We start from the raw sequence: 120,965 nt of genomic DNA, 5'->3' as shown, positions 1-120,965 counted from the left end.
GGGCTCCTAGTCCTGACTCCTGCCCCAGTCCTGGGCTCTGACACCAAAGCTTTTCCACGGGAGAGCGATTGGCCCACGTATCAAACGCATAATGTGGAGTTTTGCAGAGCACATCGCTATCAGTAGCTTAGCGGGTATTGAGCACTGACCTTCACTTCCACAAAACCAGCAACATAGGAAGCAGCAGAGTGGCGCTAATCCGAGTAACCCCCGTGCCAGTGGCTCGCGTCAGGGCTTGCAGAGGAAGGTGTAAGAGCCCGGCAGTAGCAGCTGAGGGATAATCTGCCCCACGCCATGGAAGTTTCCTGTCCTGATCCCTAATGTTAGAAACTGGCTTACGCCCTGAAGCAGGAGGTTTTATGCCCCTACGAAATGAGTTTGCATTAGCTGTTACAACTGGCTATTCGTTATATGCAAAATCCAATCCCTTTTTGAATCTTGCTAAATTCTAGGTTTCAATGACATCCCGTGGCAGTGAGTTCCACAAGCTAATTGGCTGTTACATGACAAAGTGTTTCTTTTTAGTTCCTTTCATCTGATGTAAAGGTCCCTGGAGGTATTCCAGCGCTGGCTCCCCTATTCTAGTCAAGAGCCTTAGACGTGGGGAACCAGCTTGGCTCAAGAAAACCACAGGTGGGAGGCTGCCTGGTATGAAGAACCCCCTGGAGATGTACCAACTGAGGGACCTCATTTATCCTTGATGTAACTCATTAAAGTCAGCACAGTTGCCCCACGGATGAGTTTGATCCTGAGAGAGGAGTGATTGTGCCACCAGCCAGAGGGGGCAGAGGGAGAGATGTGATCACTGTTACAACTAGATTCAATGTGAATTCTACTTACCCCAATTCCCGTTCCCTGGAAATCCTAGCTCTCCAAATGCACCGTGCGCCCCCGGGAGTCCTATGTTACTGCATCCCCTGCTGATTAACTAGCATGAACTCTGAGTTCGGAGGATTTCCACGGTTAGGGAGGGAAGGGGGGAGTAGCTGCAGAAGAAAGGAGCCACCTTGGCGCTGCTTGAGCTCTTCCTGGCGCTGGCAGCCCCAGGCGCTGCAAGCGACAGTACAAATAGTGAGGGGTACGGCCGGCTGCCTCCAACCAAGGGCCGCTGTCAGCTTGATATACTCTACAGGGACCTTTCAGGGTCCATAAACCCAGTGAGGGCTTGTCAGCTCTGGACTGTCCTTGGGTCTGTGCAGCGCCTGGCGTAACAGGGTCCTGATCTTGGCTGGAGCCTCTAGGTGCTACTGAACTATAAAGAATATGATAAAGCCGGCCAGGGGCTGCTGTAGCCATCAAATGGGTTAAACAAAACTGTAGCCAATCACTCGAATGTGAATTGTCAGACGGATGGAAGATACTTTCGGCGAGTAAGAGAAGCCCTAATGGTTTCTAAACTCTCCTAGGAATTGCCAGACTGGATCAGACCCAGATGCTGCAGAGGAAGAACCCCACAGCAGTAGATGTGGGATAATCTGACCCCACAGAGGACTCATCCTGTTCTGTAATAATCAGATATTGGCTTAAGCCCTGAAGCAGGAGGTTTCATATCTCTACCGTTATTTTAGTTAGCATTAACTATTCTAACTCTGGATGGTCTTGTTATCCATAGAAATGTCCAGTCTTCCTTTGAACTTTGTTAATTCCTTGGCCGCAATATCATCATGTGGCAGGGAGTTCCACAGGCTAGTTACTCACTGTGTGAAAAACTTCTATCCGTTTTCAACTGCATTGTGTGTTCCCCCTCCAACCCCCTATATCTCTGAAACTCCTTGCTTGAAAAAACACAGACTTTCCTCCAAAGTTGTTCTGTTGCGGGAGATGCCCAAAGAGGCAAGTCAAGAGGAAATAGGTATTTTAGAAGTTAGAAGTATGGGGAGAGAGATGATGACAGCGCTGGCAGCATGATGGACAGCTGGTTCAAATCTCCGTGCTGAGTTTCATGGCAAGATTGCACCATGAGACTACAGGAAAAAAGGCCCATGCAATGATGGGCTGCCTTCACAGGGCATCATGGACAAGGGAGGGAATAGCCCCTCTAGATACAGCTCTGCTGCCTGGAATATTATTCTGGGCACCTCCTCCCCAGAAAGCATTCAGAGAAGGACCACAAAAATGGTAAGGGATCAGCTCCTAAGGCAAGACCTAGATCTGCTCAGCTTGGCTCAGGGAGGGGACGTAACTGCCGGCTACAGGTATTTGAAATGTGTAAACCCCCCTGGAGGGAAACAGGTGTCCTAGGGTGGCACAGAGCAGGTTTAATGAGGAGCACTGAGGTGGGATTAAGGAAGGGGCATGTAGGCTGAATGTCAGGCAACATTCCCGACAGTGAGGTGCTCCGGGCTGTTGAGGAGTTGTCCCAAGGAGGTGAAGAAAGCCCCAGTGCTTGGGACGTTTACATTTAGATCGAGCAAAGCTTTGGAGAAAGTATCGTGGGGAATGATGAGGGGCTGGCTAAGGGACTAACTCGGAGCCATTTGGGGCCTGATTCATTATTATGGTCATTTATTATTTGTTGTCCAGCCCCTTTACCGCCATTTGGTATTGGTGTAAAACGCTATCCGATCAGATTGGTAGGGCCCGGGTCTCGTTTATACAAAGGCCCCATCCCAGTGCACTGGCAGATTAAAGGGGCCGTAAAGCAGGTGTATTCACTTTAAAGCCACTTCAAGGCTAGAGGCGTAAGCGGTCGAGGGGCTTGTCTGCGCAGTTGACCCGAGTAGCTATTGCCGGGTAAATTATTCCACAGTAGCCGCGCGGGTGGATGGCCTCACTCTGGACGAGCTAGCAGTTTACAGAGGGGTTTGTTCGCTAGATGTGTGAGTCTCTGAGGTGCCACAAGGACTCCTCGTTGCTCTAGCCGTTTAAATTCACTCCCTGCCTTACACTGGACTAGCTTCCCCATGCAGACAAGGCCTTTGTATAAGACAGAATCTCTCCCATAGTATTTTGTGCCCCCTTTGCACCAGTGCCAATGAGATCACAAGGTTCAGGGCCCCTTTAGACCCTCATCGTTCCTGCAAATTGCTGGTGGAACAGCCCTGTCCTGTCACAGCTGCTGGGTCCCTTCCTTGATACGGTTGCTAAGGCTCCCCGGGCTGCATGCAACACTGCAGCTGCCAGCTCACAGGAAGAGGGATGGTTTCGTTTCCCCGTGTGGCTGAGGAATGGAAACCGCCCAGCCTCTGTGCAAACGGGGAAGGAGACCAGTCAACTCGCATCAGAGGCAACAGGCAGCACCAGCGTGGAGACACAGCTCCGTCAGCTCGGATCAGAATGGATTACCAACTGCCAGGTAAGGCCCCCCCACCTCCGAGTGCATGGGATAACATGAGCTGCGAACAGCTGAGCAGGTTCTTAGAAAAGGATGAGTGTGTTTGTTAATGAGAATACACATGTACAGTTGCACTTGTAAGTTACAAGGGTGATCCCATGCTCCAGGGTATCAGCTGATCATCAGCTGAGTCAAGGAGCGGTCTACTGGAAATGTCTCTCTTCCTAGAGACATCTGGCATTGGCCCCTGGCAGATTGGGCTGGCTACTGGTCTGGTCCAGTGCAGGAGCTGCTGGTTGTATGGGGATCATAACCCCACTGCAGTCTCATTGATGTCAGGCGAAGGGATGAGGCTGGAGGAGTCTGACCCATCCATCTAGGTCTGTCTGCATTGCTAAAGTGACCATACCTGTAGAATCCAGACAATAAGGACAAATGCAAAGTTCTCCACTTAGGAAGGAACAATCAGTTGCACACATACACAATGGGAAATGATGGCCTAGGAAGGAGTAATGCCGAAAGGGATCTGGGGGTCATAGTGGACCACAAGCTAAATATGAGTCAACTGTGTAACACTGTTGCAAAAAAAGCAAACATCATTCTGGGCTGTATTAGGTGGAATGTTGTAAGCAAGACACGAGAAGTAATTTTTCCGCTCTACTCCACGCTGTTTAGGCCTTAGCTGGAGTACTGTGTCCAGTTCTGGGCTCCACATTTCAGGAAAGATGTGGAGAAAGTCCAAAGAAGAGCAACAAAAATGATAAAAGGTCTAGAAAACATGACCGAGGAAGATTGAAAAAATGGGTTTTTTAGTCTGGAGAAGAGAAGACTGAGAGGGGACATGAGAACAGTTTTCAAGTACATAAAAGGTTATTACAAGGAGGAGGGAGAGAGAAGTTATTCTTCTTAACCTCTGAGGAGAGGACAAGAAGCAATGGGCTTAAATTGCGGCAAGGGAGGTTTAGGTTGGACATTAGGAAAAAATTCCTAACTGGACAAGCACTGAAATAAATTCCTAGGGAGGTTGTAGAATCTCCATCATTAGAGATTTTTAAGAGCAAGTTGGACAAACACCTGTCAGGGATGGTCTAGATAATATTTAGTCCTTCTATGAGTGCAGGGGACTGGACTAGATGACCTCTCGAGGTCCCTTCCAGTTCTATGATTCTATGTTATACAACTGTAATGACCTTGCTGGTGTGTGCATACCACTGCCCTCTGCAGGATGGAAGCTGAACTGCTTCACTGTGTGTCATGGGCCCTATACTGCTAGTAGCTAGTGGAGATTGCCATTTCACCCAGATAGTTGGGGTCTTGGAGGATCAGAGCTCTGTCTCTGCTCTTGCTCTGAAGTTTGGCCTGGCTGTGGTATGAAGCCACATGGCAGCCTTGAATGGCCCAGGATTTGTACTTTATAGTCTGAACAGGAGGACACTGGGAATCCAGCATATCCGGGCTGCCCAGTAATGTTCTGAAAGCTGCTTTCCAATTTTTCAGTAACCTTTTAGAAGTGGAGATAACCAGAACGGGACACAGTGTTCCAGTAACGGTCTCACTAATACTATATACTGAGGCAATGCCACCTCCCTACTCCTACTTGATATTCCTCTGCTTATGCATCCAGTGATTGTGTCCTCCCTCTTAGCTACGGCATGCCCCTGGGAGGCCATGTTCCAGGGTTCGTCTGCCATGGCCCCTAAGTCCTTTTCAGAATCACTGCACTCCAGGATGCAGTCCCCCGTCTTGTAAGTGGGACCCACATTCTTTGCTCCTACACATATGGCCTGGGTAGGCAGGAGTGGCCTATGAATGGGAGCACTTTTCACCCTCTCCAGGTCTGGTCAGAGTCAGTGGGTCTGCTCTTTCTCATTGAGTGGGGGAGAGTTTTTTGTGAGGGGGGGTTCACCCCAGAATTCTATCCCTGGGGGCCTCGGCTGCTGCAATCCCCATTCCAAACACCACCACCGGTGCCCCCAGCTTCCTGCGTTGCATCAATCAGAGATGTTAAGAGATGGAAAGGTCACACGCGGTCTGTCTCCCCCGGGCACTCCTCCAGCCCATGTCGGATAGTTTCCTGCTAAGCCCAGATAACACCGTACATGGACCCTTCTTTCTTGGGCTCCCAGCTGCTTCCAGTGGCCAGCATGGCTCCCAGGGCTTCACTTCCTTGCACGCCTGTTTGAGCGATGGGGTGAAATCCTTGCAATGGGGAAAGGTGGGGAAAGTGATGCAAAGCAATCAGCATCGCCAGCCCCAACCATGCCACAGTCCTGAGTCAGGCCCCTAAATGCTCATGAGATTGGCTTGGCAAGCTGTCCTGCAGGGACTCAGGGGTGTGAAGACCAGCCTCAGGGCAGGCTGCAAAGAAGCAGGGCACAAACCCCAAACTGGTTGTGAGTTTTATCGTTAGATTTCACTAACCAATTATCAAGTGTAAACTTCTCAGATGCTATAACAGCCTGAATATGGAATCACAAACAGTCCCTTTGGGTGCTCATGTTGGATCATATTAAAGAAGTTCTGTATTAAAATCACAAATGAGTTTGATTCTCCAGAGTTTAAATTCCAGGGTATTACTAATTAAGAGGTCTCTTGGTTTTTGGTACTGTTTCTCTCCCTGTATGTGTGAAACTTGCAAGCTGCTAATTGTGTTAGTACATTCTAAGACAGAGTCTATTCTCAAAGCAATTCACAGAGAGAGAGACTCAAAGCAATACTCTAACAACAGAAACAGCACCCAGAGACTCCCCACCCTTTTGTTGTATTAACAATTGTGATTAAAATAGAGATAGAGGATGTATGTGGATGGATGCTTGGTGTGGATAATAACTGAATGATCAGGGAGGTGCCAGCCTAAGAATCCAGTGTCCATCGGCTGAAGAAGGCGTCAAGTGGAAATAACCAGAGGACCCCCCCAGAGGGCAGACTGGAATCCACCCAACAGCCTCAAGAATGGGAGAACCAAAGAACAAGATAACATCTTGGAGCCGTCAGGAATGTGCTATCTGCTGATTGATTCAGCAACAGCATGAAGCAGCAATTCCCATAGACTGGCATAGGAAGAAATTCCTATAAAAATAGACTCTAAAAAATGAGAACTTTGGGGGGTCTGATTCTGCAAACCAACTTCCAGGAGCATCAGATGAGCATCTGACAAGGCCCTGCTCCCTCCTCATGTCCAGGCCACATGGCCAGTGGCTTGGCATGAGCAACTCTAAGGCTGGTAACTATGATAACAACCTTGCAGAACCTGTGTGTGTGTGTGTGTGTGTGTTTGTATGAATGAATGTGTGAATAAATATGAGATTGAATGGAATGTTATAACTATAACTAACTGCTTACTATGATTCTTTCTGTATTCACAATAAATGTGGTATTTTGCCTTTTTCCTTTTAATAAGATCCTGCTGGTTTTTATTTTATTGGTACAACATTTTTTTTTTTTTTTAAACACACAACAGTGCTAGCAACAAGACAAAACACAAGACAAAACATAGAACACAGAACACAATTTCTATTGTGACAGTAGATTCATGGTATTGGGTTGCTTTTCAGCTGGCAGCTTTTCCTGATTTTCTGAAAGACAAAAAGAACATGTTTCTACCCCTTTTGGGGTGGCAGATTATTGCTTAAAATATTTCTTTTACAAATACCCTTGCTGATTGCAGGCAAAACAGAGAAATTGCCCCCATATTTTCCTGTTTTTGTTCTGTAGGCAGGCCAGGTTTCAATGGCTTTTATCTTTTAAGGGTTATGGGGAAATTATCCCACTGTTTAGTCATTAAATCCCTGAGTTTTCCTTCTTATACAGCAGACCAAGTTTATAATGTTTTTCTTGCTGTGTTAAGCTTTAAGTTTTATTTACAGGTAATAACTGAGAAGCATCATTACCATATGACCTTAAAGGATTTTTCCAAAAATCATACACACTATACGTTGTTACAGGGATACTTATTATCATTAAATTTATTAAAATTATCTTGTTATCCCATGCCTTTTATTTAGACAATTTGTTTGCTGACCAGGTGTGTCCTTTATCTGCAGCTCCTTTGTGCTGCTAGTTCTTTCCTTCCTTTATCATTTAGGTCATTTGCATTTTCACAGACGCTTCCTGCTTTTGGATTTAAAGCCATCAGCAGCTCAGAGAGTCTATCTTAAAAGGGACACAATCAACTTTCACCAGAGTTTTGATTACTTTTAAATTCTGCTTCCAAAACACACAGCAATCTGAAAAAGAAAACCCAACCTATTGTGGCTCCCTTTGGAGCCCTAATAGCATTTTAATTAAGTAGCATGGTATGTTTGCATTTCTTTTGCCCCTTCTACAATATACCCTGCACATGTTCTGGGGCAAATGCACATTCCTTCCATAGTTTAACTTATATAACATTATCCAGATCCATTTTTACATAAGGTGTCACTATTTCTTTTTTTTTTTGCTTACAGAGTTTTCATGTACCTTTATCAAAGTGACAGTCTGATTACTCAGAGCCATTTTAAGACTCAGTGTTTCTAAAATTGCTTCTTTTTGTTTTGTGCACCTCACCCCTGCTGTTGCTTCAGAGAGGCACAGTCATTTTTTTAATCTTTTTTTTTTTTTTTTTTTTTTACTACATGAAAAGCAACCCAATACCATGAATCTACTGTCACAATAGAAATTGTGTTCTGTGTTCTATGTTTTGTCTTGTGTTTTGTCTTGTTGCTAGCACTGTTGTGTGTTTAAAAAAAAAAATACTGAAGACCTGCAGGAACTTAAAAATAAATTAAGCTTTCTGTCCCAGCTACAGGACAGCCTGATACAAAAACAAGTACATGCCAATGTAGACTTGGTCCAAATTGGTCTGGGTAACCTAAAAGGCCGATGGAATCTTTAGTAATGGCTTAATACTACCACATGGCTTATCCATAAGAAAAAAAAAAAAATTAGAAATAGGAAACTACACAGCCATAGCCATGGGATGCACTGAAATGCAGATACTTGCCCTTGCCACATTGGAACATGAAATGTTCTGGGTCATATCGGGAAATATTAAGGTTTGATGCATTTGTTAAAAAAGAAAGAGATCATTGTTTGACACTTATCAATATGAATGGATGCAATATGTTTCCAGTATTGTAGACCAGACTTGTTAATGGGAGAAATTGTTGTCAAAATTGCACACCAACAGTCCCTGGAGGCAAAGGTATTGAAGGTTAACCCACTCCCCATATTACACATGGGATCCTTTTGGCTACCCCGGACCTTGAGCCAGTGGGCTGGGAAGGGAGGGAAGCTATTGGACACTAGAGGTTGTACCGAATGGACTCCTCAAAAGTGGGTGTGCCTCACCTTGCCTGTTGCCCCAGAACCTTGTAGTAAAGATACATCACTAGGATCATGTATGTGGCATGAATTGGAATCACAAACTCAAATTGCCTCACAGTACTTTCTCTTGAATAGGCTACATAGAAAGTGACACTGACGATTATAAATCTTAGTGTCAAAAGGGGGATTATGTTGGATCATATTAAAGAAGTTCTGTATTAAAATCACAAATGAGTTTGATTCCCCAGAGTTTAAATTCCAGGGTATTACTAATTAAGAGGTCTCTTGGTTTTTGGTACTGTTTCTCTCCCTGTATGTGTGAAACTTGCAAGCTGCTAATTGTGTTAGTACATTCTAAGACAGAGTCTATTCTCAAAGCAATTCACAGAGAGAGAGACTCAAAGCAATACTCTAACAACAGAAACAGCACCCAGAGACTCCCCACCCTTTTGTTGTATTAACAATTGTGATTAAAATAGAGATAGAGGATGTATGTGGATGGATGCTTGGTGTGGATAATAACTGAATGATCAGGGAGGTGCCAGCCTAAGAATCCAGTGTCCATCGGCTGAAGAAGGCGTCAAGTGGAAATAACCAGAGGACCCCCCCGGAGGGCAGACTGGAATCCACCCAACAGCCTCAAGAATGGGAGAACCAAAGAACAAGATAACATCTTGGAGCCGTCAGGAATGTGCTATCTGCTGATTGATTCAGCAACAGCATGAAGCAGCAATTCCCATAGACTGGCATAGGAAGAAATTCCTATAAAAATAGACTCTAAAAAATGAGAACTTTGGGGGCTCTGATTCTGCAAACCAACTTCCAGGAGCATCAGATGAGCATCTGACAAGGCCCTGCTCCCTCCTCATGTCCAGGCCACATGGCCAGTGGCTTGGCATGAGCAACTCTAAGGCTGGTAACTATGATAACAACCTTGCAGAACCTGTGTGTGTGTGTGTGTGTGTTTGTATGAATGAATGTGTGAATAAATATGAGATTGAATGGAATGTTATAACTATAACTAACTGCTTACTATGATTCTTTCTGTATTCACAATAAATGTGGTATTTTGCCTTTTTCCTTTTAATAAGATCCTGCTGGTTTTTATTTTATTGGTACAACACTCAGATCTCTCTTGCCACCCAGGTGAGCCTGTCTTTGTGACAGATGGTCCCTTACACCAAAGATCACAACAATATCCAGGTTACTCCCACTCCCAAAGGACCAGTCACTTACCTCAGGTCAGTTGCACCTTAGAGCTCACACCAAAGACAACGCTTGTAGCCAATCCTACAATAAACTGTCTAAAGATTAGTTTAGTGGGGAAAAGAAATTAGAGTTATTTACAAGGTTAAAGCAGGTAAACACAGATAACCAAATGAGTTCCAATCTTAAGTTTCAAAAAGTCATAGACGTTTCTATAATAAGCAAGCTCTATGTGTCTTTTGGGGCTAACCCAGGCCAAGCACTGGGGATCTTTTGCTTATGCTTAGTAATCCTTGCCCCTCAGCATCCAAGCAGCATGAAAGATACAGTTCCTCCTTGTCAGGGCTTTTTATTGCTTCCCTGCTTCTGCTTCCAGTTGCAAATTCAGCTGTTGGGCGGAATTCACTTGCACTTCTCCTCTCCGTAGGGTGGAGAGCAAACCACAAAGACTTTCATCCCCTGATGTTTCATAATAGCTCGTCTGGCGTTGATGGGCCTCCTTTGAGGGACAGGAGATCACACCTCCTGTTGGCCCCTAGTATTTCACGCTCGTTAATGCTCCTCTCCTGTCTGGTGATTTGCAGTTACAGAGCAAATACTTAAATATTACCTTATCACATGGGCTACAGGTATTATAGGTGAGATTAATGTAGGCAGCTACTGACAAGCGTTCCATAAAGTCTGAACACCAAACTCATTCTTATCATTCTAATACCTATCTAAACAATAGTAACACACAGCTAAGCCAGACTGGTTTCCAGCTATGTCTGTGTTCAGTTGAGACCTAGGGGCCTTGGCATGAGCTGGCACCTGCTCGGCCAGGATCGCATGGCTTAAAAATCAAGAGACTTTTTGAAAAAACAACAAACGGTGGATTCTCACATCCTCACATGACTCCAGGAGCTGGGGCTTGAAGAAGAGTACTAATTCACATGAAACTTGCAGTACAATCGCAGGAGTTGGCAATACTGTGGTGTAAATGCATGAAGCTACCAGTGGTGCCTGCTTTTCTGGAGCAGGTAACTTAGACCCGGGACGCGGCCCTAGAAGGCACAAGGCACTCTCGACTCCCATAGATGTTGGGGTATTTGAGGGTGCAGGGTCCCTCCCGGGGGGTTGGAACACACATGGAAATGCTTCGGCTGAAGGCGCTGCAGGCAGGTAAGACGTGATGACCCACAGCTTGAATGCTGAGCACTCCTGCAAAGGTTTCATGCTTCTTGCTGAGTGTGGTAACTTCCTGCTGTGTGCTTTCTGTTCCCTGCAGCCATCCTGGAGTCTGACAGCGAGTCATCGGAGGATGAAGAAGTGGCTACGGTACAGAGTTGTCTTCTGTTTTGTTTTTATTCCCCAAGCAGGGATTTCCCTACACCCACCCTGAATTCCCCCCCTTTCCCTCTCCCCCACACCACGCAGTTTTGGGAACTCGTTACATGCAGTGTTGCCAATTTACTGATTGTTTGGACATTTGAATTGAAACTGAAACATTAATACACACTTTAAAAGCATACACAGTGTATGATAAAATACGTGTATCTGAAGAGGTGTAATAGATTTGAAAAGTATGAACAGAGACCAGCTTCCTTACACAGCTGTTGTTTTTATGACCACGTCACTGCCTTCATTTTGGTGATGTTGGCCAACCTCACAATTTCAGATGATGATTTGTAAGCAAAGTCTAAAGGAGCTCTCCCTGACAGCTAGTGATGAGCTGGGGCTGGGGGGAAAGGCTCCAGGACCAGATTGTATTTACATTCACACCTAATCTACCCAGGTATCCAGCAAACAGAGCTGCGTTGCCCAAGTGATAGATTTGGGCTGGGGTTGGGTTACAAATCACTTGGATGCGGGGTGTGAGGGGGGATGAAATGTGGTTGTTCTTATTGCAGGAGTAAAGGGCAGTAGAACTGGACGTAGCCTCTGCTGACTGAGGGCATCGAGAGAGAGGGAGGGTGGGGACAGGTGTTTTGCTTGATGGTCTGCCTGAGTCACAAGTACGATTTGACCTGCCCCTCTCCACTGTTTAAAGACAGAGCTGATTAGGCTCCATAGAGAGTCTTTTGTTCTGTGAAGTGACCACTACTATAGCTGAAATCAGGTCTAAGAGCTTAGACCTGCGGTGGGACAGTGTTTCTGTGGCAGAGACGGCCCAGTCTGCACCAGCAGCGAGGTTCCCCACTGAGAGCTCAGCTGAAATCGCTGAGAGCTGGTGGAACCTCAAGAGACCCACTAGCAGAGGTCACAGTGGCAGGTGGCAGCAGAAGGTGACAGCGCAGGGCCATTGGCAACAGAATCATAGAATATAGACTATCAGGGTTGGAAGGGACCTCAGGAGGTCATCTAGTCCAACCCCCTGCTCAAAGCAGGACCAATCCCCAACTAAATCATCCCAGCCAGGGCTTTGTCAAGCCTGACCTTAAAAACTTCTAAGGAAGGCGATTCCACCACCTCCCTAGGTAACGCATTCCAGTGTTTCACCACCCTCCTAGTGAAAAAGTTTTTCCTAATATCCAACCTAGACCTCCCCCACTGCAACTTGAGACCATTGCTCCAACAGAGCGAAGGAGTGAACGGTGGCACAATGAACAGCAGTGGCCAGAGCGAACCGTGAGCAGCTGGAGGAACGAGCGAGGTGCCTTCTTGCTGCCCACCTGGGAGGTGAACTCATGTGAAAGCACCTCTGAACTCTGAGTCTCCACTGACCAAGGACAACACCAGTGTGTGTTAATGAGGCTGTTAAGAATGCTGGAGACACAACACCGTCCATGCGAACAAACGTGGCTGTGGCATTGTCCTTTCTATTTAAGCAAGAGACACCACACACTGCAAACTGGAGGCCAATGCTAAGTGCATTGTCACTTGTTCATCCTGAAGTTGAACACTGGTCCCGAACACGACCAGCAAATGCTCACTGTCTTTCTGCAAGAAACTCAGCTGACTGGCTAGACGCATGCGGTGCAACAGTGAAAAACTCAACAGCTGAAAAAGTGAAGACCTCTGTCACCACATTAAAAAAGTGTGCATACCTGGCTGATGAATGCACCGCTGCAAATGGTCATCAAGAATTAAGTCATTGTGTACGTTATCTTGATGTCAGGGGTAGGCCAGTAGATGCATTTCTAGATGTTCAAGTTATAGAAGACACATCGGCTGCATCTGTGACAACCCACATCTTAGAAGAGTTAAATGCTTGTCAACTGGATTCCAAAGAGATGACTGCTTGTGCATTTGCTGGAGCTGCAGACTTCTCTCGAAGACGTGGTGGAGCACGAGCTTTGCTAAGAGAAAAGTGTAACCCTAGTCTCTCCTATACGCCCTGCAGAGGCCATCTACTCCACCTAGCGCTAGTACGAGCTGCAGACTCTTCAAAAGACGTTACAAAAGCTATAAATGGAATGTCTTCCTTCTATTCTTTTTTCAGCAAGAGTCCAAAAAGACTGACTGTCTTGGAAAATATAGAAGATACACTGGGACTGAAGTTCAAATTAGTCCAACCTGGGAAAACCCTCTGGCTTTCTCATGAGCAATCCTTGGCTGTTGTCTTAAAATTACTCCAGCCATTATTACTGGCTTTGGAAAGTATCTACCAAGATGGGATGGATCTAAGTAGTGAGGCTGGTGGATTACTTTTGCTACTACGTTCAGAGAAGACTATTGCCATTCTCTCTCTTGCAAGTCTATTCTTGAAACCACTTGGGTCATTAAACAATGCCATCCAGGCATCTGCTACAACAGTAGCAGATCTTTGTCCAGCAAGAGAAGCTACATTTGGATCAATCAGAGAGCTATCCACTGAAAACGTACTGGAAGAAGCAAAGACTTTAGTCCAGAAGTTGACTAATGAAGGCATTTATATCGAATCCTTAAGTGAAGAGGACAAGAAGTGTTTGTTAAGACAACTGGAAAAGTCCACAGACTTGATTCTTAAAAATCGACAACAGCGACTTCTAGATTCTACTCACCCTCTACGTAGCTTTTACGGATCCCTGTCCTATAAAACACCGACAGCTGAGTGGAGTGAGGCACTGCCAGCAACGGGGCTGCCGTGTGCTCAGGACAGAACAGAATTTGAACACAGAGTGGAATATCATACGACGAATGGATGAAGATTTGACTTCAACTTCTTTTTCATCATCGCTAGTGGCTCGGACAGATCTTTGTGCTCTTTTTCCTGGGCTGGAAGAAGCAGGAATTCATCTCTTGCTTCTCCCAGTCACAAAAGTGACAGCTGACTGTTCTTTTTTCATCACTGAATAGAATTTTGTGCTCTGAAAGACGTCTACATCTCCCCCAGAGGCCTCCCTTCCACTCACAAAGCCCTCCACCAGGACCAAAATAACTAACCCAGCCTGGCACAGAGACGGTAGAGCCAAGGGGACTGATTATGGGGCAATAGTCCCTCTCTCATGGCCCTGTGCCATGGGGGGCATTGGATGAAACACAAAACCAACATCCTGATCAGTCAAGGTCAGTGAAAATGACTAAGCCCCAGAACAGCAGGTAGCCCACTAGTCTTGACCAAATCCTAACACGGGTGACTACGTTTCCTTCCTCAAATCCCCTGCAGTTTTTATTGGATATAGGATCCTTTGCTTCCTGTCCCAAACCATGGCCCGGTGTTAAACAAAGGTGCCATGCATCACCCCAAAGGTGGCTGCTTTTGAGTGGTGGGTGAAGTGCTTTGGGATCCTTTGGGACAAAAGGATGTGTAAATGAAGTGTTGTCTCCTTGCTTTTGCCTGCAGCATGAGGCCCTCCTCCAGGAGAGGGATGACGCTAGAGAGAAGCTGTCTGAGTTTGAGCAAGGTGAGTCCTGTTCCTTGGCCTCCCTCTTCTTCCTCTCCTTCCCCCCAAAATTCATGGGAGCAAGACGAGGACATTTATGAGGCGTGTAGTCTCCAGGCTCATTAAAGATGGCAGGATATGGAGGCTGGGAAGTAGATCATGGGGCCTGGTCTCCTAAAGCCATCCCACCTGTGCAGGCAATAGGGCAGCAAGCTGGGCACCAGGAGACCTGGGTTCTCTCCCTAGCTCTGCCACCGACCTGCTGGGTGCCTTTAGACAAGTCACATCCCCTCTCTGTGCGTTAACTTTCCTCAGCTACGTGTCTGTACCGCACCCAGCACAACAGGGCTCTGAACTCAGTCGAGGCCTCTCGTGCTACTGTACCATGGACAGAGTACTGGTTAAGCCAGGTCACGGGAGATTCTAACCCCCATGCTGTCCAGACCTGTTCCTCTCATTGGGCAGCCTGGAATGAGCAAAATCCTGGTCTGGCAAATCCATTTTTTCCTCCTACCAGACAAGCTGTGGATTAAAGCCACGGTATGCACTGACTGCTCAGTGTATCTGCCCTGAGGATGACCATGAAATCTGACTTTCTGCCTGCAGTTCCTTGTGGCCACGGGGGACACCTGGGAAAAAGGGCTGTTTGCCTGGCTGGCGGAGCCGTTTCATTCCTCCTGCTGCTCACTATTATGACTCAAGTTTATTACAGCAGGGACACCGGGCCAACCGGGGGGGGCCCCATTGTGCCAGGCACTGCACAAACACCCTGACGTCAAGGGCCCGGCCCCGTAGAGCTGGCAATCCCAGGGTACGTCTACTCCAGTGCCGGAGCTGTCATTTCCAGCTCGGGCTGACATATGGGGGCTACCTTTGTTCAAGCTCATATGCTAAAAATAACCGGGATCATACTTGGGGTGGCTAACCCGTCCCACTGCTCACGCCGCCCCATCAACGTGGCTATTTTTAGCACTCTAACTCAATCAGAACTAGCCTGGGTATGTCTGCTCAAGCTGAAAATGAGACCCCTGGCGCCAGTGTAGACATACATTAATGGACCAGACAGGCAGCCTCCTCCCACCCTGCCCTTTGGGAGCAATGCACGTCCCACTCTGTGCACTCTGCGGCTACAGAATCAGGGGCTCTTCTGCATCACAGGGAGGGGAGGGGCCCATCTGCTGAGCTGTGAACACGTGCCCCCCACGGCTGCACAGACAAGCAACCCCATGGTGTTAGGAGCTGGACTATGTTCTAATCGGGTTCCCTGCCCAGAAACGTGGGATCTGTGCTGCTCCATCACCCCCTTTCTCTACTCTGGAATGGCTCATTGCACAATACCGAGTGTCCCCAGTGGCTTTCCGACCTCACCCACCTTTGCTCCGATCTCCCGCACCCTCTTCTTGAATAACCAGGAGCTGCAGACGGGTCCTTACCTGGGCAGCTGGGGGAGAGCTCAGCCCAACGCCCATCCCCTCTTCGCAGGAGCATATGGATATCAACCACCCTTATTTTAAAGGAGAAAGCATCCGTGGTCATGCTGGTACCTCCCCCTGGGTGGGCAAACAGCCCTCCCCGGCCAGTAAGGATCCCCCATCGTCCTGCTCACTCCCAGAGATAGATAAAATAAGCGGGCACCAGACATGTCATGAGCTGACTTCTTGTGCGTGAGTGAGGGATGCTGCCCCCGGTGACTGGGACCATGGGGAGGGCGATAAACCCGCTATCGGCAGCAGCTGACAAAGCTGCTTTGTAGCTCAGGTCGGAGACCCGGGGTCCTGGTCACCTCCCGGCATGTTGAGCGATGTATGGAACGGAAAGGCAGTGGTAGAGACAGGGATTGAATCAGTTGTTGGTGGGGAGTGCGGGGCAGTGACTAGCTAGTGAGGACAGCAGGATTGTTCTCGGGGCGGCCCTAGGGTCTGGAGCCCCAATCACACACACTCACACTGGTGAGCAGAACCAGACCAAGCCGTAAGCGGCAGGTCAAGCTCTGGACATGCCCCAGAGACTGAGCGCATTTTGCTTTGGGCCCATCTGTAACTGCCAAGTGTAAGACACAGCTGCACTGGCATTCAGCTGCAGGATACCAGGCCAGGAAGGATGGCCTCTGGGCTGGTTCTAGGGGCAGGCAAGCAGGGCATTTTCCCTGGGTACCAACTTCCTGGGGTGGTGGTGGGGGGCATAGTACTCACCTTATTTTTTTGGCTCGGCTCTGATTGGCTGGCTGGTTTTGCTCCACTGATTGGCTAGCCTTTTTTGCTCAGCTACTGGGATGCTGAAGACATTTTCCAGCTGGCTAGCAAAACAGCTAGAGATGCTCCGGGATGGCTAGTGGGTAGGGTGCTGCACTAGGACCCTACAGACCTGGGGTCCAGTGGTGGCCTGGGACATTTTTGACAGACGAGGCACACATCACAAAATAGTCATTTCCACCCCCACCCAATTTATAATTGGATAGCTATTATTATAAGACGATTTTTCAATACACGGAAAAGAATCATAAGAATGGCCAGACTGGATCAGATCAATGGTTCACCTAGGCCAGTCTCCTGTCTTCCTTCAGTGGCCAATGCCAGGTGCCCCAGAGGGAATGAACAGAACAGGGAATCGTTGAGTGAGCCATCCCCAATTAATCTCTTTACAGAGAAAAAAAAAAAGAGCAATTCCAAGTAAACAAAAATAGTTTAAAAGTCCCACAACATTTTCATATTAATTTAAATATCGGTTTAGGCTAAAGTCCTAAACATAAATTGACCGTGCTCAGCTACTGTACATGCCTCTGCTTAAATGGAGTGTGCATTCAAATAACAGACTGCGGTTGCTATGGTCACTCTAATATACCCCATCAATTAAAAAAAAGCAACATTAGCACTAAAAAAAGTGCACGTATAATTTATTAGCAAATCAGAACCTGAAAATCATGTATTGTTTAGTGGAATATTCGCTATAAAGACACAAATACAGTATAAAAAAATCATTAATTCAAAAATTTCAAAACAAACAAGGCAGTTTGTCCTGGCGTGGCCAGAAATGGATAGTTATACATCCAATAAGAGAGACGGAAGCTTATCTCATTGATAGCGAAGCTCAGTCTGCCTTTCTCTATTTGAGTCAAAGCATGCAATAACGTCACTCGAGCCGGTGCAACCTTGTACTCAGAGCATCACAGCTACATACATTTCCCAGACCCGAGGAAGAGCTCGGTGTAGCTCGATAGCTTGTCTCTCTCACCAACAGAAGTTGGTGCAATTAACGATATTCCCTCCCCCGCCTTGTCTGATCATAGAGAATGTCGGTGATGCTGAAGATGTTACTGTAGGAGTATGCCAAGAAAAGAAACAAAGTTGTTTAATTTTCCAAGGCACCCTATAGTGTGTCGCTGAGATTCTCCATCCCAGCCACAGGCACTGAACAGCTCCTGAAACACCTTGCCCGGTGTCTCACTTTCCAAGACAATGGCATGTAGACTCTGCTGTTGAACTGCACCCAGGGAAGGTCCTTCTGCGACAGTTTGGTCCAGCAGTTCACTGTGGTTCCTGGAGCATGTAAAAATTGTGGAGAAGCCTTGCAAGGTTTCAAAAAAGCCATAGGTTTCTTTCATACGCTGTGCCCCTTACTGGAGAACTAGACTTCATCTGTGTGCAAAACAGTGCACAAACAATGCCTGAGGAACCTTTTCTTCTTAGTCAGGGCTTTCAGACCCCCCAGCTCACCGGCCAGCACTCCAGCCCCATCACACGACGGAGACACAAGTTTTGTCGGCGTGTTCTAATATTCCTGAATCCGCAACCTGCTTCAAATCAACTGCATTTCGATCTGAGCGGGCAGCCTTAAAACCCATGAGCTTCTCTTGTGTTTGCCTCTTCTTGTCCGTGTGGCGCAACACAAGTGAAAACTGGTTTAAGTGAGACAGCTCGGGTGTTTTGTCTACCTCGCAAGTGAACAAGCTGCGCTCTTCAATCTCCTGGTCAATATAGGGTGTTATTTTTTCAGCCATGCATTCGATCAATTAATTCTGAATTGTCTTTCTTAGGCTGGAAAAAATGAATTCATTTTTCTGCCAATAAGCCTTCAATCCCTTTTCGTGACGAAAAGCAATAATCAAAATGTACCTTGAACTTACCCTAGCTGACAGATTCCTCCGTCTCACATTGGCCACATAATGCAAGTTCTTGACAAGATAAAACCACTGAAATATCAGCTACTTGCTTCAAAATCTCTCTGTTCTTCCTGACTTTCTGGTTATGCTCCAAGGCAGCAGGACACCTTTGCCACTAAGCAGCACATCCATACAAGTGCTTTCCTGCTTTAAGCATTTCAAAGTAAACGTCACCTGTCATGTGCTCTTAGAATCATAGAATCATAGAATCATAGAATATCAGGGTTGGAAGGGACCCCTGAAGGTCATCTAGTCCAACCCCCTGCTCAAAGCAGGACCAATTCCCAGTTAAATCATCCCAGCCAGGGCTTGTGATGAGCCATGTAGAGATGCATTTCTTGACAGATTTTTCAAGTCACAGGAGCCTTCATTAGCCCAAATGGTTACTTTAGCTGAAAGAAGCAAATATAAGAAGCAACAATATACTATGTTACTCCCAGCACTGCCTGTTAACCATTTCTGGACGCAGCACCAGATGTCTGAAATTGCCACATTCTTTTCCCATCTTTCTTCAAAACCGCCAGTGCTGGTGTTATTTTGCCTTCCTTATTGCTTGAACGTCTCTCTTCTTGATATCTGAATGGAAATTCTCTTTTTCTCAGGTCTCACACAACATCAAAGCTATTGCTGAAACTTTTAACATTTCAACGATTCCAAATATATGTCACCAAGTTCTGAACCGGCCTTAAGGGCTACAATCCTGCCGTGGCCTCACCAAGCAGTGGTTACCACAGCAAGGCCCTTATAAAGTGATGCCCGGGGAGGGGAATAAACTAGTAACAATTCTGGTAACAAGGCAGCTTGTTGAGGCACTGTGGTGGGGTGTCTACCTCACACGGGTGTAGAAGGGGTTAACCCTAGGAGTGAGCCATGAAGGTGAGTGCTCGGAGTGCGTTGGGTGCAACCAATCAGGGAAGGGCTGCAGGGAGCAACCAATCAGGGCCCAGCGGTCTCACATAAAAGAAGCTGCTGGACCAGAGTTAGTCAGTCATGGCCTGGAGGTCAAGGAGGGAGGACTGGATTCCTAGCGGATGGATGGCATCTATCACCATGGACAGAGCAGTTGCTGGCGGGGACTGGGGGAGCCAGAGGGAGCTCCTGACTGGCTGCCAGAACTGATATGCTGAGGCCCTGAGGTGAGGGTGAAGAAGGTGCTGGGGCTGCGGTGAAGTGGCCCGGGGAGATGTAGTGAGCAGTTGGAGGGGACGTAGCATGTGGTTGCCATCTGCAGGGTCCACCCATTTGCCACTGGAGCGGTGGCCTGATGAACGGACTGATGAAAAGGGGGTGGATCATTTGATGATTCCCTGTTCCGTTCATTCCCTCTGGGGCACCTGGCCCTGGCCACTGTCGGAAGACAGGATACTGGGCTAGATGGACCTTTGGTCTGTCCCAGTCTGGCCAGTTCTTATCTTCTTATGAACCGGGCAAATTCCATGAAGGAGCGTGGGGCGGCTGTGATGGGACTAGAGCCGGAGGCAGGCTGTGTGGATGGAGCGCTCTGTTAGGAGCCCTGTGTTGGGGGTGGAGCTGGGTGCTTGAATCCCGCCTCTGCCAGCTTCCCCTTCTCATTCACAGCATCCCAGAGGCTGCTGGCCGAGCTCTCGGCGCTGGAGGTGGAGTATGAAATTGAAATATCGTGTCGCAAACAAGCCGAAGTCTACGCAGCCCAGGTGAGGTCCAGGGAGCTGCCAGGGCAGCGTTAGCCAGCTGCCAGTCCTTGCTCCCCAGCACGGGGCCAAAGCAGGCAGGGGAGGGGAAGCAGCATGCAGTAGCAGTCACACCGCTCCCCAAACTGACCCCAGCCCGCCTCCCGGGGCTGTCAGACCCAGTGCTGGGGCTGCTTGGAAACTGCCCAGCTAAACTGCTCTTTGGTGGAAAACGTTTGGCGTTTCCACAACATGACATGGCTTGAAAAGAGTGGAAAACAGAGAAATTTTTTGCTGAAAAACCAAGCACCCCCACCATTTATTTGGAAATGTTGCCATGGTGCCTCATGGGAGTTGTAGCTCAAGTGCCTCATGCGCTCATTCTTGCCCATAGGCTGGACTCCTCAGCTGGACTACGTCTCCCATGATGCACCATGTCCTGGGACTCCTGGAGAGGGGAGATTATGTTGCATTATGGGAGATGTAGTCTGACCAGGGAGCCTGGCCGATAGAGGCAAATGTGAGCATGAGGCCCCTGGACTACAGCTCCCATGAGGCACTGTGGCAGCATTGCCCAATCTACATACTTTCCTTTGGCTGAGATCTTTCTGGAATTCAAATTTCTGCTGAAAAGTTAATTAAAATCCCCATCAAGAAAATGAAATTTTCTTAATTTTCATGGGTTTTCCTTGGGGGAATTTTACAACTAGCTGTACTTTATGATGCAATTATTATTGCTGTCTGCAGTGCAAGCAGGGAAAAGCCAAACAGCATCTGACACCTGGGGCTGGGATAAAGGGACACAGATGAGAGAAAAACTGTTGGAATTGAAATGCAGCCAGTTCAAAAGTGAGAGGGGGAACTATGTTGTCACAAAATGCACAGTTGACTTGTGGAACTCATTGCCACAAGAAATTATTGAGGCCAAGAGCTTAGCAGGATTCAGAAAGGGACTGGTCAGCTATGTGGATAAAGAGAACATCCAGAGTTGTCAAAATAAACCCTAAAAATATAACCATGGGTTTCAGAAGGGGGTTTTAGGGTATGAGGAGACACTAACTGTAATGTGCTAAGAGGAAACTTTCCTTTCCTGTGAAGCAGCTGGTGCTGGCCACTGTCAGAGACAGATTCCTGGGTTAGATGGTCCTTGGTTCTGATCCAGTCCGGCCTATGTTCCCATTTCCTCTGGTTGTAAAAGATACTCCAGGTTCTATTTCCTGCAGCCTCCCTGCACTCTGCTTCAGTACAAAGGGCTCTTGTCTGTTCTTGCACCCCGGTGTGTAGGTGAACAGGGAGAACAAAAAGCTGAAGCGGATCAGCGTGGCACTGTTGCCCATGTTGAACCAGCTTCCTGAGGATGTGCTGAGTCTGGCCACTGAAGTAGACTCCCCCGCGGACCCAAGCCGAGATCCAGCATATCCGTACCTGCAGCAGATCAAAGGTGAGTTGCACGCATCCGCCCCAGGTCCCAGACCGAGGCTTGGGAACAAGCAGAGAAGAGGCTCTCCCCTGGGAATCCAGTCCAGGTGTTTACACTGAGCCAGTGCTGGGATGGGGTTTGGGCATTTAGCTAGGGCTGTGGGGCAGAGCTGAAACGTCATGGTTTACCTGACTTTGGACATAACAGCGCTGACAGCTGGAGATCCTTGCCTAAGGAGTGGTGTGAGGGGTTTTCCAGGACTTAATTAAACTGAATCCAGTTTTTAAACTTGGACGCTAATATAAGGTCTTTCACTTTGCCATTGAGATACCCAGATGCCAATTCAGAAGCCTATTATTGTTATAATTTATTGTTTGTATTCCCGTAGTGCCTAGGACAGTGGCTCTCAATCTTTGCAGATAACTGTACCCCCATTCAGGAGGCTGATTTGTCTTGCATACCCCCAAATTTCACCTCACTTAAAAATGACTTGCTTACAAAATCAGACCTAAAAATACAAGTGTCCCAGCCACACTAGTACTGAAAAATTGCTTTTACTTTCTCATTTTTACCATATAGTTATAAAATACATCACTTGGAATATAAATCTATACGATACACTGACATGTAAGTACAATAGAGCAGGATAAACAAGGCATTGTGTAAAATTTTAGTTTGTACTGACTTTGCTAGTGCTTTTTACGTAGCCCGTTGTACAACTAGGCAAATCTCTAGATGAGTTGATGTCCCCCCTGGAAGAGCTCTGCGTACCTCTGGGGGGATGCACACCCTGGCTGAGAACCACTGGCCCAGGAGACCTTGACATGGGCCAGACCCTGGTGCTGTTGTGTTGAGAAGTGGGGGGAGGGGAAGAGGGGGGAGTCTCAGGCCCGACACAGGATAAGTTTAGGACACCCATGTTCACTTTTATAACAATCAACCCTTCAGTCAGGTTTGGATTTTAGTGTCATGTTATGGCTGGTGACTCCTTTTTACCCTTTTACTGAAGTCACAGAAAGAGAGAGGACAACAGTTAAAGCCTTTGAAATGTAAAGTCTCGTGTAAGACTTTCATTGTAACAATTTCCCTTATTCCCTGTCTAGAGAGGTTTTTATAGCGGGAACATCCGGTTTGACAGCCTTTTCTATGGCACAGACGGGCTGGCCCCATGAACAGGGAGCAGACCCAGTCCACCAGTGCCTGGTTAATTGCTTTCTAATGGGACTGGAGAGAAGACACCTGGCCTATATAAAGGGTCAGGCGGCAGCTGGGAAAGGAGACAGGAAGGAGTAGATGGGGGCTGGCAGAAAGGCCAGAGAGCAGGCAAGCTAGGTGCCCCCAGAGAGGAGTTATGGGGAGCAGCTGGGTGGAGAGAGCTGGGAAAGCTCAGGGCCAAGAGATCAGCGGAGGGAGATCTGCCTGCTGATGTCTTTGAACCCAGGGAGGCAGAAGGTCCAATAAGGGAATAATCCAATGGTTGGAAAGAGCCCAGGAGGGGCTAAGAATATAACCCAGAGTGGGCAGAGCTTGGTTACTTTGCATTTTTGTTAAGCCCTTGGTGGGTGGATGCTGTTTACTTTGTGCATTTCATTTGCGCTTTGGATTTGGGGAGGGGCCATCTGAGAACCCACCACTCCAGCTGAAGAGGGAGGTGGAAGAAGAGCCCGGCTTGGTATTATCGTGATGGACTCCAAACTTTGACTTTTGAGGGGTTAGTTTGAAGCATTTGTGTTAATAAACTAGCCTGTAGCAAGGACATTCTTGAATTAAAGAGCAAATATGGACTTTGAGGAATTTTATGATGGGGGAAACGTAGGCAGGGTCCTGCGGGGCTATCTCCAGCCAGGAGGGAGTGCTCCAGGAGGACCTGTTTTGTTACACTGTCCTTGTTGTGGGGATAAAAGCAAAGTTTAGTTGAGATGACCTGGAGTGTTTTGTTGTAACTGCTATTGGAGTCGCTTCTGTTTTCCTTAAACAAAAGACACGCAAAAGAGGAAGGGAAAGAACAGCACAGAGAGAAGATGCCACATCTCTCTCTGGTGCTGACGTTCCCAGGTAGAGAACACACAGCCCCGACACGTGGCCTTATCAGCCACTCAAGACCTGGCAAACTGTTAGCAACATTGGGCTGTGGAAGGGGTTGCTTTTAGCCACCTCTCGGATCGCAGGGTGGGACTGCCCGAGTGGCTCAGCCAGACCCTTATTGGTCAAAGGCAACTGGAGAGTGTGAGGAAAGAGAAGGAATAAGAGATCTCACATGAAGAAGGGGGTGAGAGCAGGAACCTCGTCTACCATCCCAGGAGCTGTTGAGGATTTAGCCAAAGACGGTGGAGGAGGCGATCACGTCTGATTCCCTCTCTCTGGCCCGATCTGGACAGGAGGCCTGGCAGGACCAGGACAATGAAAGCCCAGTGGTGTCGTGGTGCATCCTGGGAGATGGTGGAGGTGGAAGCCATGATGACAAAGCTGGCTCCTTCCAGTCCATGTCCCCTTGCTTCCACTGAGTGACCCCCCACCCGTGATGAACAATGGCCCGGGAGGGACACAGCCTCACCCCACTAACAGGAATCAATCGAAATACGTCAGATTTCAGCTAGGCACATGTTTCACCAGCTTGGGGATTATTCAGCTTGTTGCCATACCAACCTGTGAGTTCTTCATGCAATGCACAGTCAACCGGTGGAACTCCTTGCCAGAGGATGTTATGAAGGCCAAGATTATAACAAGGTTCAAAAAAGAATTAGATAAGTTCATAGCCGATAGGTCCATCAATGACTATTAGCCAGGATGGGCAGGGATGGTGACCCTAGCCTCTGTTTGCCAGAGGCTGGGAATGGGCAACAGGGGAAGGATCACTTGATGATGACCTGTTCTGTTCATTCCCTCTGGGGCACCTGGCACTGGCCACTGTTGGAAGACAGGAGACTGAGTTAGATGAACCTTTGGTTTGATCCAGTCTTGCCATTCTTATGAGTTTACCTGGAGCTCAGCAGACCACTAAGCCCAGCTTTTTCAATGTGAACAATCCAGTTTGACCCAGGCTCTGTGTCTCCAGCTTTTGCTGACTTACATAAAATTGTTTACAAGATGCAGGGGGACTTGTGCACTGGGCCCTGACGCCAGTGGCCCAGTTGCTAAATCAGACTCCATTGGTGCACTTCAAGGAACCCAAGGGGTGAAATTCCAAGGGTAGAGGTGACTGAAAACCACAGCTGGGGATGCGGTTGGGCTAAGGGCATCCATGCCAGTCTGACCCCAGGCGGGGGGCACTGAATGTGCCCGCCACAGACAGAATAGGGTACAAGGTACCAAGAGAGACCAGGCTGAAATCCAACCCCAGGAAGATAGGAGCTATAAGCAGCTGCTGGCTATTAGGTGGCTTACGTGCACTGAGTTGGTGGGTCTCATTCCAGCTCCTAGCAGACAGGCAGCCACATCCCAAAACCCTCCCTGGTGCTGGGGCACTGCTTAGAGAGGCTGAGGACAGCCTAGGCCATGGACACTGACTTCCCTTCCTGTCCGAGGAGGGTTTTCTCCAGGTCCGCGATGGTTGTCCGTCCATGGTTGTGTTTCCATTGCCTGCTGGGCATGGCCTGCAGTTTCCAGAGCTGCCAGGGTGGCACCTTTCCCCTGGAACAACTTCATTCTGTGGCATGGAAATGCTTGGAGGAGCCAAAGGCCTAGCTCCCTACTGGGCACCGTTCATATGCCGCTCTCTTCCCCTCACAGCCCTGCCCCCTTAAGCCCTGTCTGACCCCACACATCCTCTCCCTTCACAAAGTTCAGAGACAGCTAAGACGACTTTGCTTTGGAGGCAGCATGCTCTAGTGGATAGAGCAGGGACCTGGGTGCTCAGTGAGCTCAGGCAAGTCACCTCCCCGCTCTGTGCCTCAGTTTCCCATCTGTCCAATGGGGCGGGTGCTAGTGACCCGCCTTGAGGAGGTGCTATGAGAGCGGTGGATGACAAGCAGTCTAGGAGAGCTATCAGTCTGAAGCACACGCCGTGCCCTAGACAGAGAGGAAGGCCTGTAGACACAGAGCAGATGTGGCCCTCCACTCAGGCCTGGCTGCCATAGGACCAGGGTCTGTTGCACGAAGCAGGGAGAGAGAAGGCACCTCGTTTTATTTCCCTTCCTCTGGCTCCAGATTTGCAAGAAAAGGTTTCCAGGCTGCTGGGGGAGAAGAAGGAACTCACCATCCAAGTGCAGGAGCTGCAGAGCCAGATCAGAGACCTCGGGGAGCAGGTACGGTGCCGATGCCGGCCCCTCCTTGACGCTCTGCTCGGCCATGATGCTCGCTGAGCTCGGCGACTGCTGTGCTAAGACCACTGCTCCCCTTGTTGACCCCTCTCGTCACCTTGTGCTCCCCTGTCTGTCACCGCCTGTTGTCTGTAGCCTGACGCGCTGATTGTAAGGTCATGGGGGCAGGGGCTGTCTCTTCGTTCTGTGTCTGCACAGTGAGGTGCTTGGTGCTACCGTAATATAAATCAATAATCGGGGCACAGGTGGCCAGCTGAGCCACTGCATGCTGCGGGCCTCATCACTAGCTGGTGTGGGTCCGAGGGGATCCAACCCCAAGCTTCCCCCTAAGAAAATAAAGGCTGAATTCCTCCCTGGCCTTGGCTCAGAGCCCCAGGGGGCTGGGAGATTCCTCCCTTGTGTGTGCCCAATGCTGGGGCTGCCCGGGGCAACTCCCCTTCACCATAGTTTAGAGCAGCCTGGGGGCTGCCCTGAATTGCACTCAGCTACCTACGGGCTGCTGCATCTGGGAATTGCCAGACTGCAGCTGAGCTCCGGCTCACCCCTGGAATGCCCGCAGCATGCCACCTACGCTGGCTCCATACCTGCTGGGGACCCCCCTCCGCCAGGGCTGTTCCCCATGGGCCCAGCCGAGCTGGCTGAAGGGCCCTTGGTGCTGGCAGTTGCCCAGTCTAAGCCACTGGCTTTGGCCAGCACAGCCCAACAGCAGAAGCCGTTCACAGCGAGAACTTTTCTCCTAGGGGCGGACTGATGGCTTCAGTATCACCGCTAACGGCAGACGGTTTCACACAGTCCCTCCCTGAGCTCCAGTATAAACTCAGCTCCCCGGAGCCCAGTCCAGAGCTCGCTCGGTGCCACTCTCAGCCTTCAACCTGCCTTAGGAAGCTGGAGACCCCCTAGTGCAGTTACAGGCCTTCCCGGTGCCTGACTGTCCTTGCAGCTCTTTGCTGCTGCTTGGGCGTGGATTTGCTGGACGTCTGAGGGAGGGAGGGAGCGGGAAGCCTGCCAGATCCAAAGGCTTCTCTGTGCACAGCCCCCTGCCCTCCCTGGGGTGAACGCTGCCCCCCCCCCATAGGTGCAGGGGTTGGATCAAGCCCAGGATCGGCTCAAGCCAACGGGCCACTGAAGTCAGTGGGGCTGAATTTGGTGCAAATAAAGAACCGGCTACAAACACCCGGTGTCCCACTGCAGGTGGAAGAGGAGCGAGCAGAGAGGGGGTCCCTGCAGGCCGCGATGGACAGGAGTCACAAGGCCCTGAAGAAGTACAAGAGAGGTGAGTCCACCGCACGGTCATGGCAGAACTCTGCAAACTTCTCCGGTGCCGTGTTTCCAGTGAAACACTGGCCTGCCTGCCACACTGAAAAGTGTTGTCCAGTGAAACCTCCGAATGAAAACTTTAGCCCTTTTTTGTTTGGTTTTTTTTTCCTTTGTTTTTCAGTTTAGCATTTTCCCTTTTTTCCATGGCAAAGGGGGGGAGGAGAAAAATCAGATAAATAAGAAACACACACACACACAAAATGTGACTCAGAACATTTTCAAAAATGAATATTTTCAGTACAAGGTTTTCTCAAGGGGAAAAAGCCCTCCTGGTAAGTGGGAACTGGGCCTTTTGGAAACTTGTGGAATGGAAATCCAGTTCCGAATGTTCGAAATGTTTCACAAATATATTTCCCACCCCCCCCGCCTCCCGCTTTTCCAAGCCCAGGTCATTGAGCACAGCTTGGGCCAGGTCCATCCCAGCTGTATCTCTGCCTCTGTGGGTGGAATTTCCTGGGAACCTGCTCCCATGGTTTTTTTTTCCCTTTCTGCATCCTGTCCCCTCTGCTTGCTCCTCGTTTCCTGTTCCCCGGCTGGTTCATTCCCAGAGCTCGGCTGGAACTTGGGGGGCGGAGGGGTGGGATCAAAGAGTTTATTTTGATGAGTACCTAGATGTTTAGCGGTTGTGCTCCAAAGCACCTGTGTGACTGTGAACCACACGTCCCATCGAGCACCTGAGGAAAATCCGTTGCTAGAACTCCTGTCTGAGCCCGTCAAGGAACCCACCTATGGGAGTTATCTGGCCCCCATTACTGTCCCTCCTCCCCATCTTTCATGTGTTTATCTTCTTCCCACAGCCCCTGAGAGGTAGGGCAGTGTTGTTACCCCATTGGTCAGGCATAGAGAGACTCAAGCGATGGCTACATGGCAGCTGGAGATGTACTCTCCAGCTCAGGTAGACATACCCATGCTTGTTCTGATAGCTGAGAGTCTCACCTGACTCCAGGAGCTGGGGCTGCACACCCTCCCCCAAATATCCTGAGAATTGGGGTGCAAGCATGAGAGCTGGCAGCCCTGCAGCAGTGGGAGGCTGCAGATCAGGGCTGAGGGGCATCAACTGAGCTGGTCTGAGCTATCGCTCCCTGTTACATTCACCCCGCATTGTGTTTATTGCAGCCACGCAAGGGACACACCCTTGGAATTGGCCTGGCCATGGCTGGAGGGATGCGGGGGCACTGGTCAAAGGGGAGGAGGGTGCTTACTGTGGGGTAGAGCCTTGGAGCAAGTCACTGTCAATCCAGTGAGGGCCGGGCAGTTGGACCAGGTCTAAGAGCTGCTGGTGTATTACTGATCCTGCAGTTCTTACTCGGGCAAACCTCCCATTGACGTCGGTGGAATTTGTCCCGAGGGAGGAGGGCAGGATCAGACCCTTATCGCTGCCCCAGCCCATGCGGGTGCAGCCCCTGTCGAAACCAAGGGTTGAATTTGCCCCCGGTGTGGCACGGAGCTGGAGATTGGGTGGTCGGTGCCATGGCTGGTGCCCTGGGGACGCACGTGGGGAGAGGCTGGCTGACGGCTCTTCTCCCCCGGGCAGTGTCCCAGATGGCCGCTCAGGAGTACAGCGAGGCCATGCAGCAGCTGGAGCTGGAGCAGGACCTGAGGCAGCATGCAGAGACCTTTGCCCACGAGGTACAGGGTGGCGCGGGGCAGCGATCTCCCGTCCAGGGGTGCTGCGAGGACCAGCAAACGCTGGGCCTGATGCTAGGAATCAGGAGGGTCACTGGGGAGTGCCAGGGCCCAGGAGGTCAGGGGACAGTGGATGGTCTGTGCGTGGGAAGAGCTGCTTGGCCCTGGGGTAACGCTCCTCAGCTCTGCCTTCCTCTCTCCCCTGCTAGCAGCGGTGGGTCTTAATGGGCCGGGGCAGAACACCTGAGCAGGACGGAGGGGCGATGCTGACGTCTCTGCTCCGCTCTGCCTAGGGCTGTCCCTGAAGCCAAGCCAAGAGCTGCCCACTTCCTCCCACGATGCCCCAGGCCTGTCCCACACCCCAGCCGCAGTGACCCTGCTGCTCTCCTTAAACACCTTCCCCTCGCTGGACACCAGCCTGGCCTGCTTCTCCTGTTGGCAGCTGCAGCTCCCGCACTGCCTGCCTTGGGTACCTTGGGGGTATGGGGTGCCTCTGATGGAGACAGGCCCTGGCTCCCTGCCCCACAGCCAGGCTGGCCCGGCAGGGCGAACAGGAGTAAAAATACAAATTCCTGCCTCTCCAAGTGCCTGGCCCAGGGCACAATGAAGTTAGTGGAAGCCTCCTATTGCCTTGAATGGGCCACAAGGCTGAACACATTCCACGCGTTCCTCTCCAAGCATTTAACAGATGCAGAGCAAGCCCCAGAGAGAAGAGACTTGCCCAGGGTCACCCGGCTGGTCAGTGGCAGAGCGGGGAACGGAGCCTGGTGACTGCTCTGTTCCAAAAGCAGCAGAGAGTCGCGTCACGTGCTGCGTCGCCCAGCTGTGACACTGGACGCCTCTGGGGAGCAGAGCTGGGTGGGGCCGTGGGACCAGCGGCTTTGCTGCGTCGAAGCCGGCGTTAAAGGGCGGCTGGGTCATGCTGCCAGCGGGCTGAGTTCAGCGGCGGATACGGTGCCCACGAGCCCTCCATTGAATCCTCCCCAATCTCTTGGGTGCAGATGCTGGTGAAGCAGAAGGAAGCCAACAGGCAGAGCATGATCCTGCTCCAGAACGTGGGACCCAACGCCCAGCTGCTCCAGGCCCTGGAGGAGGTGGCTAGCCTGACTGGGATGCTGGAGGAAGCCAAGCAGGAGCAGCAGAAAAAAGTCAGGGACTGTCTCGGTAACCAGGGACGGCCTGGGCTAACCCTGGCATTCGCCTGGGTCATCAACCCCCTCCCCTCCAGTATCTGCTTACTGAGCTGTGGGGCTCTCCAGGGGGTGCCGCCCATGGCCCCTCCCTATAGAGCAGCAGGGACCTTTGTATGGGCCCATGAGACCCAGCTGCCTTCTGCTCCATAGTGGTGATGGCATGGGGGGGTGTTGGGCCATGAGCTGCCCCCTCCCTGGAGACCCCAGCTGCTCTCTGAAAGGCCTAGGCCATCAGGAGTATCCTGCTGCAGCTTGGGAGGTCCCGGCACCCAGGAGTAGGACTGGTTGTCAGCCCCTCCCTCTTCTCTTCTGGAGCCCTGAGCTCTGGGGCTCGGGGAATTGGATTGTCAAGGTTCAGGGCTAGCTGCACTTCAAACCCTTCTCTCTGAGTGCTCCCCCCAGGGTTGGGCCCCGGGCCTCCACCTGCCCCAGGGTGGAATCCTGCCCTTCTCCCACACTCAGGCCGGGTCCCAGGGCTCCTGCCCTGTGAGTCTGCCCTTCGGGAGCTGCCACCAGCAGGGAATACGGAGACCCGACAGCCTCTTCCCCCCAAGTGCTGCCGAATAGCCGCAGTAAGGACACGGCCCAGCAGAAGGGTTAGCCCTCGTCTCTGTCATCGAGAGACGCGGGGGGATGTCTGCACTGCACGGTAAATCCAGGCATGGGGACACGGGCTTGCAACTCGGCGTTGCTGAACGTCCACCCTGCATTGTAAACCTGGGTGTACCATGGCCAGACCCAGGCCTCACAGCCGTGCTAACGCATCCACACTGCACTGCACAGGCCTCCTGACTCAGGGCTGCGGCTTGAGCTGCGTCCACACTGCAAAATGACAGGGCCTGGATCCGAGTCACAGCAGGACTTGGGCTCTGACCCACCCCCCTAGCAAGCTCCTAGGACCTGGGTCCTGAGTGCTCGCTGGTCCAAATCAGACTGATGTGTGTGTGGACAGAAGTGGGGCTTGGGCTCAAACCTGAGTCAGAGCCCGGCTTAGTGTGCAGCATAGACATACCCAGGGAGGCCTAGCTTATCCCGGACACCCTCAGCTGTGGGCATTGGGGTTCAGCCTGCTCCCCAGCAGTCCCTGCCTCCCCCTCTGCCATGGCGACTGGAGACTGGCTGTTTATCCCCCACACCCCGCAAAGTTCTTTGGTCCAGTCTTTCCCACTCGGATCCTCCCTGGGCTCACAAGCTGGCACCCCTGGGCCAAGCCGGACTCTCGAGCTCAGCCTGGTTGCAGGGAAAACTGCCAAGTGAATGACGCTGGAGTGGTCCCATATGTCCTGCTAAATGGGGCAATCTGGGCTAAGGGCCCCGCTCCTGCATATGCCCAGGTCACCCTTGCTTGACTGTCCCACCCCCCCCACCCCACCCCATGTGGTCCTAGAGCAAACCACACAGACAGATGGACCGTGTAATATTGTATGTCGCAGGCAGCCCACGGGTGTCCTAAGTGACCTCTCTCCAAGCAGCCAGGCCTTGGCCGTAGGCACACGCCCTGGTGCTGGAGTGGCTCCCTGGGTGGATGGCCGGGGAGCACCATGTGTCTCTCAGGTGGATGACTGGGGGCCTCCTGGGCTGGGACAAGGCCACCTCTTCCAAACTCTCCTGCCCCCTGCACGCCTCTTCTCTTCTGCCTTCAGGTGAAGGGTCTGGAAGAGCAGCTAGAGGAGAGCCAGGAGGAGCTGGCCGCAGTGCGAGCGGCCCTGGCTGCAGCCGAAGCAGAGAAGCTGGAGCTGGGGAAGCAGCTGCACCAGGCGGAGGAGAGGAACATGGAGTTGGAGGGGAAAGGTACGTGCTCTCCTCACTGTTCCTGTGCTGGCCCCTCCACCTGGCGATGAGCACCCAGCCCTCGCTCCCTGCTCTGGGCCCCCAAGGCAGGCCCAGGGGCTAGGCAGGCCCAGCTGGGATCTGATGGACACTCCTGGCGAGGGGGCTGGCTGTCTGAGAGCCATCCGTGCCAAGGGTCTCTCCACCCTCTCGTGAGTGGGCCTGGTATTAAAGGGGATGTTACAGCTGCTAGACTCCAGCGGTGCGGTTCAGAACCTCAGACCGGCCCCCACATCTAAGGCTGTGCGGAGCCCAGAGCTGGGGCTTCAGCCCCTCGTGCGGATGAGACCCCAGCACTGGAGCTGGATTTCAAACCTCTCCGAGCTTTGGGGGCAAGCGGATCCAATTGGGGTGGGGGAGGGTTTGACTTAGGCTGATCTCTTTACTAGCTCGACCCCCCACAGCCTCACCTCCCGTCCCATCACCAGGTCCTGCCTCCCCTCCTGTTTTCCCCATCACCCAGCCCTGCTTCCCCACCCGCTATTCCACCGCCCCCCTGCCTCTCTTCTCATGTACAATCACATAGCCTCTCTCCAGCCCTCACTCTCGGCCCTGAACTGACGTGGTGTATTTCTTAATGCTAATTAGCAGCTGGAAACAGAATGGAGGAGCCAGCACCGTGTGACCAGCCAGCTGTCCAAGACCAGTTCTCCACGGGCCAGCATCTCGGGGTGGGGGGGCGGGCTGGGAGGGAGACATAAGAACGGCCCTACTGGGTCAGACCGAGGGTCCTTCTAGCCCAGTGTCTGTGGCCCCAGGAGCTCTGAACCTATTCCTGGCTGCATTCCCTTTCAGTGACGTTACTAGAAGAGAAATTGGAGACGGCTGAAGCCCCGCCTTCTGAACCTGATTCGCCAGAAGTGGCTCCGCCCCCACCCCCGCCACCTCCACCTCCTCTGCCACCGCCAGCATCTTCCGCCCCCGTGGAGTAAGTGCCACCCACACCCAGACCTTCCCCTACAGAGACCGCTGGCCCTGAGGGAGTCGCTCCTCTCGCGGGGCCTCAGCAGCTGGCTGTCGGTCAGAGCCCAGCCACCAGGCGGGGACATGGCACACTCCTAGTCTGTGCCTTGCGTATGCCCGTGCCCATGGTTTCTGCAGACCAGCGGTTCTCAGCCTTTCAGGACCCATAGGTAGCCCTCGATGGCCTTTCATGAGCCAGTCCACAGCTTTAGTGCAGAAGCCATCTAGGATAGTAAATACTTCTTACCCATGACATGTGGCATACATGTTCATGTAAAGTGCTAAATAAGTACCCCATGCACCCCATAGCAGCGGCTCCTGTCCTGCAGGGCTCGCTGGGCGTGACTCCCCCCTCCGGGCCTTGCGACCTCCGGGTGCTGCAGGTTTGGCCCAGCCGCCCTGCCGAGGACCAGCCAGGCCAAATTAGTGCGGTGGCATTGCAACCCGGCGCATGGGGCCGCAGCGTCACTCACTCCGGTTTGGCCCGGCCAGCCTGTATCATCATGGCGGAGGGGCGACTGGGCCAAACCTGAGCCCTGCGGTGACCCCGTGCGCCGGGTTGCAGTGCCCGGAGCGGGCAGCAGAGCCCAGCCAGCCCATTGGAGCCACGGGGGGGCATGAATCATGCAGCCTTTTCCCTTCATGCTGCCTGGCTCAGTGGGTAGTCCAAGGGTAGAACGGACCACAGAGACGAGTCTCCCCGTTGGTTGATCCAGGGACCCCCAGACCCCTCGTACATCAGCAAGGAGTAGTGGGGGAGCCTGCCCTGCTACAGATCGCTGTGGGGGGTCTTCCTCTGGGGCTGTAACCAGCATTAAATGCAATTTACATCAGGTCCCTGCCCTGTCTACTGCTCTCCCAGCCTCGGGTCCCACACTGCTTCCCTATACATTCATGCTCCTCACCCTGCCCGATTCTGTGCCTGCCGACAGGGGAGACATGGAGTTACTGGGTGAGAGGGCAAAGGGTGGAGTTCTGGGGGGGGCATCAGCTGTCTGGGAGGTGGGGTGCAGAGATCTGGGGCAAGGGGAGCATTGTGGGGGCTCCAGGGAGCTGGGGGGGCATTGAGGGTGTGGCAGTCTGGGAGAGAATGGTGGGGTCGGGCTGGAGGCAGAGAGCAGAGAAGTGGGGCCAGGTGGGGCCCTGAGTGCTATCCGTGACAATGCATTGATACGTCTCTCTCCTTTTCAGTCCCCTTTTGATGATCAAACAAAGGAAGGGGATGCGGCAACAGAAACCCAGTAAGCCAGCCCTGACAGCCACCCGACTCTGACTCGAGAGGCATCCCTCACGGCACTAAAGCCAAATCCCCTGGCACTCCGGTGGCATGGGGCCACGGCGCGCTCGAGTGCTCTCCTTCCCCTGGGCGCTGACCTCTCCGCATTGAGGGGGAGGGGATGGGGTGGAGGCAGTGTATCATCCAGTCTGTCTCTCTGGAGGGCCATGGGACTCTTGGCTGAAACCAGCCCGCTGCTGCAGGGCTACGGCGCGTTACTGGCTGGGCGGTGTTTCCGTGGTGCTTGGGTGCTGCAGTGAATGTATTGAACAGGGCCCAGATGGTCACAGCTGCTAAATGGGCAAGGTGGTCTAGTGGTTACAGTGCTAGCCTGAGACTCAGGTTTGAGTCCATCTGTGGCCTTGGCCACGTCACGGAGGCCCAGATCCTCCAAGGTGTTCAGGCACCTCACTCTCATTGATTTTAACCATTGGGCCTGAGTCTCTTTGTGCCTTAGTTTTCCTACCTGTAATATGGGCTTTGAGAATAAGTACGTTAAGATTGTGAGGTGCTCAGATACTTGGGGGAGGGGCAGATAAATCCCCGAGATAGATACAGATCCACGGGGGGGATTAAACCAGTGTGGAAGGGATTCTTCAAGTTTCCCTGCTCAAGTGCAGAGGATGCTACCAGAATATGCAGCTATACAGGAGAGTGGCTGGGCTTGTGCTTGAAGCACACATCCAGGAGGTCTGCCACTGGCTCGCTGTGTGTCCTTGGACAAGTTTCTCCCACTCTCGGCTTCCCCGAGGTAAAAGAGGGTTGATGATACCTGCGTCATTCTGGCGGAGGGTTGTGAGGCTGGTGTGTGTGCCGTGCTTGGAGATCCTCAGATGAGAGACATGCTAGAAGGACAAAGCGTTACACTGGAACTGCCAGAGTGGATCAGCTCTATGGCCCGTCTCGCTCAGGATCCTGTCTCTGACTGGGCCAGCACCAAATGCTTCAGAGGAAGGTGCAAAAACCCCACCGTACAGATGTGGGATAATCTGCTTACCTTCCCCCCACACACACTAGGTCTCATCCTGGTCTCTAACAGATTGCCACAAGTCCTGAAATATAAGGTTTAAGATCCCTTCCAAACTTTGTTATCCAAGGAACCGTCCAACCCCCTCTTTGAATTTTATTAAGTTCTTGACCTCAACAGCATCCTGTGGCAGTGAGTTCCACATGTTAATTACACACTGTGAACAAATATTTCCTTTGCTACTGCCACCTCCCAGTTTCATCCATTGTCCCTTTGGTTCCTGTGATGTCATGTGGCCAGTCCGTGCCTCTCCACAGGATCGCAGACCTAGTGGGGCTCTGAACCACCTCCATTGCTGTTGGACATAGAGGGAGATTTAAACATGGGCTCCGTTTTATTTTTCTTGATCCTTCACTCTTCACACTCTTGGGATGCACTCCCCATAAACCTCCATAAAGTCACCTCGCCATCCACTGTCAGAACTCTCCTTTGCCATGATGCCTACAAAACACTGGACGATGGCCAGGGCCCAGGCCGCTGAAGTGCAGAGACCACTACCTGTCATGCTGACTAGTGCTGTCCCACAGTTTCCTTGTGCTCCCCATGTCTGTCTCCGTTTGTCGTCTCTTGTCTTATACTTAGTTTGTCAGCTGTTTGGGGCAGGGACCATCTTTTTGTTCCGTGTTTGTACAGTGCCTAGCACACCGGGAGCCTGGGTCATGACTGGGGCTCCCAGGTACTGCGGAAATATGAATAATAAGCTTCATTCTTCCTATGGCTGCAGGCAAACCTGCTACGGATGACGTAAAAGCTCAAGCAGTGGAGGAAATGATGGCCAGGATCAAGAGCGGGGTTGCCCTGAGACCAGCAAAGAAGGATAGGGCTGCATTGTCCCAGGTAAACGGTGGCACCAGGGTGTAGGAAGGGAAGCTTTGGTCCCTGACATCCACCTGGGAGTGCAGACCCATTATCAATGGCACTTGTAATAGCCAGCGTCGTGGGATGTAGAAAACCGATTTCATGGGCCTGGCTCCGGCAGGGGAGTCCAGGCGTGGGATATTGGGCCTTTTGCCGGGGTTCCAATTCAGCCGTGGGTTCGACGGGCAGTTGGCTGGCTCCAGGAGGGAAAAAGGAGGATTGGACAGGGCCTTTCCTCTGTAGGGCGCCAGATCCAGCCAGCCCTGGGGAATGGGCTGTGGAGCCCTTCCCCTCTCGCACACCAGTCTGACTCTGGCATGGGGCAGATAGATGCCAAGGCTCTTTACCAGCTCATAAATGCCCAATGTGAGGTGAATGGGTGGTTTCCCAGGGGAGGGGGGTTAATGTCACTGAATGCCAGTCTACACCCAGCCCTTGTTGGCCGGCTTGTTTGGCAACCTCAGGAGAAAGGCCAAGGACCCCGGGCCACTGGGATATGAGCACCGGGTGTGTCTGTGCTGGGGTGTGGGGGTAAAGCTCTGAGGAGGGACAGCAGAATCCTCTCTCAAGGGATCTCCCCTCTCAGGATCACTCAACAGCAGCCAGCAAACGCAAGAGCACCGTGATGGAGCTGCAAGGGATCCTGGTAAGCATTGCTGTGCAGAAAGGCACCGGTGCCTGGGAGAACCCTGTACATTTCCACCCAGGCGTGGTCCTGCTCACGACAGGTGCAGAAAGCTGAGCAAGGTGGGGCGTGCAGGGGAGTCCCCTGTCCTGCAGGAACGTGCCTTCATCAAGCTACTCCAGGACAGAGCCCTTCCATAGCTGAGTAACAGGATGCGTATCACGCTTAAGCACCTCCTCCTTCACACCCCTTTCCTGCCCCGTTTTCCTCTGGGCCCTTATAATCCGCTCACTCCGTGCAAGGAGCCTGATCTTTAACTTGACTCACGTGCCTTGACCCTCCTACCTCGTCTTCTCACCGCAGGGCCTTGGAGCTGTGCTCCCAGCATGTGAAAGTTTCAAAATTTTGCAAATTGGGGAGGCTTTTTCTGTTGTAAATGAACTTTTTTTTTTTTTTTTTTGGCCCTTGGAAACTCTTGATGTGAGTTTCAATTCCTCCCCACTCTCCTTTTTTTTTAAAAAAAATTTAAATTAAAAATAAAACCTGCTCTCCGCTTTGGAAGGTTCTGCATTTCCCCTGTACGATGTCTGACTGGATATTGAACAGCTCATGCTGGGAGGACCTGAAACATCCAGCTGTTGACTGCCTGATCTCTGCCCTGCTCGCATGTTGGGAGGGGGCAAAGAAAGCAAGCTTGACAATTTTGCCACCACTTCATTTTCCTGGGTTTGGAAAATCCACAGAATCAGGTTGACAGCAGAGTCTGTGGTGCTGCCCACTGGGTCTTGACCTTCACGACCCTCTGTGAACCTGTCTCACTAGACGTGTGGAGAGTGGTATGTGGGGGTGTTTTCTGGCTTGAATGCCTCTCACAGTTACAACGTGTGTCGCTTACCTCTCTTGCGGCTGGATAATAGCCTGCTACTGCTAAGTTGGTCTACACTACAGAGTTAGGTCGACATAAAGCAGCTTATGTCAATCTAACTGCGTCCGTGTCTACGCAGTGTCTGCCCTTGCTGCCGCCAATGTAAGTGCCCCACTGCACCGACACAGGGCTTGGCAACACTCGCAGATGTAGAGCGCAGCAGGGAAAACGCCGCTGTGTGTTTACACTGTCAGCTGCAAGCGCCCTGGCATGGCCACATTAGCAGCTCTTGCAATGCCACTAAGAACAGGGCATTGTGGTAGCTATCCCAGTGGGCAAGTGGCTGCAGCATGCTTTTCAGATTGGGGGGAGTGGAGTGTGACAGGGGGTGTGTTGTGTGTATGTGCGGGGAGAGACGGTGTGTTTTGGGGGGCTGAGAGTGTCAGCATGCTGTCTTGTAAGTTCAGACAGCAGCAGACCCCCTTCCTCCCTCCGCCTCTCTCTCACACTCACAGCAGCAACATCCCACAGTGATGGTTGCTTTGTCCTGGAGCAGATAAGCAGCCGGCTGTCAGAACGGAGCTTTGAAAGGGCATATCCGCATGCCTGCGGCGATTCCAAAACCATGAGAAGAGTGGCCACTTGACTTCAGGGGATTATGGGACGTTTCCGGAGGCCGATCAGAGCACAGTAATGCAACACCTCGTCCACACTGACGCCCGAGCGTTTCAGCTGGGGTGCAGCAAGCATTATGCTTCTCGTGGAGGTGGATTACCAGGAGCGTTCCAGCTGCAGAGTCCAGGCACTCCACGTGCCTTGCCAGTGTGGACACGTTAGGAGTTAGGGTGCCCAGGGCTGTTTTAATGCGCTCTAACTCGCAAGTGTAGCCAAGCCCATAGTAACTCCACCTCGAGGAGCAGTGTAGGGCTTATGCTGGTGTAGTTAGGGTGACGCAGTGTCTGTGTAGACTCTGCGTTACTTATATCACTATTAGCTGTCTTGACAATTTCATGGCTCCAAAATTGATAAGAAAGCCAGCTCTTGGCTCCCCAGCTGGGCTGCTGCTAGGTCTCTTCTCCAAGCCAGGCTGCCACCTGGGCTCCCTGCTGGGAACCCTGCTGATGCCCAGGGTGCAGGCTCCCGCTGGGGATACAGCAGCTGACCAGACTGCGGGGGCGGATTTCTCCACCGGATGCGAGAAGCCCCAGGCAGCTGCTGGGCTCCTAGAGGGGATCTGCATGGAGCAGAGAGCCCTGGCACTCAGCCCCCCACACTTCCTCTCCTAAGTCGGTGGACGTGCTCCTGGTGAGGACACGCACCACCACCAGAAGGAGGGTAATGTGGACATTGGCCACCAGAGTAATTAGGCTGTACGTTGACCTAGGTCAACTTAAGATTGTAGTGTAGACATGACCCCCAGTGGAGCTTCTCCATCAGCTCAAGGGGTTGAGGTCTGAGCAGGGGACATTTTTTTCAGACAAATAGTTAATTCGAAGAAAACTGTAGCTTCGGGTGACTGGAAGCTATTCACAAATTTGACATAAATGGTTTCAGCCATTCCCAAAACAGCCAGAGAAGGAGGAGGCAGTCATGCAGCCCCCACACACACATGTAGACACAACCTTTAACTTAGTGGTTAGAAAACTCATCTAGGATGTGGGGCACGACACAGGTTCAAGTCCCCTCTCTGCCACAAACCTGAAACAGGCATTTCTGATTTGCCCCTTTAGGCAACTGGGGGCTCAGCCCCAGAGCATCTCTGAGAGTGAGCTGAAAGGCCTGCGCGCGCAGCCCCTGGGTGGGTGGGAACTGTGCTTCTCACTTTCTGAGCCGTCCACTGACGTGCGCCGGTTCCTCTTGTCAGGGCACAATGAAAAGGCCGGTCAGAAACCAGAGCTGGCGTAAACACAGCCGAAAGATCGACAACGACCAGCTGCAGTCCATCCTGCAGAGACGGCGCAAGATGGTGGACTGCTCCACTCCCGCCCAGCCCTTGCCGCTGCAGGCAGTGCTCAGAAAAGAGGTGCAGAATCAAGGTGCAGTGACTCCTCCTCGGGTCTCTCCGATCCTACTCAGGAAGCCGTCCTGCCGCAATACCAGGTCCCAGCATGCTTTCACGGCCAGAGCAGCCTTCTGCTTAGTGGAGCACTGCACGCTGGCAGCCAGGGTTGGGGCAGGCCACACCTTGCTGTTTGAGAGGTAGTTGGCAGAAGCCACATTGTAGGGCTCTATGGGTAATGTCTACACAGCAATTAAACCCCGCAGCCAGCCCATGTCAGCTGGCTCAAGCTAAGGGGCTCTTTAATTGTGGTGTAGACATTTTGGCTCAGGCTGGAGCCCAGGCTCTGGGACCCCTCAAGGGGCTTCCCAGAGCTCAAATGTCTACACAGCATTTGTACAGCTTCACAGCCTGAACCCCCAGGAGCCTGAGTCAGCTGACCTGGGCAACTGCAGGTGTTTAAATGCTGTGTAGATCTACCCTTTTGGCCATTCCCTTTGAGCTAGCCCAGCTTCAAAATCCCTGAAAAGCTTTGTGTTTTATAGAAGACTCTATTGGTTGCAGAAACAGTAGTACACTGAGCATAGGGTTGGGAGACAGGACTCCTGGGTTCTATTTGCAGCTCTGCCACTTACATGCTGGGCAGTCCTGGGCATGTCACTTTGCATCTCTTTGTCCATCCATAAAATGGGATGATACTGACCAACCTTTATATAGTGCTTGGAGATCTACTGATGCAGAATATTCTCATCAGTTCATTATTTGTTAGGTTTGCTTAACACTGTACGTTTCAGATGAGGGATGAGTCAAGTCCTATTTCTGTGGTCAGTCTGTCATAACAGGGATGATTCAGCAGAACAAATCAGGCCAAGATATTGATATTTGAGTGGCTGTTGATTTTAGCCACTGTTGCGGGGGCAGGTTTGACAGCTGTGGAATCTCAGAATACATAAGTGCTGGAGCTAGGAGTGCAGGGGGATGCTGCAGCAGCCTCGGGCTTGAAGGGGTTTCCATTATATACAGGGTTTACAGTTTTGGTTCAATGGCTCTCAGAACCCCGACTATACAACTTGTTCCAGCACCCGGTCAGAATAGCAGCATTCTGTGAATCACGGTCTTGTCACACAATGTCTATGTGGCTTTCTTATTTTCTAAGGTGACAGTGAAATTTGCAAAGCTGTGTCCAGCCCATGCTCAGGGGAGAATGCAGCTGTTGTCCAGTTAAGAGCAAGATCAGTGCACCTTCAGAATAACAGGCGAATGGCTCTCCTGAATGAAGCAGAGGACAAGCCGGCACAGAGAGAGTCTACCTGAAAACCAGCCATCCTGTAAGAAACATCCATGACAAACCACCTCATTGGGGCATTAGGAAGGGTTGGATCTGGCACCTTCAGTGCCAAAGCACAGGCACCTCCCACTTGAGCTAAAGGAGTAACTCCACTGGCAGGCAGCAGTAGTAGGCAATTATCCTCCAGGTAGACCAGCCACTCAAGGTGGGAGATGCCAGACTTGCTGCACAAGTTTGTTACAATGGTCATTGTCTGTGCATTTCGTTCTGGTTTGTTTCAGTATTTTCCCCAGAGGCTAGCATGTGCCTGTTACACCAAACCATGACTGTTTCTGTGTGGGGGAAGGGCAGCTGGCCTTGATAATGGGGCTGCAAAGCACTGGGGAATCCAAAGACAGGGAGGCCAGCTAGGGCTGTCTGCAGCACCCCAGGCTCCAGGAGCATGGCAGAGCTCTGCCCCCAAATGCTTCCAGTCTAACCATCAGCTCCCATGGAATTCAGTGAGAGCTTTGCCACAGACTCCAGTGGGCGCAGATCACAGGCTGTGGATACAATCCAGAAAGGGCTAAGCCCCCACAACCTCATGATAGGTGTTGGGAGATGCTGGTGCTCCTGAATTTGGCCATTTATTGGCTATGACACCAAAAAGGATGACATCATACAAAGGGGAGAAGGAGGGGTCATGAGAGGACAAGGGTTGGTTGCTACAGCAGAAGATCGTGAGTCAAGATTGATGTTGTGGTCACATCTCTTTGGTTGTGTGGGGACAGGCTGCCACCCCGAGTCCTGACCCTCTGCCTGCTGAAGGCAATGCCAATGCTCTCCTGGGCTTCAATGGGCCAGGATCAGGCCCCAGGACTTTTCTTTGGCTCTGTATCAGCCCTGAGTGTTGACTAGCACACACTGCAGAGTGACAGCCTGCTATCGCTCAGCCTTGCCTTTCCCCTACCATTACAGACTAGAGGGAAGCTGTAGGCTGCCGTCTGGGACTCTATGGGTATCCCTGCCACAGACTGCTGCTGGTGTCCGCAGGGGGGTGGAATCCCGGCCCTAGTGAAGTCAGTGGGAATTGTGCCACTGAGGCCAGAGTTTCGTCCAGGGGATTTAGTTGGGACTTGCATTTGTGGGAGTTTGGTGAAGTTACTGTGAATAAGCTACATCTCTGAAAGGGAGGGTGGGTGTGTGGGTAAGGCTCTAGCGTGGGACTCTGGAGTGCTAGGCTCTGGCATTGAGTGCGTGGGTCTCTCTGTGCCTCAATTTCCCATCCATAAAATGGGGATAAAAGTCCTTCCTTTGCCTGTAATTGCAAGGTTTTTGGGGCAGGGTCTGTTTCTTATGACATGTTGGTACAGTACAGGGGGGTCCCAATCTCAGCCACCAGGCACGACCACATTGCAACTAGACTATCATGTTTTTGTTCTAACGTTCTAAACCTGCATCTCTTTCAGGCTGCACCACAATACACTGCATGGCCGCCTGGTCTCGCACCCTGCCGATGCTCCTTGCAGTACCTGCCCCACCCGCGTATCTTTCAGTCACGCAAACATTCAGAGCATGAGCTCTGCCTGAGGATGCAATTCTCGAATTGGGCTTGTTAGCGCAAAGTGCAGCCAGATGCACAGCCTGCTTGCTTGCGCATACTAGCTTGCTCCACTTGCCTCGGTGGTTGCTGAGAGATGCATTGTCATTCGCCAGTGGAACGTGGTTTTGTTGACAGTGGTTTGTAAAGATCATCCATCCCTGTGGATCAGATTATCCCATTAGCTAGCTCCTCTTTCAACGGCCAAACGTAATTTCACACTCTTCCTGAGGCCTGATGGGCTGCAGATAAGAAGGCTGCAGCTTATGGGAGCATCCGTTCGAGTCCATTCTTTTCTAACTGAGCTGCTGTGACAATAACAGATCCATCAATAACAACATTCAGCCCTGGCAAGGTGTCCTGTCTTTATCCTCCCCACTGGCAAGGTGGCAATTTGTTTTTCTTTCTATGCAGAAGGTTAATGTGGGAAGCAAATTGTTTTGATGCATCCACACATAGATTGCGCCAAAATATCATGTGGTTCACAATAAAACCTTGGTAACAGGCACCTTCAAAATTTGGAGAAGCTCAGATCTGGAGCCATGCATTGGCGCTCTGGCACATCTCTAGATCTAATGATCAGAAGTGGAGTTGGGAGCTCCAGATCAGTCCTTTAGAAGAGAATTTCACTGGGGACCTTAGCAGGACATCTATCTGTCATGCTCAAATCAGCCCTAAGTTGCAGTGAAAGTGCCTGGATGGTGGATTTGATGAATGGGCATTTACTTGTTTAGCTGCTGAGCTGAGCATCTTGGGGGATCATAGAATATCAGGGTTAGAAGGGACCCCAGGAGGTCATCTAGTCCAACCCCCTGTTCAAAGCAGGAACAATCCCCAATTAAATCATCCCAGCCAGGGCTTTGTCAAGCCTGACCTTAAAAACTTCTAAGGAAGGCGATTCCACCACCTCCCTAGGTAACGCATTCCAGTGTTTCACCACCCTCCTAGTGAAAAAGTTTTTCCTAATATCCAATCTAAACCTCCCCCACTGCAACTTGAGACCATTACTCCTTGTTCTGTCATCCACTACCACTAAGAACAGTCTGGATCCATCCTCTTCGGAACCACCTCTCAGGTAGTTGAAAGCAGCTATCAAATCCCCCCTCATTCTTCTCTTCTGAAGACTAAACAATCCCAGTTCCCTCAGCCTCTCCTCATAAGTCATGTGTTCCAGACCCCTAATCATTTTTGTTGCTCTTCGCTGGACTCTCTCCAGTTTATCCACATCCTTCTTGTAGTGCGGGGCCCAAAACTGGACACAGCACTCCAGATGAGGCCTCACCAACGTCGAATAGAGGGGAATGATCACGTCCCTCGATCTGCTGGCTGTGCCCCTACTTATACATCCCAAAATGCCATTGGCCTTCTTGGCAACAAGGGCACACTGCTGACTCATATCCAGCTTCTCGTCCACTGTCACCCCTAACTCCTTTTCCGCAGAACTGCTGCCGAGCCTTTCGGTCCCTAGTCTGTAGCGGTGCATGGGATTCTTCCGTCCTAAGTGCAGGACCCTGCACTTATCCTTTGTTGAACCTCATCAGATTTCTTTTGGCCCAATCCTCCAATTTGTCTAGGTCCCTCTGTATCCTATCCCTGCCCTCCAGCGTATCTACCACTCCTCCTAGTTTAGTATCATCCGCAAATTTGCTGAGGGTGCAATCCACACCATCCTCCAGATCATTTATGAAGATATTGAACAAAACCGGCCCCAGGACCGACCCTTGGGGCACTCTACTTGATACCGGCTGCCAACTAGACATGGAGCCATTGATCAGGGATCTGAGGATCTGAGTGTCCTTCTAAGAAGCCCCACATTTGAAATTTGAGCTCTGTACCTTTTAATTAGACAACCTGTTAGAGAAAAGGGCTAAAGAGACAAAAATTGAATTTGGATGTACTAAGCTCAGATCACACGGCACTTCACATGTTGAGGAGCTTGTCAAGCTGTCTAGAGTGGCTCGCAAGTGTGAGTACCCACCTCAGGGCAGATTGTGAAGAAGCAGGGCACAAACCCCAAGCTGGCTCAGAGTTCTGTGTTCATATTTCACCAACCAAATATCCAGTCTGAACTCTTCAAGGATTATGACAGCCTTAACATAGAGTCACAGACAGTCTCCTTGGGCACGCCGGTCTATCTTGCCACCCGGGCAAGCTTACCTTTGTGATAGATGATCCCCTACACCAAAAATCACAATGATATTCAGATTACTCCCAGTCCAAAACGACCAGTCACTTACCCCAGATCAACTGCACCTCAGATCCTATGCCAAAGACAGTGCTTGTAGCCAATCCTATAATTAATTAAAAAATTATTAACTAAGAAAAGAGAGTTATGTACAAGGCTAAAGCAGATAAACATACACACACAAACGTGTTACAATCTTAGATTCCAAAAGGTAATAGAAGCAGCTGTAATATTCAAGCTCTATATGTCCTTTAGGGCCATCCTAGGCCAAACAGTTGGGGATCCCTCACTTATGCTTAGAAATATTCACCCGTCAGAGTTCAAGCAGCATAGAGGTACAGTTCTTTCTTGTCCAGGATTTTTATTCTCTTCCCCCAGAGTTCAAGGTGATGGGACAAGTGCTTGTGCACATCTCTTCCTCATGGGTGCTGAGGGAGCAATCAATGGAGTCTTTTGTCCACTGATGTTCCACAATGGCTTGTCTGGTATCCCTGGGCCTTCTTTCATTGGGCAGAAGATGACTCCTCTTGTGGTAAACCAGTATTTCACCCTTGGTAACGCCTCTGTACTGACTGGGGGGGTAACAGTTTTAGAGCAAACACTTATGTATTGCCTTACAACCTGGGGTACAGCTGTTATAAGTCAGATTAATACATGCAGCATCCTACAAGCATTTCATAAAGTCTAAACACATTTTTTTTTTACAAATCTAAAACCTATTTTAACAATACTAACCCATAGGTGAATCAGACTGGCTTCAAGCTGTGCATTTGTCAGTGTTCAGTGAGGCCTAGGGGCCTTGGCATGAGCTGGCATCTGGTCTGCCAGCATCACAGAGATCTCTTGTTAGACCGTGAATAAAAAGGTACATTGCGAGACATCCCTAAAGTTTCGGGGGTGGACCCACTGCGTCCTAAACCATCATGGGCTGGAAGTCATCCCGGAGTCCTATTTCACCTGGGTCACTTCAGCCCCCTTGCCTCCCATCTCACTTTACTGCAGCCTATAAAACAATGCAGACAAGAAACTGTCTTCTCCCACTGCTCTGCTCAAGTTAAGCTCTGCTCTGGGGCCCTTTCCTGGCTTCCCCAGGATTTAAACACCCCTCAGCCTCACACTCAGGAGTTGTCCCATGTCTGCTCCTGTCTTGGTTCTTGCTTCTCATGCCTCCCTTCTGAAATGTTTGGCTCTTGTCTTTGCCCCCTTTCCATGCTCCCTGTACCTCCCTTCCTCTCATCATTCAAACACACCCATCACCCCAGCCCCTGAAAACACACTTCTTCTGTGAGGGCTTTGAGTGTTCATACCCTCTAGTACAGCAAGCAGGTGTATCCACCAGAAGGTAGGCAATAACCTTCTCTGCTGAATCTGGAATGGGAGGATCTCATTTTGGGCCATGAAGGACCCCTCAGTGTGTTAAGGAATGACATAACTTGATTCAGCTGTCCAAGGACAGGCACTAGGCATATATTGACCTGAATGAGTTTGTGATAGCACCTGAACATCAAAGCAATTAATGAGTAGGGTCACGTCAACACAGAAAAAAATGACTAAGCCCCACAAATTGTATAGGTCTTGGGAGCATTTCAGGCCCTGACGTTTTCCACCAGTGCATGCCATGTTGAAACAATTCTGAGGGCTGCTTGGCCAGAGAACCTCACGGCACATCTCAGTGGGAGGGTATTTAAATTTGAAACAAATTAATATTGAGGCCTGGCAGCTCAAGAACTTTCACTATCACCTCTAACAAACCAAAGTGGAGCGGATCCAACAGCTGTGGGAACGCCTCCTCCCAAGGGCCCCATTTGTGAAAGGCTGGAGCCTTGTGCAGGCTTCTGCTTCTTGTAAGCTAGGGGTAGGAAGAGAATGGCTGATGTGTGCCTCTGGTAAGATTTGCCTGCTCTGGGTATTGCAAGATGTTGGACGCTTGGCATGCAAGATGCAAGGTTATTAAATTGAGTACAGCTCTCTCGTGACAGGCAGCGGGGTGTGTTGGGGTTAGACAGGGGAGGCAGGAAGGGTTGGTAGCAAGGAGAGGACCTGAAGGAAAGCTCAGAGGTTGTAGGCAATGTAGAAGTTGAGGATTCTGAGTTGAGTTTCAAAGAGAAGAGGAGCCGAGGGGAGGTGGACCCAGAGAATGGAGAGGAATAGCGGTGGGGAATAGGGAGAGGAAATCATGGAGGCAGAGTGGAAGGAGCAAGGGAGAATGGCGATCTCAAGGGGTTGCTCTGAATTCACAGCACTGTGAGAGGAGAAGCAGGCCCATTGGAGCTGCAGACAGACAGGATGCACAGGGAGGGGCAGAGCAGGGGTAACCTAGGAGAGCTCTCGTTTTGTTTCCGGGATGTGGTGATGCTGTAATACTGATATGGGCTAATATTTCTGGTCCTCATAGAAGTGGAGCGCCGGGTGGGATTCAAATGAAGACAGGATGTAAGCCTGGCACTATGGGGTAGGAGGATTCTAATTCCAAACCAGTTCTTATACAGGATGATTTGACAGGATTGTTTGTGATAACAGAGACTCTATGGCCCAGGAGGTCCCTTCCAGTCCTAGGTAGGCATGTTTGGTTGCTGGGAAAGGAAAATGTGTTTTGTTGCGGTTGATGCTTCCACAACCTGTTCAATGCATTGTTTAGAAATAGTACTGGTGAGTGAGAAGAAGGACATTAATATTTAAATGTTTACACAGGACACTGTGATGGGTCCCACCTTGAGGAGGAGGAGCAGACTTAACTTACTTCACTTACTGGATTGGCAAGGGCAAGGAGGAGCTGAGATAGCCAGGGGTAGGGTTCCCCATATGGTCTGACATTGCCTGGAAGCTTGACTCACTCCCCAAGGGAGTCAATGATTGGCTTACAGTGCGCCACATAAGCCGACCGATTTATGGTGCTCCGCAAAAACGTGTCCAGAGACTAGTATACCACCGTCGTCAGCGCCTATGAGCCAATAATGACTCATACAGCCGAGATCAAGGAGGCATTTGATAAAGATCTCAGCAAGGTCATCAAAGGGGTGCCATACCAGGACAAACTCATTGTCCTTGGAGACTTTAATGCTCCTGTGAGAGATGACTCTGACACGGGGAGCTGGGTGCTAGGACGTTAAGGCATTGGAAGGTCAAACTCCAATAGTCAACTACTTCTGTCCAGTTCAATATCACTATTACCAACACAGTCTTCCAACAGGCCAACAAATGTAAGGCAACAAGGATGCATCCCAGGTCAAAACAATGGCATATGCTAGACTATATGTATTTGTATGTTCTAAAGACATGAAAGATGTGTATATCTCCCACTCTTTGAGAGGTGTCGAAGGAGGGGGCCCTCAGACCATCCGCTTGTGAGAAGTTTCATGTCACTACACTTAGCAAAATACACCAGAAGATGCTTCAAACCACTAGAGAAAATCAACATGACTACCATGAAAGAGCCCAGTCCAGTTCTGGTGCCCATAATTCAAGAAGGATGGTGATAAATTGGAGAGGGTTCAGAGAATAGCCATGAGAATGATTAAAGGATTAGAAAACTAGCCTTATAGTGATAGAGTTGCTGGATCTATTGATTAAGAATTCTTGGTTAACACTCTGAGGTTTGACAGGTTCTTGTCTCAAAATTAGGCACAGTATTATTAAAATTACTGTTCAGTTGGGAACCCCACTGTGCATGGCTGCAACACTCACACGTAGGAAATCACACGATATTTATAATGGTACGTCTTAATAGTGTTAGCAAGGTCACAGACACTCTCATCCAGCAAGGTAGACAGCGAGACTACAGAATGTAGAGCTGAATATCCATATACTCACACTGTTCCTTGCAAAACAACCTAAAATGTTTGTCATTATCACCCTCCTCCCCCTCTCCTTCCCCTTCATAGTCACCATCATCACTGGTAGGCATCATTTTGGCATCGTCCACGGCGCACAGGCTGGGATACAGATTGGTGCCAGTATGCCTCATGCATATTCACTAGGGGTTTCAACCCCTTTATTTGTAGTTCCTCATCCTACTAATGCTGGGGTGCCCTTCCCCCATACAGTTTAATCCTTTTACTTTCATCTTATTAGCATGTATATCAATTAGTTACCATGGCAATCTTGTAGTCCGATATCCCAGACTAAAAATATCATAAACTAGCATCTCAGTTACCTATCAGCAGTTTAGTCGTTACAGCGTTCTGTCTCCTCATAGCTTATGGTCGAGGGTTACTCTTGGTTAATTACTTCTGCTGAGGCTTTTTTGGCCTTAATTTAGCTTAACTATCGTCTTACAGGCCTTGAGGCTTGTAGGCTCATTCCATTACTGCCTTAGCTTCCACCGATGCCTCACCGAGAAAATACCTATAACTATAGGCTACAATCGACTCAAAGAGCTCACTCTATTTACCTTAACACAGAGACAGTTCGGGGGGGCGGGGGTGACATGATCACTTCCTGTAAGTACCTACAGAGGAAACAAATATTTAATAATGGGCTCTTCAATCAAGCAGATAAATTTATAACACGCTCCAATGGCTGGAAGTTGAGGCTAGACAAATTGAGACTGGAAATAAGGGGTAAATTTTTAAAGGTGAGAGTAATTAACCATTGCAATAATTTACCAGGGATTCTCCAACACTGACAATTTTTAAATCAAGATTGGATGTTTTACTAAAACATCTACTCTAAGAATTATTGTGGGGCAGGTCTCTGACAGGTGTTACACAGGAGGTCAGACTAGATTATCACAATGGTCCTGTGACAGATTGGATCACAGAAACCCCCTTGGGGCTGCCCAACTGATGTGCAAAAGACTACTTCTGCCCCTGCTTTCCCTGCCAGCCTGGGACTCCAGCACCCTGTCTTGTTGAGCCAGACACGCCAGTCTGCTCCAACATAGACCCAGGGTCTGAACCACAGGCCCCAAAGCTGCAGACTTAATTGAAAGCAGCTTAAGAAGTGTTCCTGTCCTTAACACTCAGATGCCCAACTCTCAATGGGGTCTAAACCCCAAATAAATTCGTTTTACCCTCTATAAAGCTTATACAAGTACCCTCTATAAAGCTTATACAGGGTAAACTCATAAATTGTTCGCCCTCTATAACACGGATAGAGAGATATGCACCGCTGTTTGCCCCCCTCCCCCCAGATATTAATACATACTCTGGGTTAATTAATCAGTAAAAAGTGATTTTATTAAATACAGAAAGTAGGATTTAAGTGGTTCCAAGTAGTAACAGACAGAAAAAAGTGAATTACCAAGCAAAATAAAATAAAACACACAAGTCTAAGTCTAGTACACTAATAAAACTGAATACAGATAAAATCTCACCCTCAGCGATGTTTCAATAAGTTTCTTTCACAGACTGGACACCTTCCTAGTCTGGGCACAATCCTTTCTCCTAGTACAGCCCTTGTTCCAGCTCAGTTGGTAGCTAGGGGATTCCTCATGGTGGCCTCCCACTTTGTTCTGTTCCACCCACTTATATGGCTTTGGCACAAGACGGGAATCTTTTGTCTCTCTGGGTCTCTCCACCCCTTCTAAATGGAAAAGCACTGGGTTTAAGATGGATTTCAGTACCAGGTGACATGGTCACATTTCCTGTGAGACTCCAAGCCTTCATTCCTTCCTGCCTGTCTCACAGAAGGCTTGTCTACAAACAGAGCCATCCACAGTCTGTTGTCCTCGTTGATGGGAGCCATCAAGATTCCCAACCACCATTAATGGCCCACACTTTGCATAATTACAATAGGCCCGCAGAGTTATATTTCATATTTCTAGTTTCAGATACAAGTGTGATACATTTACACAAATAGGATGACCACACTTAGTAGATTATAAGCTTTGTAATGATACCTTACAAGAGACCTTTTGCATGAAGCATATTCCAGTTACATCATACTCATACTCATCAGCATATTTTCATAAAATCATACAGAGTGCAACATCACAGGTCCCTTCTGGCCTTGGAATCCAGGAATGGGTCTTTGGGTCAGTGAAAGCTGGTGGGTTTTGAAAGCAGACAAGAAAAATCTGCCAGCCGAAGCTCTCCTTAGAGCAAGCGCACAGGAGCATGGGCAATGCAAAGAGCGTGGGCCACGCTACTCCAGCCCTTAAACCAGACTGGCCCACATGAGCCTTACCCGAAGCCAGTGGGTCTCAACCAGGGTTACGGGTACCCCTGGGGCGATGCGGGGGTCTTCCAAGGGGTACATCGTCGCCTCCAGAGATTTGCCTAGTTTTACCACAGGCTACATAAACAGCATTAGCGCGGTCAGTACAAACTAAAATTTCATACAATGACTTGCTTATCCTGCTCTATATAGGATACACTGACCTGTAAGTACAAGATTTATATTCCAAGTGATGTATTTTATAATTCGATGGTAAAAATGAGAAAGTCAGCAATTTTTCAGTACTGGTGGGCTGGGACACTTTGGTATGTTTATGTCTGATTTTGTTAAGCAAGTCGCTTTTAAGTGAGGTGAAATTTGGGGGTGCGCAGACTCCTGAAACGGGGTACAGTGGTCTGGAAAGGTTGAGGACACTGCCCCAAACTGTGGAACATCCCAACCAAGAGCAATGACCCTGCCCCGAGGGCTATACAATTTCCTGTCCCTCTGCACTAGCATGAGAGCAAGAACCCCAATGCACTTAGACTGTATGGTCACAAGCCCAGTGGGGAGCACGGCCACCCACGGACCGGCCCCCCACATGGCAGAGGAGGGGGCCGTGGGGAGTGTGGACCCCCACAGACCAGCCTCCCATGGCAGAGGAGGGGGCCGCAGGGAGTGTGAACCCCCACAGACCGGTCCCCATGGCGGAGGAGGGGGCCCCAGGGTATGTGGACCCCCACAGACCGGCCCCCATGGCGGAGGAGGGGACCGCGGGGAGTGCGGACCCCCATGGACCGGCCCCCCACATGGCAGAGGAGGGGGCCTGGGAGAATGTGGACCCCCACAGACCAGCACCCAAGGGAGAGGAGGGGGCCGGGGGGGGGGAGTGTGGACCCCCCACAGACCAGCCCCCCAAGGGATAGGCGGGGTTTGGGGGGAGAGTGTGGCCTGCATCAGGGCGGGGCTGCTGGACTGTCACCGTCAGCCAAACAGGGCGCAGCCCCCAGCCCCTTTAACCGTGGGGCGGCCCCCGGCCATGGCGCACTGGCAGGGCTGCCCAGAGTGGGGGGCAAGTGGGACAATTTGCCCCAGGCCCCACAGGGGCCCCCACGAGAATATTGTATTGCAACTTTGGTTTATGGCAGGGCCAGTGGCGAAGCCAGGTGGAGAGAACGGGGGTCTGGGGGGGGGGGCAAGCACAAAAAACCTGCCACCCGCTGAGGTGCTTTCCCTCACCGGGTGGCGCATTCACAGACAGGGCAGTGCGCCGGGTTTTCGGCAGCCCTTCGGCCGCGGGGCCTTCCCTCGCTCCGGGTCTTGCCGCCGAAAACCCGGAGCGCTGCTGGGTGAGTGAAAATGAAAAAGCCCCTTCGTTAATTAAAGGGCACCCAAAATTGCTTTGCCCCAGGCCCCCCCCCCCGAATCCTCCGGGCGGCCCTGCGCACGGGACTCACGCCGCCCTCAGGTCAGTGCCGGGGAGCGCCCCGGGTTTGGGGGAGCAGCGGGCAGCACTCCTGTGGAGCGTGGTGCTGTTGCCATGGCGGCAAGGGCGGGGGCGTGGGGGCAGTGAGCGGGGCGGGGAGGTTTAGGGGGGCCAACTGTCTATTTGCAGAAAACCAAACACCCTCGTCCCGCCCCCCCGGCCACGCCCCCTCTATGAGGCCACGCCCCCTATTCACGCCCTCCCTCCGTCGCTCGCTCTCCCCCATCCTTGCTCACTAGCTCATTTTCACCGGACTGGGGCAGGGGGTTGGGGTGCAAGGCAGGGTGAGGGCTCTGGATTGGGGTGCAGGCACTGGGGTGGGGCCAGAGATGAAGGGTTTGAGGTACAGAGAGGGCTCCAGGCTGAGGCAGCGGGTTGGGGCCCAAGGGGGGGGGTGAGGGCTACGGCTAGGGGTGTGGCTCGGGGGGGGGAAGAAATGAGGGGTTCAGGGTGTGGGATGGGAATCGGGGCTGGGGCAGAGGGTTGGGGTGCAGGATGGGATGAGGGCTCCAGCTTGGGGTGCGGCCTCTGGGGTGAGACTGGGGATGAGAGGTTTGGGGTACAGAAGGAGGCTTGGGCAGGGGGTTGGGCACCAGAGGAGGTGAGGGCATCTCCCTCTGGCTCCTAGGCACAGGGGCAGCCACATGGATCTGCACGCTGCCTGCGCCCACAGGCACCGCCCCCTCAGCTCTCATTGGCTGTGGTTCCTGGCCAATGGGAGCAGCTGAGCTGAGCTGGGGGTGGGGGCAGAGTGCAGAGCCCCCATGGCCACCCCTGTGCCTAGGAGCCGGAGGGTGGCGCCAGTAGGTTTCCGGGAGTCACGCGGAGCCGGGTAGGGAGACTGCCTCCATCGCCAACTGGACTTTTAACTGCCCGGTCAGCGGTGCCGTCAGGGTCCCTTTTCGACTGGGCATTCCAGTCGAAAACTGGACACCTGGCAACTGGTGGGCTTGGGGATGGGGTGTTGGGGGAGGCTGTGGGGCTGGAGGGTTGAGAGGAGGGGTTGAGGGCAGCTAGGGGGTGTGGGTTGGGGGGTGGCTGTGGGTTTGTGGGGTGAGTTGAGATTGGCAGCATCATAAATACGGGGTTGGGGGTGAGTTTTCATGTGGGGCAAGTGGGGAGTGCAGGGTTGAGTTGAGGATGGGGTGGAAGTGGGATTGGGGGGGTCCTGAGTAGGGGGTTGAGGGCAGTTGGGGGGATTGAGGGGGTGAGTTGGAGATGGGGTGGCTGGGGGGTTGGGAGTTGTGTGTTTGGGGATTGGGGTAGCTGAGGGACTGGGGGTGTGAGTTGGGGAGACGGCTGGGGGATTCAGGGATCATGAGTAGGGGTAAAGGTCAGCTGGGGGTATGGGTGTGGGGGGGTGAGTTGGGGTGGGGGTGACTGGGGGGTTTGGGGAGTGTTGGGGATGGGGGTGGGTGGGGGTTGGTTAGTGGATGTGTGTTTGCGGATGTGATTTGGGGATGGGGTGACTGGGGGATTGTATGTTGGGGATAGAGGTGGCTAGAGAGTTGGGAGGTGTTTGATGGGGTGGTTGGTGGTGTGAGTTGGTTAGTGGCTGAGTTTGGGGGTGTGAGTTGGGGATGGGGTGACTGAGGGATTGTAGGTTGGGGATGGGGGGTTGGGTGGCATTGGGGATGGGGTGGTTGGGGGTATGAGCTGGGGGGCAGCTGGGGGTGTGAGTTGGGTAGTGGCTGTGGGTTTGGGGGTGTGAGTTGGGGGCGGCTGGGGGAGTGAGTTGGGGAGCGGCTGGGGGTGTGAGCTGGGGGCAGCTGGGGGGTGAGTTGGGGAGCAGCTGTGGGTTGGGGGGGAGTTGGGAATGGGGGGAGTTGGGGGTTGTGTTTGGGACGGGAGCGGATGGGGGGGTTGCGTGCGGTGGGGGTTGGTGAGGAAGCTGGGGGACAGGCACTGTGAGGAAGCTGGGGTTTTCAGTGAGTCAGGGATGGATGGCAAGAGGGCTGGATGTGTGTCAGAGCTGGTGGATCAGTGAGGTAGTTCTGGGTCTGAGATATGTGGGCTTATTCTGTGGGTGGGTCTGGGGACTGTGGCTGTGGAAGTGCGTCTGCGGGGTTTGTGTGTTGACATATCACATAGGTCCCGAATAAAGTTTGCCCTCCACCCACTTCCCAAAAATAGCCATTCCAGCTGTGAGACATTTCACCCTCTGTGCGTCAGGTGTCGGGGGGTCGGGCGACGCCAAACCACTGTATTTTTTCATGTCGTTATTTATATTGCGCTCACACATCCCTCAGTCATGTCTGGCCCCGGGCGCTGGGTGCTGCACAGATAGCAAATGACAGGCCCTCCGCCAAGGAGCTTAAAACCTAAAAGACAAGACCCAACAGCCAGGTCAGCTAAGCCCACTCCTGTGGAGCTTCAGCCGTTCAGTACGGGCTCTGTCGGGTGACAACGTACCGTTCATTTCCCTTCAGACCACACAGGTGTGCAGCAGGGAAAGACCTCAGGTCTTTTGGCTTCACAATGCAGAGCCCTGTCGATATCTATGCGGGGTCTTCCCTTCCTGCCCCAAATCGGGTAGCGTTGTTGTACATTGTTAGATCAGCTGCTGCCTTTCCGAGACGGCTGCATTCCCCCCTCCACTCTCCAGATAAAAGGTCCCCTCAGGGGAAAGGCGCCAAGTGGAAGCACATCAGCATCTGCCCTTTAGCTCCCTGGAAGAGGCCCCAAAAAGTTAATAGAGCCCCAGGTGGTTTTCCCCCAGGGTCTCTGGAAGCTGTGGCAATCAGAGTGTGAATCCCAAGTAACTGGAGAATCACTGGAGCCCAGAGCTGTGGTTTTCCACTGGGGAGGAGACAATGTGCCCCTCCACTTGGTTATTTTTAAAAATTATTGATTTCTAGTCACTTGGCACCTTTTAAATTCAATGTAATTGACGCAGGGCACTTTGAGGTTAGAAGAAAACCTCGGTTGTTTTGTTTGCATCCAATATGGAGGATAGCTGACCTTGCTGGCCACAGGAACTGGAGGGCCGAAGCCAGCTTGTGTGGAGATTGACATGGAACGTATAAAGGATGATGACCTGCCCCTACTCATTAAACCAGGTTGCAACATAGTCCCCGCTTAGCTCAGTGACTACAGCTCGAGGCCTTGGGCAGAAGTGAAGAAGACTATGGGACAGACGGAGTGATGTGTCTGTGTTTTCCTTTAGAGGCACTCCCAAATCGACCAGAGTCTGTAAGAAGTTGAATGGAGGAAAGTATGAGCATATGGCAGCCACTGTGGGAAACCTGCACTGGCTCCAGGAATGTCTGCAAAAAGCTGAGTCACCTACCCAAGCCGATATCAATGTAAATCCCATTTGTTAAGTGAATGTAATATTGGTGAAAGAAAACCAGGAAACTGGGGAGAAAGGAGTTCAGACTCCCCTGGCTCATTCAGTCCTTGGCTTCTCTGCTAGGAGTGACAACCTGGGGCCCATTGTGATGGACAATTGTGATGCTGGTTTTGTGAGCTGGACACTTGTCTCTTAGCAACTGGTCTGAGACCCAAACTCATTGCAGTGTGGCATAGGGGACTAAGCATGGGAAGGAGAGCCGGAAACTCCTGATTTCTATTTCCCCATTAATACTCTCTGTGATCCTAGACAAAACATTTGCCTTTGTATCTCAGTTCCTCCGTCTGTAGAATTGGAATAATGCATACCTACCTCACAGAGTTGTTGCAATTAACATTTGCACAGCACTTGGAAGATATAACTAAAAACAGTGTTTATAATCCAGTGATCTCAAACCCCTTTATAAAGATTAGAATAATTATCCACATTTTACAGATGGGAAAATGAGGCACAATCAGGTGAAGTATCTTGCCCAAGTGAGTCTAGTAAGTCAGCAGCAGAGTTGGGACTAGAACCAAGGTCTCCTGATTCTACCACCTGTGAGTAAGCTCCATCACCGTTATTACAAGGCCACCAGGCACACTTCCAAAGAGAGCTTTCAGCTTTGAACTAGCAACCTGGAGGCGATAGGTTCTGTGTACTAATCCTCCGAATCAAGGGTTCTCCACTTGTACGCCACAGAGAGTTGGGTGCTCACTGGGGCTCTGATCTAGCAAAGCAAAGCATTCCCACTGAAGCCCCTTGCTTCCAGTGGCTCATTTTCTTTAAGATGGTTCAAAAATGCATAAAATCCTTTGTTTTCCCATGTGAACGACTGCTATATAGCTGCCACAGGGATGTTATGGGATCCAGTAGGAGCGGAGATGGTCCGTACAGCGATGAGTGAGAGGGGTGGTATTCTCAAAATAGTCTCTGTTAAGTCTCTGATCTGCCCTTTGAAACATTTTAAGACACTTGCTGTGAGCCACCCAGGCCTCAGTCCCATCTTTTATCCTGCTTCCAGTTACATCAATGACCTGTTATCTAATGGGAATTTATTCAGTGGCATCTGGGTGTTCAGCACCTCGGAAAAATCAGGGCCAGGTTTTTAAAGGTATTTAGGCACCTCCAGATGGAGATGGGTGCTGCATGGGGTTTTCTAAAGCCCCTCGGTGCCTCATGCCCATGAGACTCAGTGAGACTTAGATCTCAGAGGAGCAGCCGTGTTAGTCTGTATTCGCAAAAAGAAAAGGAGGACTTGTGGCTCCTTTACTTCAGGCACTCACAAATTTATTTGAGCATAAGCTTTCGTGAGCTACAGCTCCCTGCATCAGATGCATTCAGTGGAAAATACAGTGGGGAGATTTATATACACAGAGAACATGAAACAATGGGTGTTACCATACACACTGTAATCAGAGTGATCACTTAAGGTGAGCTATTACCAGCAGGAGAGCGGGTGGGGGAGGGGGAATAGGGGACCTTTTGTAGTGATAATCTAGGTTGGCCATTTCCAGCAGTCGACAAGAACATCTGAGGAACAATGGGGGGTGGGGGTGGGGGATAAACATGGGGAAATAGTTTTACTTTATGTAATGACCCATCCACTCCCAGTCTTTATTCAAGCCTAAGTTAATTGTATCCAGTTTGCAAATTAATTCCAATTCAGCAGTCTCTCGTTGGAGTCTGTTTTTGAAGTTTTTTTGTTGAAGAATTGCCACTTTTAGGTCTGTAATTGAGCATCCAGGGAGGTTGAAGTGTTCTCCGACTGGTTTTTGAATGTTATAATTCTTGACGTCTGATTTGTGTCCATATATTCTTTTATGTAGAGACTGTCCAGTTTGACCAATGTACATGGCAGAGGGACGCTTAGGTGTCTTGGTGCTTTTGAAAATCCTACCGTGCACCTTTGAAAGGCACCTAAATACCTTTACAAATCTGTCCCTTGGTGTCTAATGGTAGTTATCCAAATTTGAAAATTGTATTCCTCCAGAGCCTGCCAACCTGAACCCTGCCATACCGGCTCAGAAATTCTCTATCTGTGCAGATGAATTCTTTTCTACTATGTTTACACAATCAGCAGGGCAAAGAGTAGGGAGGTGATAGACTCTTCTAGCCAGCTGAAGAGAGATGGCCAGCTCATAGAATGCAGCATTCAGCTCTGGGATCTTTATTGCCAGAAAAAATGTTATGTAAATTGTAGGGAATTAAGAGAAAAAGCAACCTCGATGATTAATGGGCTAGATGGATCGAGGAAATGTAAATAACTGACTGTATAGGGCAGCTAAGAGACAGCTCAGCGGGGAACATAACTGGGGGTCCATATTTGAAGGGTGTAATTACCAAAGAGGCAGAGGAATTGTTTAGGTAACTCAGGGGCTCTAAATAGGAGTGACGGAATGGCATTGAGAAAGCCAGCCTAAATTTACCCATCAGGGAGGACTTCCTGACAGTCAGACCTGTAAACATTGAATGAAATCTCCCAAGAGAAGCCTCAGCATTTGAGACATAAACCAGCGATAGTCAATTATTTTTTTGTCAAGGCTCACATTTCTTGGTCAAAAGATATAGTCAAGGTCCAGACTCCAGAGTCAATAATATTTTAAAAATAACAATGATGATGATAATAAGTAAATACAAAGATTTTGGGGTTCATTCAAAAGTGTCTGGTGGTCTGGATTTGGCCCGTGGTCCACCTATTGATTATCCCTGCTCTAAACACTAGATTAGATGAGAAATACTAGAGAATAAACTGTAAGGAACAATCCAGCATTGTCCAGTTTGCCATGAGTTTAACATGGATTTCAGTTTTCAGAGTAACAGCCGTGTTAGTCTGTATTCGCAAAAAGAAAAGGAGTACTTGTGTCACCTTAGAGACTAACCAATTTATTTGAGCATGGGTTTTTACCACTACAAAAGGTTTTCTCACCCCCCTACACAAACCCACTCTCCTGTTGATAAAGTGATCACTTTAGATAAGCTATTACCAACAGGAGAGTGGGTTTGTGGGGGGGGGGTTGGGGGGGTGAGAAAACCTGGATTTGTGCTGGAAATGGACCAACTTGATTATCATACACATTGTAAGGAGAGTGATCACTTTAGATAAGCTATTACCAGCAGGAGAGTGGGGTGGGGGGAGCAAAAACCTTTTGTAGTGGTAAACACCCATTTTTTCATGCTTTGTGTGTATAAAAAGATCTTCTACACTTTCCACAGTATGCATCCGATGAAGTGAGCTGTAGCTCACGAAAGCTTATGCTCAAATAAATGGGTTAGTCTCTAAGGTGCCACAAGTCCTCCTTTTCTTTTTATGGATTTCAGTGGGATTTGTGCTTGAAAATCAATGGCACGATACTGCCCCTTGAGATGGACAATAAGATTTAATAGCGGGGTGTTTCCATATGGAAGTGCTGTGGTCTTTTTTCCCAAAGAACAATTGAACCTTCTTGCTGTGGGAAGTATTCTTCCCTCCGTGCTGCTGCCTGCAAAGGAGAACGTAACTGAAGGAGTTCTAGGCTTCATGGCAGTCACATTGAATTAGCCAGAAAGATTCTCTGGTTTGTTTCATGCCAGGCTTGCTTGCAGTGTGCAATTCAGACACTGCACTTCTAGCAATGGGTCTAGCCAGGGCCTGATCGAAAGCCCACTGAAGTCACTGGAAAGCTTTGCATTGACTTCCCTGGGCTTTGGATCAGGCCCCTAGTGTGTAACGTAATTTCATTGAGAGACCTGGCTATCTGAGCGTGACTCTTCGAAGCAAACTGCTTGGAGCTTGATCTACAGGTCACAGGCCTGCTTAGGAATGAGCCTCACTGACAGCAGTGCTGAATGGAAGGAGCTGGGAGTTAGCAGCCTTTCTGATCCGCTCTCATGCAGAATAAATGCAGAGTCATTTAGCTGAGAGCACAGTCCTATTAAGTGCTTCCTCCTTTGCCACCAAATGTTCCCACTGTGAAAATTAGGGCTTTTACAGCACAGGGGCAATTGTGACATTATAGCGTGAATAAACTGCACTCAGCCCAAGGCTGTGTTTGTACTGAGCCTCTGGTGACAAATAAAACAATTCCGCTTCGCTCTTGGGATCTTTGCTTGTCAGCAGAAACCAGACCAAAAAAATGACTGCTTCATTAAAGGGCCTGAGCCGGCCAAGTGCTTCCTCTGAGATGCCGAGTATCCTCAATGTCCATTGACTGGCAGGTGTTCAGACCGTACGGGACTGGGCCCTATCATGAGAGGACAGAGGTAGTTTGGTAGGGCCTGCCCCTGCTTCTGCTGAAGATATTGGAAAGATTCCAATTGCCTTCAGAAGATCAGGATCATGCCTTTCAGGGTCATGCTCAGGAATCAACACCCATCCCCCCGCCTAGCTGGCTGAATGTCAAACTTTTTAAAAGACACTGTCAGCGTGGGGCCTGATCCTGAGAAATGCTAGGCACCTGCAATTCCCATTGAAATCAGTGGGAAGTGCAGGGGCTCTGCTTCACTCAGGACCAGACCCTTCGGTCCCCAATCCTGCAACTGGATCCACGCAGATGCATCTCTACACCTGGCTGAAGCCCAAGTGGGGATCCACGTGAGGGCAGTGTTCTCCCCCACACAGGCCTGATAGTGAAATTGGGACATGAGCCTGTGGTGACGCAAATGAGGGGGAGTGGGTGGGTTTAAAAAAACATATGGAGAATAGAAATGTTTCAGGAAACAAAAAATACAGTGAGGGGGTATTTAAACGTGTCCCTGCAGTGTGTCCTGCAAGTAAACAAATAGGCAGTGAAGTGAAATTGACTGGACACAAGTGGAACTGATGGGTCTACTTTCACTGGCTCAGAAAGATGAAAAGTAAATCCGGATTTTTATTTTGTAGTTCTTTCAGTTTCAGTCAGCTAAGGTATGTAAAGTAACACCTGAAAAGACAGGCATTTTAAACAACGTATAGTTTCATGCTGAGTATCTACCTTTAATTCTTTAGTAAACTGACGTCTTTTCTGAATGTGTGTTTTCTCCACGCACCTGCCCCCCAAACTTGGCAACATTTCTGGGTGCTTCAAAAGCAAGAGGAAAATTGGGTTATTTTAGGACTATTTTTGTAAACTACTGATTTCTAGGGTTAATACCCCATATGTAGTGTCGCACCTGTAATGAAATTATGCCTCTACACAGATCATGTACACCTTGGCCCAGTACATGTGATCATCACGCCCTCTAGTGGTTGTCCTGAGTAATTATAATAACCTTCTACATCTTCACAATTAGGAGCAGTTTGGTGCAGGTGGTCAAGATGTGTGTGTCAGTGCTGAAAGTCTCATCCCTGTATGTGTGTGGCCATTGCAAAGTATAAAGATGTACACACACACACACACACACACTCCATCTTGTATGTCGATAAAACATTGGGGTACAGACACTTGTTACATTTCAGATCCCGTTTCTGTTGTAACCCTCCATTCTCAATCACTTCCAATCACTAGTCCTCAAAATAAATAAATAAAAAACATACCCGACCACACCAAGAAGGTTTAGCCCCATTTTGCAGAGGGGGAAACTGTGTCACAGAAAGGCAATGTGACTCTCCCAGTGCCACAGAAGGCGTTACTATCGGAGCCAAAATTAGAATCCAGGAGGAGCTTTTATTCTCAGAACACTAGCCCACACTTCTCTGGTATGAAAAGCGTCCCCATTAGAGTGGATTAGTTAGCGGACAGTCTGACAAGAAACATTTAGAACTGTCCTTTGCCTCCTCCTCCCTGTTAGGGCTTCTCAGCCATCCATCTAGCAGCTCTATACGGCCGGCTGGAGTGCCTGAAACTGATAGTCGAAAAGTTTGAGGTTGATGTGAACTTGGCCAGTCTGACAGGATGGACACCCATTCACCTGGTGATGAACAAGGAGAGTGGCCCCAGGGCACTGGAGTGTTTGCAGTACCTCATTGGAAAGGGGGCAGACATCAATGTGTGAGTGATGGCTTGAGACTTCATAACTTTTTACCTCATCTTAATGTATTTTTTCCCTTTTAATTTGTGTGACTTTACGGCACTTTAAAGATACTGGCTTGGCAGAACCTGGAGGCTGAAGTCCTGTGTTGATTCTCAGAATAGGCATAGCGCAGAAAGCTGTAGTGTAAATTTCCACCACTCCAACATAAGGTACCTCAATCCTGACCTGAAGGGATGAACGAAAAGTTGTCTCCATGACCCATTCTTCCTTTGGTCTCTCTGCTGCGTCTGCCCCTGGGGAGGCCTATTCTGGTGGGGACTTCTCTCCGCTAGGAACATTCAGTCACTTCCCATCCCATCCACCCATGGCACACAGGCCACCCAAAAAGTGATTTCCAGTCACTAACAATGTGACCCGCATTAAAACCAGAGCCTCTGCCTGAAAGGCACCCTGCCTCATGACCAAAGTCCTGACCCAGCCATCCACCTGGACTGAGTTGAGACTTGGAGCCACCAACTTGCAAAGAGTTTGGTTGTAATTAGAAGAGATTCACTTGCTGGCCTGGCCAAAATTCTCCCTACCCAAGCTCTGTTCAAAAAAATAAGGGGGTTGAGGATTTTCTTGTCTTCAGAGGCTGGGGAAGAGTCTTCCAAAAGAAGTGGTGGAAGCCCATCACTGGGGACCTTGAAATCTAGGCCAAACCAAGCTCCAGAAACGAATAGAACACGATCCTGTAGTGGCGGGGGGCATGGACTGGAGGGGACCTGTAGTCGTCTTTCATCTCCGACCACCATAACTGGTTTGTTCTGTAATGCCAAATGGAAGGAGATACTCTCTGAAGAACTCAGGGGCAGTCTCTCGGAAATCTGGACTAGAATTCGGAATGACAGTCTGTTTTTCAGTCAGAACCAGGGCGGAATGTCGCCACTTCACAAGGCAGCCAGTGAAGGACGCCTCGACTGCATCATTGAACTGGTTGAGGCTGGAGCTGATGTCCACGCCAAGGACGCAGAGGGGCAGCAGCCCATTGACCTCTGCAGGATATGGGCCCACAGGAGCTGCGCTAGGTGAGCGTTGCACACCAGATGATGACTGGTTCAGAGTTGCCAGCTACAATACTGGTTAATAGAATCAGAGAAGATCAGGGTTGGAAGGGACCTCAGGAGGTCATCTAGTCCCACCCCCTGCTCAAAGCAGGACCAATCCCCAACTAAATCAGTCAAGCCGGGCCTTAAAAACCTTTAAAAAATAGCTAAGGTGCAACCAGCTGTGGGTTTAATGATATGAACTGATAACCAGCAGTGGGGAAATAAACACATCTGCCGGGGAAATCAACAGTCCCCCCCGCAGCTCTCCATGCCACAGAATCATGCTCACTAGTACTTTAAAACTGGGGGAAATCTGGTGGTGACAATGGAGTAAAACCACTGGCTAGAGCCCCTCAGAGGCTACATCTGCACTCAGACCCAACGGCAGTGTCACGTAGTGTAGCTACCTGGCACAGCGAAATGCAGGCTGCAGCCGCCCTGCAGTGTGTAGCTGCACCTGGCAGTGAAAGGCTCTGGCAGGGGGGATGCAGTGGGGAAAGGCTTCAGCAGCTCCCAGCTCAGCCTTTCCCTGCGGCCGGAGATTGCCAGAGTCTTTCCCTGCCGCAGGGGCAAGGCTGACTATAGCAGTGTAGACACGCAGGCATGGACTGGGCCGCAGAGAGCCGTGTAGGGTCTGCACTTGGGTACATCCCCACACCCTTTCAGACCTGTCTTTACTCTATTCACCTGCGCCGTGGCACGTGGTCTACACTGCTGTCTATATCCGTGCTGGGGGATTACGCTCTGTGTGGACACTAAACCCCATGCATGCAATGCAGAGTCCCCCTGCCACAGACGTGTGCTGTGCAAGCTGCCCCCTGCAGCACTTTCAGTGAACAATATGTCAGATCTGGAATAGCTCCTACTGCTCCCGTGTGGGGCCTTCGCTTGGCTCTGCCCGTGTATTTTTCATCCTGACCTGCCCCGCTTCCTGCTGGTCCAGTTCTGCCACCTCTCGCTCCAGTTACAGTAAAACCAGTCGGAAGTGACCAATTCAAGAGCAGACAAATCAGTTGCATAACAGAAGGTCATCTGTGAATGGTGGAGCGAAATGTTTGGGGATATTTGCAGACAATAAAAACATACTCAAGATAGTTAAGTCCAAGACTGACCACGAAGGGTTACAAAGGGATCTCACTAAACTAGGTGACTGGGCAACAAAATGGCAGGTAAAATTCAGTGTTGATAAGTGCAAAGTGATGCACATTGGAAAGAATAATTCCAGCTATACATTCAAAATGATGGGGTCTAAATTAGCTGTTACCACTCAAGAAAGAGATCTTGGCGTCGTGGTGGATAGTTTTCTGAAAACATCCACTCAATGTGCAGCAATCAAAAAAGCGAACAATGTTAGAAACCATTAGGAAAGGGATAGATAATAAACCAGAAACTATCATAATGCCACTGTATAAATCCATGGTACTTCGAATATTGCATGCAGTTCTGGTTGCTCCATCTCAAAAAAGATATATTTGGTCTATTAGAATTATACAGAGAAGGGCAATAAAAATGATGAGGGATATGCAACAATTTCCATATGTGGCGAGATTAATAAGACTGGGACTGCTCATTTTAGAAGAGAGATGGCTAAAGGGGGAGATGACAGAGGTCTATACAATCATGAATGTTCTGGGGAAAGTGAATAGGAAAGTTTTATTTACCCCTGCACGTAACACGAGAACTAGGGATCATCCAATGAAATTAACAGGCAGCAGGATTAAGACAAACAAAAAGTACTTCTTCATGCAATGTGCCATTAACCTGTGGAACTCATTGCCAGGGGATGATGTGAAGGCCAAAAGTATAACTGGGTTCAAATATGAATTAGATAAATTCATTGAGGACAGGTCCATCAATGTCTATTAGCCAAGATGGTCAGGGATGCAACCCCATGCACTGGGTATCCCTAAACCTCTGAATGTCAGAAGCTGGGACTGGGTGACAAGGGATGGATCACTTAATAAATTGGCCCATTCCTTATGCCCTTCCAGCTTGTCTGTGAACCACTGATAACTAGTCTCTGGGAACTGTTTTCCAACCAGTTATGCACCCACCTTATAGTAGCTCCATCTAGCTTTGGTTTGTTTATGACAAGGTCATGTGAGACAGTATCAAAAGCCTTACTAAAGTGAAGATATACCACATCTACCACTTCCCCCCATCCACAAGGCTTGTTACCCTGTCAAAGAAAGCTATCAGGTTGGTTTGACACATTTTGTTCTTGACAAACCCATGCTGACTGTTACTTATCACCTTATTGTCTTCTAAGTCTTTGCAAATTGATTGCTTGATTATTTGCTCCATTAGCTTTCTGGGTGCTGAAGTCAAGCTGACTGGTCTGTGATTCTCCAGGTACCTGAATGATGCCATGTGGAAAACAGACAAGCGCAATTTTGCTCGTGAAATGCACAAGCTGAATCAAATCAAAAGTGAATGTCAGCACTCGGAACAAAACTTCCTGAAGATAGAGAAGGTAAGATCACCACGGCTGTAGCACCAGAAGAGCCAGGGGCTTTCCTGACTGGTTTTGGTTTCTAGTTCGAATAAAAGGTCTTTTGCTGGCCTTGTTGCCAACTAGCAACCTATAAGGCAGTTAGGGGTGGAAAAGATGATTAATGCCCAGCTAGTTCAGCCCCTCAGCAGCACTGGTCCCTGTGAGAACTTCTCTGGTGCTCCAGGTTTTAAAGCACTCAACTGCGAGGCCCCTACCCCTTGGCAAACTGTACTCAAGCCCACTGAATCTGAGGGCAAGTCTACACTGCAAAATGGAGTCTATCTCAGTTATGTCGGCGTACAGCCACCACAGTAACGAAGTTCCTTTTGCACGTCCACACTACGCTCCTGGTGTCAGCGGTGCGTGTCCTCACCAGGAGCGCTTGCACCGATTGAACTCAGTGTGGGGCATTGTGGGATGTCTTCTGAAAGGCAGCAACAGCCGCTGTAAGCAACCGAATGTCTACACGGACGCTGCGTTGATCTAACTACATCGACCTAAGCGCTACGCCTCTCACGGAGGTGGAGTTATTAAGGTGGTGTAGTGTGCGAGTTAAATCAGTGGGAGCGACATTTTAGTGCAGACGCTTTCGGAGTTACGTCCACATAAGCTGCCGTATGTCAACCTAACAGTGTAGTGTAGACCAGGCCTGAGCTGGAAGAGACTTCTTAGGTCACAGCCAGGGTAGGGTTGTTCCCTGTTTTACCATGTCCATTTATAAGTGTTTTTCCTGCCCTTCTGCTGCCTAACAAATCTCATCGTCTGGAACCATTTCCTGTTACTCAGTTTAAGTTTCCCCTTTCCTGATCTCATTCCACTGCCCCTCATTTTACCCATTCACGACCGGAAGAATTCTCCCCCTTGTTCATTACACACGCCAAAGACTCACAGAAACAGCGTTGCCTGCTCCCCCCTGAATCTTATGCCCGAGGGCCAGAAGGCACGTGAGAGCTGTGCAGATATGCTTGTCTAGGTGTTCCTATGTATCCGAGGCTACATCTGCCCTGCAGCTAGGGCCATGATTTCCCTGCCGCCGCGAGCGGAGCACCAGGGTAGCCCCGGCAGCGTGCGTCGTGGCAGGGTAGCCGCGCTCAGTCCCCCCAGGTGGGTTCGTGCTCAGCGCGACTGAGCTGTCTCTCCACCACCGCTCCTTGTGCGAGCTTGATGAGAGCTAGTGCGAGAGCGTGCATGCCCCTCGCTCGCCGGGTGGGCTTCTCCTGAGGCCCCAGGTGGCGCACTCCGCCTCCCGAGGGAGGACGTAGCCTGCGGCATTCAGCCGGGATGCCTCAGTCCCTGTTACGCAGAAGCACCCACTCTGTCCCATCCACTAGCCCAGGACTCCTTGAAGCCCTAGGGTGTGAGCAGTAATGCAAGAGGGGAGCTGTGTGCCACGCGCCAAACCCACCCCAGAACAGCCAACCGCTATTTCCACACGCAGGTTTGGTGTCAGCCAAGGGGCCCTTTCCAATGAAAAAAACATGGAGTCAAAAAATTCCCCGTCAGCTCTCCATAGCGGTCAGGGGAGAGCTGCACTTTGGCTGCCCCTGCGCTGTAAGAAACCATGCCAAATCAATCTGCAGACAGATGTCACCTGGCCTAGCTGAGAGTCAGATCTGAGGATGAAAGTTAGTTGTGGGCTTAATTGCGTTATGAGTGAATCATGCCTCAGGGTCCACAACCCATGAGCAAAGCTGCAGCTGCTGTTTGCTGACTACAGGCTAGCCTGATTATAGGAATATACTATCTAAATCTGTCCAGTCAGCTTAATATCAGAGAGATCTTCTGTCGAGGGGATGCTGGGCCTGTCAGGAAGCTGATGGACTCAGTGACCTAACAGGCCTGTTCCACCATGGCTGCAGAGGTCTGTCTAGCTTTTCTGCAGCTTCTCAGGACTGTCATTTACCCTGTACAGCACCCAGCACAAAGCGTAGGTCCTCCCATTATACAGTCATAGATTCCAAGGCCAGAAGGGACCACTGTGGTAGACAGACCTAGTCGGACCTACTGTGTAACACAAGTCAGAGAACTTCCCCAAAATAATTCCTAGAGCAGAGCTTTTTAGAAAAACATCCCCTCTTGATTTAGACATGGTCAGTGATGGAGAATCCACCGCAACCCCCAAATCTTTTTCAGTGTCACTGCTTCCCAGGTTACAGTCCCTCATCCTGTAAATATGGCCTACATTCTTTGGTCCCAGATATATACGCTTACATTTAGCTGCATGAAAATGTGTTTTGTTTGCTTGCGCCCAGTTTACCAAATGATCCAGATCGCACTAAATCAGTGATCTGTCCTCTCTATTTACCACTCCCTCAATTTGTATCATCTGCAAACTTTATTAATATGATGATTTCATGTTTTCTTCCAAGTCATTGATAAAAATGTTAAATAGCATATGGCCCCACTCAATGATAATTCCGCATTTACAGTTACATTTTGAGATCTGCCACTTAGCCAGTTTTTAATCCATTTAACGTGTGCCATGTTAATTTTATAGAATTATGGTTTTTTAATCAAAATGGCATGCAGTGTCAAGTCAAAGGTTTTACAGAAGTCTAAGTCTAGTATATCAGCACTGTTACTTTTATCAAACACCTTGTAATCTCATAAAGAGAATCAAGTTAGTTAGATAGGATCTGTATTCTATAAACCCATGCTGAGTTGCATTAATTACATTACTCTCCTTGAATTCTTTATTAATCAAGTCCTGTATCAGCCACTCCATTATCTTGCTCAGGATTGAGGTCAGGCTGACAGGCCTAAAATTACTTGAGTCGTCCCATTTACTCTTTCTAAATATGGGCACAACATTCACTTTCTTCCAGTCTTCCCCTGTGCTCCAATACTTACTGAAAATCTACATTAACGGTCTGGCAAGCTCACCAACCAGCTCTTTTAAAACTCTTGGATGCAAGTTATCTGGACCTGCTGATTTAAAAGTGTCTAGCTTGAGTAGCTCCTGTTTAACATCCTCCAGATGGAGTGGAAAGAGTATTAACATCACCATATGATGAGACTACACCATCTGTTTTCCCTCCAAACACAGAACAGAAATATTTATTGAATGGCTTCTGCCTTTTCTGCATTATTATTGATAACTCTACCCTGTCCACCAGTTCCATTGTCAGGATTCTTTTTGTTCCTAGTATATTTTTAAAACGTACTGATTGTCCTTAACTCTGCTGGCCCTAGATTTCTCCTTAGTGGGGCAGCAGAACTAGTTGATGATATCAAGAAGGCAGAGGTGTTTAATGCTTGTTTTGCTTGAGTCTTCACTAAAAGGGTAAATGGTGACCAGATAATATTAATTGTGTTGACTAACAAGGGGGAAGGAACCCAAGTCAAAACAGGGAAAGAAGAGGTTAAAGAATATTTAGATAAATTAGATGTATGAAAGTCAGCAGGGCCTGAAGACATTTGTCCTAGGGTACTTAAGGAACTAACCGAAGCAATCTCAGAATCATTAGCAATGACCTTTGAGAACTCATAGAGGACAGGTGAAGACCCAGAGAACTGGACAAGGGCAAACATAGTACTTATTAAAAGTGGGAACAAAGAAGACCCAGAGGGACTGTAGACCAGTCAGTCTAAATTCAATACCTGGAACAATTCTAAACAAATTATTAAACATTCATTCTGTACACACCTAGCAGATAATAGGGTTATAAGGAATAGCCAATAGGGATTTGTCAAGAACAAATCACGCCAAACAACCCTAATTTCCTCCTTTGATGGGGTTACTGGCCTAGGGGATGGGAGAAGCAGTAGATGTGATATAGCTTGATTTTAGTAAGACTTTTCACACAGTCCCACATGATAGTCTCATATGCAAACAAGGGAAATGTGGTCTAGATTAAATTACTGTAAGGTGGGTGCATAACTGGTTGAAAGACCGACTCAAAGAGTAGTTATCAATGGTTTGCTGTCACACTAGAAGGCATATTTAGTGGCATAATTTCATTAATGACTTGGTTAATTGAGTGGCGAGTATGCTTATAAAATTTGTGGATAACACCAAGATGGGAAGGTTGCAAGCACTTTGGAGGACAGGATTAGAGTTCAAAACGACCTGGACAAATTAGAAAATTGGACTGAAATCAACATGCTGAAATTCAGTGAAGACAAGCACAGAGGAATTGATTTAGGAAGGAAAAATCAAATGCACAACTGCAAACTGGGGAATAATGGGCTAGGAGGCAGCACTGCCGACAAGGGTCTGGAGGTTAGAGTGGATCATAAATTGAATATGAGCCAGCGGTGTGATGCAGTTGCAAAAAAGGCTAATGTCATTCGGGGGGTGTTAACAGGAATGTTGTATGTAAGCCATAGGAGGTAATTGTCCCACTCTACTCGGCACTGGTGAGGCCTCACTTGGAGCAGCGTGTCCAGTTCTGGGTGTCGTGCTTGAGGAAAGAGGTGGATAAATTGGAGGGAGTCCAGAGGAGAGCAAGAAAAATGAGAGAAGGTTTCAAAACCCTGACTGATGGGGAAAGGTTAAAAAGACTGAGCAGGTAGAGGCTTGAGAAACGAAGAGTGGGAGGAACGGGGGGAACCGCGTAACAGTCGTCACGTTCAGAGCTGTTACAAAGCGGACGGGGATCAATGGTTCTCCATTGGCACTGAAGGTAGGACAAGAAGTCATGGGCTTCATCTGCAGCAAAGGAGACTTTGGTTAGGTTGCAGGAAAAGCTTTCTAACTCTTCGGGGAGGTCAGCTCTGGAACAGGCTTCCAAGGGAGCTTGTGGAATCCCTGTCACCGGAGGTTTGGAAGAATAGGTAGGACAAACACCGGTCAGGGATGATCTAGGTTTACTTGGCCCTGGCTCAGCACACAGGGCTGGACTCAATGACCCCTTCCAGCCCTACCTGTCTATGATTCTACAAGAATACCATCAGCAAGAGCATGCATTGCGAGCAGGGCTGCAGAATGGTAGCGTTCAGGTCAGACGCTGTGTTTCCACAGAGAGGATGGCCCAGTGGCAGGGCACAGACCTGGACGTGGGAGACCAGGGTTCAATTTCCTGCTCTGCCATGAACTTCCTGTGTGACCTTGGACAAGTCACTTAGCCCCCCCTCTGCCTCAGTTTTCCATCAGGGGATAATCCTGCTTAGGGTTGTGAGGATAAATACATTAAAAATGATGCAGCGCTTTGATCTATATAAGAAATAGGGGTTATGTTTATATTGTCAATGGCTTTTTAATGCTTTAAGCTGTTTGAGGGACCACAATAATGCTAAGATCTCATCTCCTCATGGTATTTCCACCAGACAGGAGAAAGACCCAAGCCATGAACTTCGGTTTGAATAGCATGGGGTACCTTGTCTCATGGCACTTTGGACCTAGTTCTGAGACATTAAAAACCTGTGAAAATATAAATACGAATCAGCAAATCACAAAGCCCACAGCCCAGCCCTGCACCTAGTGACAGCCCAGTCCTTTCTCTGGACTGCTCAGGTCTGTTCATGAGCGTGACTCCCCTGTTAAAATCCTCCAGATCAGGACTTGTTCTCTCCTCATTGGTGCAGGGAAGCCCTTAGACCAGATACTGCTGAGATATTTGCCTCCTTTCACCTGGGCTGAACTTGCCTTTTTAGACTCACTACTCAGTTCGCCCCCCTGCAACGAAGCGACCTGAGGGTGGAACGCAGAAGCTGCTTCCGACCCGAGAGTGCAGGATAGGAATTGAGCACTGTGCCCCCAGGAAACCAGAGGGGGAACTTGTAGGTAGGCAAAATATTAACGTGAGCTGGAATGTAGCCAGAACCCAGGACACTGAATTAACGTTCCGTCCAAGGAAGAAGGCACTGTAGCAGCATAGTGTCCAGTAGCGGGTCATTCAGCAGTGATTCAGAGGAAAGACCACCCTCGCCCCTCCCGCCCCACTAAATCACATTTAGAAAACACCTGCCAGGCTTTCTGGCTCCTTAACACGTTTTAAGCGAGTATGGCCTGGCCTGGGTGACAAACGTTCGATCTAATGACCCAGGCTTGACTTGGTTGTGTGTGTGTTTGTTGCAGAGGGAGCAGGACTTGTTGAATGCAGTGGCATTCTCTAACTGGCTTGCAACGAAGCAGCAACAGGGGTTGCCTGACTCTGCTAAACGGTGGCATTTTCTGGAGGACAGAGCGAAGCTGGATGCTGTCCCCAAGAAGGAAGTGGCTAAAATACCTCCTGGAGAAAAAAAAACCAGCGTGCACACCAAGCGGAGGGCTAAGATTAAAGGGGAACCTCGTTTATCTGCCACTGCTCAGCCCCGCACTGGGAAATCACAGAGAGCTTGGAATGCCAGCGTCAATCCATCCTCCCCTCGGGTGACAGACATATTCCGACCTACAACAGTCCGGCTGGGCACCAACCCCGAGGCCTGGGGGGATCATGACTTCAGCTCCTTCTTGTTTCTCTCCAAGGACTCGCGCGGACAGCCAGTGATCAACATGGCTTACAAAGGCAGACTCTCCCCCATCCCCAACCTGCCCTATGAAGTGATCGAGAAAAGCCTGTATCCCCACGCTCGGCCCCTCAGATTAAAGATGCCGCAAGAATTTAAACCCACACACATCTTCGATGTGACAAGGAAGCGCCGCCCAAGCCTGGAGCACAGGTGGACGGACGAAATGGCTGTGAGCTTGCGGGAAACTCTGGACCCAGCATTCAGAGCTACGCTAAAGGCTCACCTCTCTGCAATCAACGACAGCAGTTAGAACTTCCATCTGCAAAACCAGGGCTTCATCCTGCAAGGCGCTCAGCACCTTCCAACTCCCACTGACGTCAGTGAAGAGCGGAGGGTGCTCAGCACCTCAATGGATCAGCCCTTATGCGGATACCCTCCCCCCACTTCCATGCTGCCTTTTTCTGACTCTTGACTTTTTAATATTCCGCTTAGAATGACTTCGATTGGCATAACCCAGCTATGTGACTTACTGAGCTGGAGCAGATAAAGAGTCGGCATCACTAACACCTGACGTGCCTTATGATCATAAGAGAACTAGCCAGGAAAAACTAGCTCAAAGACATCAGCCTTGCCCTTTAAACTAGGAAGTGCATTAAACCTACTGCTCTTCTGTGCTAAGGCCTTGTGTCCTTGCTCACTAACACAACCCAATTCAGGGCGTTTTGGTATTACTGGGCTGATGTCTCCAGAACCTCACTTCTTCCACCAGACCAGTAATTCCACCACAGAACAGAACTTGATGGAGAAGACAGGCCGCAGAGTGCCAGCAATTTGCTGCCCAACAAATTCTGAGCTCTCCTACAGAGCCCAAGACCCACATTCTCTCTCTGCTTCTTGGCACCACGTTGGCAGTGGGGCATGGGCCCTGGCTAAGCTTTCCCTCCCTCCAGGAAGGCAAACTGCCATAAAAAGATATGCTCAGATGCAGTCCCCAGCAGGGGGTAAAAGATCAGGCTGGATCGAACTGCAAATGTGGCAGGCAAAGTCTAGGCTGCCTTCCTTGGGAGTACCCATTGTGCCCAGGGATTAGAGAGCACCCATGCAGACCTGGGCCCTGCTTTCTCTGCATTTCTGCCTTCAGGTTTCATTTTCAAACATAGTCTCTAGCGCTTCTGGTTGCCAGCTGCGACCTGACGCAGTACTGCCTGTCAGAGGTGGCAAACAGTGTGAAGCAGAGCTGGAAGCTGCAGTGTTAACTCTGAAGCCTACCACTCACGTCTGGGAACTGTTAATCTTCGAGTCAAACATAGTCATATGCAAAATTGCCTAATCCAGTTTTGTTTTGTTTTTTAATACAGTGGCAGATATCAGGGGGACAATCGTAGGACTGGAAGGGACTTTGAGGGGTCCAGTCCCCTGCACTCGTGGCAGGACGAAGTACTATGGTATGCAGGGACGTGCTGGCCGCCACTTCCCGCAGCTCCCATTGGCCAGGAACAGCGAACTGCGACTACTGGGAGCTGCGGGTGGCCAGGCCTGTGGTCAATGTGAACAAACTTATCTCACAGCTCGCCAGCAGATTACCCTGATGGGCCGCGTGCAGCCTGCAGGGTAAAGTTACCCACCACTGATATAGATCATCCTTGACAGGGGTTTGTCCAACCTGCTCTTTAAAACCTCCAGCGACAGAGATTCCACAACCTCCCTGGGCAATTTATTCCAGGACGCCAAGGTGGAGAATAAAATTCAAGCACCACTGTGCCTCCCAAAATATGTTATATCAGCCCCTGCCCCACAGAGGGGAGTGGGAAAGAGGGAGATCCTACAGGACTATGCTCATGACTATCCTGGTAACTGTAATGATATAACCAGGTCCTCACACAGGGTAGCCTGGACAGTTGGGCAAACACACTAGCCAGTTCTTTGCTTGTCAAAAAAGTAGACCAGAGTCCCATCTTTCCCCCACCATGTACTTCACTGCAAGCTGAACCTAGCTTCTGCAATAAGATCCCTACAGCAGCTTCATCCAAATTAAACATGGAGGTTATTGAATAAATATGAAAGAACAGTCCGCAAATTTGAGATGGGTAAACTGAGGCAAAGAGCACATGCCTTGCTCAAGCCCCCAGAGTCAAAGTCAGAACCCAGGAGTTCTTCACATCCTGTCCTGTAGAGGTGCTTCCTCATTTTGCTCTTCAGTGTTTAAGCTCTGCATTCGGATAGCAGGGCTAATTCATGCATCTTTTGTGCAGATTTAACCATATCACCAGATAAGAGACAGAAACAATTGAATCAATGCAACTCCCAAGTATGGATGCAGAATAACGGTGTTTATCAGTATAGCAGATTCTTGTGAGTAGACCAGCACCTTTATAGTGGTATAAATCCATCCACCCTAAGGGCTTGTGCTGATGAAACTGTATCAGTTTCTAAACCAATAGTTAAGTCAGCCCAAGAACTGTCTAGATCAGCATTAATTAAGAACCTCAGCACCTTTCCCCCTGCATTTTAGCTGTTTAGGGCCAGGCTTTGCAGGTGGATCCATGTGGATAGACCCTGTGCCCACATAAGCCCAGCTGAAGTCAATGGACCTTTACACACCATGTGAGTTCACCTGCTTGGATCCAGTTAACAGATTTTAAGGCCAGAAGGAACCATTAGATCACCTAATCTGACCTCCTAATAACTTGTGCTTGGCTGAAGCATCTTCCAGAAAACCTGCCAACCTGGATTTAGCCATCAAGAGCACCACTTCCCCTGAGAGTTTATACTGAAAGTTAATCGCTTTCCCTCCCCCAGTTTGCACCTTATTTCCCACTGGAATTTGTCAGGCTTTAACTTCCAGGCATTGGTTCTTGTTCTGTCTTTCTCTGCTAGATTAAAGAGCCTGTTAGTTCCCAGTATTCTCTCCCCGTGAAGGTACTGATACACGGCAGGGTCCTGGGCTGCGGCTACTGCTCCTCGGTGCTACGGTACTAAATAACTGTAACCAAGTCTCCTCAATCTCTTTGATACACTCAACGGAGGTGTTCCTTAAATCTCTTATCATGCGGCATTCTCTCCAGCCCTCGAATCATGTGTGGCTCTTCCCTGCACCCTCTCCAGTTCTTCAACATGCTTTTAAAAGTGTTATAGAATCTGGGCTGTACGTGTTTAACTCTTTGATGCAGGGTTAGCCAAGTGCTGTATAGATCATATTTGGTGCTATACAAATCATACGGACATGACCTGTAGCCCTCTTAAAACTAGGAGCATGGGACTGCTTCACGGCTTGAAAAGCCTCCCCTTTAACCAGTAAATTATGGTTTTGGTGAAGTGCCAAGAGGGAGACAGCAAATTTCAGCTCCTTTGATCATAAGGCAAACTGCATCTAGAACCTTTATTAAAAGAGAGAATTGGTACTTGAACAGAAATCACACTGCCATTAAATTAAGCATGAGAATGACAGATATTATCATAGGATCCCACAGTCAAAGCCTGCGGTTTCCAGGCTCTTCCCAATACACAGGATAGATTTCAACAGCTCTCAGTGGCCCTCACCCAGAGCTGGCCCACGAGAGGATAGATACATGCCTCATGGAATCTTCATAAACCCTTTCCAAATGATGAGTAGACGCTGCCTGGTGGCAGAACTCCCAATTCCAAATGTGACACCACCTTAATGAAAACATCTCTATTCCTGGCACAACGGTTAAAGGTGACCAGCAAAGGGGCAAAAATGGGTTGGGCCCTGGTTTTGCTTCTTTATTATACATGAAAAACACCTACAAGTTTTTCCCCTTGCTCTCATTGAACATTCAGGGTTTGTCAAACTCTTTTTTTCCCCACCAGAAGACTCTATGGATGGCTGGAGAACTGTATGGCATTGGAGATGCCGAGCAAGTGAAACCTGAAGAAGAAGGGAAGCGATTGTTATTCACAGTTCTGAACGCTGGGCTCTCTGGTTTTGTCAACACCAATTTAGCTCAACTGGCTAACACAGCGAGGAGAAGAGCTCTTTTTGTGAAAGAGTCAACAACCTTAAATTAAAAGTTGAGGAAGCCTACACGCCACTTCTGAGCCCTCCAACAAGACTTCTAGCAAACCCAGGGAAAACAAAAGTTGAAATGTCTTAGGTTAAAACAAACAGAAAAAAAATGATATAAAACACTCCCTTAGGCCATCTTTAATCATCATCATAAAGCAGCAAAAGAGGAACCTGTCCCATTTTTATCCCTGGCAAGTCACCTTTAAAAGCCGCAGGAGCAGAGTGCATCAGTGCTCGCCAGGCTCACAGACACACTGTGGTCTCGGCCTCTGTGCCCGGATCACGGATATGCATTTTGTAACGAGCGAGCGAGCTGCGTCACCTGCTCTTCTCCATCCCTGGCAAGTTTCCGGACAGAAATGTTTTGGAATTCAAGAGTTCGGTTATTTTTTGAAATCATGGCTGTATGCAAACCTCAGGTAGACACTGCGTGTGTTCCTCCTGCTCTCGGACAAACTGCATCCTACAACAGCTTTTGGCTTTAAATAAGAACAGATGGCATTGCCTCACATCATGGTCTCTGAACACAATCCATGGTTCGCGGAGGCTGCCGCCCTCCTTAAATGCAATTTGAACAGAACCGCCTCCTTGTCAGCAAGTCCCAGGGGATGATCGGAGAGGTATAAAAAGGCAACCTCCTGCATTTGCACTAACTGAGGCATTAAGCGCACATGTTGGACATGGCAGCTGCCTCTGGCCGTTGCACAGATTATACATTCCTGACAAAATCCCTTGGAGAGAAGTGGAGGAGCGGGGTTCACTGCAGACCCAGGGACAGCGCTGCCGTTCACATCCAGCTGGGGTCTTCCCTTCGGCTTTGTCACAGTTCATGCTGTCCGCGGGGGGTCAATACATCTTTTGTCGACTGGGCAGGATGGCCTCCTTGATGAAGGAGAAGATGATGAGGATGCCAGAGCGCTTACCCCTCTTCCCCTTGGTGAAGTAGTTCGATACCACGTCATCTGTGGAGACAGGGAGCGCAGGCCAATAAGATCAAAACCACCAAATATTGCACCACTAGCTCTATGAAGAAGCATTCAGGCTTGGGAAAAGAAGAGTCCCCTTTAAAGTCTTAGATCGCTTGTGCTGGATGCCCAAGTTTTGCCCAACTGGAAGCAACAACAGCTACTTGTTAGATACCCAGGGGTATCTAATACAGCTACATTTCAGAAGATGGAATAAGAATACCTGGCTCTTACAGAGCTCTTCATCAGCAGATCTCAAAGTGCTCCACAGTCTTTCGTGTATTTATCCTCACAACGCTCCCGTGAGGCGGGGAAATATCCCCATTTTACAGATGGGGCACCCAGGCACAAGAGAAGCTAAATGGCTGGACAAGGTCACACAGGAAGTTTGTGAACACACAAGTGAACCCAGGTCTCCCAAGCCCTAGACTAGTGCCCAGAGACCAGACGCAGGACTGCTGGCACTGCAAGGCCGCTCCTTAGCAGGTTTTCTAAGTATACATCCGGCCCGGTTTTAACTGCCTTCCACCCCACTGTCTAGCCCGTCAGACCAAGTGGGATCTGTGGTCTCCACAAGCCAGGCCCTCTGGGGCGGGGGGGGGGGGTGCAGTGTAAAACACTGCTGCTGTAAGAGCTGAGCATGTGCTCCTGCTGGTTCCCAGAACATCAAAGCCACGCACCTCCAGGCTGCACCGTAGAAGGCAGGACGTTCTCTCCGGCCGACAAGGACACAAAAAATGCAAAGGGAATTAACCACAGGCAGAACGTGAAGTAGGCAAGAACCTGCAGGTGAAACATGAGAGGCAGTGAGAGACCAAGCTACCATCAAATCACAACAGACTCACTGCTGCAGCTAACAATCCAGAAACGTCAGTTACCCAACCACTATGTTTCCAGACTGACATTTCTCCTGGGGCAGAAGCCCACAAACTAGCAGCATCTTGGTAGTCAAATCCAAGGATGGCAAAAATGGCATTTCAAATATTTTAGAGGGTAGGAAGGAAGGGGGAACAAATGCTCTGAGTGCAAACAGGCTGCATCCCCTGGGCTCAGACAGGAACCTTTCCCTGCTTCTGTGTGATCTGACAACCTGCTGTGCCCCAGGAGTGGGGGGTGGGAAGTAGATATGGAGAAAGCTGAAGACAGACCAGACGAGAAGGTAACAGCTCTCCGAGGTGCTCAGAACCACATGGAGCCTGGCTCTCCACTAGATCTCCACAATAACCCTCTGGCCATAACTAGCATGCACACATCTTTATTTAGCTGTGTAGAAACCACTAGGTTAAATTCAGGTCTTCTCTACCCCAGAATATTCTAGGATGTCTGGTGAACCGGGAGGTTTCGTGCCGGAGACACCAAGATAGTGAAACCAGATTGCACCAGAGGGGAAGGGATTTTTATTCCGACTGTTCAAAACTCTTCGGTTTGTCTTTTGTTAACCCCTATTTGACTCAGAACACTTGGGAGAAAGGCTCTGTGAAGGATTCAACACCTCGCCCCTTTATTTAGGCTGAGAAAGCACAAAATCCACATTTTTGGATCCTCCAGAGAGTCCTCTTGCAAAAACCCAAAAGAGAAGACTCGACATTCCTGATATGGAAAAAACAAGCAGAAAAAAATACTTGGGAGAAGTCCTGAGAGAAAACACTGTCAGGGCATCTTTAACAAAGGAGGGGAAGCCCCCAAATTGGGGACAGCTATTTTTCTTTGGCAGGTGACCTCTGAACTCCCTCATCTTCTCGTCTCCTCCCACCAGCACTCCACTCCACTCAGCTCAAAAGTCTATAAAGAGACTTAAAGAGATGCTTCTCCCAAATGGTCTCTTACCTCTGAGAATGGGTAATACTCTTCAGCAAAGTACTGGAACGCTAAGTAGTGGTTCAATATAACCAGCACTGCCAAAGGAAAGGAGAGAGTGAATTGCCAGATTTAAAGCAATACCCATCACCCTGCCTATTTTGCAGGCTCACTGAAGTGAGGCACCTTCCCTCACCGTAGGGCCCTGGAAAACGGCAGCATAAAAGCCATCTGAAATACAATCATACCCTTACTTTGCCCCCAGCAACGGATCCAACACAAAGTCAGTATCTTACGACCGCCAGAATAACCCCTCTCGTCACAACACAAATCTCTCTGATGACAAAGGGAGTGCAGTTCAAGTGGCCAGAGCAGAGAGCTAGGACTCCTGAGTTCTTTGCCCTTATTGCATGTGACACCAGGCACACTTCTCTGTTGGGGAATGCCAGGAGGAGGAGTCTAGTGCCCATAAGGCTCTAGGCCACACAACAGTTGAAGACAGGAAGCGAAGAACCTCATGTCCAACTACTGCTGCTGCACAAGGGGAGTTTTAAGTGGGGCAGATAGCAGCCCAAGTTGGAGGGTGGCTAGGAAAGAGGCTTTAACACCTCTAGCTCTTGCAAGAAGCGGGGTCAGAACTTGGTTTTATGTCCTGTTCAAAAGAGAGCACTGCCAACAGCACAGCGCCCCCTAGCGCCACGCCTGAGCACTGCTCCAGAACTGAGAGATTTCAGAGTAACAGCCGGGTTAGTCTGTATTCGCAAAAAGAAAAGGAGTACTCCTGGCACCTTAGAGACTAACCAATTTATTTGAGCATGAGCTTTCGTGAGCTACAGCTCACTTCATCAGATGCATACCGTGGAAACTGCAGAAGACATTATATACACACAGAGACCATGAAACAATACCTTCTCCCACCCCACTGTCCTGCTGGTAATAGCTTATCTAAAGTGATCATCAAGTTGGGCCATTTCCAGCACAAATCCAGGTTTTCTCACCCTCCACCCCCCCACACACAAACTCACTCTCCTGCTGGTAGTAGCCCATCCAAAGTGACCACTCTCTTCACAATGTGTATGATCATCAAGGTGGGCCATTTCCTGCACAAATCCAGGTTCTCTCACCCCCTCACCCCCCTCCAAAAACCACACACACAAACTCTCTCTCCTGCTGGTAATAGCTTATCCAAAGTGATCACATCTCTCCTGCTGGTAATAGCTTATCCAAAGTGACCACTCTCCCTACAATGTAGGTCACTTTGGATAAGCTATTACCAGCAGGAGAGTGAGTTTGTGTGTGTGGTTTTTGGAGGGGGGTGAGGGAGTGAGAGAACCTGGATTTGTGCAGGAAATGGCCCACCTTGATGATCATACACATTGTGAAGAGAGTGGTCACTTTGGATGGGCTATCACCAGCAGGAGAGTGAGTTTGTGTGGGGGGGGGCGGAGGGTGAGAAAACCTGGATTTGTGCTGGAAATGGCCCAACTTGATGATCACTTTAGATAAGCTATTACCAGCAGGACAGTGGGGTGGGAGGGGGTATTGTTTCATGGTCTCTGTGTGTATATAATGTCTTCTGCAGTTTCCACGGTATGCATCTGATGAAGTGAGCTGTAGCTCACGAAAGCTCATGCTCAAATAAATTGGTTAGTCTCTAAGGTGCCACAAGAACTGAGAGAGTAGCAACTCCACCTTCTGGAGCACCAACGCCACTTCCTACAGTCCCGTGGAGATCTCCTAGGCAAGAACAGACCCGACCCCATCCTGCACACACGCAGAGATCTGAGCGGATCCAACCACGAGGTGGTTTGGCTTGCAGGACACCTGGAATGCCAAGCTCCGGATGACATGCCAGTGGAGAGCTACTCTCCTGTTCAGGAAGCAAACAGACTCACATTAGACACATAAAGCGTCACTAAAAATCATTTAGAACTAAAGGGGTTTTTTTAAGTCCTCTACACAGAGCTCTCCGAGAGGGCATGTCAGGAGTCATTTAAATAATTCAGTGCGACTGAAATCATTTAAAACTACACAGCTGCCAACACACCAATGGTCCAGCCTGTGCAGTATCTTACCTAGATGAAGCTTGTCCCAGCATATCAGACAAGTGCAGTAAGGCAACACCATAGCTGCAGCTTCATACCTGTATAGCTTCTAGGAAGCACAGTGTATGAAGTAAAGGGTCAAACCAGGGAGCTGATGTGCTAAGACCACAGCTCAGCACTGCCCCATTGTTTCCAAGTGGTCCCATCTCTGTCTAATGTCTCTTATAGGTTGTGGTAAGCTCCCTAGGACAAGGACTGCCTTTTTGTTGTGTCTGTACAGCACCTGGCACAATGGGGCCCTGGTCCATGACTGGGGGTTCCTAGTGTGATGTTGTGTAGACAGAACGATAACCAGGGGCACACTACTATTACAATCACTAATGTATCACTACTGTTGCACAACGGCAATAAATCCGATACCAAGTATAACATGTAAGGTATCAATGGAAAAGCTGCAATCTGCTAAGTATGACGATCCTGTTTATATGCATGTATCATCTTTGCATCGGACGTTATGAATGTTTGCTGTGTATTTGTATCTCAGACATACGTTGTGCTTGTGGGTGATACCCCCAGCCCAATTTACATTCAGACTAGCCATCGGTGGTTGGTCGGTCATTGAAAGGCCTCAGCTCTTCAGAGAGCCCTTCCTGGGGATGCCTCAGTGTGGAGCCGATGGCTACCCCTCTGATTCAGCAAAGCGTGTAAGGACACGTGAGGAGGACATGTGATCTAAGACTCCATCTTTTACAGTGACTTTCCATGCCCATGTGAGCCTGTGCTCCATACTGGCCAGTAATTTCCCATGCACATGAGCCGAGCTAGCAATTGGAAGCTGCGCAATCACTGCTTTGTTTTCCTGCCTGTTTCCCATCTCTGTAGTGTGATTTTTCTAGGGAAGCTTGGAACAAAGGACTGAATGACCCTCTACCTGCTTGGGTGAACCAGAGAGATTTATTACAAGCCAGCAGATTGAACATCACCGCTATGATCCTGAGTTACAGACTCTGGAAATCACTTGTAATGTATATGACTCTTTTAACCATTTAACAGCTCTCTTCTTTTCTTTTTATGTTATTAAACCTTTAGTTTTTAGTTACAAAAGGATTGGCATCAGTGTGATTTTGGGGTAAGATCTGAGTTAGATATTGACCAGGAGAAGTGGCTGATCCTTTCGGATTGGAAGAACTTTACGTACAATGAATCTGGTTTTCAGTAACCTCTCATCATAAAGACCAGATGTCTGGGTGGGGATAAGGGCTGGATTGCCTAGGGGACTGTATTTTAGCTTCTTGTTAACCAGCATGGTGATATAGAAGCTCATTTTGTTACTGGTTTGGTGAATCTAATGTTAGATTCGCCACCAGTTTGGGGTGCATCTGCCCTATCTTTATCAGTCTGTCCTGAATTTGGCATTCTCAGCTGTGACCCACACCAGGCCAGTCCATACCTAGATGCAATAGTAATGCAAATAATAAATATTAATAATGAGAATTTGTTTAACTTTCTTTTTAGTTCAAGAACAAAGTCAGGTTAAAAATCCTTTACCTGCATTACTAACAGCTTGGATTATTAGACTAAATTCATTTTAACCATCTGAATTTATCATTCCTCAGTGAGGCTGCCTGTTTCCCTTTCCTTGTATTTCACTCAGACTGGACAGGAAACTAACTGGTCAGTTTTACTTTCTCCCGTGCTAGCAGGACACTTATTAATCATACAACTTGGCCCATCAACAGCATCTTCCACCTGAGCATCTCAAAGAACCTTCTAACCAGCCCTCCAGGAGGCAAAGAAATGTTCCCATGCCCAGATGGGGAGCCTGAGGAACAGATGGCAAAGGACTTGCCCAAGATCACTCAGGAAGCCTGTAGCAGTGCTGGGAATAGAACCCAGGAGGCTATAAAGCTGGGGTAGCCCACAGCACAAGGAATGTTGAAATCCAAACATTAACACCCCCTGATTTAAATTCAGTGAGCCATTTCTTTTCCTGTACGATTCTCTCAAATGATTTCTTTTAAATTCCCACATAGAATCCTAATCCCGGGCCTAAGAGACTTCTCCATATTCCTTTCCTTTTTATCGTCGGCCCCTAACAACCACATGGGGTGTATTTTACAGAGTAGGAAAAATTCAGGAGTGATGGGGTTTATACAGTCTCTCCTGGCACGGCTATAAGAGCACGCGCACTATCCTAGTCCACATTCTCTTCCAAAACTTTTCCAGTCTGCTTTTAAAAATATATTTGCCTTTTATCAAATATACCTCCCACAGAGCACCTGATGAGCACCAGGAATTTTGATCCTTAAGTATAAAACAGCATCTCCTACAAGTGCAGTACTGTGTAACTCTGGGCAAGTTACTCCAGGAAGGAAGAACAAACTTGAACATAGGAACGGCCAGACTGGGTCAGACCAAAGGTCCATCTAGCTCAGTCTCCTGTCTTCTGACAGCTGCCAATGCCAGGTGCCCCAGAGGGAATGAACAGAACAGGGAATCATCAAGTGATCCTTCCCCTGTCGCCCATTCCCAGCTTCTGGCAAACAGAGGCTAGGGACACCATCCCTGCCCATCCTGGATAATAGCCATTGATGGACCTATCCTCCATGAACTTATCTAGTTCTTTTTTGAACCCTGTTATAGTCTTGGCCTTCACAACATCCTCTGGCAAAGAGTTCCACAGGCAGATTGTGCGTTGTGTGAAGAAACACTTCCTTTTGTGTGTTTTAAACCTGATGCCTATTAATTTCATTTGGTGACCACCTAGTTCTTGTGTTATGAGAAGGAGTAAACAACACTTCCTTATTTACTTTCTCCACACCACTCATGAACATATAGACCTCAATCATCTCCCACCTTAGTCGCCTCTTTTCCAAGCTGAAAAGTCCCAGTCTTATTAATCTCTCCTCATACGGCAGCCGTTCCATACCCCCAATCATTTTTGTTGCCCTTTTCTGACCTTTTCCAATTCCAATAGATCTTTTTTGAGATGGGGCAGACAGATCTGCACACAGTGTTCCAGATGTGGGTGTACCATGGATTTATATAGAGGTGATGATAAGATGATATTTTCTGTCTTATTCTCTATCCCTTTCTTAATGATTCCCAACATTCTGTTCGCTTTTTTGACGGCCGCTGCCCACTGAGGGGAAGACACGGGACTGAAAGAGACGGGACTTGAGGGGAAGACACAGGACTGAAAGAGACGGGACTTGAGGGGAAGACACAGGACTGAAAGCCAGTAGATCTGTGTTCTGTTCCCGGCTTTGCCACTGGCTATCCACCTCTGCCTGTGCTTCATAATCCCCAGATGCTCGGTGATGAACCAAGTTCAACACACTCGATTAGCGCCGTACTAGCTAATGCCGCAGGATGTTGCAAGAGACTCAAACGTCTGGGACTAGCTGGCCCAGAGTCACAGCTGAACCTGTGGTGGAGGTGGCAGAAGCTCTTGAGGTGGTCTCCCGCTGCCCTCTCAAATGCCTGTCCCCTCTGCGGCAAACCCCAGCGGCACACTGAGATGAATGGACTGAGGTGCAATCCCCCTGCTCCCCAAAGGCAGCCACACTCACCACACGACAGTATGAAGTTTGGCGATGTCAGCATGATGAAAGGGAACGTCTGCAGCAGGCCGAAATAGACCAGGTTGGTGAAGAGGCCCACACCCACCATGAAGCCAGGAAAGCGTTCAAAGAGGTACAGGCCTACGAGCACCCCTGTAGAGAACTGAAAGAGAGAAACACCCCAGCCCACAGTTAATCCAGCCTCTCTATCACGTACACCAACAGGCTCTGTGCCCCCCCGCCCACCCCCCCCGGCAAGCAGGGGGAGTTGCAAGTGCTCAGTTCATCCGAGGCCAGGCCCAGAGATAGCTGTGTGACCTGTGGTTGCTCTACAACATGCTTGTGGATATCTGGGTGACATCTGATGGCCTATTACTTACAGATCAGGCCAGAGCTAATGGTCCGTTCTGGCCTTAAACTCTACTGGGCTATGAATCTGTCTCCAGGATGTCTCACGGCACCTTCAGATCACACTAAGTTTTTACTGCTGCAAGTATCAGTGATCTTACACTGCCGAGGAGACTTGTGATGTTCCTGCCCCTCACTGATCCCCACCTTGAAGGCCTTTTGGAGCGGCTCTCTAAATCGCCCCTCTCCCCTCTGACATGCAGGCTCTGCTCCTCCACTTAAGAGGTCAGGATGCATGGACTCAGAGGTCCCTTTCAGTCCTGCCCCAGGGGATCAGCCAAGCAAAGGGAGTTTCTCTAGGGGCACAGTGCCTCAGAAGCACCTTCCCTGGAGGCAGGAGGCAGAAGCCCTCCGCCACTCATCTGTAAGGCAGCATCTGCTAAGCAGTATGGTCTAATGGATAGAGCACAGGATTGGGACCTCAGGAGACCTGTGTTCTAGTTCTGACTCTGCCGCTGGTCTATGGGTGACTTTAGGCAAGTCCTTTGCCCACTCTGTGACTCAGATTCCCCATCTGTAAAATGGGGCTAATGACTGACCTCCTTTGTAAAGTGCTTTGAGATCTATGGATGAAAACGGCTGTATAAGAGGTGTGATTTTTCATAGAATCATACAACCACAGGGTCAGAAGGGACCACAAGGGTCATCTAGCCTAGCCCCTGGCAAGATGCAGGATTTGTTGTGTCTGACCCATCCCAGACAGATGGCTCCAGCCTCCAGTGAAGGAGCTTCCACAACCCCCCTAGGCATCTGTTCCATTGTCCTACTGCTCTTACAGTTGGGAAGTTTGTCCTGAGATTTAATCTGAATCTGCTGTGCTGTAGTTTGAACCCATCGCCTCTTGTCCAGCCATCTGTGGCAAGAGAGAACAACTTTTCTCCATCTTTTTTACGGCAGCCTTTCAGATGTTTGAAGACTGCTGTCATGTCCCCCCGTAGTCTCTTTTCCAAACCAAACATACCCAGTTCCTTCAGCCTTTGCTGAGATGTCTGAAACAGGCTCAGCAACTGGGTTGCTTAACCATTTAAAACACATACATCCATTGCAACCCACCCTCGTACCTTCCATCCCAGTCTAGTGGCACTATCATGGGACTGGGAGCCAGGAATTACCAAATTCTAATCCCAGCTCCTTGTGACACTTGGATGAGTCACTTGGTATCTTTGCCTCAGTTTCCCCATCTGGGGATAAAAGCTGTCTTGCAGGGGGTTTGGGAGTGTTAATGCCCTCCATCTCTCCAGGAGGAGTGGAGCTGGAGGCTGTCTGCTCAGGGAGCTGCCACAAGCCATTGCTATTTTCTCCCCATGGCTAGCCCTGATGCAGAGAGTCCCCAAGTTTCTGTTCCCTCCACAGGCAGCCTGGAAAGCAGGGAGCATGGCCCCTCCCTTCCAACCACCTCAGCAACCCCAGGAGGAGAGAGGAAGGCAGTGTTGTGCAGTTCTCTCCATGAGGAGGTTGGCTGCACTCCACAGCTGGCCATTCCGCAAGCTGACGTTTTGTGGCAGGCAAATCCCTGACCATTCAGCGCCCCTTGTTTTTTACAGTAACTCCTCACTTAACGTTGCAGTTGAGTTCCTGAAAAATGCAACTTTACGTGAAACGATGTTAAACAAATCCAGTTTTCCCATAAGATTGAATGTAAATGCGGGGGGTTAGGTTCCAAAGAAATTTTTGCAGGGCAGACAAAAGGCATTATATACTGTACAGTAATGTATTGTGGTTGGGAAGTGCCCCTGGCTTACCCCACCCAGGCACAGCCCGCTGCAGGCAAGGACGCTAGGAAGCACCTTCGCAGCAGCAGTGGCAGCTTACCCGGAGAAGAACAGGCGCCGAGAATGCTCCACACCCGCCTCTTCCCGTCCTCGCTCCACCCCAGGCCCACCTCTTCCCACCTCCACTCCGCCTCCTCTCAGGAGCACGCCACATCCCTGCTCCTTCCCCGCCCCCAGAAAGTCCTAAGCGCCGCCAAACAGCTGTTTGGCAGGCTTAGGACTTTTGGGAGGGAGGGGGAGGAGTGGAGACATGGTGGTTTCCCACTTCTCCCCCTCCCTCCCAGTGCTTCACGCTTAGGACTTTCTGGGAGGGAGGAGGAGGAGCAGAGACGCAGCGCTTCCCCACTCCTTCCCCCTCCCTCCCAGCACTTCCCTGCCACCAAAGAGCTGTTTGGCAGGCTTAGGACTTTCTGGGAGGGAGGGGGAGGAGTGGGGACGCTTCCCCACTCCTCCCCCTCCCTCCCAGAAAGTCCTAAGCGCCGCCAAACAGCGGTGGGGGAAGCGCTGGGAGGGAGGGGGAGGAGGTGGAGAAGAGGAACTTGTGCAATGCTCCCTTGTAAAGTTGCTGCTCGTCCACAAAATCTTACATGCAGTGGACAGAGCAGGCAGCCAAACGACGTTATAAGGGAGCATTGCACAACTTTAAACGAGCATGTTCCCTAATTGAGCAGCAATGTAACAACGAAACAATGTTAAGCGGGAGGATGTTAAGTGAGGAGTTACTGTACATTCATGATCCTCTTTGCTTACCCATTCTAGGCACTCACTGGGAACAGTTCGTTTTGTGGGCTGGTGCTTCCAAGAGCCATCGGCTTTCACAGGCTAACTGACTTTACTTCCTGGCTTTCACAGCCTAACTGAGAGGAGACTTGTACTAGTAAAGGTTCATGGGCTAGTACATGTCTAAGTGGTCATCAAAGATCATCTAATCTACCTCCCCGCCACCGCAGGACTGTTATGAACACAAACAGCCAGAGACTTACCCAAATCATGTATTTGATTATTCTGCTAGTAGCTACGGTGTATTCTTCTATTAGCTCCGCCAGATAGTAGAGGCCAGCGGCTAGAAGGGAAGCAAATGGGTTATTTCAGGCTCACTGCAGCTCACAGCCAGAAAGCGCTCACGCAAATTAGACTGGTCATTTCAAGTGGATTTTTTGGCTGCACAGATTCACATTCACAAACTCCAAAAACACTGGAAGCCTTGCAGCCGTTTCCAAGACGCAGCGGCCTAGATTTTCAGAGCCGGGCTCCAATTCGAGGGGCCTCCATTTTTGGCTCCCCAACTTGAGTCACATTGGCCTGGTTTTCACGGGTGCTGGGCAGTTGACTTCATTTGAAAAGCTGGAGCTGCGCACCCAGGAAAAACAGCTACAACTTTACTGCGGGGTGACTTGGACCTGATGGGCTTGAAGTCGGTAGTGATCAGCCCGTTGTGAGGTACTGCACAGATGACAATCCCTGCCCTAAGAGTTTACAACCTAAAGGCAAGACACACCAGATGGGTGGAACAATTTACAAGCAGGTGGGGAAATAAGGACAGAGCAACCCAAATAGGATTTTAAGCATAGACTAGGCGTGCCTGCAATTTGCAGCCAATCAATACCAATGATCATAGTTACAGCTACCTTGCAGTTTCTTCAGACCCCATCTAAACTGTTGAGCGATGTCATTTGCACTGTTAAACAGCTGCTTGCCTTCCACTCCAGAGGTGGATGCATTTCAATGATGGGGGAAGCATGATCCAGGGTAGATAAAAATCAATTATTATTTTTTTAAATCCCCCAAAAAATCATATTTTTTAATTTAAATTGGATTTTTTTGATAAAATGCTTTTTGAGGAAAAAACCTATCTAAAGGTCATTTTAAGATACATTATAGCTCAAAGATATCTCATCACAGAATAGGGATTATAAATTCTAATTCTATAATATGAGACAATATATTCACGTAATATTTTACAAAAGTTTTGTAAATGAGTTCCAATAGTTCATGGATTAGGGACCTGATTTTATGGGGTTTCAGGGGCTTCTGTATAGATTATTCAGGTTAATCTTTCTATCTACTCAATGGGACTCTGTGCTCAGTCTAGATGATACTATCAGAGATGCTTAGTTTTGCAGTTCTCAGACTGTGTATTTATGTCTCCAGAGACAACATGCTTGTTAACAGCAAAAATGTTTTTAAATAAATACATAAAGTATAGGTGAGAAATAACAGACTTTAACAGACCTCAACCCTATTGTCCCTCTGCAAATTTGTGTACACAGAGTCAATCCCTTATACCTCTCTAAAAGTGCAAAGTTTCAGAAAGTTCAATGAATAGAAGATTGTTGGGGGCAGAATAGATCTGTACAAGGAGAAGAAGTCTGGAGACACTTCTGGAGGGCACTTAGGACGGAAGAATCCAATGCACCGCTACAGACTAGGGACCGAATGGCTAGGCAGCAGTTCTGCGGAAAAGGACCTAGGGGTGACAGTGGACGAGAAGCTGGATATGAGTCAGCAGTGTGCCGTTGTTGCCAAGAAGGCCAATGGCATTTTGGGATGTATAAGTAGGGGCATAGCGAGCAGATCGAGGGACGTGATCGTCCCCCTCTATTCGACATTGGTGAGGCCTCATCTGGAGTACTGTGTCCAGTTTTGGGCCCCACACTACAAGAAGGATGTGGATAAATTGGAGAGAGTCCAGCGAAGGGCAACAAAAATGATTAGGGGTCTAGAACACATGACTTATGAGGAGAGGCTGAGGGAGCTGGGATTGTTTAGCCTGCAGAAGAGAAGAATGAGGGGGGATTTGATAGCTGCTTTCAACTACCTGAAAGGGGGTTCCAAAGAGGATGGCTCTAGACTGTTCTCAATGGTAGCAGATGACAGAACGAGGAGTAATGGCCTCAAGTTGCAGTGGGGGAGGTTTAGATTGGATATTAGGAAAAACTTTTTCACTAAGAGGGTGGTGAAACACTGGAATGCGTTGCCTAGGGAGGTGGTGGAATCTCCTTCCTTAGAAGTTTTTAAAGTCAGGCTTGACAAAGCCCTGGCTGGGATGATTTAACTGGGAATTGGTCCTGCTTCGAGCAGGGGGTTGGACTAGATGACCTTCAGGGGTCCCTTCCAACCCTGATATTCTATGATTCTATGAAATGCGAGAAGGGAGGGACAAGCAGTAGAAACAAAAGTGAAACTGTTTGAGGAGCATATTCCAGAATTCTTGAGGTCTTTCTGAGCGTAGCCTTCATTGATTTGAGATCTACCATACCATTCTCTCACTAGAAGGGAAAAACCTATAGTAGCAGCAGGCTGTAAAAGAGATCCAATTTGGGAATAAGAACCATTGAAGAAATTTATATTTGCTGATGATGTTTTAAAGAAAGTCACACTAGTGAACTGCTGGAAGTCACTTAAGCACTTGGATTCAGAAAAAAAGTGAGATTATCACTTCAACAGTAACAGCAGTAGCTTCTTCTGCCAGTGTAGAAAGAATATTTTCTTCCTTTGGACTAATTCATTCCAAATTGAGAAATCGTTTGGGACCTGAAAAAGCAGGGAAGCTAGTTTTATTTTTCCAGATTATGAACAAACAGGAAAAAGAAGGTGAAGACGACTGAGTTAGCTGCAGAAGCCAATAGTTTAAGTTAATATTCATGTTGACCTGGCTGACAGAGCCAATTTATTTATTTTTTTAAATATTTCATTTAATTATTTTAGTTAAAAACAGTTTTAACAAAAACAAACCTGATTTTAAAAAACTTTAATGTCAATTCAGAAATGCATATGCTTGTTTTGTTAATATATTGTCAATTTGCTGTTGAAGAAAAAAATCCAGAATACATAATGCTGTTGTTTTAGGTAAATAAAACAATTTAAATATCTTTCGGGAGATGTTCTCCTCCGAATAGAGCCTGGCAAGAAAATCCTCCAACTATTAATGATTAACCTCTTGAATTGGAGATATTTATGAAGTCATTGGGAGGTGAACTATCTGCTTCAACTACCTTTGGTAAATGAAATAACCAAACAATAATTCATTTTTGGATATAGCTGTAAAACTCATCTGAAAAGTTTTCAGAATAAATCACTTAAAAAATGTATAGTGTGTACCTTCTAAAAATGAAACCTACGTCTGTCTGTCTCTGAGTTGTGAGGAATATGTATGAAGGGTATAACAACCAACCAGAATGCACTTTTATGTAGAAATCCATGATTAAATAGAGTCTTCCTGACTCATGATTTAAATCAAATCCACCCAGGCATGATCCCTAAACGCTTTCAGATGAGAGGTTATAGAGAGCAATTAGTGTCATTATTTAGTATAGTCGCAATCATTGGGCACAATCAGAGTGGGGCCCACTTACGGCAGGCACAAGACAAACACATAAGCAGAAAAGGTCCCTGCTCCAGAGAGCTTACACTCTATGAGGAACAAAACTGCTGCAAATATAGCAAAACATGGGGCCAACACACCAGATAATCACAGAGATGAGAGATGGAAACGGCCTGTTATAGCAGCCAGTTCCACCCCGACCAGGGCAGGGCTGGTCCCAACAATAAAATCCCTGTTGCTTTGTCTAGTCTTCTGCCTCCTATATTTTCGGTGGTTCCATTAGCCACCCTGTGGCCTGTTGGTATTTTTCAGCTCCCCTTTGAACCAGGCAGTGGTTTGCAGACAGAGCTGCAGCTGGGAGAAAAGCACATCCCGGGGCCCTCGGACATGGGAAGCATGATTGTTCCCGTCTCCGGGCGGCCTTGGGAAACGTCTGTTCTAACACTGTGGCTCCCTGGAATTCGCTCGGAGTTGCCACCTTGGGTTTCATGTGAGCAGGGCGAAGGTGCCAAGCCCTAGACACAGGCACGGCTGCAGTACCCGTACAGCAAACACAGCGCAGGTGACCCATTACACTGTGTGCCAACCTGCCTCGCGGCTGGCACGGGGAACCACCCAGCGGGCGAGAGGGCGTTGACTCCGCACCTCAGGACGAAGGGGCTGCTCAGAGGGGTGCGGCCAGAGGCAGAGGGGGTCGTGATGGGGGAGCTGCCCTCGCGGAACAGGAGCAATAGCCCCAAGAGCACGGCACAGCGCAGGCGATCTGGAACCGGGTCAGCCGCTGCCCTGACCACCTGCAGGGGACCCCCCGCACCCCCCCGCGACCAGCCTGGTCCACCATCCCCACCCCAGCACCGGGAGCCTTTCCAGCAGCCCACCCCAAAACAAGGACATCTACACCCCCCCCCGCGCATCCCCGACTCACCCCCATCTCTGCGGCCCCCCATTGCACAGCCCCCCCGTGGAGCCCGCCGGTTAAGATGGGGAGGCAGGGGCGTAGCGGTGTGGGCGAGGAACGGGCAGGGCGGGTCGATCCCGCAGGTGGAGGGGACGGGACGGTTCGGGGGGGGGGTCGAGGGATCAGGTGGGCGGGGCCGGGGGGGTCTCACCGATGGCCAGGGTGACCGGCGGGGTCAGGCGGGGGGGGGCCGGGTCGGGGGGGGCCCGATGGCCAGGGTGACCGGCAGGGTCAGGCGAGGGGGGCAGGGGGGCCGGGGGGGGGTCTCACCGATGGCCAGGGTAACCGGGGGGTCAGGCGGGGGGGCGGGGTAAGCCGGGCCCGGGGGGGTCTCACCGATGGCCAAGGTGACCGGGGGGGTCAGGCGGGGGGGGGCCGAGGGGGGGTAAGCCGGCCGGGGGGGGTCTCACCGATGGCCAGGGTGACCGGGGGGGTCAGGTGGGGGGGGGTTGGGGTGGCCGGGGGGGCCAGGCGGGGGGTAAGCTGGCCCGGGGGGGGTCTCACCGATGGCCAGGGTGACCGGGGGTGGCCGGGGGGGTCAGGCGGGGGTGCTGGGGGGGGTAAGCCGGGCCAGGGGGGGGGTCTCACCGATGGCCAGGGTGACCGGGGGGGTCAGGCGGGGGGATTTGGGGGGGCCGGGGGTTCAGACGGGGGGGCCGGGGGGGTCTCACCGATGGCCAGGGTGACCGGGGGGGTCAGGCGGGGGGGGTTTGGGGGGGCCGGGGGGGCCAGGCGGGGGGGGGCCGAGGGGGGTAAGCCGGGCCCGGGGGGGGTCTCACCTATGGCCAGGGTGACCGGGGGGGTCAGGCGGGGGGGCCGGGGGGGGTAAGCCGGGCCCGGGGGGTCTCACGATGGCCAGGGTAACCGGGGGGGGGGTCAGGCGGGGGGACCAGGGGGGGGTAAGCCGGCCCCGGGGGGGTCTTACCGATGGCCAGGGTGACCGGGGGGGTTTGGGGGGGGCCGGGGGGGGTAAGCCGGGGCCGGGGGGGTCTCACCGATGGCCAGGGTGACCGGGGGGGCCCGGGGGGCCGGGGGGGGGTAAGCCGGGCCCGGGGGGGTCTCACCGATGGCCAGGGTGACCGGGGGGCCGGGGGGGGGGGTAAGCCGGGCCCGGGGGGGTCTCACCGATGGCCAGGGTGACCGGGGGGGTCAGGCGGGGGGGGTTTGGGGGGGCCGGGGGGGCCAGGCGGGGTGGCCGGGGGGGATAAGCCGGGCCCGGGGGGGGTCTCACCGATGGCCAGGGTAACCGGGGGGGCCCGGGGGGCCGGGGGGGGTAAGCCGGGCCCCGGGGGGGTCTCACCGATGGCCAGGGTGACCGGGGGGGTCAGGCGGGGGGGGTTGGGGGGCCCGGGGGGGGGTAAGCCCGCCCCGGGGGGGTCTCACCGATGGCCAGGGTGACCGGGGGGGGTTGGGGAGCCCGGGGGGGGGGTAAGCCGGGCCCCGGGGGGGGTCTCACCGATGGCCAGGGTGACCGGGGGGGTCAGGCGGGGGGGGTTGGGGGGGCCCGGGGGGGGGTAAGCCGGCCCCGGGGGGGTCTCACCGATGGCCAGGGTGACCAGGGCCACCTGGATGAGCAGCGAGACCCAGCTCAGCGCGTAGATGAACCACATGGCGCCGGGGGGCCGCGATCGGGCCTCGCTCCGCCGCTCTCGGGCCCGGGCCGCCGCCGCCGCCGCCGCCGCTTCCCCTCCGCGTCCGGCCGCTGCGGGGCGGGGGTGGCGCGGCCAACGCGGCGACGGAGCGGCCCGGCCCGGCCCACAGCGGCCCCCGCCGGCCCGGGGGAGACAGCGCAGGAGAGAGACCGGGCCCGGCCCCCAGCCCTGACCCCCCCCGGACAGGGCCCCTCCGGCCCGAGACCCCCCACGGCCGGGCTCCCCCCAGCCCCGGGATCCCCCCGCCGCGATCCCCCCCGGACAGGGCCCCCCCCCCGCTCCGAGACGCCCCCCCCCCGGCCGGGCTCTCCCAGCCCAAGTCCCCTCCAGACAGGGCTCCCCACAGCCCAATACCCCCCACGGCCGGGCTCCCCGACACCCCGATCCCCCCGACGGCTGGGCTGCCCCCAGCCCGAGACCCCCCCAGAAAGGGACCCCCCCCGCCCCGTTCCCCCCCACGGCCGGGCTCCCCGACACCCTCCCAGACAGGGCTCCCCATCCTGACCCCCCCTGGATAGGGCCCCCCACCCTGATACCCCCCATGGCCAGGCTCCCCAACACCCCCATACCTCCAGGCAGGGCCCAGCCCCCCGATCCCAATCACGGACGGGCTCCCCACTGCCATATCTCCCCGGGCAGAGCCCCCAATCCCAATACCTACAATGGCCAGGCTCCCCAACACCCCGATACCCACCTGGACAGGGCCCCCCAACACCCCGATACCTCCCGAGGCAGGGCTCCCTCACACTCAAACCCCCAAACTGGGGCAGGCCCTACACACCATGACCCTACCACCCCCCCACCCGGTCCGTGATGTGGGGCTGGGGACCCTTGCCAGGCTGATTTTCCAGGGAGCACCCAGGCTAGTTCCCCACCCTTGGGAGCTCCCCGTTGCAGGCCAGGGCACTGGCTCTGTGTCTGGTGCAGCCCTGGGACTGGGCCTGGGGTTGGGTTTCCAGGCCGTTTGGGCAGCATCTGCCCAGGACGGGAGCCAGGAGCTCGGTCCCCCATTCCAGTGCCATCTCTGGCTGCCATTCGCTCTCTGGGCTCCTCCTTCCCTGGGTCGCCGGCACTGTCCTGTCCCAGCCTCTGCCCTGCTCAAGCCCTGCCTGGCTCTCCAGTCCTCTGGGTTCTTGCCGCCACCACCACATTTCCTTCAAACCTCGACTCAGCCTGCAATTGCCCAGCTCCCAGTGCCGATTGCCGCTCTCCACCATACAGCCGCCAACCGGCCTCCCCATCCAACCCCCCAACTCCCATCCCAGCCAGCCAACACCAACAGCCTAATTCCAGCCGCCTCACCCAACCCTCCATTCCAGCTGCTGCTTTCAGTGGCCCCCCTTCCCATTCTGACTACCCCGGGCCCAGCAGTCACTCCCAGAGAAGATGCGTGGTGGTGGTGTTGTGAAGGCTCTGAAATAACAGAATCAGAAATGTAGGGCTGGAAGGGACCTCCAGGGCTCATCTAGTCCACCCCCCTGCGCTGAGGCAGGACCAAATAAACCTGGACCATCCCTGACAGGTGTTTGTCCAATCTTAAAAACCTCCAGTGATGGGGATTCCACAACCTCCTTTGGATGCCTGTTCCAGAGCTTATCTACCCCGAGAGTTAGAAAGCTTTTCCTAATATCTAACCTACATCTCCCTTGCTGCAGATCACCCATGACTTCTTGTCCTACCTTCCGTGGACATGGAGAACAACAGATCAACGTCCTCTTTATAAGGGCTCTCCACGTGTTTGAAGATTCTTATCTAGTCCCCCCTCTGTCTTTTCTCAAGACGACACATCCAGTTTTTTTAACCTGTCCTCACAGGTCAGCTTTTCTAAATCTTTTCTCATTTTGGTTGCTCTTCTCTGGACTTTCTCCAATTTGGCCACAATTTTCCTAAAGCGTGGCACACAGAACTGGCCACCGTACTCCAGCTGAGGCCTCCCCAGTGCCGAGTGGAGCAGGACAGTTGCCTGCAATGTTTTACATACAACACTCCTGTTAACACACCCCAGAATATTAGTCTTTTGGTCCATGCATTTCAATAGGGGTTTTGCCCAAAAGAAGCGTTTAGGAAACAACGAGAAAGGGCTTTAAAGTCGGCTCATTATCAGGGATCCCAGAAATCCATCTGCCGTGGAAAAATGCAGAATTTGTGTTTTTACAGAGAATCTTTCGTTTTTACATTTTGTGAACAAATAAAACCGTATGCAGTGGAAGCCCATTTATCAGATCTGTTTGGGACTAGGGCCAGATCAGATTGTTATACCAATAAAATAAAAACCAGCAGGATCTTATTAAAAGGAAAAAGGCAAAATACCACATTTATTGTGAATACAGAAAGAATCATAGTAAGCAGTTAGTTATAGTTATAACATTCCATTCAATCTCATAGTTATTCACACATTCATTCATACAAACACACACACACACACACACACAGGTTCTGCAAGGTTGTTCTCATAGTTACCAGCCTTAGAGTTGCTCATGCCAAGCCACTGGCCAGGTGGCCTGGACATGAGGAGGGAGCAGGGCCTTGTCAGATGCTCATCTGATGCTCCTGGAAGTTGGTTTGCAGAATCAGACCCCAAAGTTCTCACTTTCTAGGGTCCATTTTTATTGGAATTTCTTCCTATGCCAGTCTATGGTAATTACTTCATCATGCTGTTGCTGGATCAATCAGCAGATGGCACATTCCTGACGGCTCCGTGCTGCCAGATGTTATCTTGTTCTTTGGTTCTCCCACCCTTGAGGCTGTTGCGTGGATTCCAGTCTGTCCTCCGGGGGTCCTCTGGTTATTTCCACTTGACACCTTCTTCGGCCGATGGACACTGGATTCTTAGGCTGGCTCCCTGATCATTCAGTTATTATCCACACCAAGCATCCATCCACATACATCCTCTATTTTAGTCACAATTGTTAACAAAGCGAGATGAATACAACAAAAGGGCAGGGAGTCTCTGGGTTACAGAGTATTGCTTTGAGTCTCTCTCTGTGTGAGTAGTTGTTGTTACAAAGAATTGCTTTGAGAACAGACTCTGTCTTAGAATGTACTAACACAATTAGCAGCTTGAAAGTTTCACACATAGAGGGAGAGAAACAGTACCAAAACCCAAGAGACCTCTTAATTAGTAATACCCTGGAATTTAAACTATGGGGAATCAAACTCATTTGTGATTTTAATACAGAATTTCTTTAATATGATCCAACATAATCATCAAATATTGGGCTAATCAGGAGAACTGGCAAAGAGCTTTCTATCCCTTATTTTAAGAGGGAGGGGCCGGTCTCGGGTGCTCAGCCCCAGGCGGCAAGGTCTGACCACTGGAGCCCCAGTCACCTGGGGCCAGGCCGCCGTCAACCCCAGCTGGCTGGTGGTTCAGGTCATACAAAGAGCCAGTTAATGGAGGCTCAGATAAACAGGGTCCTACTGTCCAGAATACAGGCATAGAAGTATTCGATATAAGTAAGAAATACAAATTGCAAGTCTATGAATTGTATTTTATTAGAATGGTTGGTAAGCTTCAAACTTGCTTACAAATTGTAAATATATCAATAAACCATTGTGTGCAACTGATACTTGTGTATATTGTGGCTAGGGAAACTAACGTCCCGCGCTTCGTTTTAACAGCATAAAAACGTGGATTTTAATTTTTTTTATCAGAGAATTGGGGGGGGGGGGGTTATCTCTGAAAGCTAGGGTCCTTGCTCATTATTAACAGTGCTGTGAGCAGAGTATGCCACCTGGTGGTCAAGTGAGTGATTGCAGCAGCCCCTGAACAAACCTTATATGACATGCTCCTACTGCCCCAGTGGATGGGGCCCAGGACTGGGACTTAGGACGCCTGGGTTCTGCTTCTGTCTCCGCCACTGAGTGCCAGTGTGACTGTGGGCATGTCACCTCCCTGGCTGTGAAACAGGGCAGATGATACTGACACCTCTGGACAGTGCTTTGGGGTAGATGGGGAGTGAGGCACCTTCTCGGCCTGCCACCAAGGTCTGTTTTGTGGGACATGTCACTAAACTCCTCCCCTTCAGTTTAAGGATGCTTCTTGGGCCCCACTCAGCGCTGGGGCATTTCCACCGATTTCTGTGCAGTCACAGCAGGCATTAATTTGGGCTACCACCAGGAAAAAACACCTGATGAGCCCATTTACGGTAGTTTAAAATCATATTTAATGGCACGATCTTTGCTAGGGAAGGCTACGCAGAGCTCCGCATTTCTGGATGCTGGGCTAAGGAGACAGACACGGCTTAAAGGAGTGATCAGCGCTTCAGGAGCTCCTGGTCTCCATGTAGGACTCCGTATTTTAGGATTCCTGGGGTCTATTCTGAGCTCGCCACTGACTCACTGTTACAACAGGGAAGTGACTCCCCCTCTCTGGGCTACTGTCTGCTGAGCTGTATCATGGACATAATGGGGCTTTCCTCTTTCTCCAGGGTGTTGTGAGGATTAGTCCCTTGCAGGAAATGTTTCAAAGGTGCTTGGAGATTCCTCGGTAGCCAACTCTTAGGCCCAGATCCTCAAAGGTGCTTTGGCGCCTAACTCCCCTGGATTTCAATTCTGAAGGTGTTTGGGTGCCTCGCTCCAACTGAAGGGGTGCACATGGGCAGCCTTACCTGTGTATTTGTTGGTTTTCAGCCGGTTGGGTTTTGCTCACCTCAGTGTTGGGCCAGGGGACACCTGCCATCAAGCAAGCTTAATTCTGCGTTAACGGCAGCTTTTGCCATGGAAGGTCCTATTCTCTGAACCGGAAGAGAGAAGGTGTTGGTAGGTGTTAATAGTAATGTAAGCGGTCGCACATCTCATGTCCTGCAATCTGCATACCAAGCCAGCCAATAGCCCCTTCCCCTCCCTCCCCACATCACCTGGGCCCCACCAGCCCTGCTTCAGCACACCTCCCCAACTATCGCCTGACCCACCCTTCACTGCATTCGGCCCCACAACCTGGCCCCTTCCCCACTGCACCTCCCCACTGCCATCAGGGAACGTATCTCCCTGGAGTATTCACTTCCTGGTATGCACAATGTTTCTAGCGGGGTTACTTCCCCTCCTCCGATATCCCATCTCACACAGGGCTTGGGCCGAGGGACAGCTATGGGCAGTGGTCCGGATCGTGCTGCAGGACAGCTGGGGAGCGGAGTTTGTGCCAGGGCCGGCATCAGAGACCGGCTTTCTGTTCCAGAACACGGACAGTTTTATATTTGAGAGAAAGATCCCCTGGCCCTGCCCCATCTCCGAGGCACAGCAAGGTGTCAGAGCTGGGATTGGTTCTGTGCCCTACGGCTGGTGTAGGCCAAATCTGCTCTCCTACATGGTATGAGGTGTACGCCAGGAACAAGGCCCAGAGCATTTCCACCTGAGTGAATCGCCACAATGTTTGGTAGATCCCAACCTCCTAGACTCTGCCGTTAAAGGGCCCCAAGATCAGGAAGTAGCCACTTCCCCCCCACTCTCCCTGCCCCACAACCTCTAGGGCTAATAAAATACAGATTTTCTCCAACAACCAGTCCAAGGCTGCCCACCCGCCCTCATTTGCCACCCGCTCCCCGGCAGTCACAATTCCTCTCCCCATGGGCAGTGGGTATAATTGGCCGGGGAGGCTAAGCCTCCCCAAACCCAGACCGTGGCCCTGCCCATGTTCCACCCCGAGACCCCGCCCTCGCTCTGCCTCTTCCCTGAAGCCGGCGGGGACTCGGACGGGCGGATCGGAGCTCAGGCTGGCCGGCGGCCAGGGGCAGCTCAGGGCGGCTAGGGGCTGCTCGGGCCGGCCAGTGGCCAGGGGCTGCTGGCAGCCAGGGGCACCTAGGAAGAGGAGCGCGGCAGGTAACGCAGGCTGACGCAGCATAGCATTTTGTCCCCCTCTGCTGGCCAGTCCATGCATTGTGGGTTTACGAGTCCGATGCCGCTGTTGGACGCTGGAGTACTTTTCGATCCAGGGGTCCCGGCGTCAATCCCTGCAACTCACCGAGCCGTTCCAAGCAGTGGCTGGCACGCACGTGGGGAGCAGTGGATCTCCACCTCTTTGGGGGAGATGGACGCAGAGGAGGCCTGTGCGTAAGTAGGTGGGAGTCTGTCCCTAGCATGACAGATCGTACAAAGTCAGAGGCCAGTGGCCAAGCCAGAGGGGGCAGAGAGAAGCCCAGGCAGAGGGTGAGGGATGGGCCCAAAAGTGCCTGCAGTGGCGGAGTTAACTGCCCCAGGCTTTCACAAGGGCCCTAGGGCAGCTGGCAGAGCACGGCCAAATGCCCCTCTGAACCACAGGGAAACCCACCCGGAGCATCATCCCTCCTCAGAGCATCATCCCTCAGTCGTGCCGCTGAAGCCATGGCAGAGTTAGGGGCTTTCGCAGAGCCAGGGGGGCTGCCCGAAGGCACCCCTGAGCCTTGATGATAGACGGCACCTGCCATCGCCCCACATGGCACGGAGGAGGTGGGGCACCCCAGGGTGAGCAGTGAAAAGCCCCAGCTGCAGCTGAGGGTGGAAACCAGCTGGAAGCTTTGTGGGTGCTCTCAGGAGCAGGGCAGTGGGAGGGTTCAAAGGGAGTCTGAACTTCAGTCCAGCCTGGCTGTCACTCTGTGCCCACCAATCCACCCACCTGTCTGTCTGTCAGTCTGGGCCGATCAGTCCACCTGCCCGTCTCGCCGCTCGGACCATCGTCTGATTGCCGAGGCACCAGTCTGGGCGGCAGAGTCTGCACCCCAACCGGTGGTATTTGGCTGTGTTCTAGAAATGGCCCCGAGGCAGCCGGGATTCGGGGAATGGGCAAGCGTTCGTTCTGATGAACCACAGGAACTCCCCTGTCTGAACCATGGCAATTGGTGCATTGCCCTCCAGGAAACGCGAGCCGGAGTCAAGCGCACGAGAGAACCCAAGGAAATGCCATTTAGGAAAGGTAAGGGAGCATGAAATATGCTTAATGAGCTACGTGCGACGGGCAAAATGTCAGGCCTGTCCTTGTTTATCTTCCTCTTGGAAACGCTCCTGTGCTCTCCTCCGTTCTGCGCCCAGACTCCTGCCTGCTTCAACCCCTTCCCAGGCTCTGCTCCGCGCCATTCCCATCCCAGGGGGCTTCACTCGGTGGCAGGCCTAGACTTGAGCCAGGGACCCAGCTACAGCCTGGCACACGAGCTTTCTTCCGTGAGTTACACTCATTTGATTGCAGACAGGCATGTGCACAGGGGAGGGGGGAAGGGAAGCAGGGAACCCCCTCAATAATTGTCGGGGACACAGAACCCCTCCAGCCCCGGGGCCACAGTGGCGGCGGTGGGGGCAAATAGCGAGCACCTCCCGGCCCCGGGCCGTGCCGGGGAGGGCAGGAGGGAATAGCAAGCTCCTGCTGGGGTGGGAGAGGGGAAGGCAGAGCAAGTTCCTTCTGGGATTGGGGGAGGGGGGCACAGAACGTGCCCTCCCCAAAGGGGTCAAAGTTAAATGTCTGCGCACACCCCTGATTGCATAGGGGCCTTAACCCCACACTGGCTCCCACAGCCATCTCTGAACTGCCTGGCTGCTGCCCCAGAGGGAGAATACCTGGAGATGAATGCCAAGGCCCTTACGCTTCTATAGCCCCTTTCACCCGGGACTGCGGCCTAGTGGTTAAGGGCCGTGGGGAGTGGCTGAGCTGCCTCGGCTGAGGTGTTGAGTGCTGTGGTCTCGCGCTGACCACAAGTCTAAGCACCAGGAACTCCTAATCCCCAGTACTGATGGTGACTCAGTGTGAGTCACTTCATCTCTGCGCCTCAGTTTCTCCAGCTGTGCAAATGGGATGCTGACACCCACCGCACTGCGGGGGGGGGGGGGGCTGAATGTTTGAGGAGGGATGAGAGACCCTCAAAGGGGAGGTACCAGAGAGGAGCAAGGCATAAAGTCCCAGTAATTAGTTAGGGGCCCGAACCCCCCTTTGAGCACCTCCCTCTAAGGACTCCCTGCCTTGTTCTGCCAGAGGCTGGATTTGTCAGTGAGCTGGGTCCGCTGCAAAGCCTGGAGCGCTGTAAGGGGTGGGGTTCTCAGGAAAATGGCAGGAGGGAACAGTGGGATCTAGGGCCTTGGGGAGTATTTGGGGAGAGGGGCATCTATCACAGCAGGTGCTAGCTGCATGGGCACTAGATCCCGGCAGGGTTTTCACCGCATCTTCATTTTGCCATAGCAGGAGGGCCCGGGGTGCGGGACAAATCTAGAGGGAAACACAAACCAAAGCGACCAATTGATGTTGTTAAGGAACCAGACCTCCAGGAGTGTCCCGAGCTCTGGGTGCGTGTGAATGGTAGTGTGCTTTTCGTGTGAGCATCCGCACACACAGCATGGTGCAGCTCTCACATGGGAGGGTCGGAGACACTGCAATAATCCCTAGAGCTAGGAGAGGAGATAACCGGGGTCTCTCGGACCCCACAGGGTGGTAAGTGCTGACTTCACAGCAACCGCTGTTGTGGGGATGTGCGGTCCTGCCCCAGCAGGGACCAGAACAGATGTCATAGGAGGTGTCTCTAATTCCTATGGCTGTTTAGCGGCTGACACTGTGCTACCTCCCACTTGGGAAACTAGCCTAGACCTGCCGGCATCCCAGTGCCTCTCGGGAGGGAAGGGAGGGATAGCTCAGTGGTTTGAGCATTGGTCTGCTAAACCCAGGGTTGTGAGTTCAATCCTCAAGGGGGCCATTTAGGGATTTGGGGCAAAAATTGGGGTTGGACTAGATGACCTCCTGAGGTCCTTCCAATCCTGATATTCTATGATTCTATGACTTCTCTGCCAGGGCCTTTGATGTGGGAATTCCCATCCCACGGAGATTGACCCATGGCCACAGGGTTAGCGCTCAGTTCCTTCTGCTCCAAAAGCAAATGCTTCGTCTGCTAGAGCCAGGGAGTCTTTCGTGGGCGGTATGAGAACTACAATCCATTCGGACATGATAGAGGGTCGAGGGATACATGCCCAGGACTGAGTTCAGCCAGCAGGGGGCAGCGGGGTGAACGGGTGCAAATTCATGCACCCCCACAGCCACGTGCCCACGCACCCACGTGCACCCCTGCACGTGCACACCCACAGGTGTGTTCACACCCATGCACACACACACACGCCCGCGCACACAGTTCTGCTTGCACCCAGCAGAGAGCACTGGGGCTCAGTGAACACCCCCGCCCCCCCATCCTGTCATGGGGAATTGTGTGTCGGTAGGTTCGCCAGGACCGTACAACGCACAGCCATTCGCTTCCCAAGCAACCGCCTGTGTTTGTCGTCTCAAGGCAGGGAATCCATCTTGCCCTCTTTGTAAAGCTCCTTGCACATCTCTGGTGCTATAGAAGGAATACACAATAACACTGGTTTTTGTCACTTTGCTGGACACCACAGCCACCTAGAGCTTCACAGTGAGAGCAGGATTATAACTCAGAGCCTACTGCCGCAATAAAGCCCAGGCTACTTAAGCTAAAGGAGACTCTCCTTTCAATAAGAGCAGTATAGGGCTTATGACACACAGCTGAGTCACGCTGAGTCTATCCATTATAGACCAGTGATGCACAAGCACAGTGTCAGTTCATTACTATCTTTTGTCTGCCTGTTGGGGCAGTACATTTCCAATAGCAGAACTCCCTAGCCCTTCCTTTTAGTTGCAATTTACCTCCACCTGGCCGAGCGGTTCAATATAGGGTCTAATTTACCTCTGTTTTCCCCTGCTGTTTCTCTTCCGGTGCAACCCCTCACACACAGCTCCTGTCCTGCCAAGCCCGATGGTTAGTCACTTCCCAGAGTGTGCTGTACACTTTGCACCTGGCGCGTATTTTGTGTAACAACAACCCACACGGGGAGGGGGGAGCCGCAGAGCATGACATGGGTTTGACTGAAATGCTGATTGTTCCTGCCAGAGAGGATAATGCAATAGGGCACCTGCCCAGCCCAACTCACTGACCTCATCTGACGCCACTGTAAGATTGGCCCTGTCTGATCTGAACAGAGCACTGCGCTGCTCAGCCTTCGCTAACGCTCCTGGACAGAAAGTACCTGTGCGTTGCAAAGATCACGAGGGAGAAGGAGAGAGGTTAGTTCCAGAGTGGGACGAAAACAAGGAAACTCCTGCTAACTGCAAGCAGCAATCAAGGAGAGCTTTAGTCCCATATGCAGCACAGTGCACTCTCGTGTATTCTAGAGGGGCTGCAGATGTACTTTCTCCTGCCAGGGGCGTTCTACCCTCTGGGTCAGTCCTGACTGTAATGCCCTGGACACCAAAAGCAGGCCCTCAATTTATATTTAATCCAGAGCAAATTCCAGTGTCAAGTTGTTCCATTCTGCTTCCTCAAACCTCCCGCAGTGGTCCCCTAAGGTCTCAGATGGATCTGGAATCTTTCGTTACTTCCTGTCCCAAACTGTTGAGTGGTGTTGCCATGCGCTGTTAAACACTGGCTGTGTTCCACCCCAGAAGTGGTTGCATGTCTGTAACAGCTGATCCGTATGATGACCAGCAGGAGGCGCTAGCATCATGAATGGAGTCCATTCACACTCACAAAAACAAGATGCAAGAGGCGGATGAAACAAACAAACAGATGGGGAAGTGGCATAGGGGAAACGAGGTGACAAAAATAATAAGATGTGCTTTTTGTGTACACTGGTTTGTTATTGTGGGGTTGCTCCTGGACTGCAGTGTGCTCATTGGTTTGTTATTGTAGGGTTACGTATACACTGGGTTGCATACGCTGGTTTGTTATTGTAGAGTTGCTTGCGAGCCCGGGGCTGCGTACGCTGGTTTGTTATTGTAGGGTTGCTTGCGAGCCCGGGGCTGCGTACGCTGGTTTGTTATTGCAGGGTTGCTTGCGAGCCCGGGCCTGCGTACGCTGGTTTGTTATTGTAGGGTTGCTTGCGAGCCCGGGCCTGCGTACGCTGGTTTGTTATTGTAGGGTTGCTTGCGAGCCCGGGGCTGCGTACGCTGGTTTGTTGTTGTAGGGTTGCTTGCGAGCCCGGGCCTGTGTACGCTGGTTTGTTATTGCAGGGTTGCTTGCGAGCCCGGGGCTGCGTACGCTGGTTTATTGTTGTAGGGTTGCTTGCGAGCCCGGGCCTGCGTACGCTGGTTTGTTATTGCAGGGTTGCTTGCGAGCCCGGGGCTGCGTACGTTGGTTTGTTATTGCAGGGTTGCTGCTCAGCAGTGCCCTGGGAAGTGCAGGCAGGGTCTGTCTGGTGCAGCCCATTCCCCTAGACCCACTTTGTGCGGCAGTGTGTGCAGGGCTATCTCTGCTCCTGTGAACTCCGTCCCCTGCCTGGCCTTCCCACCCCAGCCAGGCCTTCATCCCAGTGCTCCAGCCAGGATTGCTACTGGGCACCTTGGGGGCCCAGGGCAACTCCATGATTTGGGGGCCCCAGGCAATGGAACTACCTGGGTCTCCCCCTCCCAGGCCAGCCACCAGAATAGAGGTCAGGCTGGATGGGGAGCATCTGAGCCTTCAGAGTCTTCCCTTCTCCCAAGAGCCTCCGGCAATTGTCTGTGAGTAAGGCCACAGCTGTCTAAGGCTATTATTAATTATTGATAGTTCCCATCACACATGTGAAACGCCCAGCAATGCGGAATCACCCATCTATCTGTCTTGGCTGCCTCCATATCTAGCTAGCTGTCTCCATGTGCACCCCTCTGTCTGTCTGTCTGTCTATCTCCACCTGTACCCACCAACCTAGTGTAGTCCAGAGCTCTTCCCCAGCCTCCTTCGCAGCCCCTTATCCAAAGGCTCAGAGCTCACGTGAAATCCAAAGGGAACTGAAGGGCACACCTGCGCCCCATCAAACCGGGCTGTTTCTAGTGGGGTCCCACAGGGATCAGTTCTTAGCTCTTACACTATTTAACATTTTTGTCAGTGACATGGAAGAAACTAAAAAATCATCCCTGGTAAAGTTTGCAGAGGACACAAAAACTGGGGGAGTGGTAAATAATGAAGAGGACGGGTCAGTGACACAGAGCGACCTGGATCGCTTGGCAAACTGGGCGCAAGCAAACCATCTGGGTTTTTAATACAGCTAGATGTAAACATCTAGGAGCAAAGAATGCAGGCCATGCTTATAGGCTGGGAGGCTCCATCCTGGGAAGCAAAGAAGCTGAAAAAGATTTGGGGGTTGTTGTGGATAATCAGCTGAACATGCGTAGTGCCCTGCAAATCTGTGGATATTCGCAGCCCATATTTGTGGATCTCGGATCAGATGCGGATACAAATTTTGTATCCACGCAGGGCTCTAAACACGAACCCTGTGGCTGAAACGGCTAATGCGATCCTGGAATGCATAAACGGGAATCTCAAGTAGGGGTAGAAGTTATCTGACCTCTGTATCTGGCACTGGTGCGACCGCGCCTGGAATCCTGGGTCCAGGTCTGCTGCCCACAATTCACGAACGATGCGGATACATTGGAGAGGGTTCAGAGAAGAGCCATGAGGGCGTTAACAAGACTGCTGTGCACCACCCAGACCTGCTGCCAGCCAGCTGGAGGGAGGCCAAAATGGGGAACTAAGCCTCTCCTTACTTTAACATGGTAAGGACTGGTTTCAGAGTAACAGCCGTGTTAGTCTGTATTCACAAAAAGAAAAGGAGGATTTGTGGCACCTTAGAGACTAACCAATTTATTTGAGCATAAGCTTTCGTGAGCTACAGCTCACTTCATTGGATGCATACTGTGGAAAGTGTAGAAGATCTTTTTATACACACAAAGCATGAAAAAATACCTCCTCCACCCCACTCTCCTGCTGGTAATAGCTTATCTAAAGTGATCACTCTCCTTACAATGTGTATGATAATCAAGATGGGCCATTTCCAGCACGAATCCAGGTTTTCTCACCCCCGCCCCACACACACACAAACCCACTCTCCTGCTGGTAATAGCTTATCTAAAGTGACCACTCTCCTTACAATGCACACACACAAACCCACTCTCCTGCTGGTAATAGCTTATCTAAAGTGACCACTCTCCTTACAATGTGCCCATTACACATTGTAAGGAGAGTGGTCACTTTAGATAAGCTATTACCAGCAGGAGAGTGGGTTTGTGTGTGTGTGGGGCGGGGGTGAGAAAACCTGGATTCGTGCTGGAAATGGCCCATCTTGATTATCATACACATTGTAAGGAGAGTGGTCACTTTAGATAAGCTATTACCAGCAGGAGGGTGGGTTTGTGGAGGGGGGGTTGGGGGGGTGAGAAAACCTGGATTTGTGCTGGAAATGGCCCAACTTGATTATCATACACATTGTAAGGAGTGATCACTTTAGATAAGCTATTACCAGCAGGAGAGTGCGGTGGGGGGAGGTATTTTTTCATGCTTTGTGTGTATAAGAAGATCTTCTACACTTTCCACAGTATGCATCCGATGAAGTGAGCTCTAGCTCACGAAAGCTCATGCTCAAATAAATGGGTTAGTCTCTAAGATGCCACAAGTCCTCCTTTTCTTATGGTGAGGACTATGTTCAAATGAGACACGCCCACTCTCCACCCATGCCCCGCCCCTTTATTACACCACTCTCCTATAAGGAAGCAAGGAGCTTGAGGCTCAGGGTGGCGGTGGGCGAGGGTCCCTCTTAGCACTTAACTTTATTGGCACCCACTCGTACCCCTGTATGGGGTGGCACTGCCTGGCACACCACGCAGGGGCTGGCAGGGTCACGGCAAGGACAAAGCCCCTTCTCTGCTATGAGCTGTGTCTATACACCCCAAGGCTGAGTGACAGGATTGCACTAGAGTGCCTAATGGGAAGCGGTGCTGGTGATCCAGCAGGGGGTGCTGTTCCCATTGTGGCAGCACTGAACAGTGTCCTAGCTCGGCAAGGGAGAGGCCTAGACAGTGCCCGGCGGATAGGACGGGGCTGGGAATCAGTGTCCTGATGCCAGTGCTATCTCAACGCTGCATTGACTCACTGGGTGACCCAGGGCAAGTCACTTGGCTGCTCTGTGCCTCAGTTTCCCCAGCTGGAGAATGGGGGTAGTGATGCCAACCCCCGCTGTACAGTGCTTTCAGAGCTATGTATAAGTGCTTTATTTTATTGGCAGTGTAGCTGTGCTCCTGGAGACACTAATGGATGAGGCGCAGAACAGAGGCCCTGGGGCTCTTAAAGATACCAAGGAACTTTCACACTCCAGTCTGGGTAACTGCACTCTGCATTCTCCTGTGGTCTCAGCTGATTGTGGTTTCCTTCTTTTACTTTGTGTCCTGAAGTGCTGTATGGTGTTGCCCTGTGCTACTAAAGAGCTGCCACCTTCCACCCCAGAGGTGGCTGCTCCTCAGTGGTGGGCAAAGTGATACTTCGCTATAACATGTAAAGTGCATCATGATTCTTCTTAATGAACCAATAGAAATGCAGGCCAGAGAGATAGATGGATGCCATTTTCATTGTGGTGTCTACACTGTATGTACCCTTGACATCATCTCTTAGATAAAGACACTCACTAGTGTGGGGTGTTTTCGGTCCTTGATCATCTTTCCATGGCCTGGAACAACACAACTGACAAAGTCTTCTCTGTCAGATGATTCCTTGGTGAGTCTCTAGCCAGACCCTGAGTCAGGGTCTGAGACCCATGGATGGCTTCTGCCTGCCCTAGGATTCTGCTGCAACTCACTGAGCTGAAGCTGGGCCCTGTGGAAGCTGGGGGCGAAAAAAACCTATCAGATAAAACAGCAACCGGGCGAACTTACTCTGTAGCTGATTGTTGCAGCATCCCAGAATCGGTGATGGAGAAGATCGGCAGGATAGTTTCCTACTTGAAGTAGTGGCTTGTCCTGGCTAGACTGAAAAGTCTCACGTGATGGGGCTTTTAGTTCTGCCCTTGGGGAGACGATTTTGCAGCCCAGTGGGTCGTGCAGACAGGAAGTTTCATCCTGAAGTTCAGCTTCAGTGTGCCCCAATTTTAATTTCACCCAGTCACTCCAAGGTATACCTCTGTCTGGCTGCAGACGCATGGACTCATCCCGCTGGCGCGCCCCCTCATGGCAGGGCAGGACATAGCAAGCTCTCCTCCTGGGGTGCCCTCTGCTGACAGCTGCTCCGGCCTTGCTGTGGTCTGCTTCTTGTGACTTGGCCTGGTTAATTAGAGCTCCCACCTTCCGGAGGTACAACGTCCAAACTCAGAGGAAAACTCTTCCACCCATCCTGGGCCCAGTCCTTCACAAACTCTTTCCCGCACCACGAGTCCCCTTGGCCCCAGTTCCTGCGTTCCTTCACAGCACTGCCTGCCCAGGCTTTCTCTGCCGAGACCCTGCTTCTACTGAGCTACTGACCCTCAGGGCTTCTTCCCTTCCTCCAGCTGCATCCTCATCTCCAGTTTGCCCCCATGGCCAGCTGACTGTGGGTTGGCCTGCTCTGAGACCCACTTCAGGATGCAAACTCCCTCTGACACCTAAGTCCTCTCACCCCACCTCTCTGGCCCCATCCTTACCCAAGGCCACCTGATCCCCAGCTGATCAGGATCAGCTGGGAGGGTAGCTAATGGCTCAGGCAAGACTGAGCCTCATTCCCCTTAAAGGGCCAGCCAACCTGTGACGCTGGCCCTCATCCCATAGCCTCTGAGCACCTTCAAGTCATTAATGGAGTTGATCCTCGCAAGCCCCCTGGGAGGCAGGGTAGTGTGATTATCTCCATTGTACAGATGGGGAAACTGAGGCACAGACAGACTAAGTGACTGGCTCACGGTCAAACAGGGAGCCTGTGGCAGAGCAGGGAATTGAGCAGAGCTCTCCTGAGCTTAGCAGCAAAGCCTAAGTCTTCCTCCCCGCCCCCCGACCATGTAGCAAGCTAGGGGCTCATGCCCAGATCCACAAAGGTGTTTAGATGCCTAACACCCACTGATTTAGGCACCTAAATATTTTTGAGGCTCTGGCTCAGATATTCTGGTGATGAGCAAGGTGTGAGAACCGATGTAGAATCGGTCCTGCCCCTGCTGTGTACCCCACGCCTTGTCGGCTGTGATTACGTCCCGTCTCTAGTTGCCGCGAAACATATTTAGCTCTTAAAAGCCCCCCTCAGAGCTATCCGTCTGGCTGGACTCTTCTCTGAACTTCACCCCCACTCTGGCCCCAGCAGGGCTGGTTCTCACCAGCGCCAACCAATCCACCCTCCCCAACTTCCCTGGGAGGTTGTGGGTCGTTATCCCCACTTCACAGGTCAGCGCAACCAAAGCACGGACAGGAGAAGTGACTTGCCCCAGGTCACCTACGGTGAAATGTGGTGGCCTGTGCGATGCAGGGGGTCAGGCTACATGATCTAATGGTCCCGTCTGGCCTTAAACTCTCTGAAGCAGAGGCAGGCCGTGGCCGAGCCGTGTCCTCAAGCCCAGTCCAGTTCTAATCTAGCCACAAGACCTCCCGTTTCACACACACCGCTTTCCCCCACTTCCATGCCTGCTCTGAAAACGGACCCCGGGCCACTGGAAGTCCCATGGGGAGTTCATTAGGTCAGCGTCCCTACGGATGGCTCCTGGAAGGGTGCCATCTGAATCCGTTCTCGGCATCCACCGTGCATGACCAGTTCGGTTTCCAGGGCTGTCCATCACCCAGCCGCTGCGCGCAGAGGGAGTTCATTCTGGGGCCCTGCTGAGCATGCCCTGTGTCTGCAAAGCATTAATGAGACACCTAAAGGCAACACGCAAGTGACACTAATTGAGGCTGGGAGGGCTGCCCTGCCATTCGCGCCATGTCACATTTAAAGGCACAGCATCCCAGCTGGAAAAGCCAGGCCGGCATCCAGCAGGCTTGACAGATGAGCACCGATTTCCTTTGAATGCCTCAATTAGCTTCTCCCTCCCTCTTTCTGCCTAAACTGCAAACACTAACGGTTCAGTTGCTTAACGGTAACCCAGAGCCTTGCAATTCAACAAGCAAAGGAGCAGTTTGGCACACGGCCTCCGGTTACACTGAGTGATCCCACGGCAGCCCTGCAGGAGGGCTCTGGGTTCACACCTGCGCAACAGATCAGAGCTGTGATGCTTTTCGGGGTTACCCGAGGTGCCTGAGATGAATGGCTGCCACCTGTACACAGCATGACAAAGCCTGATCTGTGGCCACTGGAGGATTGTGTCCAGTTCTGGGCACCACATTTCAGGAAAGATTTGGAAAAATTGGAAAAAGTCCAGAGAAGATCAACAAAAATGATTAATGGTCTAGAAAACAGGACCTAGGAGGGAAGATTGGAAAAATTGGGTTTGTTTAGTCTGGAGAAGAGAAGACTGAGAGGGGACATGATAACAGTGTTCAAGTACATAAAAGGTTGTTACAAGGAGGAGGGAGAGAGAAGTTATTCTTCTTAACCTCTGAGGATAGGACAAGAAGCAATGGGCTTAAATTGCAGCCAGGGCGGTTTAGGTTGGACATTAGGAAGAACTTCCTAACTGTCAAGGTGGTGAAGCACTGGAATAAATTGCCCAGGGAGGATGTGGAATCTCCATCATTGGAGATTTTTAAGAGCAGGTTAGACAAACATCTGTCAGGGATGGTCTAGATAATACTTAGTCCTGCCATGAGTGCAGGGGACTGGACTAGGTGATCTCTCCAAGTCCCTTCCAGTCTTATGATTCTATGAAATCCTCTGGATGCATCTTCCCCAGACTGCAACACAGTGCTTGGCTGGGTCGAGGGATGCCAATTGTTCTCCATGTTGACTGAGTCAGCTCTGAGACCCACCTCACCTCAGGTGACAAGTTCTACCTCCACCACTTTTGGAAACCAATATTCTACATGTTACATAATTCTCCAGAGGTTTCCCATACAAATATCGCACAATCACCAGGCCGGCCAGCGAACTGTTCACTTTTGGGAGAGCCCACACATGGCCTCCTTGGGTGAAATACTGAGACGATAATTGATTACAAATGTAACAGACGTGCCAGGGCATGCATGAGCTCATCTGTGTCACAAGAGCCACAAAGCCAAAAGTGTGTTTCCACTGGGCAGGGGTTATTTAAATTAAGGGCCAATGGGGGCATAAGAACAAATGGCTATAAACTGGCCAACAAATTTAGGCTTGAAATTAGATGAAGGTTTCTAACCATCAGAGGAGTGAAGTTTGGGAACAGCCTTCCAAGGGCAGTAACGGGGACAAAAAACCTAAATGGTTTCAAGACTGAGCTAGAGAAGTTGATGGAGGAGATGGTCTGAGGAGACTGACTACAAGGGCATGTAGCCAATCTGTGACTGGTAGCAGCAAATATCCCCAATGGCTGGTGACGGGACACTAGATGGGGAGGGCTCTGAGTTACTACAGAGGATTCTTTCCCAGGTGTCTGACCAGAGGGTCTTGACCACATGCTCAGGATCTAACTGATCGCCAGATTTGGAGTTAAGAAGGAATTTCCCCCTGGCCTAGATTTTGCGGGGGGGCGGGAGGTTCATCTTCCTCTGCAGCATGGGGCACAGGTCACTTGCAGGTTTAAACTAGTGTAAATTGCGGATTCTCTGTAACTTGAAGTCTTTAAACCATGATTTGAGGACTTCAGTAACTCAGCCAGAGGTTAGAGGTCTGTTACAGGTGGGGCGGGGGGTGAGGTTCTGTGTCCTTTGATGTGCAGGAGATCAGACCAGACGATCAAGATGGTCCCTTCTGGCCTTGAAGTTTGAGTCACTCACCCCAGATGGTTGGGATGGGACTTAAGTTAGTGTGCCTTAACTTTGGAGATTTTTCCTTCTATCAGCCTCATCCATGGTCCCATCACATCCCTGCAGCTAACAGGGTAGATTCTATCCCTTTGGTAAATCAAACCAAATGTTACGTTGATTTCAATGGGCTGCCTTGCAGATTATGGGGCGACTCCAGGTGAATAAGGGAATGAAAATATCTTGGATGACCTGGGCCTTAGTTTCTTAGTTGACCTTAGAGCTGGTCAGGAAATGTTTATTTCCAGGTAAATTTCCAGGAAAGCAAAACACTTTTCATTCTTGGTGAAAATGTTCTTCAAAGTTTTCACTGAAAATGCACAAATGGGATTTTTTTTACCATTTTCAGCCCACACGTTTCCATTTTCTGCTGCTGATAACGCCAAGCTTATTGTATTTTCAACGCAAACTAGAAAAATGTCACCTGAAACAGGCCTTTCCTCCAGCAACCTCCAGTTGGACCAAAAAAGCCGTCTTACAGAAAAGTTTTGAACGCCAAAGCTCTAATGCTGTTTTACCAGCAGGGGGAGGATAAGAGGACACAGACTAAGGTTATGTCTACACTTAGGGCCGCGCATAGAGGACCGTTCATGGCACGCCTCCTTTGCAAGGGTATAAATCGCAGTGTTGGTGGTGAAGCACTGCTTAGACCCACAAAGACATGCCTGAACATTCGGATGTATACCCTATTCGGTGCTAGTCTCTGTCTACGCTGCTATTTTTATCAGTATAGTGTCCTGCTGCCAGAGCCTTTCACTGCTGCATATAGCTACGCATACCCTACACGCCACCACCAGTGTAGACAAGGCCTGGCCCTAGGAGAAGCTGTCCCACAAACATGGTGGGGCGAACAGGACTCTCTTTAAATTCACAGCTGCGAACTGATCGATTTGCATGTGACTAGAGAGAAATCCTGATCACTCACCAGCCCAGGCACAAAACCAACTCGCCCTTTACCACGATTTAATGAGCAATGTTTTTTTGGTTTTTTTTTTAAAGGGAGATTTTATTCAGCCGTCAAACCACGTTACCCCCCTGGAGTTTGGCAAAGCTGAGCTAGACAGCTCTGTGGTTGTAGCTACAGCTATGGATACAGGCGATTCAACTCCAAACAGTGTGTATAGCTCACACCTGCCTCTCTTCACTACCTCAGGGGTCTGTCTCTTCATTACACTTGCCTAGCTTGTCATGCCACTAACATCTCCCTCGACTGAATCAAACGGAGCTGTAACCCAGCTCCACAGGGCGTCACGGCAGGCTCCAGTTCATCCCCTTTCATGAGGATCGAAATGATTAATAATTGCCAAGCGGGGTTTTGTATCCACATTTTCCACAGCTCGGAGAGGGTGGATGCAGCTTGGGGGCCGAGGAGCTGGGAAGCTTTGGGTCCACGCTGCAAGGCCAGAAGGTCAGGCTGCCAGGGCAAGCGGCAGACAGGAAATGGTCAGGGCTAGTTTAACTGGGAAGGTAAAGAAACTAGATGGTGAAGGGTGGAGACATGCACCACATGCCTGAGGAATGTGCCGAGAGGAAGCAGCATCAGGCTGACAGTGGGGGGTGCGGGGTCCCCTCTGGCTGGCGGGAGGAACTGGGGAGATGCCCCGCAAGCTGATGGGGCAAAGGGAAACTGGTTTCTCCCTCACACGCCCTATGGCTTCTGGGTGAATCTGATTCTGGTGACAGGTGCGAAGTTCTCAGCCTGCTCCACCACTGACCTATGGTCTCCATTTCCCAGTCAAACCTCGGCCTCTGTGCCAAGACTGTTAACAAGGAGGCCAGCGCTAGGAGCAGCAGCCTGCTGATGAAATGCAGCTACCACTGGGGTGGAACCCGGCAGCTCAGAGCAACGCTATATAACATGTTGGTAGCAGGGAGCGAAGAAGAATTTCAGGGCCAGAGGGAAATTGGCTGGGACCCCAGGATTCACTCTGCTATTGTGGATCAGGGAGTTCAGGCAGGATCTTGGTTTTATGCCTGAGGGAGCAAGCAGCGCTCCTTGTCTTCGAGAGCGGCGTGGGATGGCTTTCCAGGCAGCTGAGGTACAAGGGCCCTGTTTCCATCCCCACTCCTGTGTGGTGCAATCAGGCGTTTTCTAAATGCCTTCTGCTTCGAAAGCAGGCCACCGCGCCGCTGCTGGGTTTGCCTAAAGAGATTGTGCCGGATGCCGTTCTGCGCACACAGCATCACCTGCCCACGGAGGAATGCCTGGCTCAGGCATTGAGCCTCGTCCTGTCCTTGGGCCTGGGCCTGGCCCACTGGCCCCACGGGAAGTCGAGGGTGCTCAGCAGCGTGGACTGGGCCCTTCGGGGCGGCATAACCCCTTCCCCACTAGGTCCCTCCTCACCCAGGCCCTGTGCTGCTCATCCGGGGTGCCTGGCTGGGCTGGGCCGTGAAGCCTGGAGCCGTTGGTAACGGCCCCTCTGCCAGCAGTGAGCCGTGTCCCCCTGGGCAGGGTGATGCCACCCGCGCCTGTCCAGACACCCAAAGCGAGCGGCCCTGAGTCGGGCTCCCTCCCCAGCTCTGCCACGGGGCTCTGCCTGCGCCAGGGAGGCCAGACAGGTCTCTGTTGCCATTGTCCACGTACTGGCTGGGAGACGTGAGATCAGACTGGCACAGCAGGGGCTCGGATCCTCCCGAAGCAGCTGCCCTGCCCCCTGCACTGTGGTGACTCGGAGCAGACAGAGGGGCCTTTATCCTCCCGGAGCAGAGACGAAGCCCCCCACATTGCAATAAACCCACTTCAACCATCCCCTGATGAATGGCCAGTCTGCTTCCCTGGGACTTGGGGGGGGCGGCAGCAGGGGCACCCACCCGATTCACTGTCCCTTGCTCCCGCACCCAAGCACTCTCCAGCCACATTTGATGGGGGCACAGGACCTGAGCTCTCCACTCCCATCTGAAGAGGGCTTTGGGTGGGGAACAGAGGAGCTGGGGGGACAGGGAGATGGGAGGGGAGAGAGGCTGGGACAGAGAGGGGGAAGGAGGCAGAAAAGGCCAGATCAGAGAAGAAAAAGAAAGAAAGAAAGAAAGAAAGAAAGAAAGAAAGAAAGAAAGAAAGAAAGAAAGAAAGAAAGAAAGGCAGGCAGCCTGGTACCAGCTCAGGAACAGACAGGAATGACAGAGGACCAGGGCCATGAGGGATCCACCCCCACCCGCAATGTCTGACCCCCATCAGCGGGGTGGGGGGCGACCGACCCAAACCCCACAGTGTTTCCCTGAACGTTTGCCAGCCTGCGTCTCGCTTGTCCTGCTGAGAGTCTCTTTGAGTTGAATTGGAAAGGCAGGAAAGGGCAAAATGTATCCATCCATCTAACCCCGTCCTCCCACCCCACTTCTCTGTTTCTCCCTCTGGATGGGGTGACCCCTTTTCCCCGTCCCCCCCATCCTGGGTGTTGGCGCTAGCCTCAGGCATTTCGGTCAGGGCAGAGCGGCCATGTTTGGCCTCGTTCTGACCCCCTTGGCTGGGGACTTTCTGACATTTTCATGATGTCTTTTTTCAGACATTTTTGGAATCGCAAGATCAGTCAAACTCGGGAAAAGTGTCGCTCTCGACGGATCTGTGTTTTTTTGACAAAAAATGTTTTGCCGAAAATTCCCCAGCCAGCTCTGGTGAAGATGAATTACCCGGTGCTTGAACCACGCAGCAAGGCTCGGTAAGTGCTGCGATCATGTCTGTGTGTTATCGATCCTCAGGCTTTTCCTGCCATGCATAAAATCTGCGCCTGGCAGAGCCCCTCACTCCTCCTGCCAGCCAGCACACAAAGCAGCTACTTGACTGCTCCAAAGGAACATGTCTGCATCCGTCACCCTGTGCTTCTGGGGAGGGATCCTTGCCAAAAATGCAGCCCAAAGCGGAGAGACCCCAGGGCTACCCATCAAGAATAGTGGGGATGGGAGAGACTCAGCTGCTCTTATCTTCCCCACCCCTGATTAATTGCTCCCTCCGAGACTTTACATTTCCCCTGGCTACTCTCCCGACTGGTCTCTGGCCCTGGCTGCAAACTGATGTCATCACACCAGTGATTTATTGACTTATCTGCGCGTGAGGGGGAAGCCAGCCCCGTGCCCCACGTCCTCCCCGCTCTGCCAGGCAGAGAATTGCTCTCTGTCCTCCTCTGTCTATTTCTGCCACGCCTTGTGCCATCCTTTGCTAAATAAAGGCTGCCCTGGGCTTCACCCCAGCCCGCAGCCCCACGTCACAACACGTGGAGTCACGGGACGTCTTCCCGTGTGCAGGGAGGGGAAATCAGCGCCCGAAGGTGGGAGGGGGCTGCAGAGTGCAAGAGGGGGGCAGTATGGGTTTGATTTTCGCAGGAGGAGGGAGGGAGGGCTGGGGTGTGTGTGTACGTGTGCTGATGTCTTGGCAACTCAGCGCTAATGCACTTAGGCACTTCCCTCTCTGGCTCAAAAGCCACTGGGCTGACCGTGTTGCCAGCGCGCCGTGGCCGTGTGCTGAACCCCGGTGCCAATGCACCCGTGGGCCAGCTGGGGGCCAGCGTGAGCCCCCCGCCCATGGGGCCGCTCGTGCAACAAAAGGAAAAGCTAACAGGGCCGTGCTCTGTGTGCGGGTGAGAGGTCACTTTGGGGCTGCAATGCACACACTTGCACAAACACATGCATATTCACACATGTTTAATCGCAGTCTCGCACAAGTATGCCCTCACCTGTGCACACACACTCACACACAGACCCGCTCACGGGCATGCTCACAAAATCTGCTCACGCATGCTCATTCTCACAGATGCACATCCACGCCCGTTCACATGCTCACTGGCCCTAGCGCATGCGGTCACGTGCACACAAGCACCTACAAATATACACACTCACGTGCTGTCCGAGACACACAGCAAGATACACACTCACACTCATGCACATGCTGGCTGAGACACACACACACGTACAGTACACACAGACATAGCTGGTCTCTCTCTCTCACACGCACTCCTGTATGTGTTATTAACAGAGGCTTCCTGTCTTCCCAGGGCTGGGTCCTTTTCTCCCAACAGTCACACAAAACACAACCCTGCCAGGGCACCCCTGAGAGGGGATCTTTCATCTCAGCCTCGAGCCAGTGAAATTCGCTTCTCTGTAGTAAGGCTGGTTCTGGCAGCATAGACGTGTGTGTGTGTGTGTGTGTGTGTGTGTGAGTGTGAGTTGTCACTCCCACAACATTTCCTACAGTCCTGTCGGCCTCAGGATCAGGCCTTTTGTGGGGTTTATTTAATCACTCGCTGCTTTTGACAATCACTTTTGCCGTTCACTCCTCCCCCTTCTTATCTCAGTGGGGGAACTAAGCAACCATACTCACAGGTGTGTGAAACGGATCCCACGGCCCAGCGGGGAGGAATGGCGAAATCTGGGATTGTTGTGAACGTCTGCAAAGTCTAGGAGGGTCCCCCACAACAAGACTTCCACAATTCACAGCAGGCATTGACCCTAATTATTTACACAAGTGCTGGAAAAGAGCCGGCTTCAGCTCCCCCAAGGGCAATTGTGTGCTTCCCATCTAACACACGCACACACAGAAAAAACCTGGGTATGTATCTAACATATACACAGCCCCCAGCAAACACGTCTCATCTCTAACACGCACACACACACAACAAACGTGTACTGTATCTAACACCTATACAGCCCCCAGCAAACACGTCTCATCTCTAACACACACACACACAGAACACATGTGTGTATCTAACACATACACAGCCCCCAGCAAACATGTCTCATCTCTAACACGCACACACGCCAACAGCAAACGTGTGCATCATATCTAACATGCGCATCGTAACACCCGCCCCACAAATCTGTGCTTTGGATCTCACACGCCACACGCGCATACCAAGAGCAAGGGAGGCTGGGCTCGTGGGCAAGGCTCTGGGCTAGGACTCCCTGTACATCCGCTGACTCCCTGGCTGACCGTGGCCGGACCTGTCTCCCTGTGCTCAGCTCTCCCTCTGTAAGGGTGGGATGATAATAATCCATCCCAAGGGACACGGTGGATTCTCCGTCACTGGGGTCTCTACATCCAGGCTGGCAGCTCTTTCTGAAAAACACACACTGATTAAACCACCAGTTCTGAGCTTGAGGCAGGACTCCCGGGGTAAATGTCTATGGGCGCCATCCAGGAGCTCAGACTGAATGATTTAACGGTCCCTTCTAACCTTAACTTGTATTACTCCCACGGGAGTCGTTGTATTACTTCAGACCCAATGCGCACACACTCAGCTGTAAGCATGGAGACATTTATCTTCATAAATGATCTGGAGGATGGTGTGGATTGCACTCTCAGCAAATTTGCGGACGATACTAAACTAGGAGGAGTGGTAGATACGCTGGAGGGCAGGGATAGGATACAGAGGGACCTAGACAAATTGGAGGATTGGGCCAAAAGAAATCTGATGAGGTTCAATAAGGATAAGTGCAGGGTCCTGCACTTAGGACGGAAGAATCCCATGCACCGCTACAGACTAGGGACCGAATGGCTAGGCAGCAGTTCTGCGGAAAAGGACGTAGGGGTGACAGTGGACGAGAAGCTGGATATGAGTCAACAGTGTGCCCTTGTTGCCAAGAAGGCCAATGGCATTTTGGGATGTATAAGTAGGGGCATAGCCAGCAGATCGAGGGACGTGATCGTTCCCCTCTATTCGACACTGATGAGGCCTCATCTAGAGTACTGTGTCCAGTTTTGGGCCCCGCACTACAAGAAGGATGTGGATAAATTGGAGAGAGTGCAGCGAAGGGCAACAAAAACGATTAGGGGTCTAGAACACATGACTTTTGAGGAGAGGCTGAGGGAACTGGGATTGTTTAGCCTTCAGAAGAGAAGAATGAGGGGGGATTTGATAGCTGCTTTCAACTACCTGAGAGGTGGTTCCAAAGAGGATGGTTCTAGACTATTCTCAGTGGTAGAAGAGGACAGGACAAGGAGTAATGGTCTCAAGTTGCAGTGGGGGAGGTTTAGGTTGGATATTAGGAAAAACTTTTTCACTAGGAGGGTGGTGAAACACTGGAATGGGTTACCTAGGGAGGTGGTAGAATCTCCTTCCTTAGAAGTTTTTAAGGTCAGGCTTGACAAAGCCCTGGCTGGGATGATTTAATTGGGGATTGGTCCTGCTTTGAGCAGGGGGTTGGACTAGATGACCTCCTGAGGTCCCTTCCAACCCTGATATTCTATATTCTATGATTCTAGGAGGGCTGATTTAGGCTACAGTGCAGCAAAACACATATGCGTGCGCTTGACCCTAAGCCAGGGAGCCAGGCCATTGCAGCCATGGGTTCTGGGCCTCGCTGGATCAGGGCCTTTGCCAACAAACGAATTCAAAACAGCCCATTTGATATTTGTTCTATGTCAGTGAACGCTCACAGCCAGGCAGAGTTCAGTCCAGGACCAGGTTTAAAGAAGCCCCTGGCTCTGCCATGTGGATAAAGACTAGTGAAGGTAGCCAGGATCTCGCTGGCCCACATGATCCCAAAGCTGGGGAGCAGTTCGGACCTGGGGGTCTGGTTCAACCCACTGCAATCATGGGGCAGCTGCCAATTTCCCATTGGAATGTCATTTCACACTTCCACCCTTCCCCCAAAATACAGAGCCAGGGTCCTTCCTCTGTAAAGATCAGGGGCGGTGCTCTTTTGGGGCCCAATCCTGCCTCCCCTCGATTGTCAAGCCGTGCCTCTCTGTGGGCCGCATCCTGGCACCCTTACTCACACTGAGTAGTATCTTACTCCTCAAGGAATCAATCAGTGGGACTCTGAGGAGCAAGTGACCACGCCGCGCCAGGAGAGGGTGGCATGCTGGGACACTTCGTCAGTAATTGACCTTACTGATTTACACACAAAACACAGAAGCAGCTTTGGCACCTGCTTCAACGAGCTTAAATAAGGGGTCCGCCAAATCTAAACAGCTCACCCCAAGCCAGGCCCCTCACTCACTAGGGCACTGGAGCAGACAGCAGCTAGCCAGTTAGGGGCTCTGGGAATCACCCCAATCCCCCCCAGAACAATGCTGGCATCCCAGCTGCTGGGTTTCCCAGGGCCACGTCGCCTTGTGTCCATGACGGCCGCGACTCGCTTGGCCAAGGGGCCGATACGAAATGCCAGCCATAGCACCACGCAACCTGATTGCTTAATAAAATCTGGGTGTCGGAGGCTAACGAGGGACACTCCACGGCCAAGGTTTCCTTCTCCCTCACCCACTTCTTCCAAGAGCACTGGAGGGTCAAGCCAGGGCCCCCAGAGATCTGCACTGCAGTAATATACGGGACCCACACACACACACAGCGCTTCCCCTGGATCTGATCCCCATTGCATGCCGCAGCCCGATGCCTCTACAGCCTCAGGCAGGATTCACTGGGGGGCTGCACCACGTAGGAGGCTCCAAGCAGCAAAGGCCAGTTTGCAGAGCAGCAGGGATCTAGCGCTCACTCCCTGCATTGTAGTGAGCTAGATTATTCCCAGTTCAGCACCTGCAGCCGCAGCCTCCCTTACGTCATCACTGAAAGCGTGCCAGGGTTACAACAAGGGCCTGGCCAGAAATTGGACATCCCAACCCCGGGGGAAAATCCACATTTTTGTAAAAGAAATTTCATCTTGACACAGGACAAACCATCCAACACACCACGTTTCGCATCAGAAAATCTCCACTCGGGGTGAACCCAAACGGAACTTTGTAGCTGCCTGCCCCCGGCTCTTGTCAATTTCACGTGCTGCCACCCCCGCTGGCATAGCCCCTGCAGCTGGGGGGAGAATCAGAGGGGAGTGCCCAGGCTATCTGTATCTCCAGCTCCAGAACTGGGGGTGGACTGAGAGCCAGGGAGGCAGAGAGGCAAGGCACTCAGGCTCAGCAGCCCCCTGGGGAAGGTGTGTCCCATGAAATGGACAAGATCCTGCCAGGCAGGCAGCCAGGGAGCTGTCGTTTCGGTTTTCCCTTCCAGAAAAATCCAAAATTTGGGGCAAAACTGTCATTTTCTCCAGGGAAATGTCCATTTTGCAAAAGGCGTTTTTCATTGGAAAATCATTGCGCTGAAAAATTCCCGACCAGTTCTGCATAGGAGGCTGCACATTGAAGCACGAGCCCAAGGGCAGTGCAGAGAAAGTGTCCCCTTCTGCTCCCCCGTCTAGTCCAGGGGAGATGTAGTTTGTGATTGCTTCACAACAGCAAACCAATGACTTCACCTCTGCATGAGCCAGTTCGCCAAGGCCCCGTCCATTTCCCTACCCCTTTCCACTCACTCACCTGCTCCAAGGGGGGAGTAACAAACAAGCAGTAACCACTTACCAATCTGTGCCCAGAACCCAGGCCAAAGCAGCCCAAACAAGAGCACTGGAAGCAGGGGAGGGGGAGTTTCTTCACCTTCTTATGTCTCAGTGCAG

General features: G+C 50.9%; 3 protein-coding genes across 3 annotated transcripts; 2 read left to right on the top strand and 1 right to left on the bottom strand.

The window, feature by feature from the left end:
• Window positions 1–3,102: 3,102 nt before the first annotated feature.
• On the top strand, window positions 3,103–42,851 carry LOC144263737 (shootin-1-like). Its single transcript, XM_077814712.1, has 17 exons — window positions 3,103–3,295; window positions 11,052–11,101; window positions 14,529–14,589; window positions 20,306–20,400; window positions 21,661–21,817; window positions 25,943–26,040; window positions 27,247–27,328; window positions 28,907–29,001; window positions 30,000–30,146; window positions 31,835–31,982; window positions 32,817–32,949; window positions 34,176–34,225; window positions 36,012–36,124; window positions 36,732–36,791; window positions 39,500–39,671; window positions 40,791–40,962; window positions 42,371–42,851. Exons 1-16 carry the CDS (start codon window positions 3,103–3,105, stop codon window positions 40,946–40,948), a joined length of 1,812 nt encoding a protein of 603 aa, XP_077670838.1. The 3' UTR covers window positions 40,949–40,962; window positions 42,371–42,851.
• A 4,789-nt stretch (window positions 42,852–47,640) lies between these two features.
• ANKRD53 (ankyrin repeat domain 53) lies at window positions 47,641–71,815 on the top strand. Its single transcript, XM_077816192.1, has 5 exons — window positions 47,641–47,751; window positions 61,348–61,547; window positions 62,433–62,597; window positions 64,971–65,091; window positions 71,132–71,815. Exons 1-5 carry the CDS (start codon window positions 47,641–47,643, stop codon window positions 71,813–71,815), a joined length of 1,281 nt encoding a protein of 426 aa, XP_077672318.1.
• A 3,045-nt stretch (window positions 71,816–74,860) lies between these two features.
• On the bottom strand, window positions 74,861–93,076 carry TEX261 (testis expressed 261). Its single transcript, XM_077816072.1, has 6 exons — window positions 92,905–93,076; window positions 87,066–87,145; window positions 83,912–84,065; window positions 78,325–78,392; window positions 77,178–77,280; window positions 74,861–76,494 (listed from the first exon to the last, which is right to left on the bottom strand). The coding sequence occupies exons 1-6, from the start codon at window positions 92,972–92,974 to the stop codon at window positions 76,379–76,381; spliced, it is 591 nt and encodes a 196-aa protein (XP_077672198.1). The 5' UTR covers window positions 92,975–93,076; the 3' UTR covers window positions 74,861–76,378.
• Between the last annotated feature and the right edge of the window lie 27,889 nt (window positions 93,077–120,965).

Source organism: Eretmochelys imbricata, chromosome 4 (genome assembly GCF_965152235.1).
Source record: "Eretmochelys imbricata isolate rEreImb1 chromosome 4, rEreImb1.hap1, whole genome shotgun sequence".
In the NCBI taxonomy this organism is placed as follows: domain Eukaryota; kingdom Metazoa; phylum Chordata; order Testudines; family Cheloniidae; genus Eretmochelys; species Eretmochelys imbricata.
Note: the sequence above shows the minus strand (reverse complement) of the source record. Positions and strands in the feature narration are given on the sequence as shown.

Excerpts from the sequence above, each read along its gene's own strand:
- LOC144263737 (XM_077814712.1), top strand. The coding sequence starts at position 3,103 with ATGCAACACTGCAGCTGCCAGCTCACAGGAAGAGGGATGGTTTCGTTT. Across the intron at positions 21,818-25,942 it reads GTACCTGCAGCAGATCAAAG|ATTTGCAAGAAAAGGTTTCC; the intron begins GTGAGTTGCACG and ends CTCTGGCTCCAG. Across the intron at positions 36,792-39,499 it reads TGGAGCTGCAAGGGATCCTG|GGCACAATGAAAAGGCCGGT; the intron begins GTAAGCATTGCT and ends TCCTCTTGTCAG.
- ANKRD53 (XM_077816192.1), top strand. The coding sequence starts at position 47,641 with ATGACTCATACAGCCGAGATCAAGGAGGCATTTGATAAAGATCTCAGC. Across the intron at positions 47,752-61,347 it reads TTGGAGACTTTAATGCTCCT|GGCTTCTCAGCCATCCATCT; the intron begins GTGAGAGATGAC and ends CCTCCCTGTTAG. Across the intron at positions 62,598-64,970 it reads GCCCACAGGAGCTGCGCTAG|GTACCTGAATGATGCCATGT; the intron begins GTGAGCGTTGCA and ends GTGATTCTCCAG.
- TEX261 (XM_077816072.1), bottom strand. The coding sequence starts at position 92,974 with ATGTGGTTCATCTACGCGCTGAGCTGGGTCTCGCTGCTCATCCAGGTG. Across the intron at positions 84,066-87,065 it reads TAATCAAATACATGATTTGG|TTCTCTACAGGGGTGCTCGT; the intron begins GTAAGTCTCTGG and ends TCTCTCTTTCAG. Across the intron at positions 77,281-78,324 it reads AGTATTACCCATTCTCAGAG|GTTCTTGCCTACTTCACGTT; the intron begins GTAAGAGACCAT and ends TTTCACCTGCAG.